At 45.1% G+C, this 144,179-nt stretch overlaps 1 protein-coding gene across 3 annotated transcripts; it reads right to left on the bottom strand.

Annotated features, from left to right (window-relative positions):
- Positions 1 to 8,706: 8,706 nt before the first annotated feature.
- ACP6 (acid phosphatase 6, lysophosphatidic) lies at positions 8,707 to 104,783 on the bottom strand. Of its 3 annotated transcripts, none has more exons than XM_073617295.1 (11): positions 104,523 to 104,783; positions 91,299 to 91,490; positions 78,578 to 78,706; positions 73,687 to 73,817; positions 68,862 to 68,941; positions 66,756 to 66,843; positions 60,847 to 60,976; positions 52,761 to 52,861; positions 41,088 to 41,183; positions 40,103 to 40,268; positions 8,707 to 15,796 (listed from the first exon to the last, which is right to left on the bottom strand). In XM_073617295.1, exons 1-11 carry the CDS (start codon positions 104,523 to 104,525, stop codon positions 15,656 to 15,658), a joined length of 1,257 nt encoding a protein of 418 aa, XP_073473396.1. In that variant the 5' UTR covers positions 104,526 to 104,783; the 3' UTR covers positions 8,707 to 15,655. The 3 variants fall into 3 exon arrangements, with proteins under 3 accessions (XP_073473396.1, XP_073473395.1, XP_073473397.1); XM_073617294.1 differs by having other exon boundaries at positions 60,847 to 60,979; positions 104,523 to 104,782; XM_073617296.1 differs by lacking the exon at positions 104,523 to 104,783 and adding an exon at positions 94,092 to 94,300 and having other exon boundaries at positions 60,847 to 60,979.
- Between the last annotated feature and the right edge of the window lie 39,396 nt (positions 104,784 to 144,179).

Here is a 144,179-nt window from a genome sequence, read left to right on the forward strand (position 1 = left end):
TTGTATAATATAACCCCTGTGCAAAGGAACAGGAGTCACGTGGTTCCCAGGGCCCAGCTGCATTTCTAGCATCTTTTTTTTTTTTTAAATATATGTTTATTTATGTAATTCGTGGCACAACAAGAAATGCACACATACAGTATATAATGTAATAGTCAATAAATGTGACAAATCCAAACTGATAAGTTGACTATAAAGTAACAATGTGTATTATCGACTATCAAGTTGTCAAAGTTCTGGTACACGTTATGACAGTAATAACAATTCTAAAAAGAAAAAAAGGAAAAAGAAAAAGGGAACATTAGCTGCGAGATGACAGACAAAAGCGGTGCGAATCAAGTGCCCAAGTAGGTCATATTGAGGATAATGTCTTGTAATTGGGGGCCACCATTTTTGAAAAAAAAAAACCTGGATCGAGCTAGGTCATCTGAGGAAAGATAGTAACTGTACTTTCTTTTTGTGTCTTTTGTACTATGCAAAATATTAATAAAAAGAAATTTGCAAAAAAAACAAAAGGATAGTAACTGAGGTGAAAAACTTTTCCAAGCATGTCAAATTTCTCTAAATTTTGTATAATTCTCATTGGCAGTTGGCAACGCCTCTTCCATCCTCATGATGTCATTTAATTCCGTTACCCATTCCCTAATGGTGGGTGTAGTGGGACACTTCCAGTGACAAGGAATCAGGGCTCAACCTGCCAAAGTGGAACAGGTCTCTTTTTATTCTCTTAATTGAATCTGGGAACATGGACAAGAATGTTACCTCTGGAGTTTCCATGACCTGCCCATCACCAGACTACCCAATTGAAATATGGAGTTCCAGAATGGCCTAATTTTACAGTAAGACCACCACAAGTGGTGAAGCATACCATCTGCCTCACCGCATCTTCAGCAGGTGTCTGGGATAGTTGGAATGATTTTATGCAATAAGGCTGGACTCCTGCACCATCTGGATAGACGTTTATAGTGCCTCTCCTGAGCCAGAGAGGCAACAGTTACTATGTGGGTGAAGAGAAAAGCTTTGTTCCATTTCTGTGGGGAAAAGGGTATCCCAATTCTCTCTTCCAATTTCGTCTATAAAAGGGGCAGGAGGGAACGGCACAAGACAGTAATAGCTTATCGAGTGCTGCTATATCATGAGGGCAATCCGTGGGTGAAAGGTTGGATCTCTAGAAAGTTGGTCTCCCTGCTTTAGCATCTCGTAAAAGCGGTGCAATTGAAAATAGTGGAGCCATCTACCCTGGCGTAAAGAAGAATGTGTTGTGATCGGGGGTTAGGGGTTTAAGTCCAGCTTGAGTGAGCGCTTGCTGGAGAGGGAAAGGAGAAGGTAAGGAAATCTGCCATTGAAGAAAGACGAGGATTCTGTGTTTCTGGGGGAAATTCACCCCTAATTGGATTCAGTGGCCCAGAATAAGAGGAAATATTATAACGCTGTAGCATCCTATCGCAGAGGTGTGGATGCAAAGAAGTTAATGGCAACATGAGCGCCACGGGTGGACGTTTAGAAGGAGACATCCATGGAAGTGAAAACAGTAGTAAAGGAGCTATATTTCTCTACAAGCTCATCCAGTGTTTAGAAGCGTCTTATTCTAGAAGTCTACATAATAGCGCAGAAGCGTAATATACTTCCAGGTTTAGTAGGACCGTGCCTCCCTCCAGTTAATGTTTAACCAAAGTGTCACATCGTAGCCAAGTAGGAGAGCAAGGACATGGATTCTGTAGTATGGCTGAATGGGCAGAACAGACGAGGACCACGGATAGGTATGGTCTGAAATATATACAGAAACCGAGGGAGAATATCCATTTTGAAAAGGGACATTCGACTCATCCAAGAATGTTTTAAGGATGTCCAATGTTTAAATCTCTGATGAATAGTGGTGGGGATAGGGAGATAGTTTAATTCATAAAGCCTATTTAGTATGTATCGGTATCTGTACGCCAAGGTGTTTTAAAGAGTAATGAGTCCATCGGAAGGGAAAGCTATCACCGAGAAGTTGCTCAGCGCTTAAGGGCAATGAAACATTGAGGCATTGAGACTTAGAAGCATTTATTTTAAAATTGCTTAAAAAGCCAAAGGTCTCTAGTTCCCTAAGAATAGAGGGAAACGCGACCTAAGGATTAGTCACGTATAATAGGAGGCCGTCATAGCAATTATATATAGCAGTGGAGAGACTCTTGTCAAATTGTTCCAAAGACGCCCGTAAGAAGGTCCATCGAGTCGATCAAACGCCTTCTCAGCATCAAGAGAGAGAAAGCAGAGCCAGAATTTTCTGTTTTTGAACGTAAGATATGAGGGAGATTGTCTTAATGATGTTGTCTGGAGCCCCACATGAAAAACAAAGCCTACTTGGTCAAGGCCAATGATAGAAGGAAAAAAGGGCCGTAGTCTATTCAATAATAATTTGGCATGTGTTTTTAGGTTGAAGTTGATCAATGAAATAGGGCGATAACTGGAGCACGGTGTGGGGTCTTTCTGGGCTTTGGGGATCAAAGTGATATGGGCTTCTTGGGATTGGTGTGGAAAGGTACATATATCTGAAAAAGAGTTGAAGGTTGTATTCAAAATAGGCGCTAAAGTATCTCTAAATTGTTTATAAAAGGCAGTGGAAAAACCATTAGGGTTGGAGCTCTTACCCATCGGTAGTAGTTTAATTTCCTGTAGTATTTCTTCTAAAGGGGTTTGAGACATTTTCAACAGCTGATTGATAAAGAGTGGGCAAGTCTGCAGGCTATCTCGTCAAGTGAATATTCTAGGCCTTGGGTGGGGGGCAGTATAGTTTAGGAATATATATGCCCTTCCCAATTTTAATCTGATAGATCTAGCTAAGGGTCTGCTGGCTTTGTTGCCAAATTCGTATATGGTGCGTCTGAGGCAATCTGTATGACACAGGTAAGCCTGGTCTAGGAAACAATGAAAATCATTCTGTTTTTAGTTAACCAGAAGGAACTGGCATCTAACATGTGCTGGAGTTCCAAGGAATGTATCTCATCAAGAACCCTACGAATATCTGCAGATCATTCTTTTTTAAGGTGAGCACCTTTAGCAATGAGAGTGCCTCTGAGTACACATTTTAAGGCTTCACATTTCAAGGGTGCCGCAGTGGTGTCCGACATGATCAGTAACAAATTGGGCTATAAATCCGAGGATCGCGGTTCGTGTCAGTACATCCTTAAAGTGAATGTAAAGGTAAAGAGACATTACAGCCTGCCCCTCTGTTCTATCAATTTACCCTACACTGTGTAAATGTTTTGATTAAAGGATGCCTGTAAATACCTTATCTCCGATCTTTTATGGCCGGTCACGTGACCTCCGGCCGCTCTCCTCCTCTGATCCATGGGCTACAGTGGGAGGGGCCGAGATCCCCCTCTGACGTCAGCCGGGGAGGTCATGTGACCACTGTACTGGTCGCTCAGCCCCTTCCGCTGTAGCCCTTAGATGGTGGAGGCGAGCAGACGGAGGTCATGTGACCAGCCAGAACAGATCTCAGATAAGGTATTTACAGGGGTTGCTTTTTAGAAAAAAAAATTTACACAGTGTAGGATAGAACAGAGGGGCTGGAAGTAATATTTCTTTCCTTTTACTGCCAACTACTAATAGTGACAGGAGGAGGGCGTAGAGAGTGGGAGAGACACACAGGAGCTGACAGGCAGGGAGGGAGGAGGAGAGAGGAGAGCAGCGGATGACAGTGGCACGTAAACTAACCACGGTAATCATGGATCAGCAGCCATGATTACCATGATCAGCACACAAAGGGGGACACAGGAACAGGCAGGATCAACCAGGTTTTTTACAGCTTAGAAAGGGGAAGATTAGACAGCACAACCACTATGCTGTTTAATCTGCTATAAGGGAACAGGAGCTCCTTTTTTTTTTTTTTTTTTAAGGTTACAACCACTTTAAGTAGAGCCTCATTACGCCTCCAGGAAGCAAATGGTTTAGTGTAGACCAAAAACAAGTCTATTTTACTATAAGTTGAGTGTGTGAGGGAGTGGCAAGTACATAGAAGGGTGAAGTATGTGCCACACATCCACCCTGGCATGTTAGGGAGGGGATGAGCCCGGGGTGCATGCAACACAAATTGCTAGGAAAGGGGGGGAAATGCTTGTTTTTTTTCTAGCAGAAGAGACACGCAAAGTCTATTCTGTAAGAAAAAAAAAAAAAATCACAAAGTTTTGCTTTAACCACAGTTGAGAATCTGCTGCAGACAAGTAACATGGCTAGAGATGGAATAAGGCAGAATTGGGGCCTAGGCAAGTTAGCAGTTTTAGTCTCCTGCATCCATGAATTGAATTTGATTAGGATTGCAATAGTCATTAGTGGCTTGGTGGTTACACTGGGGTCCTCACTATCCTGGCCAGGACACTATCTGCATGGAGTTTGCATGTCCTCCCTGTGCTTAAATAGGTTTCCTCCGACACTCCAAAGACAACAGCGTAATTGACTTCTGTACAATTTGGCCCTAGTATGTGTGTGTGTGTGTGTGTGTGTGTGTGTGTGTGTGTGTGTGTGTGTGTGTATATATGCATGCATGTGAAATAGGGACCTTAGATTGCAAGCTCTTTGAGGGCAGGGACCGGTGAGTATGTAAAGCACTGTGTAAACTGTCGGCACTATAAAAATGCCTGAAATAAATAAAATAACAGAAAGATACACAGCATTGACCAGCTGCACCTTACCCCTGGATTATGGAAAAAGCATGAAGGTTGTAGCCGGGCACCCCGGACATCTGTAGGGCCCTAAGCTTCTGCCAAAGGTGCAAGTGTGCCGATAACCTTTTTTTTTTTTTTTTTTTTTGCAACAAATGAGAATGATTTTTTTTTTTTTTTTTTTTATGAACCAAGATTGTTTTTCTCAAAATCCACCAATAAAGTCGGCATCATGCCAAGGCAGAGAGGCCAGTGTAAACACTCTAATCCTGTCTCATTTAGAAATCTGTTCTCTTTTTACCTAAGGCAGCCCCCTTATTTAATTATCCAGTCTCACTTCTCTTGTTGCAGCAAGATAAATTTCAGTCTTCCTGCAGTAATCCCTGTAAAAAAAAAAAAAAATTCAAGCATGGCGGCTGGGTGTATGTTCTGACCTAAGCCCCTGAGAGATGTAGAAGCTTGTGTGCAATTAAATAAAAGTAAAAAAAAAAAAAAAAAAAAAAAAGAAAGAATGTTTGCAATTGTAACAGTGACATCTGCTGTTTGCAGCATGTAGGTGCGCAATATACAGAATTTTACAGGGTTAGTCCCTTTAGAAGTGTTGTATCAGGTACTGGTGGGGTAATGTATATGAGATGTTAGTGTTGGGGGTCCAGGGCAGGACATTTGGCAGGGGGGGGGGGGGGTTGGGGGGGATTCTGAAAAGAGAATTTAAGCAGTCATGTTCCCCCATGTATCTAATATTCTTACTGATAATGACACCCTCCCAGCCATCTGTGTCCTGGGAGAAATATGGAGCTTACCATTGCTGCTTCTCTTTCTGCAAATGCTAGTTATCGTACTACCACAGTGACCTTGCTCTTTGACCCCTTTCACACCGAGGGCATTTTGCAGGCGATATAGCGTTAAAAATAGCGCCTGCAATCCGCCCCCAAACAGCTGCTCCATTGTTTCCAGTGTGAAAGCCCAAGGGCTTTCACACCGGAGCGGTGCGCTGGCAGGACATCAGGAAAAGTCCTGCCAGCAGCTTCTTAGGAGCGGTGAAGGAGCTGTGTGTTTACCGCTCCTCCACCGCTGCTCCCCATTGAAATCAATGGGGCAGCGCTGGGATACCGCCGGCAAAACGCCGCTATTGCAGCGCATTGCGGGCGGTTTTAACCCCTTCTCGGCTGCTAGCGGCCGAAACGCGCCGCAAATCCGACAGTAAAATAGCGGCGTTTTATTGCCGACGCTATAGGCGGCTCGGTGTGAAAGGGGCCTTAAAGTCACTGACCCAGAACAAGGAAACCAATCAGGACTTCTGACTTTTCTGGATTTTCCTGATTGGAACACTTATCCCAGGTCAGTGACAGCCAAGCAATTAGCATTTTCAGAAAATATTTAGCACTGACAGTCCTGTGTTTCTCTTAAGTAAGCTGCAGTGACAAAGTACTCAGTTTTACCACTTGTACCTACAGGTATACCTGTAATAAGGCTTACCTGTAGGTACTATGAATATCTCCTAAACTTGCACCATTTAGGAGATATTCCCACTGCATGCAGCCGGTAATGTCACTGATGCATTTGCTCTGAAGGGACGGCATACCTTGCCGGACCTTCAGAGTCTGTGCCATAAACGTCGGCTCCCGCGCGCATGCATGGGAGTGATGTCATCGCGGCCACTCATGTAGCCGGAGCCCTGAACCTGGAATGAAGACCGGGTGAAGACAGAAGCCCTGTCAGCAGTGACAGCGTGCTGCTGAAGGGCTTTGTTTTAAAGTAAGTTTCTCTTAATATGCTAGTATGCTATGCATACTAGCACATTATGATATTGCTTTGCAGGGGAAGTTTTTTTTTTTCTTTAACTGTTTTCTACCACTTTTAGCCTTTGCTTGCATGAAAGCAGGATGTATAAAATACAGTGGAACCTTGGATTACGAGTATAATTAGTTCCAGGAGAAAATCAAAGCGAGTTTCCCCATAGAAGTCAATGGAAACGAAGATAATTTGTTACACATTGACTTCTATTGCATGCAATACCGCATGTCGCCAGAGGTGGGGGGGTGCCAGAGAGCCTCGGAAATACTCGGGGACAGCTCAGCTGAACTTGGAAACACTCGGGAACGGAGTATTTCCAAGGGTTTCCGAGTATTTCTGAGCGGCTCTGAACCGTTCCAAGTGTCACTGGCGCCCCCGCACCTCTGGCCAAATGCGGTACTGCACACCACATTAGCTTGAATTCTGCTCATTTCGCGGAACAAGACTCGCAAGGATTTTTTTTAAAAAAGTTGCTTGTGTTTCAAAACGCTCAATAACCGCTATACTCGTAAACCAAGGTTCCACTGTAAAGGATTGAACTTTTTGACATTAAAGGGGACATGTGCAATAACATTTTTGGTTTAGGGATCGTACTCACCAGGTGCGGTGGGACTGCTCTGGGCCCCCTTGTCCGAAGCATTGCCAATGCAAGACAAAGCTTAATGCCTTGTATCCAATCAGGTGAGTTCACACCACCCTGCTACAATGGTGTGAAAAACGTACAGCATATATGAGGTTTTTTTTGTTTTTTTTTCAGCCCAGTGCTGGGGCCAATAGTAAAAAGTCAGCAGCCGCAAATACAAAGGACACTTGCCAGTCCAAGGATCCACAGCGGTCCTCACCAAGGCTGGTTCATCGCCGGTCTTTGGGTCCCCAGCGCTGGCATGTTTACTATGTGAAGTTGGCTGCGACTCCTTCCGACTTCACAGCTGGCTTCCCACTGCACAGGCTGCACTTGACAAACGGTTCCGCAGCCTCCTGGGACCTGTGAGGTTTCCCAGAAAGTTGTGGGCAGGTAATTTCAGGTCAGAGCGGAAGTGGGAGCGGTTACCTGCTAATACTAGGTAACAACCCCCCCCCCCCACACACACACAAAAATACCTCCAAAAGTGGGAGAGGAGGGGGAAGGTGTTAAAGCAGGACTTCCCTTCCTTTAGGGTGAGGTTCCGCTTTAAAGCGGAGTTCCACACACATTTTTGACTACTCACCATGCAGCACTAATGTGCATCCTTAAAATGAATTGGCAATTTATTTATTTTTTTTTCTGTTCACTTACAGAAAATTTTCTAATTTTCACTTCCTCCTCTAGGGGGCCACAGCGACGTTCGTCATTTCCAGTTTTGCATTGGCTCCTGGGAGATCTAGGTTAGCTTGGCATGGCGTCTAAGGAAATTCTTGGCCGGCTTGGCATGGCACGGCTCCAGTAACATTTAACAATGGCGTCTATGGAAATTCTTGGCCAGCTTGGCATCGCACGGCTCCAGTAACATTTAACAATGGCGTCTATGGAAATTCTTGGCCAGCTTGGCATCGCACGGCTCTAGTAACATTTAACATTGGCATCTATGGAAAATCTTGGTATGGCTGTGCCATGCCAAGCTGACCAAAATTACACCGCACTGCACATGCGTGAGATCGGCAGGTGCATGCTGGGTCTTAAATGAGCTGCCGTACATATACGACGATTCGCACAGGAGAGCCAACCTGCCACCGTATATATACTGGAGCCGGTCGGGAAGTGGTTAAAGGGCTTGTAAAGTCAAGTTTTTTTAATCTTAATGCATTCTATGCATTAAGATAAAAAAACCTTCTGTGTGCACCATTGGCTGCCACTGCTGTCAAAGTCAGCTAGTCAATCAGGAGAGAGAGGGGGTGAAGCCGGGTCGGGGCTCCGTGTTTGAATGGATACAGGGAGCTGAGGCTCAGCTCGGGTGCCCCCATAGCAAGCTGCTTGCTGTGGGGGCACTCAACAGGAGGGAAGGGCCAGGAGAGCCGAAGAGGGACCCAAGAAGAGGAGGATCAGGGCTGCTCTGTGCAAAACCATTAAACAGGGCAGGTAAATATAACATGTTTGTTATTTTTAAAGAAAAAAAAAAGAGACTTTACAATCACTTCAATTATGTGGAGGAGACCAAGGCCGTACAAGGCAATAGTGAGGAGGCCCTCCAATGAATTGGCTTTGTCGTCCGAACACACACACTATATCCTCTATCACAATCAGCAATCAACATTTCCAGGTGCCAGTGACACAAATACACACATATAGGAAGACAGAGGAATTTTATTCACTTTCATCAAAAAAAGGGGCAGCCATAAAATCTTATACAACGTGACGCAAGGTAGACGTTGGTTTAAATAAAGCTGTTCTTGGCTTTCCCTGTGTGTTCCTATAGACAAAAATATACAGTAGCAATAAGAAAGCTCACTGGCTCTGCCAATGGGCAGGCTTACCTGAGGTTCCAGTGCAGGACTGCCCAATACCAAGCCTGACAAATATGGCTGAACAATGGCTGCCATAATACTCCCGGCAACCAGAGCTCAGCCACAGCTGTAGTACTGGAGGCTGCACAGTCTTATGCTTCAAAGAGTACCTGTCACCATCTCATCCTGTCTGGGGCCAGAATAATAAGGAAAAACTCCAGCAAGACAATTATGTTTTACTATGGCCATATAGCAAAGCCAACTGCTGAAGTTCTGAGAGGCTCTAAGGCAGTGGTTGTCAACTTGTGAGGTATAGGCAGTACTGGGACAGGGCTATCCAGCGCCCAGGGCAAGGATCCAGAATTGCACCCCCACCCCGTCACCCGCTGTTAATACATGCTGTAGAATGGGTGTGCCACCCTGCATCTATTTGTTGCCCTCTTGCTTCTCTGTGCCCAGGGCAGCTTCCCCTCCTGCTCACCCCTTGTCCCGACCCTGGGTATAGGGGGCCTCAACAGCAGCCCCTAATGGGCTGTATATATTAATAGTATATGTAAAAGTATATATATTGCTACATTAGACTATCAGAGTCCAAAGACTTACTAGAGAGATCAGTCAGAAACTGCAGACAGGCCAGAGATGTGGTTGAAGACAGGTTGCAGGAGATAGAGACTGTTAGAGACCACGGTCATTACAACTCCTTTACAAAATCAACATACCCACTGCTAGGGTCCAAGGGCTGCATTGCACGCACCAAAAGGGCCACATACGGCCCTTGGACCTCAAGTTGGGAGCCAGACCTTCATCTCCAAAAACACCAAAGTATTTTGAGTTGATGCCAGAGATGGTCATCTGCCAATTCAAACTCTCTGGGCATCTGCACAGTGTCATTGCGAAGGAAAGAACTCTCGAGCCTGTGAACAGTAGCTGTACAGGTGATGCTATCTAATCACTTGATACTGGCCAACTACCTGTGGATTTCATCCTCCCCGCCGCACTGTTTGGTGTTTGAATCTGAACTCATGCTCAATCAAGATCTCAGGAGCAAGCTTTCTATAAAAAGTCAGCACATTTCAGTGATTTAAACACCAAGAGGCTGGCGATAACAAGTAAATTCACTGTATTATTAAACTTGATGCAATTAACGATCTCTATTTTAAAAAGACTTTCTCATTATCACAAATCAAAATAGCCATATCTGCAAAAGAATTGGCCGCTGCTGCAAAGGACCAAATTCCTCATTACAGTACTCAGTGGTGATGTGGAAACCAGAGTATGATTACCATTCATCTCCCCCCCCCCCCCCATTTTGAGGGGTCTATTCCCAGGAAACAATTACCCCTGGAGTTTTTTTCCAGCTGCCCGGCAGTGCCGGGTGCTGCAGGTCCCCACACCGTGACCAACATCAGATTCAGCAGCTGTACAAAACTACTGTATCTGTACAATAAGTGGCCATTAGGGGGTTTGTGGTGTGTAAGGGGGGTGGAGTAGATTTGCACTAGGCGCGATTAATATTATTATATAGGGTTTATATAGCGCCAACAGTTTACTCAGCGCTTTACAAAATGAAGGCAGACAGTACAGTTTACATAACAATTTGGTACAGGAGGAATCAGAGGATCCTGCTCGTTAGAGCTTACAATCTAAGAGGGAGGGTCAAGTAATACAAATGGTAATAATTGTGGGGGAGGAGCTGATGGAAAAAGTAAAAAACACATTGTATTCGTTAGAAGCACGATAGGTTTCTTAAAACAGAAGGGTTTTCAAAGATCGTCTAAAGATGGATGGATCAGGAGATAGTCGGACAGATTGGGGTAGGGAGTTCCAAAGCATGGGAGAAGCTCAAGAGAACTCCTGTAGGGGAGCATGGGAGGAGGTGACGAGGGAGCTAGAGAGAAGGTGGTCTTGGGAGGACCGAAGAGAACGATTAGGTTGGTATTGTGAGACTAGGTTAGTGATGTAGCTGGGGGTAGAGTTGTGGATGGCTTTGTAAGTTGTTGTTAGTGCTTTATAGTGATTTTATTTGTTGGGTGAGCGGAAGCCAATGGAGGGATCAACAGAGAGGGGTGGCAGACACTGAATGGTTGATAAGGTGGATGAACCTGGCAGAAGCATTCATGATGGACTGAAGGGGGGGTAGCCTATGTAAAGGTAATCCAATGAGGAGGGAGTTGCAGTAGTCAGGGCGAGAGATGACCAGGGAGTGGACTAGGAGCTTTGTGGTGTCATTGGTTAGAGAGGGATGTATTTTGGAGATGTTGCGGAGGCATGATTTGGACAGTGATTGGATGGGGGGCCTGAGGGGACAGTTCAGAGTCCAGGACTACACCTAGCACCCTGGGGCATGCAGGGATGGACTGATAGTTGAGTCATTGATTTTGACAGAGACGTCAGGGGAGGGAGCATGTGAGGAAGGAAATATTATGAGCTTGGTTTGGCTAGATTGAGTTTGAGGAAGTGGTGTGACATCCAAACTGATATATCGGTTAGTAAATCAGTGATACGTGAAGAAAATGATTGGGTGAGCTGAGGGTTAGAGAGATAGATTGGGGGTAATTTGGGGGAAGAGATCTCTGTATTTGGAAGGAGTAATTTTTGGTTCTACTATGTAAACAGATCTGTACATTACATGTTGCTGGCCACTATACATCGCGCTATGCACTTCTGATCCCTACAATGTGTGTAATACATTCCTGACCCCTGCACTCAATGCGTTACACACTCCTGACCCCTGCACTCAAAATGTTACATACATATTTCTAATCCCTTCACCACGCACTCCTCACCCTTTTGCTCTGCGTTACATACTCTTAACTCCTATAGTCGGGTACCACATCATTTCTCCACCATAGTGCCCAAGGCATTTTGAATTCATACTTTTTCAGTGTCAGCCTGATATTGCAAAAGTCTGTGACCAATTGTATCAGGGTGTGTTAAAAGTAGGGGCATGGTTTTGTGGGAGTAGCTACAAGTGTGGGTATGGTTTTGTGGGTGAGGTTAAAAGTATGCGTCCCTGGATTGCATTTTGAAAATCTGGTAACTGTAGACCAGGGGAAGGAACCACTGAGCACTTTGGAGTTTCCAGAAGATCGACACTCTCAGAAGTGTTAGTTTCATTTCAAAATTTCAGCCATGAATTTCTTGTGATCGGATCAGGGTTCTGGCAGCGTGGGCAGGGGGAAGGGTATGTATCAAACTGCCTTTTTTTTTTTTTTTTTTTACAGGTTTGGCTATTCTGAATTGTGATAAATAATGTCAGGTTGACAGATGCTACAATTCAACACTGGCTACAGCTCTTCCTGTTTATAAGAAAGTAAGTACTTCCATAGGTGAAGATTTCTTGACCTCCACACTTCCGCTGCACTATAGGACACAATGGTGTTGGCAACCGGAACCACTGGTTTTCTATGAGTATTCAGGCAGCCATTCCTCTGCATTACAGCAATGTATCTGACCTATACAGGGGGCATCTGACCTCATTGGGCTCTTTGAGGTGATGTCACAGGTTTCTAGATAGTTGATAGGCTGCACTAAGATGGACCCACAAGATGGTGATCTCCATTACGCATGTGTCAGGTACACTTTGATGGCTTATGAATTACATAATTAAAATAGCAGAAATGTGTAGTAAATCAATAAGACGAGAGACAATATGACAACAACTATAAGAACAAAATAATTAGGTCCTCACAGCACTGGAAGTTGTGTTGCTGCTTACATCTACAAGTCCCACCCCATGAGAGCAGCTACTGACCTGCCCATGTCAATGCTGCCCAATGAGAGCAGCTACGAACCAGCCTATGTCAACCCAACCCCATGAGGGCAGCTAAAGACCCACCAATATGAACTTCACCCCATGAGAGCAGCTACGGACATGCCTATATCAACTCCACCCCATGAGAGGAGCTATGGACCCACCTATATCAACTCCAACCCAATGTGAACAGCTACTGACCCACCCATGTCAACTCTGCCCCATGAGAACAGCTACCAACCCACCCAGGTCAACGCTGCCCCATTAAAGCAGCTGCGGACCCGCCCATGCCAACTCCACCCCATAGGAGCAGCTACCAATCCGCCCATGCCAACTCTACCCCATGAAAGCAGCTACGAACCCGCCCATGCCAACTCCACCGCATGAGTGCAGTTACGAACCCGCCCATGCCAACTCCACCACATGAGAGCAGCTACCAACCTGCCCATGGGAACACCATCGCATGAAAGCAGCTACTGACCCGCCCATGCCAACTCCACTGCATGAGAGCAGCTACCGACCCGCCCATGCCAACTCAATCGCATGAGAGCAGCTACTGACCCACCCATGCCAACTCCACCGCATGAGAGCAGCTACCGACCTGCCCATGGCAACACCACCGCATGAGAGCAGCTACTGACCCACCAAAGTCAACTAAACGCCATGACAGCAGCTAATGACCCACCCATGTCACCTCCACCCCATGAGAGCAACTACTGACCATACCAAGTCAACTCTGCCCCATGGTGTTCTGACAACCTTCTAAAGGATCAGGATTATTCACTAAGGCAAAGAGCAAACGGCAGTAATTAATCAGTCATCTGACTGCAGTAACTGAAATGTGATTACAGGTGTCCGCCCTTTGTCCATCATAATCATAAATCATAAAAGGGAATCTAAAGCTTAAAGTGCCTCCAAAGCCAAAAATATTTTTTTTTCATTTTGTATAAAGTAAGGAATGGTTAAACTCCTGTTATGGTTTTTTTTTTGCAATTTGTGTCCCAATTTTACCTTCATTTCCTGTCTGGTAGTCATAACAGGAAGTGAGAGGAAATCTTTCCAAAGTGGGGGAAATGCTCTTTGTTGTCACCAGGCGAAAAGGCCAAAGTGTGCCCCACCCCCACGAGCTGTGGACTACTTTACTATCAAAGGTCGCAGTTCCTACTCATTTTGGGTCCCCCTTCCAAAACACCCACAGCGGCCATCATTTCTGCCTACTCCTTGGCCCATAGCCGAGTCTCCCTATTCGAAGATTTCCACTTTATTCCTAATTTAGGTTTAACTCAAGATGTACGCTCACTCTCAGTTCTGGTGACAAATATAGGGGTGGAGATTCCCAGCAGGGAAGTAGACAGCAATGATAGCCTGACAGGGGTTCTAACCCAGGGGCGGCTCATCCATTAAGGGCGCACGGGTACCACCTCCCCTTTCCATCTCCGGCGCTACCCCCTATTCATGCGTCCGGCCCCTTTCAGGATGCCGGGCAAATGAACTACAGTGGCAGTGTTTTTTTTAAGCACCTGATTAGAGCCAATAATAGGCTTCAAAATAGGGTGGGCTCGGGGCGCAGAGCATTGCACTCAGAGCCCACCCAGGTGCACTGTTTGCCTGCGCCCCCCCCCCCCCCCCAAAAAAAAAAAATTAAACGCCAGCTGCCACAGTTTTAACGTCTCATAGCTCTATCAGGAGCTAATAAAATAAACATTTACAGCTTTATTATTATAATAATTTTTTAGATATTATCTCTAGATATTTTTAAATTGCACTCCAACCAATTTTAAAGCCCCAATCTTGCTTCCCTTTACCTTTTTTTTTTTTTTTTCCCTTACAAGAAAAATGCTACCCTTTACCTTAATCTGAATACTTATCTGCTAGCAGATTTTGGGGGCCTCTTGGGCTCCCGTTAAGGGAGCGGCTCCTTTGTCAAGGAAGGGGGGAGGGGATTATATGTGCATTTAATATATTGCATGCTATTAACTTGTAAACGCCTCAGTTGTGTAGACATCTTAAAGCCCTGCTTAAAAGAGAAGTATAGGGTTTGGGTTTTTTTCAGATTCATACTTACCTAGGTGGATGCAGCATCTGTCCCCAGCCGGATCCAACACTGAGAACCGAGCGATCAAACGTGGCTGATTACTCGGCTCTCAGAACTCCCTGAGCAGAGAACTGGTGACTGTCAGTCACTGCTCTCTGCTCTGCCCCCCTCTCTGGAGTGCTGGGCTGTGGAGGGGGTGGGAAAGGCCCGGCTCAGGCTCCTAGCGGCTCGCTGAGAGTCTGAGCCAGGTGCAGGTCCAGACATGTGGGTGGATCCTGACCATATGGTCATAATCCTTCCTGAGCTTGGACCAGTTCAGTGACATCAGCCGACAGCAGGCTTCAACCCGCTGTCTGCTGAAAACAGGTCACAGGAGTGCAGAATGAACTGCACTCCTGCTTTGCTGTACTTCTCCTTTAAAGGGACTGCTGTTGGGTGCTGCCATCGGGGATGTGATGTCAGCCGCTCCAGCAGACATTCTAGCAGGGACACTCTATATGCACCCCTTCACTCCTCCTCTGCAGCCACATAAAAGGCATAGGGACATAAGTGGAGGGGCGGTGGAGCTGGGTCAGTATAGATACTCTCAGAAAGGAGAGGGCTATATGGGAGGGATGTGCTAGAGTCAAATTTTCTAGCAAGTTCAAAGGCACATTGCAAGTGACTGCAATCACGTGATTTTTTTTTTATGGAAAATGCTGCAAGTAAACAGTTAAAATACTTGATTTTTCTGCACTTTTACCTGCAAGCTGGTGACAGGGTCTCTCCAAACTAGTTCACCCCATCTCCACCATCTTCTATACTATGAGGTTGATGCTTTTCTTATGCAAAAAACACCAAGGAGTACTAGTGCCAAATCACAGTGCCTAAAACTTCAGATCTAGAAAAGGGGGGGGGGGGGGGATAAAACAGGTTGGGGTGAATTGAAGCTTTAGGTCCAGTTTAGGTCAGTCCATTTGTTTCAGCTCTACTTTGCTGTATCCTGGAGAAGAGATATTCAAGCTATTTCTTGGTCCTACTCCCCGTTTCCTTTAGGCAGCAGAGCCCTTTGTAGTCTTCTGGACTCATAGCATACGCAGAGAACGCGTTCAGGAAGTCCTCCAGCGGGCACAGGCCGGCCCTACAACCTTTTACCACCTGTTCCTGCAAATGAAGAGAAGGATCACATTAATGGGTGGATTCCACGGCATTCATCTGTGCAATTTTATGGAATACATTATCCAGAACCCCCAAACATTATATACTTTATTTCAGCAGAGACGCTAGAGAATAAAAAGGCAGTTGTTGCAATTTTTATGTTACACGATTTTTGCGCAGAGGTTTTGCAAACGCAATTTTTTGGGAAAAAATACACTTTAATGAATAAAAAAAAAAACAAAGCATTATATATATCTCAATTTTTATTTTTTGTAAAATATGAAAGATGATGCTACACCGAGTATAGTTACCCAACATGTCATGCTTTAAAATTGCGCGCGCTCGTAGATTGGCACCAAACTACGGTAAGTAAAAATCTCCATGGGTAACGCTTTAAAAATATCTACTATCTAGAATTATTGCTCTCGCTCAGACGTTTGCGGCGACACCTCACATGTGTGGTGCAAACACCATTTACATACAGTGGCTTGCGAAAGTATTCGACCCCCTTGAACTTTTCAACCTTTTGCCACATTTCAGGCTTCAAACATAAAGATATAAAATTTGTATTTTTTGTGAAGAATCACCAACAAGTGGGACACAATTGTGAAGTGGAACGAAATCTTTTGGATTTTTGAAACTTTTTTAACTAATAAAAAAATGAAAAGTGGGGCGTGCAAAATTATTCGGCCCCCTTGCGTTAATACTTTGTAGAGTCACCTTTTGCTGCAATTACAGCTGCAAGTCGCTTGGGGTATGTCTCTATCAGTTTTGCACATCGAGAGACTGAAATTCTTGCCCATTCTTCCTTGCAAAACAGCTCGAGCTCAGTGAGGTTGGATGGAGAGCGTTTGTGAACAGCAGTTTTCAGCTCTTTCCACAGATTCTTGATTGGATTCAGGTCTGGACTTTGACTTGGCCATTCTAACACCTGGATACGTTTATTTGTGAACCATTCCTTTGTAGATTTTGCTGTATGTTTGGGATCATTGTCTTGTTGGAAGATAAATCTCCGTCCCAGTTTCAGGTCTTTTGCAGACTCCAACAGGTTTTCATCCAGAATGGTCCTGTATTTGGCTGCATCCATCTTCCCCTCAATTTTAACCATCTTCCCTGTCCCTGCTGAAGAAAAGCAGGCCCAAACCATGATGCTGCCACCACCATGTTTCACGGTGGGGATGGTGTGTTGAGTGTGATGAGCTGTGTTGCTTTTACGCCAAATATATTGTTTTGCTTTGTGGCCAAAAAGTTGGATTTTGCTTTCATCGGACCAGAGCACCTTCTTCCACATGTTTGGTGTGTCTCCCAGGTGGCTTGTGGCAAACTTTAGACGAGACTTTTTATGGATATCTTTGAGAAATGGCTTTCTTCTTGCCACTCTTCCATAAAGGCCAGATTTGTGCAGTGTACGACTGATCGTTGTCCTATGGACAGACTCTCCCACCTCAGCTGTAGTTCTCTGCAGTTCATCCAGAGTGATCATGGGCCTCTTGGCTGCATCTCAGATCAGTCTTCTCCTTGTCTGAGCTGAAAGTTTAGAGGGACAGCCAGGTCTTGGTAGATTTGCAGTGGTCTGATACTCCTTCCATTTCAAAATGATCGCTTGCACAGTGCTCCTTGGGATGTTTAAAGCTTGGGAAATCTTTTTGTAGCCAAATCCGGCTTTAAACTTCTCCACAACAGTATTACGGACCTGCCTGGTGTGTTCCTTGGTCTTCATGATGCTCTCTGCGCTTTCAACAGAACCCTGAGACTATTAGACCCCATTCACACAGGGGCAACACGACTTGCCGGTCGCCTCAGCGAGGCGACCTGCAAACGAATGGCCGGGCGACTTGCAAAACGACTTCTGCATAGAAGTCTATGCAAGTCGCCCCCGAAGTCGTACAGGAACCTTTTTCTAAGTCGGAGCGACTTGCGTCGCTCCCCTTAGAACGGCTCCATAGTACAGAACGGGAGGCGACTTGTCAGGCGACTAGGTCGCCTGACAAGTCGTCCCTGTGTGAATGGGGTCTCACAGAGCAGGTGCATTTATACAGAGACTTGATTACACACAGGTGGATTCTATTTATCACCATCAGTCATTTAGGACAACATTGGATCATTCAGAGATCTTCGCTGAACTTCTGGAGTGAGTTTGCTGCACTGAAAGTAAAGGGGCCGAAAAATTTTGCACGCACCACTTTTCAGTTTTTTAATTGCTAAAAAAGTTTAAAATATCCAATAGATTTCGTTCCACTTCACAATTGTGTCCCACTTGTTGGTGATTCTTCACAAAAAATTAAAATTTTATATCTTTATGTTTGAAGCCTGAAATGTGGCAAAAGGTTGAAAAGTTCAAGGGGGCCGAATACGTTCGCAAGCCACTGTATGTGGGCGTGACCTACATTTACTACTGTGTGCGGGGACGAGGGCGATTGAAACCTTTTTGTTAAATTACATTTTTTAAATTTTAACACTGTCCCTTTAAAAATATTTTTTTTTGATCACTTTTATTGCTATTGCAAGGACTGTAAACATCCTTGCATGACAGGCTGGTGCTCAATATTTTGGGGGGCCATAAGCCAACCCCCCGCAGGAGACGGACAGGAATCAGAGGTGATGTGGGCTCCTGGAAGCTGCACCTGGCCCCCTCGCTTGCACTAGCTCTCCCACACAGGCAGGTTGGATGCCATCTATGTCCTTACTTTAGGAGGTGGTGCTGGTGATCCGGGGTAGGGCTCCTGGAAGCTGCCCCTCCACCTGCTGCAGCTTGCCGTGACACCGGGCATTGCTTCTCCTCACGGCGGTTGAACGGGAAGTGTGTCCTGAGACCCGATTGGCCAGGGAGGAGTCCCAAGACTCCTCCCTGGCCAATCGGGTCTCAGGACACACTTCCTGAGTGGCCGGGTAGAGAATCAAGAGGACTATAGCGACTATTATTTCGCTATTGTCTCACAACTGGGTGGGCTCAGGGCGCAGTGCTTTGTGCCCTGAGCCCACCCTTTTCTAAAGCCAGCCAGCACGACACCAGAATGAAAAATACACCAAAACCCTCTGATGAGGTTCAGGCACTCGTTCACTACGATACCATGGACGGAATCTTTTTCAGTACTTTATTATGAGAGGTCAGCTCTGGACGGAACGGACTGTCTTTCACATGCTAACTTTGCACTGTGAGACCCCACGTGCTCTCTGCCCCCTTCCCCCTCCTTTCCTTCCCCTTATGTGCCCCCCCCCTCCTTTTTTTACTTTCTATCTTTTGTTCTACCTTTGCGTTTCCATTTCATTGCCTTTTCTCTTTTCTGGAAAAAAGAAAAAAATATCCTGAGACAGTTCTAGAGGAATACCATGACCAGTTTTGCCTTGGTCCCTCCTTATGTCTCATACACACGTTCCGAATATCGTAGGACTGATCGTACGACCGTTCTCGCTTAATAGTCTCAAGTAGAGATTGAATAGCTAAATAAAGTCACGAAAATTCTCATACGACAAACATAAAAATCGGAAGTGATGTCATGTGTTGCAATGTACTTGTATTGTATTTTCGGATGACAACTATACTGACTAAACGAAAATCGTACGACCTGGAATCGTACGAGGAAAATTTTCATGTATGTCCGATCGAATAATATAGGATGAACGGTCGTGATTGGCTGTCGAAAGTAGTGTACACACAAGAAAAACATGTTTACATGGCCCAAGAACCAGAAATTACGCCATGACGTTGCTCTGGTCCTCCAAGGGCATAGAGATGAGCGCTGGCCATCTTGCCATCGCTCATCTCTATGGAGAAACACTGCTGATACCGGATGGTTCCCGGGCTCACCGATCAGTAATGTAAATCTGAGAACCATCTGGAGGCGGCGGGCACCTCAATGGGTACAATGCTTTGTACCGGAGTCGTAATTTTAGGGTCAATTTAAAACAGGAAAAATGTTAGAATTAAATTTATATGTTTCATCTACAGTAACACTAATAAAAGTAAAAAAAATAAAATAAATGTGTTTTTTGTCTATGGATTGCATATTAAAAATGTCTGCAAGACCATATCACTAAAACTAAGCTTTGTTTGTTCTAAAAAATATTTGAATTACTTTGTTATCTCAAAGCAGGCCTTCCCCCTATGGATGCACTGGGCAACTTTGTGCTCCTCTCCCTCTGCAATGTAAAAGGGAAAATCTTTTTTTTTTTTTTTTTTTTTGCTTGTTTATTTTTAATTTTTCCTTTTGTTTTGCACCACTGGCCGCCATTCTCACCTGGGTGAATATGTAATGTTGTGAAGCCTCCTGGGATATGCATGGCTCAACTTCCAGGATTAGACACATATTTGTTTCTTTGCACACTCCACAGTGGGCTTATAAATAATATCTTTGGTGCAGAGCTTTTCACATTTACACAAATTTTGATTGCTTCAGGTCCTATTCACAATATTGCCTATGGGGGGGGCCTGGCACACGTCAGCCAGGCAGAGGAACCTGGCAGCAGATGACATCAGGACCAAAGATGTCTACACTGGACCCGGCTCTGACCGCAGATGATCCTGATTTCACTGGGCATGCGAGTATGTGAAGAAAAGACAACGCTGCATGACAGGTATAAGAGGTAGAAACTGAAAAAGGTTACTGGACAATAGACTGGATAAAGGAGGTAGCGATTCCGGTCACTTGTCTGGCAGTTACAACTGGTGACCCGGATCAATACATCTTCTTTGTTCAAGCCGTTGTCCGGTTCCTTTTCCCATTGTTGCCAGCATTTAAAGCAGCTGTAAACCGTTACATATACTCAGTGAAACGACTATCCTCAAGCAATACACAGGGATTAAACAAATCCTCCTACATAAGTTGTACCTGTTTATCTGCAGTGATCTTTTCTCTACACCTGTTGAAAGTGCAGAATTTATGCAGGATCTCTCAGCTCTGAAAAGCAGGGGGCAGGGAGCTGATGTTACACTCTTCAGAGGCAAGTGAGAGCTGATTGGAGGAAAGGGGACACCCCTATCCCCCTTCACACAGCACACAGGAACAGAGGTGAGGCTGTCAATCACTGGCTGTGTGCTGGAGCTCCCTCCCCTGTCACCTTTGTCTTTTTGGTGTCAGGAAGAGGAAGGAGGCAGCAGACAGAAATGACACTTAGTGCTTTGTTGCAACAAGTACACACTATAGAGCAGTGGTTCTCAGCCATTCTAGTGCCATGACCCCTTGATAAAATTTTCCAAATTGTGGGGACCCCTAACAGTAAAATTATTTTCGTAGCGTGGGTTGTCAGCACCCAAGACAAGTAATTTGCGCCCCTAACCCATTAACATTTAGCGCTCTTTGAGACCCTTCCACTCATACAGTATTAAAACCCCTTATGGTACATTTTAGGATGTACCACTCTCTCTCTTTGTTCTCCTTGATTTCCTTTTTATCTCTTTCTATACCAATTTCTTGTTTTTTTCCCCCAATCCCTCTCTCTAGCCGTCTTTCTTGTTCTCTTTCTTTCTCTCCCTTTTTCTTCGTCCCCCCCCCTCTTTTCCTCTCCCTTCCATGCATTCTCTATTTTTATTCCTTCTCCTACTCCTTGGTGGAGGGAATGGGATGAGTAGCAGTGCTAGTGGGAAGTTGGGATGAGTGGCAATGCTGGCGGGGAGTTGGGATCAGTGGCAGTGCTGGGGGGGGAGTTCTGATCAGCCAACTTAGGTTCTCTTGATAAAAGTCATCTGCTGATCTGAGAACTGTAGGGAGGAATTTTAATGGCAACTATAATCACAGGTAGTGTTACTCAATGTCTCCGGCTTCACTGTGTCTCTGACTTTGTGGTTTCTCATAGCAGTGACACCTATGCCGAAATCAGGAGATAGGGTCTCCTCCAGCCCCTCCCACTTCACATTCCTCACCAGTCAGCTGACCTTTAGTCTCTGCCCCCCCAGCCATGCTGTGAACTGAATGGGTGGCTGCAAAGAGGCTGAGTGGAAGTCTGCGGACTCCAGGAACAGCCCAGATGGGCGGCCACAAAAAGGCTGGGCGAGCACTGTGGGCTTCGGGAACATCCCAGGGTTCGGTTACCCCTGGCAAGTCATCATTCAACCCCCAGGTTGAGAACCACTGCTATAGAGGGATATGCTTTGTTCATATTTCAGGTCTGAGGTTTACAACCACTTTAACACCTAATAAAAAAAGGGGGGGGGGGAATTTAGCCCTCAAAATGTGTTGTATGTCCTACTTGACCTTTTGTAATGTACAGTAAAGATTTACTGGACTCATATTAGGTTTGTGTTGCTCACATCCCTTCTCCACTACTCAGGAATTGGGAACAAGGCCAATTCAGACAGATGCCATGTCAAGTTTCGGATAGAGCAGGGAGGGGTTAGAACCCCTGTCAAGTTTGGAGAGATTCCCTATAACTGCCTATTATGTCTCTGGGACAGGGAGTAAGAGGAAATCTATCCAATGGGGCATAGACAGAAAATAAAAATCCGATAGGAGTTTTAGGGTCAGTCCACATACTCACATTGTGGTAACATTCTGTACATGCATTGGTACACTGCAGTGCCATTCCTTTTGAATAGCATCCCAATGCACCTCCTAAAACACATGTGGTGCTTTGTGCTGTAAAATAAATGCAGTTTGTACTATTTTCTGTTTAGGGTGAAATGTTGCAGACATCTCAAGTCTCCCGCTAGGTGCCCACATTTCTGCGGCGGCTCCCGCACACCCGCAAGTGCCTCATGATCTCCCAGGAATGATCGGTGCGGTGGGGAACAGCTGTGAACAGCTTCTCCTTCTCGCCCTCCCGCGGCTGTCAGCTAAAAATCTATACAAAGGAGATCAGTGTTCACAGCTCCTCCCCCGGCCCCCTCGGTGTCCTTCTCTGCCCCCCCCCCCCCCCCCCGTTCTCTGCCCCTCCTGTCCTCTTCCTCCACCCCCCTTGCCTCCTCTCCTGCCGGCTGTGGGGGGGGGGGGGGGGGGGAAACTGTCAGGAATTGGACACAGTGAGCAAGATCGCTCCTGTGTCTACTGAGAAGAGTAAACGGTGTTACTCTGCTCAGTTTATGAATGAACAGGGGCCTCTGTCTCCTGTTCATTCATCTTTAGTGCTGAGAAAGGGACTGGGGAATCGCTGTCCTCAGTCCCTTTGTCTCAAAGGGGAGATGTCAGGGTTTTGTTAAGACCCCTAACATCTCACCAAAGCCCCCCAAATAAATAATAAAAAAAAAAATAATTGTAAAAATAAATTCTAAACAAAATGGCAAAAAAAAAAAAAAAAAAAGCTACTGACACCACTCTCCCCTGCCCTACCAACACTGTCCACTACCCCAACCCCCTCCCCCCAAAAAGCATTGTGAAAAAAATGAAATCTCTTTTAAAATCAATTATTAAAGATAAGAAAAAAAAAAAACTACTGACACCGTCCACTGCCACATACCACCTACCCCCTTCCTCAGAAGCACTGTGAAAAAAATATTGAAAAAGTGATTTAAAAGTTATTTTGCCGTGGGGGTTGCGGTCACAAAGTGCCACCTCCCTAAAAAAAAAAAAAAAAAAGAGTTTGCCACCTCCCTGAAATTAGTTTTTGCAGGTTGGGATGTCTGATGTTGTCTATTTATTTTGAATGGGATGCCCAACACAACACACCACACCACAACATACTTTAACGCATGAAAAATGCATTGCAAAGCAGCGCAGTGTGAACGGGCCCTTAAACAGAGTGCCTCTACTGCTCACTGCTGTCCTGCTATTTGCCAGGTAAATTATAAATATGGATACAGGATACCATCTCCAGGTGGTCTTCTGGCTCACCTTCACTGACTAATCAGGGGGCCCCCTCCTTCCCTGACTCACCCCAAATTCAAACAGAAGAAGCTACAATGGCTTTTGCAAAGGGTAATGTTCTTGGACATGATGTTGGGAACTCACACATCTTACAATAAAGCTCTTTAAGAAGGAGAAAAAAAACAAACAAACCTGCCTTTGGCCATGCCTTTTGACGCGTTTCACCCCAATTCCGATTAAACCAAATTGGGGCGAAACACACCAGAGTGTCATGGCCTAAGGTGGGGACTGTCTGTGGAAAGCAGCTTCCTGGAATGAATACTACAGTGTGATTGTACAGACTAGTGCGGCTCGGTTTACACTTTTTTGCAATATATTCTGAGAAGGTACACACTGCCACTCTACATTACTGATCCAACACTACAGTCTCCTCCACTACTTGCCAAAGTATACACTTTCTATATTACTGATCCAGCACTGCTTTCTCCTCCACTATCTGATACGGTATACACTGTCACCATATATTTTTGATCTAGTGCCGCTTCCTCCTCCACTATCTGCCAAGGTATACACGGTTACTCCAAACATCTGATCCAACACCGCTTCCTCCTCCCTATCCTTCATCACCTTATATGATGTGTTCAGAAATTTGCACAAAAGAAAACATACGGAGGGAGGAAAAGAACGAGGGACAGGCAAGAAACTTTTTCTGATGTTTTATTAACCACTTGTCATCCAGCCGCCACACATATGTACCTATGGGTACACGACAGTGTATAACTTGTCAGATAGTGTAGGAGGAAGCGGTGCTGGATCAGTAGAGTGACAATGTACATAGCAATGCAGAAACAAAGAGCAGGCTCATCTGAAGGTAGCTTTTTTCTCTTTGTCTGGGGACTGGTATTACTGTCCTCATTGTACCAATTGGAACTGTATACTCATGGTCACTCACATACGCTATGCCATTACAATGAAGAGGAGCAGTTGGGGGATGGGGTGGGGGATGTTTCTGATGCTATGTTTTTTGTTTTATCTTTTTAGGTACCTTTGTGCACTGTTTGTACCTTTATTCCTAAAAGTAAAAAAAAAAAAATAAATAAAAAAAAAATAAAAAGGTATTCACTGTCACCCTATTATACTGATCTAGCACTGCTTCCTCCTCCACTATCTGGCACGGTATGCACGGTTACCCTATGTGACAGACTCACCCGAGACAGAGGCTATTGGAGGGGACTGAACGCTAGCCTGTTGCCTTTTGATTATGGGCCCTGGATTTTCAATGGAACGGTGCTCTTTGTGGGGTGAATTGGAGGTCCGGTTTGAACTGTATTAATCGGACTCAGTCGTGTATATATGTATATTTTGTTGGTTGTTTGATTCTGTTGGGGACTCCTTGCTGTGGATCTTTGTCCCTGAAGAGGGAGGGGGGGTTCCTCCAGCAGCCCCCTGCTGATAAGACTGATTCATTCTGTTGGTCACATCCTGTGAGGAGATGCTGGTGTCATCAACCTGTGTTTATGTTAATTGAATGAGCTAATGACATTGTCCTCTATACAATGTAGGAGACGGGACGACTGCCAAGTCTGGGCGAAAGGTCATGTCTCAGTCACCTAGGCTGTATAAAGGGATTAGATAATTAGCTCATGTTAATTAGGTTACGTTTGTATTGTTAGAGTAATCTTCTCCTGTGTATATAAGACTGTATTCTGATTCTGAATAAAGTCAGTTCTTGGTAGCAACAAGCAAGTGTCGCCTTGTTTGTGCTCAGAGAGGTTGGGATATCTGTATACAGACTGGGAGGAAGTGGTATATGACGGAAGCACTCAAGCGGAGTGTGGGACGTTCCGTGACATTGGTGGCAAGCAGCGGGAAAGCTTCCTGAAGTCTGGGACATCCAAACCTCCAACTTAATCCAAGATCAGCATAGCAGACTTCAGTCACCCCAGCGGAGATATGGACCTGGCATCAGAGTTCCCGGGGCTGCTGCGGATCATTCTTTCAACATACACCAGGACTTTGTCTGAGGATGAATACCTGGAGCTTAGGCAGCAAATTCGGGTGGAGCTCTGGATTGCAGCCCTCCGTCTTGCTGGTATAAAACAGGGCAAGTGCTTTCCAACCCAAGAGCAACGGGCCAGTGACCAACGGTCATTGCGGATGGCATTCCTGGGAGAGCAGCCCCAGGAGCAATGGGTGACTGAGTTGGACAGGTTGGTCCAGCAGGAGATAGAGCTGGACAATGGTTATCGGGCTCTGCAATGGCACGCAGAGGAGGGATATTTAGGGGAGACAACAGAATGCTCTCCGGAGGGATATGACTTTGGCGGCCCTGGATTGCTGTGGGAGAGCCTTACAGATCTTTTTATGTTTGGCGATGAAGGGGAACCTGACCTTGAGGACCTGAGAGACTATAGAGAGTCTATGCTCAGTCTTGCAGGGGTCTCAGAGCTCAAACCTGATCTGGACCATTTGCTAAGGAAGGAACAGCATCTGGAAAGGGCATACAGGAAACTGCTAGAACAAGTTCAGCAGCATGCCAGAGAATCGGCAGTGGAAAATCCGGAGATTGCCGTCCCCAAACCTGAAGTGCTGACAACAGGGCAGAGCTCTGCTAACCTCTGCCCAGAAATGATAGCATCTTCTGGGTTCCATGGACAGGAGATGGTGAACCTCTATCCCCAGACATCAGTTGCAGAGACATGGGATTTGATAGACTTTTCTGCTGAGGAAGAACAACCTGATGAGCCTCCAGCAGAAGAGCTGCTATCAGGGCCAAAGTTCACTGTGTTCTGCCCAGCACCAACAGTGGCTTCAGCCTTCCTGAGAGAAGAGGTAGTCGGCCTTTCTCCCACAACACTGACAGGGACATGTGATTTTCTGCCAGCAGCATCTATGGAGTTAAAACAAACTTCTCCAGCTGAAGATCTGGTAACTGAACAGAGGGTCCAAGACCTCTGTCCCACACTTTTACCAATTCCAGAGACTGGGGATTTAATAGACGTTTCTGTAGAGGAGGAACCACCTGGCAAACCCCCAGCAGAAGTGCTGGCAACCGGACAGAGGGTCCAAGACCTCTGCCCCACACCTGCAGCAATTGTGGAGGCTCAGGCTGAGAAGATGGCAATCACTTCCCAGCAGCAGATACAGGGGGAGAAGGGAGAGGAGGTGTGTGTTGTCCCTCCCCAACAGTTGGCCAGGGTGGAGGAAGCGGGCTTTCCTCCCCAGCAAAGATCCGTGTACCTGGGAGACAGTACCATCGACATGTAGTCCCAGCAGCCAGATGAGGGAATAGAAAAGGAAGCAGCTGGCTCCCTTTTCCAATGGCAACTACACAGTTTGGGAGTGGAGGAAGCCAGCCTCCTGCCCCAACGGTTAGCTGGAGCGGAGGATGCAGAGTCCTCAGCAGAAGTGCTGGCAACAGAGCAGAGTGCTACCAACCTCTTCCCAGCACCGGCAACAACTGTGGAGTTCTAGGGAGCCGGGGCAGTTGGCCCCTCTCTCCGACGACAAGCTGATGTAGTGGAGCTGCTACTCCCAGCTGAATCGCTGGCAACAGGGCAGAGCACCGCTGGCCTCTGCCTAGCACCTAGTGTCCCTCTACAGCTTCAAGAAGCAGGGGTGATTGGCCCCTCTGCCCAGCAGCAGACTGAGCCCAGGAATGTTAAAAACAATCCAGCTGAAGCCCTGGCAGCCAGACAGAGAGTAAATGACCTCTGCCCCACACCTACTGAGGTCAACTATTCCTTGCAGCCAAGAATGGAGATCATGCGGGAAGACTATGTGAGTTCACTCTGCCTGACCAACGTATGTCCAGACCAGGTGGAGGTCTGGGACCTTGTTAGTCAACCTTTGATGGGGGAGAAATGTGACAGACTCACCCGAGACAGAGGCTATTGGAGGGGACTGAACGCTAGCCTGTTGCCTTTTGATTATGGGCCCTGGATTTTCAATGGAACGGTGCTCTTTGTGGGGTGAATTGGAGGTCCGGTTTGAACTGTATTAATCGGACTCAGTCGTGTATATATGTATATTTTGTTGGTTGTTTGATTCTGTTGGGGACTCCTTGCTGTGGATTTGTGTCCCTGAAGAGGGAGGGGGAGTTCCTCCAGCAGCCCCCTGCTGATAAGACTGATTCATTCTGTTGGGACACATCCTGTGAGGAGATGCTGGTGTCATCAACCTGTGTTTATGTTAATTGAATGAGCTAATGACATTGTCCTCTATACAATGTAGGAGACGGGACGACTGCCATTGTGTTGATATAACTGTGTGAAGCTCGGTGACCACAAGTCTGGGCGAAAGGTCTGGTCTCAGTCACCTAGGCTGTATAAAGGATTAGATAATTAGCTCATGTTAATTAGGTTACGTTTGTATTGTTAGAGTAATCTTCTCCTGTGTATATAAGACTGTATTCTGGTTCTGAATAAAGTCAGTTCTTGGTAGCAACAAGCAAGTGTCGCCTTGTTTGTGCTCAGAGAGGTTGGGATATCTGTATACAGACTGGGAGGAAGTGGTATATGACGGAAGCACTCAAGCGGAGTGTGGGACGTTCCGTGACACCCTATATTACTGATCCACCACTGCTGCCTCTGTTCCTATCCTTCAACACCTTAATATGTGTTCAGGAATTTGCATAAAAGGAAAAAAAAAAACATACCGAAGGGAGAAAAAGAAGGAGAGACAGGCAAGAAACATTTTCTAGTGTATTATTAAAGAATTTACCTTTAAGGAGAAAAGGGCCGCCTCCAGTTGAGACTTCTCTCAGTTTGTGCATTGCTATACAGTGCTGTGAAAAAGTATTTGCCCCCTTCCTGATTTATTTTTCTTTTGCAAAATACAAAATGCAGTTTTTAAATTATGATTTAATTTATTAAGGGAAAAAGCTGTCCAAACCTGCCAGGCCCCATGTGAGAAAGTAGTTGCCCTCTAAACCTAGTAACTGGTTGTGTCACTGTTGGCGGCAACAACTGCACTCAAGTGTTTGCGATAACTGGCAATGAGTCTTTCAGATCGCGGTGGATGAATATGGCCCACTCTTCTTTGCAGAATTGTTTTAATTGAGCCACAGTGGAGGGTTTTCCCAACAGGAACGGCCTGTTTAAGGTTCATGCCACAGCATCTCAAATCGGATTTTGACTAGGCCACTCCAAAACTTTCATTTTGTTTTTTTTGAGCCATTCGGAGGTGGACTTGCTGGTGTGTTTCAGATCATTGCCCTGCTGCATAACCCAAGTGCACTTGAGCTCGAGGTCAGGAACTGATGGCCTTCAGGATTTTTTGGTAGCGCTCAGAATTCATGGTTCCATCAATTATGGGAAGTCATCCGGGTCCTAAAGCTGCAAAGCAGCCCCAGACCATCACACTACCGCCACCATGTCTGACTGTTGGTAGGATGTTCTTGTTATGAAATGCTGTTAGTTTTATGCCAGGTGTAACGAGACGCACACCTTCCGAAAAGTTCACCTTTTTGTCTCACCAGTCCACAGAATATTTGCCCCAAAGTCTTGGGGATAATCAAGATGTTTTTTGGAAAATGTGAGACGACCCTTTGTTTTCTTTTTGGTCAGCGGTGACTTTCGCCTTGGAACTCTCCCATGGACGCCATTTTTGCCCAGTCTCTTTCTTATTGTTGAATCATGAACACTTATCTTACCTGAGGCAAGTGAGGCCTGCAAATCTTTAGATGTTGTTCTGGGTTCTTTTAGGACCTCCTGGGTGAGTCGTCGTCATGCTCTTGGAGTAATTTTGGTCGGCCAGCCACTGGTGGGAAGGTTCACCACTGTTCCAAGTTTTCTCCATTTGTGAATAATGGATCTTACCATGGTACACTGGAGTCCCAAAGCCTTAAAAAATTTCTTTGTAACCCTTTCTAGACTGATACATGTCAATTACTTTGTTTCTCATCTGTTCTTGAATTTCTCTAGATCGCGGCATGATGTGTTGCTTTTTTAGATCTTTTAGTGTTCTTCACTTTGTCAGACAGCTTCTATTTAAGGGATTTCTTGATTCAACAGGTCTGGCAGTAATCAGCCCTGGGTGTGGTAAGTGAAATTTAACCTTGCTTTCCAAAAAATGAAATGAATCAATGTTCATTCATGATTTAGCAAGGGGAGGGGGCAATTACTTTTTCACATAGGGCCAGGCTGGTGACAGCTTTTTTTCCCTTAATAAATGTAATCATGATTTAAAAACGGCATTTTGTATTTATGTCGTGTAGAAAGATCTGGAGTGATACAGCGCTGTCATGTACTTCATCATTCCATTTATTTAATAAAGAAGATTTTATCTGCCTATCCCGGTGTGCGGCTGTCCAGATCTTTCTACACGACTACATTTGTACCAGCACCTGGGGCTCTCTTCTTTTCTTTGCTGTGGAGGAAGAGGGATTCCAGCTTGGCTTGTCCGGAGCGGTGGTAACTATTCCAATGCATTTTGTATTTACTCGGGATATCTTTGTGTAATATTACAATTTGTTTGATGATCCGAGTCATTTAAGTGTGACAAATTTGCACAAAAATAAAAATAAAAAAATCATGAAGGGGGCAAATAATTTTTCACAGCACTGTATATATGTTTATTGGTAAGGGATCAAACTTCTCAGAGGTGCCCTGACATAGCAGCGTGGCCATCAAACATACACTATATTACCAAAAGTATTGGGACGCCTGCCTTTACGCACACTTAAACTTCAATGGCATCCCAGTCTTAGTCCGTAGAGTTCAATATTGAGTTGGCCCACCCTTTTGAGCTATAACAGCTTCAACTCTTCTGGGAAGGCTGTCCACAAGGTTTAGGAGTGTGTCTATGGGAATGTTTGACCATTCTTCCAGAAGTGCATTTATGAGGTCAGTCAATGTATGGCTAGCATAGCTCTGATGCAAGCAATGGACTAAATCTAGGGAGGAATTATGCAAACATTAAAGAGGTTGTAAACTCAAAAAAACAAACAAAAAACCTACAAGACAAAGGCATAATGAGCTAGTATGCACCGCATACTAGCTCATTATAAAATACTTACCTTTGAGTGAAACCTCCGCAGCGGCACCCGCGCATCGCTGATATGGCTGCCATCTTCCCCCGGAGTTTCTTCCGGGTTCACGGGCTCTGGTGCTGTGATTGGCCGGAGCCATGATGATGTCATGCTGTTCACAGGACTTGGAAGGAATGGCACCCGTGGCCGTTTCGTCAGAGTGCATGCACCAGTGATGTCACTGGTTGCATGTAATGTAAATATCTCCTATATTTACACCACCTATAGGTAAGTCTTATTATAGCCTTACCTATAGGTAAATATCTGCAGAGGAATTTTACTTTCTATTTAAAATGCCTTGATGGGGGGGTGTCAGTCTGGAGGAGTGGGCATCCTGAATCAGACTGTATTTGCATGCAGACTGCCCTAAGTAGCTCTCGCATGTACAGTAAAACCTTGGATTGCGAGCATAATTCGTTCCAGAAACATGCTTGTAATTCAAAGCACTTGTATATCAAAGCAAATTAATTTCCCCATAAGAAATAATGGAAACTCAAATGATTCGTTCCACAACTATTTATTCACAAGTCCTTCAGTTTATAGTCCATATAAAAAGATTATAGCAATGTGACCAGCTTGTGTAACCATAAAATGTCCATCCACAAATGGAAGCTTCCACAAGGGGATTAGAAGCAAAATCCATCAGGAGCTCCAGAGTATAAAAGAGAAGAGAGCTGTTACATAGTAGGTGAGGTTGAAAAAAGACACAAGTCCATCAAGTCCAACCTATGTGTGTGATTCTGTGTCAGTATTACATTACATATCCCTGTATATTGCGGTCATTCAGGTGATTATCTAATAGTTTCTTGAAGCTATCAATGCTCCCCGCTGAGACCACCGCCTGTGGAAGGGAATTCCACATCCTTGCCGCTCTTACAGTAAAGAACCCTCTACGTAGTTTAAGGTTAAACCTCTTTTCTTCTAATTGTAATGAGTGGCCACGAGTCTTATTAACCACTTGCCGACCGCCTAACGTATATATACGTCGGCAGAATGGCACGGGCAGGCAGAATCACGTACCTGTACGTGATCTGCCTCCCGCGGGCGGGGGGTCCGATCGGACCCCCCCCCGGTGCCATCGGCGGTCGGCATCTGACTGGGAGCGTCGGGAGGCGAGGGGGAGACCATCCGATCGTGGCCCCCCCCTCGCGATCGCTCCCAGCCAATGGGAATCCTCCTCTGCCTGTGTATAGTTTCACACAGGCAGAGGATGTGATGTCATCTCTCCTCGGTCTGGCAGTTTCCGTCCAGCGCCGAGGAGAGAAGACATGTAAGTGCACAACACACAAACACACACAGTAGAACATGCCAGGCATACCTTACACCCCCGATCCCCCCCCGATCGCCCCCCGACCCCCCCCCCAATCACCCCCCCCCCCCCCGTCACAAACTGACATTAGCAGTATTTTTTTTTTTTTTTTTTTTCTGATTACTGCATAGTGTCAGTTTGTGACAGTTACAGTGTTAGGGCAGTGAGTGGTAGCCCCCTTTAGGTCTAGGATACCCCCCTAACCCCCCCTAATAAAGTTTTAACCCCTTGATCACCCCCTGTCACCAGTGTCACTAAGCGATCATTTTTCTGATCGCTGTATTAGTGTCGCTGGTGACGATAGTTAGAGACGTAAATATTTAGGTTCGCCGTCAGCGTTTTATAGCGTCAGGGACCCCCATATACTATCTAATAAAGGTTTTAACCCCTTGATTGCCCCCTAGTTAACCCTTTCACCACTGATCACCGTATAACTGTTACGAGTGACGCTGGTTAGTTTGTTTATTTTTTATAGTGTCAGGGCACCCGCCGTTTATTACCGAATAAAGGTTTAGCCCCCTGATCGCCCGGCGGTGATATGCGTCGCCCCAGGCAGCGTCAGATTAGCGCCAGTACCGCTAACACCCACGCACGCAGCATACGCCTCCCTTAGTGGTATAGTATCTGATCGGATCAATATCTGATCCAATCAGATCTATACTAGCGTCCCCAGCAGTTTAGGGTTCCCGAAAACGCAGTGTTAGCGGGATCAGCCCAGATACTCGCTAGCACCTGCGTTTTGCCCCTCTGCCCGGCCCACCCAAGTGCAGTATCGATCGATCACTGTCACTTACAAAACACTAAACGCATAACTGCAGCGTTCGCATAGTCAGGCCTGATCCCTGCGATCGCTAACAGTTTTTTTGGTAGCGTTTTGGTGAACTGGCAAGCACCAGCCCCAGGCAGCGTCAGATTAGCGCCAGTACCGCTAACACCCACGCACGCACCGTACACCTCCCTTAGTGGTATAGTATCTGATCGGATCAATATCTGATCTGATCAGATCTATACTAGCATCCCCAGCAGTTTAGGGTTCCCACAAACGCAGTGTTAGCGGGATCAGCCCAGATACCTGCTAGCACCTGCGTTTTGCCCCTCCGCCCGGCCCACCCAAGTGCAGTATCGATCGATCACTGACACTTACAAAACACTAAACACATAACTGCAGCGTTCGCAGAGTCAGGCCTGATCACTGCGATCGCTAACAGTTTTTCTGGTAGCGTTTTGGTGAACTGGCAAGCACCAGCCCCAGGCAGCGTCAGGTTAGCGCCAGTACCGCTAACACCCACGCACGCAGCATACGCCTCCCTTAGTGGTATAGTATCTGAACGGATCAATATCTGATCTGATCAGATCTATACTAGCGTCCCCAGCAGTTTAGGGTTCCCACAAACGCAGTGTTAGCGGGATCAGCCCAGATACCTGCTAGCACCTGCGTTTTGCCCCTCCGCCCGGCCCAGCCCAGCCCACCCAAGTGCAGTATCGATCGATCACTGTCACTTACAAAACACTAAACGCATAACTGCAGCGTTCGCAGAGTCAGGCCTGATCCTTGCGATCGCTAACAGTTTTTTTGGTAGCGTTTTGGTGAACTGGCAAGCACCAGCGGCCTAGTACACCCCGGTCGTAGTCAAACCAGCACTGCAGTAACACTTGGTGACGTGGCGAGTCCCATAAGTGCAGTTCAAGCTGGTGAGGTGGCAAGCACAAGTAGTGTCCCGCTGCCACCAAGAAGACGAACACAGGCCCGTCGTGCCCATAATGCCCTTCCTGCTGCATTCGCCAATCCTAATTGGGAACCCACCGCTTCTGCGGCGCCCGTACTTCCCCCATTCACATCCCCAACCAAATGCAGTCGGCTGCATGAGAGGCATTTTCTTTATGTCCTCCCGAGTACCCCTACCCAACGAACCCCCCCCCAAAAAAGATGTCGTGTCTGCAGCAAGCGCGGATATAGGCGTGACACCCACTATTATTGTCCCTCCTGTCCTGACAATCCTGGTCTTTGCATTGGTGAATATTTTGAACGCTACCATGCACTAGTTGAGTATTAGCGTAGGGTACAGCATTGCACAGACTAGGCACACTTTCACAGGGTCTCCCAAGATGCCATCGCATTTTGAGAGACCCGAACCTGGAACCGGTTACAGTTATAAAAGTTAGTTACAAAAAAAAGTGTAAAAAAAAAAAAAAACACATACAAAAATATAAAATAAAAAAAAAATAGTTGTCGTTTTATTGTTCTTTCTCTCTCTATTCTCTCTCTCTATTGTTCTGTTCTTTTTTACTGTATTCTATTCTGCAATGTTTTATTGTTATTATGTTTTATCATGTTTGCTTTTCAGGTATGCAATTTTTTATACCTTACCGTTTACTGTGCTTTATTGTTAACCATTTTTTTGTCTTCAGGTACGCCATTCACGACTTTGAGTGGTTATACCAGAATGATGCCTGCAGGTTTAGGTATCATCTTGGTATCATTCTTTTCAGCCAGCGGTCGGCTTTCATGTAAAAGCAATCCTAGCGGCTAATTAGCCTCTAGACTGCTTTTACAAGCAGTGGGAGGGAATGCCCCTCCCCCCCCAACGTCTTCCGTGTTTTTCTCTGGCTCTCCTGTCTCAACAGGGAACCTGAAAATGCAGCCGGTGATTCAGCCAGCTGACCATAGAGCTGATCAGAGACCAGAGTGGCTCCAAACATCTCTATGGCCTAAGAAACCGGAAGCTACGAGCATTTTATGACTTAGATTTCGCCGGATGTAAACAGCGCCATTGGGAAATTGGGAAAGCATTTTATCACACCGATCTTGGTGTGGTCAGATGCTTTGAGGGCAGAGGAGAAATCTAGGGTCTAATAGACCCCAATTTTTGCAAAAAAGAGTACCTGTCACTACCTATTGCTATGATAGGGGATATTTACATTCCCTGAGATAACAATAAAAATGATTAAAAAAAAAAAAAAAATGAAAGGAACAGTTTAAAAATAAGATAAAAAAATAATAATAATAAAGAAAAAAAAAAAAAAAAAAAAAAAGCACCCCTGTCCCCCCTGCTCTCGCGCTAAGGCGAACGCAAGCGTCGGTCTGGCGTCAAATGTAAACAGCAATTGCACCATGCATGTGAGGTATCGCCGCGAAGGTCAGATCGAGGGCAGTAAGTTTAGCAGTAGACCTCCTCTGTAAATCTAAAGTGGTAACCTGTAAAGGCTTTTAAAGGCTTTTAAAAATGTATTTAGTTTGTCGCCACTGCACGTTTGTGCGCAATTTTAAAGCATGTCATGTTTGGTATCCATGTACTCGGCCTAAGATCATCTTTTTTATTTCATCAAACATTTGGGCAATATAGTGTGTTTTAGTGCATTAAAATGTAAAAAAGTGTGTTTTTTCCCCAAAAAATGCGTTTGAAAAATCGCTGCGCAAATACTGTGTGAAAAAAAAAAATGAAACACCCACCATTTTAATCTGTAGGGCATTTGCTTTAAAAAAAATATATAATGTTTGGGGGTTCAAAGTAATTTTCTTGCAAAAAAAAATTATTTTTTTATGTAAACAATGAGTGTCAGAAAGGGCTTTGTCTTCAGGTGGTTAGAAGAGTGCGTGATGTGTGACATAAGCTTCTAAATGTTGTGCATAAAATGCCAGGACAGTTCAAAACCCCCCCCAAATGACCCCATTTTGGAAAGTAGACACCCCAAGCTATTTGCTGAGAGTCATGTTGAGTCCATGGAATAATTTATATTGTGACACAAGTTGCGGGAAAGAGACAATTTTTTATTTTTTTTATTTTTTTTTGCGCAAAGTTGTCACTAAATGATATATTGCTCAAACATGCCATGGGAATATGTGAAATTACACCCCAAAATACATTCTGCTGCTTCTCCTGAGTACGGGGATACCACATGTGTGGGACTTTTTGGGAGCCTAGCCGCGTACGGGACCCCGAAAACCAAGCACCGCCTTCAGGCTTTCTTAGGCCGTAAATTTTTGATTTCACTCTTCACTGCCTATCACAGTTTCGGAGGCCATGGAATGCCCAGGTGGCAAAAAAACCCCCCAAATGACCCCATTTTGGAAAGTAGACACCCCAAGCTATTTGATGAGAGGTATAGTGAGTATTTTGCAGACCTCACTTTTTGTCACAAAGTTTTGAAAATTGAAAAAAGAAAAAAAAAAATTTTTTTTCTCGTCTTTCTTTATTTTCAAAAACAAATGAGAGCTGCAAAATACTCACCATGCCTCTCAGCAAATAGCTTGGGGTGTCTACTTTCCAAAATGGGGTCATTTGGGGGGGGTTTGTGCCACCTGGGCATTCCATGGCCTCCGAAACTGTGATAGGCAGTGAGGAGTAAAATCAAAAATGTACGCCCTTAGAAATCCTGAAGGCAGTGATTGGTTTTCGGGGTCCCGTACGCGGCTAGGCTCCCAAAAAGTCCCACACATGTGGTATCCCCATACTCGGGAGAAGCAGCTAAATGTATTTTGGGGTGCAATTCCACATATGCCCATGGCCTGTGTGAGCAATATATCATTTAGTGACAACTTTGTGCAAAAAAAAAAAAAAAAAAAAAAAATTTGTCACTTTCCCGCAACTTGTGTCAAAATATAAAACATTCCATGGACTCAACATGCCTCAAAGCAAATAGCTTGGGGTGTCTACTTTCCAAAATGGGGTCATTTGGGGGGGTTTTATGTCATCTGGGCATTTTATGGCCTTCAAAACTGTGATAGGTAGTGAGGAGTAAAATCAAAAATGTACGCCCTTAGAAATCCTGAAGGCAGTGATTGGTTTTCGGGGCCCCGTACGCGGCTAGGCTCCCAAAAAGTCTCACACATGTGGTATCCCCATACTCAGGAGAAGCAGCTAAATGTATTTTGGGGTGCAATTCCACATATGCCCATGGCCTGTGTGAGCAATATATCATTTAGTGACAAATTTTTGTAATTTTTTTTTTTTTTTTTTTTTTTTGTCATTGTTCAATCACTTGGGACAAAAAAAATGAATATTCAATGGGCTCAACATGCCTCTCAGCAAATTCCTTGGGGTGTCTACTTTCCAAAATGGGGTCATTTGTGGGGGTTTTGTACTGCCCTGCCATTTTAGCACCTCAAGAAACGACATAGGCAGTCATAAATTAAAGGCTGTGTAAATTCCAGAAAATGTACCCTAGTTTGTAGACGCTATAACTTTTGCGCAAACCAATAAATATACACTTATTGACATTTTTTTTACCAAAGACATGTGGCCGAATACATTTTGGCCTAGATGTATGACTAAAATTGAGTTTATTGGATTTTTTTTATAACAAAAAGTAGAAAATATCATTTTTTTTCAAAATTTTCGGTCTTTTTCCGTGTATAGCGCAAAAAATAAAAACGGCAGAGGTGATCAAATACTATCAAAAGAAAGCTCTATTTGTGGGAAGAAAAGGACGCAAATTTCGTTTGGGTACAGCATTGCATGACCGCGCAATTAGCAGTTAAAGCGACGCAGTGCCGAATTGTAAAAAGTGCTCTGGTCAGGAAGGGGGTAAAACCTTCCGGGGCTGAAGTGGTTAAACTCTCTTCTGCGAAAAAGTTTTATCCCTATTGTGGGGTCACCAGTACAGTATTTGTAAATTGAAATCATATCCCCTCTCAAGCGTCTCTTCTCCAGAGAGAATAAGTTCAGTGTTCGCAACCTTTCCTCATAACTAAGATCCTCCAGACCCTTTATTAGCTTTGTTGCCCTTCTTTGTACTCGCTCCATTTCCAGTACGTCCCTCCTGAGGACTGGTGCCCAGAACTGGACAGCATACTCCAGGTGCGGCCGGACCAGAGTCTTGTAGAGCGGGAGAATTATCGTTTTATCTCTGCAGTTGATCCCCCTTTTAAATCATGCCAATATTCTGTTTGCTTTATTAGCAGCAGCTTGGCATTGCATGTCATTGCTGAGCCTATCATCTACTAGGACCCCCAGGTCCTTTTCCATCCTAGATTCCCCCAGAGGTTCTCCCCCCAGTGTATAGATTGCATTCATATTTTTGCCACCCAAATGCATTATTTTACATTTTTCTACATTGAACCTCTAAGTGTAGCAAGATGGTGCTAAATGTTGTACCTTCATTAAATGTAACCATATTGCTACACTTAGAGGCACCTCTCTTCTCTTTTATACTCAGTTGTGTCTTGACGCTACTTGTATATCAAGACATCGCTTGTATATCAAGTCAAAATTTTATTTTAAATGTTGCTTGTCTTGCAAAACGCTCTTAAACCAAGTTACTTTCATACCAAGGTTTTACTGTAATGCAAAAGAACTGAAATCCAGTCAATGAAATGCATTCAATGATGCTGGATATCCTCCAGCCAGAAAATGAGGCATGCTCCCTCTGACTTGCTACAGCTCCTAATGCACACTATGAAACGCTCACAGTGTGCGGGGAACTCAGAGTAAGCAATTTCTGTACAGGAGGATCCTATACAAGTGTGTAAGACTGAAGGGAAAGCTGGAGTTCAGCTTTAAGGAACATATGTGCACCTCGAACAGCCTGGATAAATAAACGGTTCCAGAGCAATCACAAAGTCTTAACTAACCATTAACCTCCTGCGATTATCGCTGCGGCTGCCGGCAGATTAATCTGTCGGCACTTAGCGAGCACACCTTCTCATGTGTACATGAAATGACTTTGGGATCCCATAATGAGTACTGGAGTCGGTTTTATGCCTTGCGTTTGCAGGATTGTAAGCAATCCCGCGGTCAGTCTTGGGAGATCTGGGTAGTGATTAAACACAGAACATCTCTTCTTTGCATCTCTCATTATTGATTCTTACATTGAATTAAACAGTCTGCCCTTCCCTGTGGCTTATTAGGACTCGTTGTACTGTTCCGCCTATAAATAAAGTCAGCGCAGCTTCCCAGTGACCGCCGGGCCTCTACTGACTGCACTGCATTATGGCCAGACATCCAGATCATTTACAGCAAATGAAGCAAGTTTACAAGTACACTTTCATCCTTTGACTACATTTTCCTATTCATTCTTTTAGAGTTCTTCTGCCATCCTAAATGCTCCTGTTTTAGTATGTTCTTCTGTTGCAGGGGTAGGCAACCTCCCACTGTTTTTAAACTACAAGTCCCATGAGACATTGCAAGACCCTAACAATCACAGGCATGACTCATAGAGGCAGAGGCATGATGGGATTTGTAGTTTCACCACAGCTGGAGGGCCGAGGTTGCCTACCCCTGTTCTATTTCCTTATATCCTCTGCATATGTACTGTACATATACTTAGATATGGTGATCGATCAAAGAGGGAATCCCAGAACATCACTTTATATGTGCAGGGGCTCTGTGCTGGTCCGCGGCCCGGGGGGTTGGGTACCCCTGCCTTATGCCGCGTACACACGGTCGGACTTTACGGCAGACTTTGCTCGGCGGACTTTGACATACTTTATGATCGACTTTCTGAATGAACGGACTTGCCTACACACAATCCCCCAAAGTCTGTCGAATTCGTACGTGATGACGTACCACCGGACTAAAATAAGGAAGTTCATAGCCAGTAGCCAATAGCTGCCCTAGCGTGGCTTTTTGTCCGTCGAACTAGCATACAGACGAGCGGACTTTTCGACCGGACTAGAGTTCGACGGATAGATTTAAAACATGTTTTAAATCTAAGTCCGTCCAATTTTTGAGCAAACAAAGTCCGCTGGAGCCCACACACGATCGAATTGTCTGACGAAATCCTGTCCGCCGGGCAAAGTCTGCCGTAAAGTCCGCTCGTGTGTACGCGGCATTAGAGTATTTATTATGCTGCACTTCCTGCTTTTCAGCCTAGGCCAGGCCCCCCTGGCTTCTGGGATTGCTATGTCACAGCTATCCCTGGAGGCAGTGTACTGTACATCGACACAAAACGTCACCGGCAAATAAAGTGCTCATATATGAGCATTGTGAGCATGTGCATATGGGACCTGGAAAAACTGGCGGCTCATCTGCACAAGTGCTGGGACTTGCAGGATGGTGGCGCAGAAGAGGGATGGGGGGGAGGGAATGGCTACAGCAGTGAAGTTCTGCTGTAAGTGAAAGTATATAATATGTGAAATAAACCAAAAGAGAGGAGAGAGAAAAGAGCGACAGGAAGGAAGGAGATAAATCACACCTGTAGCTGCAATATTTAGAAGAGTCACTCTATTAGTCTCTTCTCTACACTTGAGAGAGAGGGGAGAGAAGAGTGTCGTGGAAAGAAGAGAGTCCATAGCCTACCTGCCCATTGTAGTTGAGTCGGGCAAACCACGCCTTGGATGATCGGTGCTGGTAGAGCTCCAATGTCAGATCGGCAGCGTATGGGGGCCACTTCTGGTCAAAGATCCCCAGAGCCATAAGGAGGGGAATTATAGTCACATCATGAGCAGCATAAAGGAAAAGCTTCCTGCAAAGGGGGAAAAAAAAAAAAAAAAAAAAAAAAAAAAGATATCCTTTAAAGAGCACCTGTCCTGAATGGCAGCAATCAGTTGTATTTTATTAAAATGTTTTCTAAGCTAGCAACAGACTGACAGACCCTTTTTCATTGCCCACCTTTATAGCACAAATGTAACTCACTTTTATTTATCTGATTAGCCATGATGTAAGCTGAACAGCATCCTAGGGCTTGTTATTTAAAATGTATCTAAACCCAAGAAGAAAAATGTAACATATTGCAGTTACCGCTCCGTACATGTAGTGGCTGCAATTATGTTTTTTGCTTCCCTTAATACTAACCTGGTGATCCTGCCAGTAACACACTTCATTTCCTAGGGTGACAACGCTCATCGCGCATCATTGTATGTATGCAGGAGTAGCATTGTCATTTAAGGACAGGAAGTGTGCTAGAATTTCAGAACATCTCCCCCTCTCTATAACATGAGGAAAGGGGAGCACAGGATGTTGGGAGCTCACTGGATTTCTGGCTGGATCAACATGGGGGAATGTGCATGTATGGAGAGATGTACTGAGTGTTATTTTGCGGAGACGTATACATAGGAGTAACAAATTAGAATTGGAGCTGAAAATAAGTAGCGACTATTTTGTTATCTACACATCCTTTGCTAGGTGTATGAATATCAATGTTAACTCCAAAGGCTAAGGCAGCCAATCGCAAATCAGTAAGGACAAGTTAGGATCGCTGCACTAGAAAATGTTTTTCAAAAAGGACAACTTGTACCAGTTTTAAGTTACATACAGACATTGCTGGTTAAATATCAATCTGTACCTGGAAGGTGTAGCAGGAGGCGTATTCCTTGTTACAGCCAGCATGTTCCTCTGCAGGGTGTACAGGAACGGCCCCACCATCAGCTTCAAGATTTCCCTATGATAGAAAACAAATGTCATCATTTTTCACAACCAACCAATTTGGAGGCAAGTGAAAAAAAAAAAAAAAAAAAAAAAAAAAAAAAAAAAAGAAGGAGGCGAAATGTCAGGTTATAGGATGGAAAATTCCTTAAAGTGTTAGTTTACCCTCCTATCATTTTCAGCCAAGGAAGCTGCCATCTTTGCCTCTGTGTAATCTACAACTGCCATGATGCTGCACATGTGATCAGTTTAGACACCAGCAATTGGATGGTTTGACAGTTTGGTTGAGATCACAACCAATGGGAGTGTTACATTTCCGGCACGTGCCAGAAATGAAACCGTTTTATGGATGGGTTTGCTTTCAGTCTATACACTGTTATAACTGTTGGGGGTTGTGCTTCTGTAACATCCCGACATACATCTGATCAACACCCACCAACAGCTCCGAGGTCTTGGAAACATCCTTTGAATCAGATTTGATCAGAACTAAGCGTTTAAAGGATAAATTCACCTTTTCGTAACATGTTACATACAATGCATCCAGAAAGTATTCACAGCGCTTCACTTTTTTCCACATTTTGTTATTTTACAGTGTTATATCAAAATGGATTAAATTCATTATTTTCCTCAAAATTCTACAAACAATATCCCATAATGACAACGTGAAAGAAGTTTGTTTGAAATCTTTGCAAATTTACTAAAAATAAAAAAACAAAAAAAATCCCATGTACATAAGTATTCACATCCTTTGCCATGGCACTCAGAATTGAGCTCAGGTGCCTCCTGTTTCCACTGATCATTATTGAGATGTTTCTACAACTTGATTGGAGTCCACCTGTGGACATGATTTGGAAAGGCACACACCTGTCTATATAAAGTCCCACAGGTAACAGTGCATGTCAGACCACAAACCAAGCCATACTATCCAAGGAATTGTCTGTAGACCTCCGAGACAGGATTGTATTGAGGCACAGATCTGGGGGAGAATGCTGCAGAAAAATTTCTGCAGCATTGAAGATCCCAATGACCACAGCGGCCTCCATCATCCATAAAAAGGAAGAAGTTTGGAACCCCAAGGACTCTGCCTAAAGCGGACTGCCTGGCCAAACTGAGCGATGGGGGGGGAGAAGGGCCTTAGTCAGGGAGGTGACCAAGAACACAATAGTCACTCTAAGCATTTCTCTGTGGAGACAGACAACCATCTTTGCAGCACACCACCAATCAGGTCTGTATGGTAGAGTGGCCAGACAGAAGCCACTCCTCAGTATAAGGGCACATGACAGTCCACCTGGAGTTTGCCAAAAGGCACCTGAATGACTCTCAGACCATGAGAAACAAAATTCTCTGGTCTGATAAAACAAGGATTGAACTCTTTGGCCTGAATGGCAAGCGACATGTCTGGAGGAAACCAGGAACAGCTTATCACCTGGCCAATACCATCCCTACAGTGAAGCATGGTGGTGGCAGCATCATGCTGTGGGGATATTTTTCAGCGGCAGGAACTGGGGGACTAGTCAGGATTGAGGGAAAGATGAATGTAGCAATGTACAGAGACATCCTTGATGAAAACCTGCTGCAGAGCGATCTGGACCTCAGACTGGGGCGAAGGTTCATCTTCCAACAGAACAATGACCCCAAGCACACAGCCAAGATAACAAAGGAGTGGCTACAGGACAACTCTGGGCTCTGGCTGGACCACTCAAGGACGTTCACAGACTTGAACCCGACTGAACATCTCTGGAGAGATCTGAAAATGGCTGTGCACTGACACTCCCCATCCAAGCTGATGGAGCTTGAGAGGTCCTGCAAAGAAGAATGGGAGAAACTGCCCAAAAAAATCTGTGCCAAGCTTGTAGCATCATACTCAAAAAGACTTGAGGTTGTAATTGATGCCAAATGTGCCTCAACAAAGTACTGAGCAAAGGCTGTGAATACTTATGTACATGGGATTTTTTTTGTTTTGTATTTTTAATAAATTTGCAAGGATTTCAAACAAAGTTCTTTCACGTCATTAGGCCCCTTTCACACTTGTGCGACTTGTCCTGCGACTTGGGACTGCAAAGTCTCATGACAAGTCATACCCCATGATTTCCAATGAGTACCATTCATATCTGTGTGACTTCAAGTCGCACCAGCTTCAAAGTAGTCCCTGCACTACTTTGGTCAGACTTTGAAGGGAGTTGAGCTCCATAGACCTCAAGTTTACACAGGCATGTCCTGAAATTGCGGCAAAATCGCAAGACTTTCAAGTCACGGCAGTGTGAAAGGGGCCTTATGGGGTATTGTTTTGTAGAATTTTGAGGAAAATAATGAATTCAATCCATTTTGGAATAAGGCTGTAACATAATAAAATGTGGAAAAAGTGAAGCGCTGTGAATACTTTCTGAATGCACTGCGTTACCCCCATATTCAGGATGTAACATGTTACGAACGGACCGCCCCCCGCTGTGACAGCTAGTGGGGGATTAAAAAAAAAGAAAAAAGTGTCCGAGCAGGACTCCGCCTGCCAGGCTGCGTCACTCATTCATAGTGACCTGTGAATGGAAAACTACAATGTCCAGTGTCCTTTGTGGTTGTCGGCTTTTAGTTTTCAATGAACTATCACGGCGCTTTGGTAGTTCTTTCTTCCTTCCGGTCATATTGTGTCTACTTTAAGGGCACACAGATACACTGGCAGATCTGCTGGAGAATTGCATGGCACCAGCGATCTGCTGATCTCTGGTGCAATGCTTTACAGGCTCCAAATAAATGAACAAATAAATGCACATTTTTCACCTGCAAAAAAAATAAATAAATTTAAAAAAAAAAATGTGCATTTATTATTTTTTTCTAAATTTAACTTATCCTTCAAAGTGGTTCTAAAGGCAGAAGTTTTTTTTTACCTTAATGCATTCTCTGCATTAAGAGGTAAAAAAAAAAAACTTCTGCATGCAGCTCCCCCCACAGGCCCCCCCATTTACTTACCTGAGCTTTAATGTTGATCTACAAGAGCAGCGGCTCTCATTTTTCTCCCTCCTCATTGGCTCAGGCACAGCAGAGGGAGCCATTGGCTCCTGCTGCTGTCAATCACAGCCAGTGAGGAAGGATGAGGGCGCAATACCACTCTATCCTTGTGTATAATCAAATAAGGCTCTTTACAGGAAAGAGCTGCCAATTCTGATACTCTTCTAGCAGAAGAGATGGCTACCAGAAAAATTAACTTTCTTGTCAACAAGACCAAAGGAATTTGACGTATTGGTTCAAAAGGCTGTTTCTGTAACACAGACAGAACCAAGTTCAAGTCCCAGGGGTTTAGGGGCGCTTTAACCGGAGGATTAAGACACGTCACCCCCTGCATAAAGTTTCGGACCAAAGAATGCGAAGCGAGTGGTCGTTGAAACAATACTGATAAGGCCGAGACTTGGCCCTTGATGGTACTCAAGGCCAACTTCATCTCCAATCCTAATTGTAGAAAATCAAGAATTCTACCTATCACATACTTTCTGGGATGCCAACCCCTGGATTCACACCAGGATACATAAGCTTTCCAGACTCTCTGATAAATTACTCTGGAAGCCGGCTTCCTTGCATTGATCAAGGTAGATATCACAGGACCTGAAAGCCCACGATTCTTCAGAATGTGGGTTTCAATAGCCAAACCGTCAAATTTTGCGTTTGTAAGGCAGGATGGAACACTGGACCTTGAGATAACAGGTCTGGGCATAATGGTAGGGTCCACGGGGAACCCACCATCATCCTTACTATTTCTGCATACCAGGTCCTCCTGGGCCAAGCGGGGGCCACCAGAAGTACCGACTTCCTTTGCTGCCTGATCCTGCGAAGGAGTCGTGGCAATAGCAGAATAGGCGGGAATGCATAAATCAGTGAGAACCGATGCCACGGAATCACCAACGCATCTGTCCCGCATGCAAGAGGATCCTTTGTCCTTGTCACAAATCTGTCTATCTTTTTGTTGAATCGGGATGCAAAGAGGTCTACATCCGGAAACCCCCATCTTTGGCATATGGCCCAAAAGACGTCGGGATGCAGAGACCATTCCCCTGAAAGTAACTGCTGGCAACTTAAATAGTCCGCTTGCCAGTTCTCTATCCCTGGAATGAAGACTGCCGATATGCATGGCACTTGCTTCTCTGCCCAGACTAAGATCTGGTTCACCTCTCTTTGAGCAGCTCAGCTCCTGGTGCCTCCCTGATGATTGATATAAGCCACTGCTGTGGCACTGTCGGACTGGAGTCCAGGCCTTTAGGGCTAGATATACCGCACGAATCTCCAGAACGTTGATGGGTAAGGTTCTCTCGTTTTTGGACCACACCCCTTTCGACAGACTGGCATCTGTTACCACCCTCCAGGTCACCGGTAGAAAGGATTTCCCCTTCTGTAGGTTTTCGGGTATTAACCACCAATTGAGGCTCTGACGCACCGCATGAGACAGGTGCATCGGAAAGTCTAATGCCTGAACCTTCTTGTTCTAGGCCGACAGGATACTGTGTTGCAACAGTCTTGAATGAAACTAAGCATAGGGAACTGCTTCGAATGAAGACACCATCTTTCCTAGCAGCCTCATACAAAGGCGGACAGAAGGACCCTTCTTGGTCCTAACTACCAGAATCAGCTCCTTTAAAAGCAGTGATCTTTCCCTGAGGTAGAAATACTTTCTCCTGGCTTGTATCTATGATCAAACCCAAATACTCCAGTCTTCTTACTGGTTTTAGGAAAGATTTTTCTAGGTTGAGAATCCAACCTAAGCGTTCCAGATACTTGACTGTGGTCCTCAAGTTCCCGTTCAAAGAGGCTACCGACCGGTCTCTCAAGAGCAGGTCGTCTAGGTATGCTATGACAGTTATACCTTGAGCCCTTAATCTGGCCAGAGGAGGAGCCAAGATCTTTGTGAACACTCGAGGTGCAGTGGCTATCCCGAAAAGCAGAGCCACAAACTGGAAATGACGCCCTCCTCTCTCGAAGCGTAAAAACTTCTGATGAGCAGGAAAAATTGGCACATGCAGATATGCATCTCTGATGTCTGCTGCTTTTGTACGCTTCTGCTGTTATGTTTTGTGTTTCTTCATGATTCAGCTTTTTAAATAAAGCATTCATCATTATACCGGTGTGCGGCTTCCAGCTTTCCTCGATTTGCCTGCCTCATCTCTGATGTCTATCGATGCCAGAAATTCTCCTCCCTGCAGGATGGAGACTACTGTCCGAATTGATTCCATGCGGAAGGACTGAATCCTTAGAAATCAATTCAGATCCCTTAGATCCAGAATGGGTCTGACATCCCCATTTGGTTTTTGGACCGTAAAAAGGTTGGAATAAAAGCCCAATCCTTGATCCTTCGTGGGAACCACTATAATGACCTCTTGCGACAAAAGTCGCTCTAGCGCTAGAAGGAGCGACTGCTTCTTCTCTGGATCTCTGGGGACACTTGATCTGAGGAAACGAGGAGAGGGAAATTCTTGGAACTCCAGCTTGTACCCTAAGGTTACCATGGAGATTACCCATCTGTCCTGGAAGTCCTCCTGCCAGAGCTTTGAGAACTGTAGCAGTCTTCCCCCACTCGAGCGAGCGGGGGCGCCCGTTCATAAAAGAGGCCTTAATGTCTTGTCTAGTAGACTTCTTCCCCCAGGACTTCTTTTGTCCCTGGGGTTGACTCTTGTTTCTTGACCCAGACGGAGGCGGCCGTCGTGACTGCCTGGAGGCTTATGCCCCTGGCGCTGGGGAAAGAGTCCGTTTGAAAGAGGGACGCTTACTCTTTTTCTTAACAGGTAAGAGAGTGCTTTTCCCACAAGAGATCCTTTGGATATATTTATCCAAGTCTTCTCCAAACAACCTTGCACCATGAAATGGAAACCCAGCCAGAAGCTTCTTACATGGTGCTTCAGCTGACCAATTTCTCAACCATAAAAGATTCTACGTATATGCACCAACCCCAGTGAAAGACGGGAGGTTTGGATGATAGAATCTCTGATGGTGTAACAACAAAACAAGGCCGCTGGAAGGTTAGCCAACCCCTGGGCCTGCTGTTCAGGTAGAACTTTGATGACCTGTTTAACATGGTCTCTTAAGTATTGAGAGACTCCAATCGCTGCTACTGCAGGTTGAGCCACTGAACCTGCTAAGGAGAAAACATCCTTCAACAGGGATTCCATCTTTTTATCCACAGGATCCCTGAGCATCTGCGCATTGTCTACAGGACAAGTCAGATTCTTATTTTTGGAGGAGATGGCGGCGTCAACAGCCGGTATTCCCCACATTTTTATAAACTTTTCTTCCATAGCATAAAGTGTTGAAAACTTTTTCGGTGGAAAAAAACGTTTATCTGGGTGATCCCACTCAGAATAAAGGAGCTTTTCAAGTAAACTATGAACAGGAAAAGCATGTGCTGTTTGAGGAGGTTTCAGTGACCCCCAAAGAAGAAGAGGGTTCTTTAACTGAATCAGATACGGGTTCTTTAAATGTGGAGCGGACCACTCCAGCAAGGATCTGGGCTAAGACCTTCTCCTCCTGGGAAGCCGAAGAGGGTCCCTCTCCACCTGATTCTTCCGAAGAGAAATCATCCGTCCCATCCCGATCCTCTGAAAGGGATTCTTCTCCCCTATCCCAGAACTCCTCTGCCTGAGGGTCCTGGGAAACAGAGGAAGGCCTAGTGCGTTTTCTTCCACTGAGTGAAGATGTGATCACGGCCATTAATCTTTCATCTAATCCGTTAATGGTTGAGGAAAAAACCTCCTGTGTAATGTATACAGGGGCTGAAGTGCCAGAAGCAGGTGTAGCCCCTGACCCCAACGGCTCTCCCTGGCTAGCCGTCCCTGGCCCCTCATCAGGGGGGGAGGATGCTGCAGAAAGGGTGTCCTCAGAACCTGAAAGAGCCTCTGGTTCTTGGGGTATTTGAACCTCTTCTACCCATAGTGCAAAGCAACAATGTGGAGGTATCACAAAATGAACACTGACTGCTGAGCGATGTAGTCCGGCAAAAGCCCTGCTACCAAATTACCAGTCTAGTGTTACCTTAGTAAATGCTCCCTAGGAGAATGCCTGTGTCCCACCTTACATGCGACTGTCAGCTCTGTGTCCCTCCAAAGGCTGTGTGCATCTGTAAAGAGTGCCTCATATAGCCATGCAGCCATCAATGTGGGCGTCTGAGCATGCTGAGGCTGCGCTGACGCTCCGCCCCCCCACTCTACCGCCCCCCCCCCCCTCGTTTTTTTCAAAAACGTGCGCTTCCCGCCCGAGCCGACCCTCCTGTTCTGACAAGCATGGAGGAAAAGGCTGGGGGTGGGGAAGGAAGGAGAGAGGCCAGCAGTGATGGGGCCTGCACGTGGCAATGGCGGCGGTGACAGTGTGGTATACTACCACCTCACAGAACACCTGCGGCCCCCCCATTCTTGGGCGGAATCACTCGAAGGAGAGCCCCCCCATCCCATCCTACCTGGAGCTCGGCTGGAGGAGCTTGTGCAGCGTGAAACACTGAGACAGACATCAGCAGGAGAAGGTATGTGCTCTTGGCAGCCCCCGGGGGCGACAATAGGCATAGCATGCATTTACTTCAAAGGAGAAACCTACTAGAACTAAAAAATTCCGTGGAATCTCCCTTACCTTATCCAACCGCAGGGTTCTGTTATACAGACCCAATCTTCATCTCTCACGGTGGGCTCCGTTTGGAAAAACCTTCAGAGACTGGAGCCCCCTACAAATAGGGGGATCCACAGTTCTGGGCCCGTAAATAAGGCTAGTAAAAACCATTTTCTGACATGCGGGGTCCAGCTCTCTAAAAAGAGGAAGCGTTACAGGTAAAAACCTCGTTTCTTCAGACACGAGGCCGGGTACCATCCAATTCGGCCTAAAAAAAACACTTTGAATGGATCCGGTTAGCCTGGCTTGCCCCAGTATAGGATATAGGATATTCCCTTTGGAGCTCAGCACAGGACATCTTTACACGTCTAACACCTAAGACACTGGCGTAAAAACTGAGGTATCCCTGTGAGGGGAGGGATTATATAGGGGGTTGAACTTCCTGGTTAGGGTGTGCAAGTGTCCAATCACCTAGTGATACTCTATAAAACCATCAGTAATTACTGAGGCTCTGTGTCCCGTGATGTATAGAAGAAATGCTTTTTTTTTTGTTTTTTTTCCTTGCACATGATTGGGTACTCTTTACAAAGTGAAGATTTACCTCATTTACCAAGCTCTAAGTGCACAGTCTATTTGCCTTTAGTAAATCAACCCCATAATCTGCCTTTTGCAAAAAATTAGTAGATGCACCAACATTGATCTAATGATCAATGCGCATTTACGTTTTTTGTTTTTTTTTTTGCAATGGACTGTAGAGGGACTGATCAGTGCACGACAGATATAATGGCTTTCCCCGGCCATATGGAGGAATAGTCCTGATGTAGAAAGTGTGGTGTTCTACCACCAGAAGAGAGAGGTTTGAGCTTTATGTATGTGGCCATGCACCATGTCACACCCTAAATATGGGTATAATATGAAACATGGTCTAAAACACAGACCAAGCCTTTAAAATCAACTTGTGTTCACTCCAAAGAGAACCAGTCTGCAGTGGACATTTGTACTTGGCTAAGTCCTCCCTCTTGATCTGTAATAACAGAGCAGCATTACCTGTCAGAGCAAGAGAGCTTTGGTAACCCAATTGTCATTCCATTAGGGTTTACATTTACATGAACACAAATCAGTATATGACTGTACAGACGAAGTATGGAGTCTTCCGTTACTGGCCTCTCCTTATGAAAATACTAGCTGCCTGGCTATTATTCAGATTCAATAGCTTCAGCACCTCCTAAATCAGTGATGCAGAACAAGATGTGCAAATTAAGAGGAAAATTTCCACATGCCCTTCTATCAAAGTGCATTGCTCCTAAGGCCCCTTTCACACTGGGGCGTCGGCGGTAAAGGGTCACTATTTTTAGTGGTGCTTTACGGTCATTTTTGCAGGGTTTTTTGGCCGCCAGCGGGGCGCTTTTACCTCCACTAGCGGACGAAAAAGGGTTAAAAAGACACTGCATCAGAGCTTTGCCGGCGACTCGGCTTTCACACTAGAGAGACAGGAGAGAGGCGCTTTACAGGCGCTATTTTTAATGCTGCAGCGCCTGTAAAGCGCCTCAGTGTGAAAGGGGTCTTATAGAAATCATAAGGTTGATTTACTAAAAGGCAAATACACACTGCACTTTCCAAGTGCAGTTCCTCCAGAGCTTTGTAAGTTAGTTAAAACTTTCAAAACTTTTCAAAGAATACCCAATCGCATGCAAGAAAAACAAAAAACAAACAAAAAAAAATAAACGCATTCTTGCACATGATTGGATGTAGGAAGTCAGCAGAGCTTTCCCCCCCATTTGCCAAGCTCTGGAGCAGCGGCACTTGAAAAGTGCACAGTCTATTTGCACAGACCCTGAGCCTCACCAATAACTACTAAAAGAAAGCACAGTGTGTAACCATCAGTATACATGTTTTTATCCTCTAGCCTACACTGCACATACATTGCCTTGAAAAAACGTATTCATACCTCTTGAAATTTCCCACATTTTGTCATGTTACAACCAAAAACGTAAATGTATTTTATTGGGATTTTATGTGATAGACCAGAAGGAAGTAAAATGATAAATGGTTTTCACAATTTTTTACAAATAAATATGTGAAAAGTGTGGTGTGCATTTGTATTCAGCCCCCTTTACTCTGATACCCCCAACTAAAATCTAGTGGAACCAATTGCCCTCAGAAGTCACCTAATTAGTAAATAGAGTCCACCTGTGTGTAATTTAATCTCAGTATAAATACAGCTGTTCTCTAAAGCCCTCAGAGGTTTGTTAGAGAACCTTAGTGAACAAACAGCATCATGAAGGCCAAGGAACACACCAGACAGGTCAGGGATAACGTTGTGGAGAAGTTTAAAGCAGGGTTAGGTTATAAAAAAATATCCCAAACTTTGAACATCTCACAGAGCACTGTTCAATTCATCATCCGAAAATGGAAAAAGTATGGCACAACTGCAAACCTACCAAGACATGGCCGTCCACCTAAACTGACAGACTGGGCAAGGAGAGCATTATTCAGAGAAGAGCCAAGAGGTCCATGGTAACCCTGGAGGTGTTGCAGAGATCCACAGCTCAGGTGGGAGAATCTGTCCACAGGACAACTATTAGTTGTGCATTCCACAAATCTGGTCTTTATGGAAGAGTGGCAAGAAGAAAGACATTGTTGAAAGAAAGCCATAAGAAGTCCCATTTGCTGTTTGTGAGAAGCCATGTGGAGGACACAGCAAACATGTGGAAGAAGGTGCTCTGGTCAGATGAGATCAAAATTGAACATTTTGGCCTAAAAGCAAAACTCTATGTGTGGCAGAAAACTAACATTGCACATCACCCTGAACACACCATCCCCACCGTGAAACAGCATCATGTTGTGGGGATGCTTTTCTTCAGCAGGGACAGGGAAGCTGGTCAGAGTTGATGGGAAGATGGATTGAGCCAAATACAGGACAATCTTAGAAGAAAACCTGTTAGATTCTGCAAAAGACTTGAGACTGGGGCGGAGGTTCACCTTCCAGCAGGACAACGACAACGACCCTAAACATACAGCCAGAGCTACAATAGAATGGTTTAGAGCAAAGCATATTCATGTGTAATGCCGCGTACACACAGTCGGATTTTCCGACGGGAAATGTTCAATAGGAGCTTGTTGATGGAAATTACGACCGTGTGTAGGCTCCATAGGACATTTTCCGTCGGAATTTCCGCCAAACAAAATTTGAGATCTGGATCTCAAATTTTCCGACTACAAAATCCGTTGTCGTAAATTCCGATCATGTGTACACAATTCCAACGCACAAAGTTCCACGCATGCTCGGAATCAAGCAGAAGAGCCGCACTGGCTATTGAACTTCATTTTTCTCGGCTCGTCGTACGTGTTGTATGTCACTGCGTTCTTAACGTTCGGAATTTCTGACAAGATTTGTGTGACCGTGTGTATGCAAGACAAGTTTGAGCCAACATCCGTCTGAAAAAAAACATGGATTTTGTTGTCAAAATGTGCGATCGTGTGTACGCGGCATTAGAATGGTCCAGTCAAAGTCCAGACCTAAATCCAATTGAGAATCTTTTGCAAGTGTTGAAAATTGCTGTTCACAGACGCTCTCCATCCAATCTGACAGAACTTGAGATATGCAAAGAATGGGCAAAAATATCACTCTCTAGATGTGCAAAGCTGGTAGAGACATCCCCAAAAAGACTTGCAGCTGTAATTGCAGTGAAAGGAGGTTCTACAAAGTATTGACTCAGGGGGGAGCTATACAAATGTACCCCACACTTTTCACATATCTATTTGTAAACAATTGTGAAAACCATTTATCTTTCCCTTTCACTTCACAATTATGTGCCACTTTGTGTTGGTCGATCACATAAAATCTCAATAAAATACATTTACGTTTTTGGTTGTAACATGACAAAATGTGGAAAATTTCAAGGGGTGTGAATACTTTTTCAAGGCACTGTTACTCTGCACAACAAATTCACAAGACCGAATAATTTATTTGCATTACCAAAGCATCAATTCACCCAACATCTATGAACAAAGTTTAACTCACCTGTTATTAGGCCCCACCATATATGAGACAATGTTGAGGGCTCTTTGCTCCGACTTCTGCAGATGGCTTTTATATTTCAAAGAGAAGGGAAATCCATGCACCTAAAGAGAAAAAAAAAAAAGTTAAAAAATGATTGCACGCTAGCTATAGGCCAATATCGTTGATTAATACAGATGGGGGGAGTGGCCTGAGGAAGATGGAGTAGAGACACATGCTCTCAGAAGCTCCGTCCATCCCTCAGACCGTCCGGCTGTTTAACTGCTTCATGTAGCCAATAATGTAAGGGGCAAACTAAGTGGAGTTACTGAGCCCGGAAACCAAACCCGTAATGAGGAGGAGAGACAACAAACCCCAGCGGACACCTGTGCAGCCCGAGATCCAGCAATACTTACAGGGAACACGAGCGGCGGTATCCCGAAGCCGAACGGCGGAGAAACAAAGAGGTGCGGATTTTGAAAAACAAACAGACGCCCGAGGTGGCACGCGGAGCACGCGAAAGCCTCGACCTAACAGAGCATACCTGACCGGCACCTCTAGAGAGGCTGGAAACAGAGGAGGGAGTCCCAGACATCATGGATACACACCTGGTGGAGGATACAGCTCCAAGGTATGATGACAGGGATCTAAGTGCGCTCCTGCAAGCCCTGCCGACACGGGAGGACATAGAGAAGATGATTGCACGCCTGGAGGAAGCACACAGCAGAGAGATAAAGGTTGTTCAAACAGAGGTACAACGGATAGCTAATAAGCTTGAAGTGGAAAGCACCACACTAGCTTCCCTGGAGAAATCGGGTTAAACAACTGGAGCAGGTACAGATAATACAATCTTGTTATGCCCCCCCACTACAGCTCTGTGTGGAAGAAATGGAAGACCGCAGTAGGCGTAAAAACTTGAGGTTCAGGGGGGTACCGGAGGCAATAGGGAAGGAGGACTTGCAGCCCATGATTATGGCAATATGCCATCAGTTGGTCAACTTCACCCCACCTCAGACCCTAGAAATTGAGAGGATACATAGATCCTTAGGACCCCGCTCGACAGATTTAAGCAGACCCCTTGATGTTATATGTTGTTTTCACCGTTACGTACATAAAGAACTGATTAGCCGTAAGGCATGGGAAGCAGGTGAAATTATACATAAGGGGTTTTCAGTGAAAATTTTGCCAGACTTATCGCGAGCTACTCTACAGCGAAGAGCAATGTTACGCCCCCTATTGGACAGAATTAAGAGCATAGGGGGGTCATATTGATGGGGTTACCCTATCTCACTAACTGTAAAAAGAGATTCATCATCATTTAAGCTGAAGCACTCCACTGACCTCCCAGCCTTGTTTACTTTTCTGGGGGTGGACAATATGGTGATCCCAAACTGGCTACAACCCACTCCAGGGTCGGTAGGAGCGAGGAGGCCTCCTCCGAGGGGGGATGATGAGTTAGCACTGGGGAGGGGAGGGGACGAGGTTGCCCCTTAACAGGGAAGACATGAGAGGTGAGGGGTGGGGGGGGGGGGGGTAGAATGACCCCTACCCAAAGGCCCTCTCCCCTTGCCTCCCTTCCCACCTCCCTACCCTCGGGATATGCTTCATTTTTCTTTTTATCTTCCGGTTGTTTTTCTTTTCTCCCTATTTTTTTATGAGTGAGTTGCTAGGACAAGGCCGATGAAACATAGTAAAAGGATCGGGGCCACCTCTTATTTTGGAGTTTTTTTGTTTTTTTCTCAAGGGGTACTCCCCTTCTCTTCAAAACACACACATTTTTCCCCCTTTTTTTTTTTTTGTGCGGTTGTTCGTCAGGGGGATTTGTGGGGAATGAATCACATGGAATTGAAGTTGGATTAATGACACTTATTTGCTGTTCTATGCTAGAATATTTACGTTAGAAGTGTTTTGGATTATGTATGTTGGTGGGGTCACAGATATATTGAATCTGAATTAATTGAATAGGAAAGACTGTCACAAGAGGTTTTTGTTTCGTTTTTTTTTTGTTTCTTTTAAAATAAGGTCACAAATAATGTCACAAATAATGTCACGAATGATGATATAAGCTATCAGAAAATGAGGAGGTCCTATATATATTTTTTTTCCTCTCATATATACTGTACTAACACATTGGTTGGAATCATGTCACAGAAATGTCACTAAAAGATGAATTAATTTATTGGGAGGTGGGGGACTTTTTTGCTCCCCTTAATATAAAATTTTTGTTTGCCTGCCCCCCCCCCCATATTCTTTTCCTCTCCTTTTTTTTTTTTTTTTTCTTATTATAGATTTATTTATTGTTTTGGAATAGAGGTGTGGTTCCCCCCCCCCTTCCATTGGAGATGGGAGGGGGGGGGGGGGCGGCCTGAGAGGAACTGATATAAATAGGCTATGACAGTGGAGATATTGGAACTTTGAATAACTTTTTTTTTTTTTTTTTTTCTTTTACCCCCCAGATTGCCCGTAGGGTGTTCTCTCTGACTATCCTGTCTGTGACAAATAAAGGAATGGGTGCACAGTGTTGCCAGATAACCGAAAATAAGGGGGGGGGGGGGGGGAGGGGAAAGGTGAAAAAAAAATTGGATGAGGCTGATGAAGAAGTGAAATATGATGTGATATGATACCCTGAGATACGGGCGGTTGGGGGGATGGGGATGGAAGCTGAGCTTTGCATCCGACTCAGACCAATCCCCTATATAGGCTAGGGCCCACAGGAAACAAAGGTTAGAAGTTAGAGGTGGGCCTATTTCCTTAGGGATTTAGAGGGGGGATTGGTGATAAGGGTGGGGGGAGGGCCTCTTTATAGGTAAGGGGGGGTTGGAGGGGTTGGGTTTGGGGTTTTTTTTTTTTTTTTTTTTAGCTTTCTCCTCTTCCTGTTTCCACGCAACTTCACGGTGAAAGATGGAAGGGGTGAAAGTGACTTCCCTAAATGCTAAAGGACTTAATGTCCCAGAAAAAAGAAGGATGCTCCTTAATGATTTAAAAAGATCTAGCACGGATATAGCATTTGTGCAAGAAACACACTTTAAAACAGGAGGACTCCCTTTCTTACAAAATAGATTCTTCCTGTGCACTTATCACGCAGTCAACCAGAAAGCAAAATCTAAAGGTGTATCAATATTGATTTCTAACCGGGTGCCATGGTCCCTTACAGGTAAATATTTGGACAAAAATGGCCGGTACCTCTTCTTGAAGGGTCATATTGGAGGTACCAAAGTGACATTAGCCACTGTATATGCACCGAACGTGCATCAAGACTCCTTCCTGGGGAAAGTACTAACAGAATTAGCAGAGTTCGCGGAGGGGATGTTGATCCTGGGGGGGACTTCAACATCCCGTTGGACCCTAGAGTAGACACCTCCTCCGGGACCTCCTCAGTCTCAAGCGGAACCAGGAAGGGTGTAATACGGAAACTGCACGAATTACAGTTAGTAGACGCATGGCGGACTGTACATGACGGAGAGAGGGATTATACTTTTTTTTCGAATCCCCATCAAGTATACTCACGTATAGACCTATTTCTGGTTCCACATTATTTACTTGACTCAGTTTTGGGGATCTCCATAGGAAGCATAACGTGGTCGGACCACGCCCCGGTCACGCTGTGCCTCTCCCTGCCGGGCGCGGCTCCCTCCCCGGAGTGGCGATGGCGCCTAAATGAGAGCCTGTTACGAGATCCGGGAAGATGTAGCTAAAGAAATCATGGCATATTTTCAAATAAAAGACACTACGGGGAGCAACCCGGGCATGGTATGGGAGGCTCATAAAGCCGTGATCCGGGGGATTTTGATTAAACATGGATCCAGGCGTAAGAGGGAACGAGAAAAACAGATAAAAAAGCTACTAGAGGAAATACAGGTCTTGGAATCTCAGCATAGGAGGACACAGGCACCCGCTGTGGGGAAAGAATTGATGCATCTGAGGCGGCAGATCACAGACATCCTACGATACAAAGCTAAGGCAAAAATACAGCTAGGAGGAAAGCAACATACGAACTGGGAGACAAATGTAGTAAACTATTGGCCGGGAAACTTAAAGAAAGAGGTACGACAACATATATACCGCAAATAAAAGGGGGAAACGGACAATTAATATCACTGCCAAAGGGAATAGTGCAGAGGTTTGGAGAATACTACTCCTCTCTATATAATCTGAACCCAATATCTTCACCTCTTACCACAATGGAGGAATACCTTTCCTCAGCACGGCTCCCCTGGATATCATCACCAGACCGCCATAACTTGGAAATGCCCATTTCCACCGAAGAACTTAGTGAAGCGTTAAAAACAGTCAAACCTGGGAAAGCCCCAGGTCCTGATGGATTTTCCATACAATATTATAAGAGTTTTTTTTCGATATTGGGTAATTAGATGACAAAGACATATAATGAGCTGGGCCGAAGTGCTGCACTACCCCCGGAAGCATTACTGGCACACATTTCGGTGATTCCAAAGGAAGGGAAGGATCCGGCGGAGTGCGGCAGCTATCGGCCCATATCATTATTGAATGTTGATTTAAAGCTCTTCACCAAAGTACTAGCCCTTCGGCTCCAACCATTGCTTTCCCAGTTAGTGGATTTAGATCAAGTGGGGTTTGTCCCGACTCGTGAGGCGAGGGATAATACTATTAAGGCACTTAACTTAGTGCAATACGCCAACGATACAAATACACCTTGCGTTTTTTTGAGTACAGCCCAATCTTATGAAAGAATTTAAGATCTATGGAGAACTATCAAATTTAAAAATTAATTATGCAAAATCAGAAGCGATGGGGGTGAGGCTGCCCCCTCCAATACAAAAGGCTATACAACCAAATCTCAATTTTAAATGGGTACCTGCGGTACTGAATTATTTGGGTACATATGTACCAACAAATATAGGAAATACTTTCACGGTAAATTTTATACCATTATATAATTCAGTACGGTTATTACTAGACAAATGGCAACACGGATTACACTCGTGGTTTGGCCGCTGTAACATTATCAAGATGTGTATCCTACCAAAATTTTTATATCTTTTTCAAGCATTACCCATTACTATCCCGGTGGTTTTTTTTCATCAGATAAGTAAACTTTTTTCGAAATGTATATGGGCAAAGAAAAGTCCTAGGATTGGTAGAAGATTAATGATGATACCCAAGTGTTATGGGGGGGTAGCTGTCCCGGATGTATTCAAGTACTACCAAGCGGCTCATATGGGGAGACTAGTGGATTGGTGTAGACATGGGGAATCTAAGCAATGGGTAGACATGGAACAACAGCTGAGTCCCGTACCCCTACGTAGAGCACCCTGGTGTTACAAGGAGTTACCCCCCACCCTTAAAAAACATCCTATTTTAGGACCTACACTACGAATTTGTGCTAAGTTTTGCAGTATTCCTAGATTTTCCTCGAGCCACTCACCTCTATACCCTATACTGGGAAACCCCAAATTCCAACCAGGAATGGAAAAGGGAGCATTTAGTAAACTGGAGGAGAAGGGAGGTTTTCAAGTGTTACATTTTGTGCAGTTGGAGGCTTGGCCAACAATTGCAGCATTGATAAAACCAGGAGGGGATTATGAAGTAAATTTCTGGCAAGCAATACAAATTCGCCATTTCTTAGGGACCTTGGGACCACCAATAAATTACCGGCGTCAACTTACGGTATTTGAATTATACTGTGAGGAGAAGGAACCTCTCGCCCGGGTGATCTCTAAGATTTACACACTGATAAATACCCCGATGGAAGAGTTTGTGTTACCAGCTATTAATAAGTGGGAAAGAGATCTTAACAGAACTTTTAACCCAACTCAACGCAGAAAGATCATTTACTTGGCAATGAACTCGTCAATAAATACACGGACACAGGAATTAAATTACAAATTGCTATCTAGATGGTATTACACCCCGGCGAGGCTCAGTAAATTTACAGTAGAAACTTCAGACCGATGCTGGAGATGCGGGAAAGAGGAGGGAACACTTCTCCATATCTTTTGGTCTTGCACTAAGATCATAAAATATTGGTTAGAGGTTCAGAAAATCTCTCAAAAACTCACAGATGTTTTAATACCAGATGACCCCGCTTTTTTTCTGCTCCACTGCTCTCAGATCCCGACGCAAGTATATAAAAAGTCCGTGTTGTGCCACTTGGTAAATGCTGCTAAGACCTGTGTCACTATGTGTTGGAGAGATACAAGACCACCCTCTATTGCAAGATGGCTTAATAAAGTTAGAGAATTTGGTGCCATAGAAGACTTGGTCCACTCAGCCCAAAATAGAAAAGAACAATATGTACAAACTTGGTCAATATGGGACCGATTTGTATGTTCAGAAGAAGGGAAGAGAAAGATGGAAGATAGAACAGAAGAATGAGAATGTTTTACATGGAAATTCTTCGTATCTCGCCGTGTGGAGGGGAATAGGGAGAGGAGGAGTAGGAGATTGGGGGTTTTCTTTTTTTTTTTTTTTTCCTCTCTGTTATTGTTTAGGTAGGGATTGGGGTATTTAATAAAAGGAACTAAAGGGAGGATTAGAGAATTAAATAAGGAATAGGATACTGAGAATAAGCCTTGTATACCGAGGTCCTAATTTAGGTAAAATTACAAGGGTATAATCTATGAATGTTTATTTAGAGACTAAGGAACTTTAAGATAATACTAAAAGCAAATAGAAAGTATTGAATAGATGTATCTGTAAGTGTTTAAATGTGATGTAACTATGTATTCTCTAACACCCTTTATATAAATAAAGAATTATAAAAAAAAAAAAAAAAATGATTGCACAATAAAATGTACCAGAGTTCCATACTGGAGGACTGTATCCATTCTATACACCATAAGGTCACACGCACAAAGACTTGAAATGGAAACTCTGAGGGCACTGCCTGCTAAGTGCCCCCTCCTGGGCTTTATGTATGCCCAGTGTTACAGAGCCATTTACTTTTAAGTTTTTTGTTTTTTTTTTTCAGCCAAATGGGGATTTTGTATTGCAAACTGCACTGCAATCACAAGCCAAGCATTTGGCTCATTGTTGCAGTGTAGCCCAACTGATTTGAATGGGCAAGTTTTACAGACTGTACTGCCTGTCAGACTCGGCATGCAGGTAAAATTTGGATTGCATGTGTACAGTCTCCTCTGGCAGCATGTTATGTTTTAGGTGGGCAGTCGGAGGGTGGTAAAAACGTGTCTCAACCGCCTGTTTTTAGCACCCCCCTGTGAAAGAAGCCTAATAATGTTCTCCTAAATCAGGGGTCTCAATCTGGTGGCCCTCCAGGTGTTGCCAAACTACAAGTCACATGGGCCATTGCAAGGCTGACAGTTACAAGCATGACACCCACAGGCAAAGGCATGATGGGACTTGTAGTTTCGTAACACCTGGAGGGCCGCCAGTTTGAGACCCGTGTCCTAAATGGTCCGCTTGTTGGAAATCTGGACCATGTGGGTTTTGATTGCACTTTCACATACAGCGCCAATACATATAAAGCTGAAGGATTATAGAAGGAATGATGTTGATAGGATTTAGTATTACATTCAGGGATAGATAATTAAAGCAGAATTCCAGGATTTCATGTCACCAAGAAAAAAAAAAAAAAGTCTCTTCCATTCTACAGATCAGAAGAAAGACCCGGGACCTGGCTTGTCATGTGATTGCGGTGGCTTTTATTTTCATTTTAATAAATAAAAACTAGCGGATAACTAGAGAGGTGAAATAGAAAAATGTAGGTGATCTACCTGGAGCTTACACAGGGATAAGGACGCTCCCCCTGCCTGGTGACGGCTCACATGTGGAATGCACCATTTATGGAAGGGAGGGGAGAGAATCATAAAAACACCGGCTATTTGACTCCAGCAGGCACCAGTGGAAGGCGGTGAGGGGCCTCACCGGTGGAAGGCAACTTGTTACATTGCTCTAAGTGGATACACTGGGACACGTTTATAATCACCCAGGTAAAAAAAAAAAAAAAAAAAAAAAAAAAGGACAATAGTTTTGCTCACAACAGCCAATCAGAAGCCTGCTTTCATTTTTTTCCCCCCATGTACTAAAAAAGCAGCAGCTGAAATCTAATTAGTTGGTTTGAGCAAACTTGCAAATTTGTCCACAATCAGCATCTGAGGTCTTCCTGTCTCACCTGTTCGGCCAGCAGGTTGTCAAGCAGTAAGAAGAAATCCACTTCCTCTTTGTTATCAATATCCAGGTCCTGCTGGAGCTTCTTCAGCTCGTCTTTCATTCCCGGCTGGTTGTTGGCGTCAGATATCCGGCTACTGAAACATCAAAAGCGTCAGCTAAACAGTATCCAAACCTAACAAAAATGTAATACACTGCAGCTTACCTGTCCTTAGATGTGGTGGCCGCCTTAGGTTACATTCACACCGGCGATTTAGGCCAGTGCGAATTATAGCGGCAGGAATCTTCTGATATCTGCCGCAGCTCTGAGTGGTTAGGTGCAGCCAATGGCGCCATTCGCTATAATGACAGATCACCGGCAGCCGCAGCTATTCTCGCCTCTCTACACAGCCAGCGATTACCTGCAGTGATTGCTGCACCCATTACAATTAGCACCGGCCGGTGTGAATGTAGTCTTAGTTTTCTTTTTTTTTTCCCCATTTATATTAACCTAGTGACTCTGCATTACACAGTTCCTGTCCTAGGGTGACAACACTCACTCAGATTATTTATGAAGGAGCAGTGTTGTCATCCAAGGACAGGTTTACAGAACACCTCTCCCTTTCTTAACCATAACACAGGGGTTCTGTAGTCCATCAAGTTTACTTGGAACAATGAAACTTAAAGTGTTACTAAACCCACAACAATACAATCAGTGTGTATCTGCAGTAAAGCATGCTTGTTATACTCACTGTGGAACCTAAGGGGTTAATCCTCTGCATTGTGTAAAAAGGCTGTCTTCTCTGATCCTCCCCTTCTTCCATTGCCCCAGTCTATCTGCTCATAGTACAGAGCCCTAGGAGTCACTCTGCACATGCTCAGTTTGTTTTGTTTTTTGTTTTAAATCTCTTTATTGTTTTTTTTTTCCCCTTTAAAATCAACAAAACTAACACAAACACAGTGCACAATACAAAACACAATACACGTTGGTCATAATATGTATTCATCATTGAGATCCTCATGGGATCACGATACCATTTTCCTATCTAGTAAATAGATTAGCGTCATAATAAACAAAATACTATCCAGAATATAAAACCTTTCAGTCACAGCAACGTCAGCCCTATCATATATATCTTTAGCAAATCGGATCGTAAATAATCCATATTATCTATATAGCAATAAACACACATGCTGAGTTTGGTGTGTTTTTTTTATTTTTTTGGGAGAGTGCATGTGATCACCACAGGGCCAATCAGCACTGTCCAGAGGGTCAGGGGTCCTGCAGGATCATAGGACAGTCAGAGGAGAATGAAAACTCCTCCTACAAGCTTTAACCAGACACTGATAGAAGTCACAAGACTGCTATATACTGCTGAGAAAAGGTATTTATCAGTTCATATTTACTAAAAATAATTATCTTTCCGTGTACTGTGGGAGACCAGATATAGCGAATGTAGGCTCCTGGGTTTAGTAACCCTTTAAAGCCCAACTACAGGCAACTAAAGAATCACCCCTTCTTTCAATGGGACAGTGCCGGCACTGCAAGGGTTAAATGCTGATTTAGGTCATGAGGAACAAAAAAAAAAAAAAAAATGGATGATTTACTTACCTGATCCTCTTCTCCTCCCTGCAGCCTCTTCTCTCCCATGTTCTATCGGTCTAGGATCCTGACATCATTAATAATAAAGCAGGTTCCATAGACCTACATCGGAAGTGTTGACACTGAGGGACAGTCCATCACCAGGACACGGAGGGGGGGGAGCGGAGGATCAAGTGACCTCTCCCTTAGACAAAATGAGCAATTACCCCTTGCAGTGCGATCACAGCCCCACTGCAAGGGATCAGTTGAAATTTTCCTAGAACTGGGTTTTAAAAGTGCAACACATGAAGTTATAGGATGACAAGATTTCTGGCAAAATCAAAAAGGTTTTTGCCAGAAATCTTGTCACCTCACTGCAAAGTGAAATGCTCATTTTAACCTAGGGCACCAATTAAAAAAAAAAAAAAAAAAAAAAAAAAAAAAAAAAAAAGCAGGTTTTACTTAGCTTACCTCCCTTCGCTTCCCTGGAACCTGGTGCTTTCCTCTTGCTTCCAACGCTCCAAGCTGTATGCAGGCCCTCGGCGTCCTTGATTACAGTGCAGGACTGCTGATCCTGCACTGTACGTGAAGACGGCAGAGCTGCGACCGTTGGACAAAGCACCAAAAAGAATAAGCTTTGGGGGACTGCTTACATGGAGAAGAGGAGCCTGAGAGAGTAAACTAGACATGTGCAATTTGTTTCGGTACAAATGTACATTCGGACCAATTTTTGGTTATTCGGATGTATCCAAATGAATTAGTAACGCATTTCGTCGAAATGTTTTTTTGTTTTCTAACAAATTCCAAATTTTTGGAACAATTCAAATTCCTTGTCACCCTTGTGATGTCACAGAAGGGGAGGGCATGCTGGGTCGATGAGGTCACAAGGGGGCGGGGGTCACCCACTGACGTCATCGGGTGTTCCCGCTGCTTAACTACTTAAGAAATGTCAGGCAGTCGGCGAGAGCGTTTGACAAAGCCGGAGGTTTTTTTTTTTCCGGTCCGGTGTTGGCGGCGGGCATTGTGATTGACGAAGGATCTACACCGGGGGGGACGGGGACACTATTACTTTAATAGCAAAGGAATTATCAAAAATTTGTGCTGTGTCTTTATTCGCTTTTTGGTGACTACGTATGGGCACTATTTAACCCATACTCATTCACATAGTGGGGGGAAGGCCGGGACCTAGGGGCCCACTTGTTAAAGGGGGCTTCCAGATTTGGATAAGCCTGGGTACTCTGGGTAAAAAAAAAAACATTTTCCCATGCAGTGGGGCTGTAGTGGGTTAACTGCTTATTTTGTCTAGAAGTGAACACAATGCCTATACTCACCTGATCCTTCACATTCAGCGGTGGACTGTTCCTGATGTCTTCACGACCAGAGCCAATCTATGGGCGTGATGACGTCAGGAACAGTCCACCGCACAAGAATGCTGGACCACGGGGGGGGGTCAGGAGCTGCAGAGACTGGTCTTGCGCTGGGAGGATCAGAGGATTAGGTGGGTACATCTTTGCTTTTTAATCCTCTAAACAAAAACGCGCAGTTAACTCATGCAGTGCAGGCACAGCCCCACTGCACTGGAAAAAAAAAAGTGCCTGGAGTTCAGCTTTAAAGTGTTATTAAACCCAGGACCCTGCATTCACTATATCTGATCTCCCACAGTACACAGGACATGGAAATGCAATTATTTTAGTAAATATAAACGGCTAAATATCTTTTCTCATCAGCAGTATATTGCAGTCTTGTGACTTCTATCAGTGTCTGGGTAAAGCTTGTAGGAGGAGCTTTCATTCTACTCGGACTGTCCTATGAGGCTGCATGACCCCTGACCCTCTGTCTGGACAGTGCCGATTGGCCCCTTGCTGATCACTTGCAACCTCCCAAGAAAAAAAAAAAAAAAAAAAAAAACACTATTGCAATACACACCAAACTGAGCACATGCAGAGGGACTCCAAAGGCTCTGTCTTATCAGGAGATGGATTGGGGACAGTGGAAGGGGAAGAAGACAGGATCAAACAGCCTTTTTACACAATGCAGACTTGCTTCGGATTCAACACACATTAGCGCAGTGTTTCTCAACTCCAGTCCTCAAGACGTCCCAACAGGTCATGTTTTCAGGCTCTCCGTTATTTTGTACAGGTCAGTTTCACTGCCTTAGTAATTACCACAGCCGTTTCATCTGAGGGAAATCTTGAAAACATGACCTGTTGGGGCGCCTCGAGGACTGGAGTTGAGAAACTCTGCATTAACGGTTAGTCTACACTTGCTTCAAAACAAGGCTTCGGACAGACTTTGTTAAAGCGCTCTGAACGCCAGTCAAAACTCCTGTCACTAATTAAATGGTTAGTTTACAGTCCTGTTTACACCTTGCTTTTGCTTTGCTTCAAAAATTATACACCATGTAGCTTTAGTTGTGCTTCAAAGCCTCCATAGAAGCCTATGGCAAAGCTCGCTTAAAGCCCCACCAAAGCCTCACTGAAGCCCCAAACAAAAGTAAGGTGTAAACAGGACTGTAAGCTAACTATTTTATTTAGTGACAGGAGCTTTGACTGGTGTTCAGAGAGCTTTAACAAAGCCTATCCAATGCCATGTTTTAAAGCAAGTGTAAACTAGCCCTAACAAACCTGCTTTACTGCATATACAGTCTGATTTTACTGTTGTGGGTTTAGTAATACTTTAGGTATGTATGTACCATACCCGTGGGATCCTCCTGGAAGCTGGAAATCACTGTAGCAGACATCAGTATTCCAGTGATCACCACAAGTGATCACCACTTGCTTCCGGCTTACTTCTCTGCCCTGCTGCTCACTGAACACACGAGGTTGAGCATTTTGCACAGGCGCCATTTAGGGAACACATTTACTCAATGAACACAAAGTGTCCTCTAAATGAACAAAGTGGACAGCCACCCTGATCTGTCCAATCAGAGAACACTTTACATTCACTGAGAAAGTGCAAAGTACTCTCTGAATGGTGCCCATACTGAGCGGGTGGCATCCTGTGTTCAGTAAGCAGCAGGGCAGCCACTCAGCACAGGACACAGAAGTTAGTTCTGAGAGAGCCACTTGAGCCCAGCTCTGGATTGAAATCAGGGTCAGGTAAGTATAAGGGGGTGCTCAGGGGTGAGCTGGAACAGGTTTACCTTAATGCAGATAATGCATTAAAGTGGATGTAAACCCATTTTTTTTTTTTTGTATGTCTTAATGTAGAGTATAAGATTTCCTATCATTTGAGCCCAGTCTCGCCACAAAGAGTTAATCCATCTCTGAGCAATCCTCTTTTATTGTTCAGTGAGATAAATCTTGACAAACAGAGAAAAACTTTGTCAAATCCTCCCCCTTGCTGTGAGTGACAGGTGATTTACATATCTCGTACACTAGCCTAAGACATGCATTATTTTTTAGTTCCCTCCCCCACTCTTTTCTTCAGCAGCTCTGCCTGGATTGGCTGTTCCACACCTCAGCATGATTTGGCATGCTGAAGTCATGTGGTTACTTTCCTGTCTTTTCATTGGATGTTAGAGATCATAGCAGAAGTTCAGTGTTAGAAATACACAGGAGAAAATACATATTGACAAGGGGAGTCTAGAGGTGGGCGGGGAGTCTACTGACATCACGACTCCACCCACCGAGCTCCAGACAACAGACCCGCCCACAGAATCTGCAGTTTTTCGGGTCTCATAACAGACAGAGGGGAGACATTTGACAGGTAAAGATACATGCAGGAGGCATGTATATCCTTATAGATAACCCCTATGGCAGGAGTTTAGAAAGGATGACATTGGGTTTACATCCACTTTAAAAGGTAAAAAAACTTTTAGAACTACTTTCACAATAAAAATTAAGCTCATCCTGGAGCTCAGCTTTAGAAAAAGAGGGCCGTGAGCAGGCCAAGTGGCTATCGCCTGCAGCCTTGCTCGGGCCATATCTCAATAATGACACAGAAAAGTGCAAATATCTATGTGGACTATAGCAGGAGGCGTGTAAAAAGGTGAGCTGGACAGAGGTTGAACCTTATTAAGGAACGCTTGCCACTGTGGTTGCCAAGAATTATAATAAACTGGCAGGTACCTCAGCCTACTAGACACCGCCTATAACCAATTTATAATTTTTATGTGGACTGATCCTTTAAATTGTTTGTACTTGAGATATATGGAGAGTCTAGACTGTTGAAGCTTTCAGCACAGCTGTAGGAATGGAATATATCATATGGGTTGCAGATAATAACCCTAGAACACTTTAGAAAGACGTGCAATTTCTCAATAAATACAAACTGAATGAATGTTGGTACATTTTGCCTGCAGTTCCACCAATACCGTCTCCCCTGCTAATAAGCTAATTGATCAAACGCACCTTGTCCGATGTTTGAGCTCATGGCAGCCTTGGTAATTGGGGTAGAGGATTTCACTGCTGGCCTCATCCGTGACAATTGTGACAGGTCCTGTGCAAAAAGTAACATTTTTACAAGCTAACTCTACCACAAATAACTATGCACAGTTATCAGCAAAAAATTTTTTTTTTTGGTGGGCAAGGCTTGAACCTCACCAAGTTCTTCCCTGCAGTCTGAAAACTTGGCACTGCTTGTGCCATTGTGCCAAATGGCCTCTTTCACGATTCTTGCAAACCAGTTGTGCTCGGTCTCACTGTCCTCGTAGGAACATCCATTTTCCTTGTGTTAGTCCCTTAGAAACTAGTGCTAAGGGAATAGCATCCCTTGTGAGGGCAAGGGCCATGACAGACCCGCTTTATGGAAAGATGTGGGTTCTATTAGACCCCAGATCTCTCCTCTGACCTCCAAAGCAGCAGATCAAAGATCGGTTTGATATGCAGCCTCACAAAACGGCAATGGCCTGTAAACAAACCAAACAAAACCAGAAGTGACAAAATCCTTGTCGCTTCTGGTTTCTGACATCACAGTGGGAGGAACAACATCAGTTCCTCTTACTGAGTGCCCAAAAGCCAATGCCACCAGTTGCCACCTTACCGGGCTCCCCGATCAGATGGGGGAGGCCCGTAAATTTGACGGCTGGGGGGGGGGGTGTAATGGGACTCTCTTCTGCCGTCTGTAAAAGTAATCCATCGGTTGTATAGCCATTACTATTACAGAACGGGGATCTGTTTGTTTATATTGACAGATCCCTGTTCGGGCTCTCTGTGGACCGATCACGGCTGGCCAGCGGACATCGTGTTGGCCGGCTGCGTGCATCAGCTCCCCCGCCGTGCAGCAGGCGCGCGCCTGCTATAGCTTTAAAACCAGCCCACGTCCAGCTACGGAGATTCATGGGAACAAGCCGACCTGCTGCAGTATAATGACGGCGGCTGGTCGGCAAGTTGTTACAATGTAACAGTCTCCCTGGACAGGGGTGTGATCAGGACCAGCATTACTATACGGCGCCTTAGGGAGCCAGCATGGGGCAAGGCAGTAAAATCTGAAACCCCCAACCACTTGCTGGGGATTCAGATCTTTAACCGATCTGCAGACATGTGTTGTTTCTACACACTGTATAGCGGCCGGGAGTGTTTGCAATTCAGTAAAGCCGACGGTTGGCTTTTCATGTGGAAGTGATACAAGCAACTGTAATGCCGCCTATCACTTCCACAACCACTGCTGCGATGTGCCGCCTGCCAGATCCCCCCCCCCCCACATGTTCACCAGGCTCCGCTGTCCCACCTGTGAGCAGTCATACCGAGTGTCGCTGGGAAGGGAGCAGCGGGAGCCAAGCATCTCTTCTCTCCTGCGCACAGACCAGGAAGATAGATGTAGGACCTCACTTCCTGGTACAGTAAAACTTTGGACTGAGAGTAACTTGGTTTTGCAAGACAAGCAACATTTTTAAATAAATTTTGACTTGATATACAAGCGATGTCTCGATATACAAGTAGCGTCACGTCACAACTGAGTATAAAAGAGAAGAGAGGCACCTCTAAGTGTAGCAATATGGTTACGTTTAATGAAGGTACAACATTTAGCAACATATTGCTACACTTAGAGGCGCCTCTCTTCTATTTTATACTCTGGAGCTCCTGCTGGATTTTGCTTCTAATCCCCTTGTGGAGGATTCCATTTGTGGATGGACATGTTATGGTTACACAACCTGGTCACATTGCTATAATCTTTTTAAATGGACTATAAAGCACCTATAAATAAATGGTTGTGGAACGAATCATTTGAGTTTCCATTATTTCTTATAGGGAAGTTTGCTTTGATATACAAGTGCTTTGGATTACAAGCATGTTTCTGGAATGAATTATGCTCGCAATCCAAGGTTTTACTGTAATGAGCTGTCAACCAGTGCCTGGGGAAGCAGCTGATGGAACACTGTCTGAGGAGTTGGTACTACCTATGTTGCTTCCTGACACTCATTAGAACTGAAGAAGTGGATTGGAGAAGCTGTGAAATGTTTTACAGAAAAATTCCAGCTGAATGTAAATAACTACTACTAGCGATAAAGTACTGACCTTCTTGCTTTTGCTGGTAGAGGCCGGCTAGTAAACACCGCGTGGACTCCAGATTGCGCACTATATTGGTGGACCGGACACTGAAACAGAAGGAGAAAATAGTCTAGTTTAGTGGTTAACAACTTGCAAGGTAAAGGGGGCCTCAAACGCGGCCCCTAAAGTCTCCAAAGGGCTGCATATATTATTGATTACATGTAATGCTACACATACCTGTCACAGACTGAAGACTTACTGGAGGAAACGATCAGAGATTATTCTACTAGAGTGGCTGGAAACTGAACAAATGTTATCGGAGCCCGCCAGAGACTAGGGATCATGAGACCACCGGAATCTACTACAGTTACAAATCAATGCTCCCTCTACTGACTGCTGGGGCCCAAGGGCGGCACTTCAAACTCCAAAGGGCCACTTATAGCCCTTTGGTAGCAGGTTGGGCACCAGAGATCTAGTTGGTCTTGGTAATAAAGTTACATTGTTGCAGTCTAATCACTGCGGGAAAGGAGACTAAGGAAAAGCTTTCTCCTGCCTGCAGCAGACTGATGGCATTATCCCCGCATAATCAAAGTCACTGGCCGAAGTATAAGGGTAGATTTGGATGTGCATTTAAATGTCCTTTTGCTTTAGAAGCCCAATCTGCAACTGGATCGTGCTCCAGAGGCTATTGACAGCGGTTAAGAAGCGATGCGAGGCCTCCTCACTGCTCGTTTTAACCCCATTTTTGCCTACAAACGCGTCACAACTATGTGCATTGCACGTGGTTGCGGGTCGTTTGTGGAGCTTCTCCATTAACTTGTATGCGTAGTGTCTGTTGGGCTTTCCACCCGTCAATTTGCTACAAGTCAGGTCAACTTTGCTGTGTGGGCGACCAATGGGTGGGGCGAAACGCTACAAGTCAGGTCAACTTTGCTGCGTGGGCGACCAATGGGTGGGGCGAAACACAAGTCAGGTTAACCCTAGCTGTGTGGGCGACCACTGGGTGGGGCGGAACACTACAAGTCAGGTCAACTTTGCTGTGTGGGCGACCAATGGGTGGGGCGAAACGCTACAAGTCAGGTCAACTTTGCTGCGTGGGCGACCAATGGATGGGGCGAAACACAAGTCAGGTTAACCCTAGTTGTGTGGGCGACCAATGGGTGGGGCGGAACACTACAAGTCAGGTCAACTTTGCTGTGTGTGCGAAGCATCGAGCTTAGGGCTTGTAAACACCCCCATCTGCTGGGATCTAAACACACACCTGACATCGCACCTTTGAGACAGAGAGTAAATTCCTTTCTCTGTAGCCTCAACAGTGAAAGTGAATGAACATGAGACAGAGGCTCCTGTCCATTCATAAAACTAAAGCAGAGTAAACACAGTTTTCTTTGCTTCCGTTTTGAACGGACACAGGAGCGACTGGTACCAATCACTCACTGTGCCCAATTCAGAAGAGGCCCTTCCCCCACTCTTTATCCCCAATGCATTGTTTCTCTCCCTCCAGCAGCTGGGAGATGGGGGAGAAACCAGCTTTTAGCTACTAGAGAGAGACACAGACACAGTACATGGTTCTGTATTTATCCCACGTCCCGCCGCACTGATTCCCCTGCTGTCCGGTCCCTCCTGTGTGCCCGAGCCGACCAACAGGAGGCCCAGTGGTACCCCGTCGGTGCCCGAGTAGAAAATGATCACAACATTTTACACAGAGTTTATTACACACATTACTACACAGTACACTATATAGTATGGGTGGCCCTCCAGCTATACCACCCATGATATATGGTGTATTAAAAAAAGCAGTGGCATTTATGAACATTTAAAAGAGCTTCTGGTTAGACCGCATCTTTGAGTGGAAATTTCCCAGCCTCTTGACTGACAGCAGTGGGGAACATTCAGCATAAGCGCCGCTCTAAGTGGAAGAGGAGACTTTTCCTTGACCCTCAGGAGACGGGGTGCCGGCATCTTAACTGCTTCAGCCCCGGATGATTTTACCCCCTTCCTGACCAGAGCACTTTTTGCGATTCAGCACTGCGTTGCTTTAACTGACAATTGCGCAGTCCTGCAATGTTGCACCCAAACAAAATTGATGTCCTTCTTTTCCCACAAATAGAGCTTTCTTTTGATGGTATTTGATCAACTCTGCGGTTTTTATTAACTAAAAAAAAAGAAAAAAAAAAAGCAATTTTTTTTACTTTTTTGCTATAATAAATATCCCCCAAAAATATAAATAAAAAATTTTTCCTCAGTTCAGGCCGATATGTATTCTTCTACATATTTTTGGTAAAAAACAAAAAAAAAAACAAAACAAACACACAATAAGTGTATATTGATTGGTTCGCGCAAAAGTTATAGCGTCTACAAAATAGGCAACAGTTTTATGGCATTTTTATTATTATTATTATTTTTTTTACTAGTAATGGCGGCGATCTGCGATTTTTATCGTGACTGTGACATTCAGGTGGTCACATCGGACACTTTTGACACTATTTTGGGACTATTGTCATTTATACAGTGATCAGTGATATAAAAATGCACTGATTATTGTGTAAATGACACTGGCAGGGAAGGGGTTAAACACTAGGGGGCGATCAAGGGGTTAAGTGTGTCCTAGGGAGCGATTCTAACTGTGGGGGGGGGGGGAATGGGCTACCACTGACATGACAGCGATCACTGCTTCTGATGACAGGGAGCAGTGATCTCTGTCATGTCACAAGGCAGAATGGGGAAATGCCTTGTTTATAAAGGCATCACCATGTTCTGCGGCTCCTTGACATGATCGCCGGGAGACATAGATTCCGCCGGTCCCACAGGCTAGGTCACGCTATACGTGGCAGGCGCGCGCACGCTAGCCCCGCCAATTAAAGGGGGTGTACAGGTGCGCCCATTTGCCCACCGCTGCCATTGTGCCGACATATCGGCGTGCAGCGGTCGGCAAGTGGTTAATGCGCTCATCCGAAAAGTGACACGCATTTAAACAGAGTGGATTCCACTCTCCCAATCAACCCCTGTAGCGTATAAAAAAAAGGAGTGGCCTCTGCCTATGCTTCTCCACAAATCACACCCCTGACGTGTGTTGCTCCATAGAGGTTCTACCAATGGGTGGGGTGAAACACATCCAATAAATGTGCAAGCAAAAATTCTGTGTTTTTTTTTTTGCACCCGATTGGGTATTCTTGTAAAGTCAAGCTTTACCTCATTTACTAAGCTCTAGAGCAACTGCACTTGCAAAGTGCACCATCTATTTGCCTTTAGTAAATCAACCACATAGTATTGGTAGTTTTAATAAATGTAAGGGAGATTGCACACCTCTCTTTCTGAACATTTTCATATAGTAACAGTACCTATTATATAATCTGATTACTCAGGCTATAGATGTAGTGTTTATGTATATACTATTTTAATCACTTCTGCCCCGGAAGGATTTGCCCCCTTAATGACCAGGCCATTTTTTGCGATATGGCAACTGACAATTGCGCGGTCACGTGATGCTGTACCCAAACAAAATTAATGTCCTTTTTTCCCACAAAGCTTTCTTTTGTTTGTATTTGATCACCTCTGCAGTTTTTATTGTTTGCGCTATAAACAAATAAAAGAAGAGCGACAATTTTGAAAAAAGACCAATATTTTTTACTTTTTGCTATAATGCTTATCCAAAAATTTTTTAAAAACTAAATTTTTTCATCAGTTTAGGCAAATATATATATTCTACATATTTTTGGTAAAAAAAAAAAAAAATCGCAATAAGGGTATATGGATTGGTTTGTGCAAAAGTTATAGCGTCTACAAAAAAGGGGATAGATTTATGGCATTTTTAATATTTTTTTGTTACTACTAGTGGCGGCAATCTGCGATTTTTAGCGGGACTTTGACACTTTTTTGGGACCATTGATATTTATACAGTGATCAGAGCTAAAAATAGCCACTGATTACTGTATAAAAGTCACTGGCAAGAAAAGGGGTTAACACTAGGGGGCGATCAAGGGGTTAAGTGTTTCCTAGGGAGGTGTCCCTAACTGTGGGGGGGTGGGGAGGTGTACTGACAGGGAGTATAGAGAGATCGCTGTTTCCAATCACTAGGAACAGCAGATCTCTCTCCTCTCCCTGACAGAACAGGGATCTGTCTGTTTACTTTAACAGATCCCCCGTTCCGTGTCTCTCAGGAGCGATCGCAGGTGCCAGGCGGACATCACGGCCGCCGGCCACGAGCATCGGCTCCTACGTCACGAGGCGGGTGGGCATGCGCCTGCTAAGGCTAATTAGAGGGCCGCTGTACAGCTACGGCGATTTGCCCAGGAGAGCCAACCTGCCACAGTATAACGACGGTGGATGGTCGGCTAGTGGTTAAAAGGAGTTGTAAAGGCAGAAGGTTTTTTATCTTAATGCATTCTATGCATTAAGATAAAAAGTCTTCTGTGTGCAGCAGCCCCCCTCAGCCCCCCTAACACTTACCTGAGGTCCCTCTCTGTCCAGTGAGGTCCACGAGTTTCTCAGCCATCCGTGACTCTCCTTCCTGATTGGCTGAGACACAGCAGCAGCGTCATTGGCTCCCAATGCTGTCACTCAAAGTCACCTAGCCAATCAGAAGATAGGAGGGGGCAGGGCCAGGTCAGGGCTCTGTGTCTAAATGGACACAGGGAGCTGTGACTCGGCTCGGGTGCCCCCATAGCAAGCTGGGGGGGGCACTGAACAGGAGGGAGGGGCCAGGAGCACAGAAGGGGGACCCGAGAAGAGGAGGATTCGGGCTGCTCTGTGCAAATCCACTGCAACAGAGCAGGTAAGTATAACATTTTTGTTATTTTTATAGGAAAAAAAAAAAAAAACACGAGACTATACAATCACTTTAAGCACTCACTAGACCTCTGATGGATTAAATACTGGCGACAGAAAACTTTGCTCTTCCATGTAGGTTTTACGGAGCCTGACGCCAAGGCTGAACATCTGCTGCATCCCTATTGTGGTGAGCTGTCCTGGGAATGTGCCACCCTGTGATGGAAACAAGATACAGATGTGTAACATGAATAATGTTTAATACAGTCACTGATTGGTGGAAGGGGGGGGGGGAAACACATTCACCACCGGTATCGATCCCAGAATAATAATGACTAACCTCTGCTCCTTCATGCACCACTGTACCCTGCTAACCCCTCAGCTGATCTCAGCATTCCCTATTAAACAGGCCGATGTCTATCCAGCCGTCATCGATCTACAAGAACCCGAATCACCCGCCAGTCTAATGTACGTCTTTGTATCTACTAACTAAAAGTACTGGCGTTATTCGCCAGATCTAATGAAAATTCTAGCCAAAGCTTTGGATATTGTAGGCAATGGTTAGACCCATGGTCGTTACTCCTGTCTGTGTCTCCAAAAAAAAATTTTCCTCCCACTTCCTGTCCCAGAGACATTTGGCAGTAGGACAGGTAGTTAAAATGCATGTAAACCCTGTAAAATAATGAACTTTCCTTTTTTGGTCCTTTTTTGTCTGTTATATATACTATTGAAGACGTTTTGTTGTGTCTGTTTGATAAGTGCAAAAAGAATTATATTATTGAATAGGTCCCCCTTTTGCCCTGAACCATTGAGGTATGGACACCACTAGATAAAGCATTAAACTGGCTCTGCCAGCTTACCTTCTTCCCATAATGCATCATGGTGCCATCTCTTCCTCGAGTAAACAACGCACCCGCACCCAGCCATCCACATGATGTAAAAGAATTTGAATCAAATTCATCAGACCAAGCCACCTTCTCCCATTGCTCTGTGGTCCAGTTCTGATGTTCACTTTCCCATTGTAGGTGCTTTTAGCTGTGGACACGGGTCAGTATGGGCACCCTGACTGGTCTGCGACTATGAAGCCCCATACACAACAAACTGCGAAGCTCTCTGTGTTCTGACATCCTTCTATCAGAACCAGCATTTACTTTTTCAGCAATCTGAACTAGAGTAGCTCTTTAATTGGATCGCACTACACAGGCCAGCCTTCGCTCCCCACGTGCATCACCCCTTTGTGTCCACTTGTGTGTTATGTGGCCAAAATCACCAGGGTATGTAAACTTTTGATCAGGGTCATTTGGGTAGTTTCTGTTATCATTATGATTTAAAAAGAGTAAAACACAGTTGATTGATAATAAATGGCTTCAGCCAAACACTAACATTAGCTATGACCAAGCACCCCATAGTGGTGTGAAACATGTCAGCTTTTCATTGATCCTGTGCCTCTGATGTCTTTGTACTAAAAAAAATGTTAAACTGTCTTCAATAAAAAGGTGTCAACAGAGTGCGGCCGTCCAGTCAGTTCTTCAATTCATTCCTACATGCAGAGCCAGCGCCTGTTTCCATTAGCAGGTGGGATGCATTATGAGATGTCTGTCTAGAGCGCTGTTCTTTGGTGTGTGTGTAATATATATATATATATATATATATATATATATATATTAGATTGTAAGCTCTTCTGAGCAGGGCCTTCTATATATATATATCTATCTCTCATATATATATATATATATATATATCTCTATCTATCGAGAGAGAGAGAGAGAGAGAGATATTGAGAGAGATTTCGAGAGAGAGAGAGATTTCGAGAGAGAGAGAGATTTCGAGAGAGAGAGAGAGATCGAGAGAGAGATCGAGATCGAGAGAGAGAGAGAGATCGAGAGAGAGAGAGAGATCGAGAGAGAGAGAGAGATCGAGATCGAGAGAGAGATCGAGATCGAGAGAGAGATCGAGATCGAGAGAGAGATCGAGATCGAGAGAGAGAGAGAGATCGAGAGAGAGAGATCGAGAGAGAGAGAGAGAGATCGAGAGAGAGAGAGAGAGATCGAGAGAGAGAGAGAGAGATCGAGAGAGAGAGAGAGAGATCGAGAGAGAGAGATCGAGAGAGAGAGAGAGAGAGATCGAGAGAGAGAGAGAGAGATCGAGAGAGAGAGAGAGAGATCGAGAGAGAGAGAGAGATCGAGATCGAGATCGAGATCGAGATCGAGATATCGAGAGAGAGATATCGAGAGAGAGATATCGAGAGAGAGAGAGATATCGAGAGAGAGAGAGATATCGAGAGAGAGAGAGATATCGAGAGAGAGAGAGATATCGAGAGAGAGAGAGATATCGAGAGAGAGAGAGATATCGAGAGAGAGAGAGATATCGAGAGAGAGAGAGATATCGAGAGAGAGAGAGATATCGAGAGAGAGAGAGATATCGAGAGAGAGAGAGATATCGAGAGAGAGAGAGATATCGAGAGAGAGAGAGATATCGAGAGAGAGAGAGATATCGAGAGAGAGAGAGATATCGAGAGAGAGAGAGATATCGAGAGAGAGAGAGATATCGAGAGAGAGAGAGATATCGAGAGAGAGAGAGATATCGAGAGAGAGAGATATCGAGAGAGAGAGATATCGAGAGAGAGAGATATCGAGAGAGATCGAGAGATCGAGAGAGATCGAGAGAGAGAGAGAGAGATCGAGAGAGAGAGAGAGAGATCGAGAGAGAGAGATATCGAGAGATCGAGAGAGAGAGAGATATCGAGAGAGAGATATCGAGAGAGAGATATCGAGAGAGAGATATCGAGAGAGAGATATCGAGAGATTGAGATATCGAGAGATTGAGATATCGAGAGATTGAGATATCGAGAGATTGAGAGATCGAGAGAGAGATCGAGAGAGAGATATCGAGAGAGAGATATCGAGAGAGAGATATCGAGAGAGAGATATCGAGAGAGAGAGATCGAGAGAGAGAGATCGAGAGAGAGATATCGAGAGAGAGATATCGAGAGAGAGATATCGAGAGAGAGATATCGAGAGAGAGAGATCGAGAGAGAGAGATCGAGAGAGAGAGATCGAGAGAGAGATCGAGAGAGATAGGGAGAGGGAGATTATATATCTATATAGAGTGGATGCACACCTCGCTCCTGCTGTGATGATACACAGCGGGTACCGCAGATTCGATGTCCACTGACAACCCCCCAAACCTCAGTCAGAGAGACAAAACTGCCATCTGCCTATGTAAACAAGGCTGATCGCCATTCTGTCAGCAGGGATGGGATGGATCCTGTGTCTCTGCAAAGCAGGGAATAAATTCCTTCTCTTCCCCTAGTAAAAGCACCTCCCACAGTATAGAAAAACACTGGCTAGGCACACAGTTAACCCTTTGATCACCCCTGTTAACCCATTCCCAGCCGGTGTTAGTACAGTGACAGTGCATATTTTTAGCACCGATCACTGTATTAGTGTCACTGGTCCCCACAAAGTGTCAGAAAGTCCGCCACAATGTCGCAGTCCCGCTATAAAAGTCGCTAATCACCACCATTAGGCCCCTTTCACACTGGGGGCGTCGGCGGTAAAACAGCGCTATTTTTAGCGCTGCTTGACCGTCGTTTTTGCAGCGGTATTCGGCCGCTAGCGGTGCGGTTTTAACCCCCGCTGGCAGCCGAAGAAAGGGTTAAAACCGCTCGAATAGCGCGGCTATAGCCACGGTATTGCCGCGGTATAGCCGCGCTGCCCCATTGATTTCAATGGGCAGGAACGGTTTAGGAGCGGTGAATACACCGCTACAAAGATGCGGTTTGCAGGAGTTTTTTTTTTTCTCCTGCCAGCGCACCGCTTCAGTGTGAAAGCCCTCGAGCTTTCACACTGAACAAACAGTAGCGGCAGTTTTAGGTCGGTTTGCAGGCGCTATTTTTAGCGCAATAAGACCTGCAAACCGCCCCAGTGTGAAAGGGGCCTTACTAGTAAATTAATAAAAATATCCCAGTTTGTAGACGCTATAACATTTGCGCAAAGCAATCAATATACGCTTATTGGGATTTTTTTTTTACCAAAAATATGTAGCAGAATACATATTGGCCTAAACTGATGAAGAAATTCATTTTTTTTACTGGATATGTTTTAGAGCAGAAAATAAAAAATGTTGGTTGTTTTTTTTTTTTTCCAAAATAGTCGGTCTTTTTTTGTTTATAGCACAAAAAATAAATCACAGAAGTGATCAAATACCACCAAAAGAAATCTCTATTTGTGGGAAAAAAAAGGATACAAATTTTATTTGGGTACAGCGTCGCACAACCGTGCAATTATCAGTTGAAATAACGCAGTGCCGTATCGAAAAAAAAATGGCCTGGTCATGAAGGGGAGTAAATTCTCTGGGGGTCAAGTGGTTAAAAAAGAGGTTGTGTTATTCGTACCTATAGGTAAGCCTAGAACAAGGCTTACCTATTGGTACTGTAAATATCTCCTAAATGTGCGCTGTTTAGGAGATATTTGCTATATACTGCGCCGATGAGGTCATCGGTGCATGCGCTCTGAAGGAACAGTCGCCTGTGCCGTTTCTTCAGAAATCAGTGCCGTGACCGGTGGCTCCCGCACGCATGCATGGGAGTGACGTCACGCGGCTCCGGGCACTCACAGAGCCGGAGTCCGTGGCTCCAGAAGGAAGAAGGATGCGGCCTGCAGCGGGGACAACGCGGCCCTCGTTTGCAGGCAAGTGTCCCATAATGTGCTAGTATGCAATGCATACTAGCACATTATGCCTTTACTTTGCAGGGAAGAAAAGAAAAACGGAAAAAAAATAGGAAGAGTTTACTTCCTCTTTAAATAATATAGAGGAGAATCTATTAATAAGGACACTTGTTGCAGTGATTACTCCCTCCGTTGGAGAAGATCTCCTCTCACTTTTTGGTGTCTCTGGGGGCTCATCCTGCTCTATTCTAAAGCTTTAAAAAAGTTGAATCTGTCTTGGAACTACAAATCCCAGCATTGCTTTACCTTGAGCTTGTGAGATCGGTATCGCTCTTCGAATGGTGAAGGAGGTCGGGGTCCCCCTTCCAGATCTGTGACTGTATAATTAAACTGAGTGTGTTCGGGAGCCTCGAGAAGAGTCGGTGACCACTCCACCTACAAAGAGAACATCAAGAAAAACATTTTCAAACTAATTCTGACATTGGCACTGGCCAAAGAAATCAATGGTTTTAGGAAGAGATGCCGGGTGTTTGTTCATAAAGAGTAAAGCTGAACAGGTAGAAAATACTCTTATTTACACTTATTATTAATAATATTAATGCAGATCTGTAACTCAATCAATTTTTACTTAATGCAAGCAGTAGGATTGAATCTGAGTTGGTATCAAACTCTTGTAGTTTCTGTACAGCCGAGCTGGAGTTTGGGAGGAAGAAGCAGCATGAGGAGCCAATCAGTTCAGAGGAGAGAGCAGGGTGACAGAGCTCATCACTGTGCTGCTTCTCCTTTTACAGTCCAGTCACAGGCTGGGCAGGTCTACAATGACCTGGGCTCAGAGGAAGTGGGTTGGATGATGCTGCTCATCAGACTGAGGCATAAAAAAGTACTTTGGGGGATATCCCTGATTGAAAGTGAATATTGCAGTAAAAGTTGCTTTTGCTATTTTATCATTTAATTTGTTATTCTTTTTTTTCCCTCTTTTGGATGGAGTTCTGCTTTAAAACTTTTTCAAGGGAAAAAAAAAAAAAAAAAAAAACAGAGGCCACCTCCATCTAATAACTGTACTTCAGCCACCTCCATCGGATCATCACCCGCAGCCATTACCTTTTATACCACCTCCCCCGCCCTTTAGATTGTCATGATTGTCCATGGGCAGGGTCCTCCTTTTCCTTCTGTACTGAACTGTATTCTAATCATACTGTCCCCCTTTATAATTGTAAAGTGCTGTGCAAACTGTTTATCGCCATATAAATCCTGAGTAGTAAAAATATTGCTCACCTCCTTTTGAAAATGCTACTTACTGTACCTGGCTGCCTGACTTCAATTTACTTTCTGAGACACAGACAGAAAACAAAGTCAGAGGATCAGCATAAGAGCCAGGCAACTAGCATTTTCATAAAAAGGAGCACAGCAACGGCAGCCTCCGTATTCCTCTCAGTAAATGGTTCCTTTAGGCCCATTCACACCTGTGCATTCCAGGACTGCACACAGAAACGCATAAAAAAAGATGTGTGTTGCACTTGCAGTGCAGTTAATTCTTAAAAGGAGAAGTACGGGGAAAGCTTGTTTGGCTGTACTTCTGTGGATCACAGGAGTGCAGTACGTTCTGCTCCTGTGACCTGTTTTCAGCAGACAGCAGGCTGAAGCCCGCTGTCAGCGGACGTTACAGAGCTGGCCTAGGTTCGGGAAAGATCCCGACACCCACATACCTGGACCGGCACCCGGCTCAGCCTTTCAGCGAGCCACAGAGCCTGAGCCGGCCGCTCCCACCCCCTCCAAAGCTCAGCACTCCAGTGAGCATGAGGGGGGGGAGGCAGAGCAGAGAGCGGTGACTGACAGTCACCAGCTCTCTGCCCAGGGTGCCCTGGGAACCGAGTGATCGGCAGCGTTTGATCGTTCAGTTCTCAGCCTTAGAGCCGGTGGGGGACCAATGCTGCATCCACCTAAGCAAGTATGATTCTTTAAAAACAAAAAAAAATAAAAAATAAAAATAAACAAACACATACTTGTCTTTTAATGGCATCCCAAACACGGCCAGAGACAAAAGCGGCAAAACGTGCAGTGAAAAGAACACGTGAAGCTCACCACCCAAAAAAGGCGAATGGGCTGCCCTATTTTGTGTTGCACACAAAAAAAATAAAATAAAATAAAAAAAAAAAAAAAAAGTGTCCGGAAACTTGCGTTTTCGCTATGCCTAGTGTAAATGGCTTCCTTACATCTTTTTTTGCAGGACACTTTCAGCCTAGGTTCACAATGCCGTGACTTTGAATCCGACATCCCTCTGCGACCTCATTGTGGCTTGTATACGACTTTACGATTTAACAGAACTCACTGCAAGTCATATCGATGTGGCACCTAAATTAGTGCCGGAACCTTTTTCTAAGTCGGAGCGACTTGAGTTGCACTGATTAAAAAAGAGTTCCATTGCCGTTAATAGGGCGCAACTTTAACCACTTGCCGACCGGCTCAGGCTGATATACGTCAGCAAAGTGGCACGGGTGCGCAAAACAGCGATGTCCGACAGTGGCCTGCAATCATGACACAGAGAGGCAGAACGGGGAGATGCCCATGTGAACAAGGTGACAGTGATCTGTCATGTTCTAGGGAGCCCATCCCCCCTACAGTTAGAACACACCCAGGGAACACACTTAACCCCTTGATCGCCCCCTAGTGTTTAACCCCTTCCCTGCCAGTGACATTTACTCAGTAATCAGTACATTTTTATAGCACTGATCGCTGTATCAATGCCAATGGTCCCAAAATAGTGTCAAAAGTGTCTGCCGCAATCACGATAAAAATCGCAGATTGCTGCCATTACTAATAAAAAAAAAAAAATGCCTTAAATCTATCCCCTTTTTTGTAGACACGATAACTTTTGCGCAAACCAATCAATATACGCTTTTTGCATTTTTTTTTTTGTTTTTTTTTTTTTTTTTTTACCAAAAATAAGTAGAACAATACAAATCGGCCTAAACTGAGGAAGAAATTAGTTTTTTTATACATGTTTTTTGGGATGTTTATTATAGCAAAATGTAAAAAAAATATTGCTTTTTTTTTCAAAATGTTCGCTTTTTTCTTGTTTATAGCGCAAAAATTAAAAACCGCAGGTGATCAAATACCACCAAAAGAAAGCTCTATTTGTGGGTAAAAAAGGACGTCAATTTTGTTAGGGTGCAACGCCGCACGACCGCGCAATCGACGGTTAAAGCAACGCAGTGCCGTATCGCAAAAAAGGGCCTGGTCAGGAAGGGGGGGGGGGGGGTAAATCCTTCCGGGGCTGAAGTGGTTAAACTCTCAAGTCGCATGACAAGTCGCGGCAGTGTGAACTGGGGCTCAGACTTCTTGCTGAAAAAAGAATCTCCTCTATAACCACTAGATGGTGATATAAAACCACATCTGTGCTCATTAAAGGGACATTAAAAAGAACCGATCACAGAGCAAATCTCTGAGAAGCCTCATATAGATGGCGCTCTTCTCTGATTTACGGGACCTATACCATTCCAGGACTGTGAGGTCCCTTGCCTTGTATACCCTGGACTAGTATGCAGACAGAAGTCTGAGAAAAGCTATTTAGAGGCATTTTAGATTTCTGATAATATTTATTCTCTAATATAAATCAAGCATTCTATGCAGGCACAATACTTCGACGTGAATATGTGAAATCATCAAATATTGCCAAAAACCTCATCTGCAATATCACATTATAACCAGGAGGTGTATGTAGTCTGAGCCCTTATCTGTGATCAGCCATGCTGAGTTCGTTAGTGGAAGTGCTGCTACAGCCGTCTTGGTAATATGGACGGCAGTATCTCCTCTAATAATCAGCATGTCTCAGCACGCCTGGTGTCAGGTAAGAGCTCAGACCATACACAGCCCTTAACTTTTTGGCTTTCCAGTGAAAGTTAATGAGCCGAGGGCTATAAAGGAACTGAACGGCCTTGATCTGTATAGATTTCTACCGCCATGCTTGACTTGTTTTTGAAGGCACCATTGCTGTTGTCATTCTCACCTCACCTAAGGCCTCATTCACACAGGCGTAATAAAGCGTACATCCGTGTGAGGGCAGCGTTTTCCACGCCCACAATTGTTGCTCCTAGTTTGACATCCATGCAGGTGTGTGTCCCCAATCTTACGCTGTCTGTATTCAGGGACCCGCATCCACACAGATGTCGAATTGGGAGCAGCGGCTGTGTCTGTGCAGCTGCTTCATCTCATTTGACATGAATGGCACTGCCTACATGTGGATGGAACATCTGTGCAGGCAAACGTCGCCCTCACATATGTACACTTTAGTATGAACGAGGCCTGATGTGAACCCATAAGCAACAGGTTCACTTTAAAAGCGACCCCTGCAGCACCAAATATGGGGGGGGAGGAAGAAAGGAAGGAAAGGAAAAGGAAAAGGAAAAGGAAAAGGAAAAGGAAAAGGAAAAGGAAAAAGGAAAAGGAAAAAGGAAAAGGAAAAGGAATCCCCCCCCCATCCACACAAGCATGGTGGATAGAGGACTCCGCCCCGCTGTGCCATTTTTTTCTGACAGCAGTGAGACTTCCCCACCATCAAAATGCTGATCAAAAAAAGTTTTCCAGTAGTCCCATTGGACAGATATCAATTGTTACATTGACTTCTGTCAAGCGGGAATGGACATACATCAGGTGTAGGCAACCTTAGAGAGATGGAGATCTACTTGAACAACACTGATGAGGTCAAAGATCACCGGGCACAGTGTCCTGTTAGGGCCAGTTCACACCAGAACGCGACGCCAGAAAGGCATGTTCCATGTGTGTTTTCTGCATCGTGTTCAAAACGCACTGCCTTTGTGATCTACTGTGGGTGATGATACATTGTGAACACTAAATGTAGATCACAAATGCAGTGGACACAAACAAAAAAAAAAAAGTATTACAAGAGAATGCAGGGAGTGCGTTACGCACACAATGCAGGGATCGGGAGTGAGTTACGCACACAATGCAGGGATCGGGAGTGAGTTACGCACACAATGCAGGGATCGGGAGTGAGTTACGCACACAATGCAGGGATCGGGAGTGAGTTACGCACACAATGCAGGGATCGGGAGTGAGTTACGCACACAATGCAGGGATCGGGAGTGAGTTACGCACACAATGCAGGGATCGGGAGTGAGTTACGCACACAATGCAGGGATCGGGAGTGAGTTACGCACACAATGCAGGGATCGGGAGTGAGTTACGCGCACAATGCAGGGATTTGGGGGGGGGGGGGGGGGGATGTTGTGAAGGGTGGTAGAGGACACTGCTATTGGGTGGCCCTTCACATCACCCACAGTAGTGTCCTTTTCCCCCCTTCCTTCCCATAGCATCCTACCAGTGCAGACTGCACAGGAGACCGAGAGGCAGCATAGTTCTGGACGGGGCGGGAGCTGGAAGAGTAACTTTTCATATTAAAAAGATGGTAATTGGTTGCTTAGGATCTAGCAACTAATCACCTGCAAGTTAAGTTGAAAAGTTACTCCGTCCTGATCTGTGCTGGCTCTCACTCCCCGCTGTTCACCGATGACAGCAGCGGAGGGGGTGGGGGTGAGAGGAGGACAGAAGGCAAGGAAGGCTGAGGGCAGAGAAAGAAGGCGGCGGGCCACGGCACTGACCTTTTCCTGGTCTACCTGCGGTCGACGGGTGGCCCGCAATCGGCGGGCTGCTGACACCGGCCATACATGGATCAAAATTTGTCCAGCCCCTGCTGAACCAGCTGAATTTCGATCCATCTATGGCCCCCTTAAGCTCTGAGCCAAACTAAATCAGAGCTTACAGAGGGTTGAGGACTCTCACTAACCCCCATGTGACAGCATAGGACCAATCAACAAGCACCAGCTCTGTCACATGGAGTCACAGGCTCCAATACCTAAAAGTACAGGCCAGCCAACAAGTGAGCAGCAGAGCAAAAAGAAGGTGAGTAAATGAAGGAAAGGGGGGGCAGGAAAGAGAACCTGTTGATTTGCCCTGCATAGACTGAGCACAGGTCCACTTTAAAAAGTTAGGCTCCATCCACACAGCCGCACAGGGACAGCCACCATGGAGAATTAGTGGAGTCTTGCCTGTGGTTCTAAAACACTGCAAGCGGTCAGTGGTGGCTGTCAGATTTCGCGCAAATCAATAGCGAGTACTGCTGCTGTGTGCATGTAAACGCTCCCCTGAGTGGTTACATGCGAATAGAGGCTGCGACCAACCCTGGACACAAACAGTGTGCAATCCAGGGTTGGTGTCTCTGCAAAATTCTGGCCACAGCTACTCAGCCAGTTTGTATGCAGCCATAGCACAGAGTTTCTGCATCCGGAGGCGACATCTAGTAGCGGGAAAATCATTTCTTATCCCCTGCAGATTATGTAAGTTTGCCCACTTACAAAGAAATGAAGGTTCTATCATTTTTATCATAGGTGTATTTTAAATGATAGAGACAGAATATCAACCAAAAATCAGAACACATACGATACAAATGTTATAAATTGAGTTGCAGTTCAGTGAGTAAAATAAGTATTTGATCCCCTACCAACCAACTATAATTCTGGCTCCCACAGACTGCCTATAGTAGGTGCTCATGTGGTACACAGATCAGTCCTGTCAATTTAAAGCCTGGTACACACTACATTTTTTTTTTCATGCAACCCATGAAAAAAAAAAAACTGACAGCTCCGCTCGGGAGCCGCTGTTCTAACCATGTGAGGTTAGTTCAGGGATCTCCCCCACAGAGCTGTTGTGTTCTTACAGGGGCTGTCAGAACACTCCTATCAGTGCACTCTTCCATTGGCTGAGAGCGCTGACCGGGAATCGGTCATCTGCAGGTTTTCCAGCATGCAGGTCTGACAGAAGTCAGCCGAATGGCTTCTGACGGACAGACTGACATACACATGGGCAGAATGTCGGCCAAGATTTTTTTTATACCTGCAAATGTCTCAACATTCTGCCCGTGTGTATGGGGCTTAAGAAGATGCTCCTAATGAAAACGCGTGTGTATAAAAAAAAAGACACCTGTCCACAAAATCTCTTTCTTACATTCAAAACCACCATCATGGGCAAGACCAAAGAGCTGTCAAAGGCTGTCAGGGACAAGATTGTAGACCTGCACAAGGCTGGAATGGGCTACAAGACCATCAGCAAGAAGCTTGGTGAGGAGACAACTGTTGGAGCGATTATTCGCTAATGGAAGAAATACAAATCAAACCACCAAATTCTCTCAGTCTGGATCTCCATGCAAGATTTGGCCTCATGGGGTAAGGATGATCATGAAAAAAGTGAGAGATCAGCCCAGAACTACATGGGAGGAGCTTGTGAATGATCTCAAGGCAGTTGGGACCACAGTCACCCAACAAACCATTGGTAACACAATACGCCGCCATGGATTGAAATCCTGCAGCGCCCGCAAGGTCCCCCTCCTCAAGAAAGCACATGTACAGGACCGTCTGAAGTTTGCCAATGAACATCTAAATGATTCAGAGAAGGATTGTGAGAAAGTGCTGTGGTCAGATGAGACCAAAATTGAGCTCTTTGGCATTAACTCGACTTGCTGTGTTTGGAGGGAGAAAAATGCTGACTATGACCCTAAGAACACCATCCTTACAGTCAAGCACGGAGGTGGAAACATTATGCTTTGGGGCTGTTTCTCTGCTAAAGGTACAAGTTGACACCCAAGAAACCTTAGGCCCCTTTCACACTGAGGCGGTTTGCAGACGGTATTGCGCTAAAAATACCGCCTGCAAACCGCCCCTAAACAGCCTCCGCTGTTTGTTCAGTGTGAAAGCCCGAGTGCTTTCACACTGAAGCGGTGTGCTGGCAGGACGGTGAAAAAAGTCCTGCAAACCGCTTCTTTGGAGCGGTGAAGGAGCAGTGTATTCACCGCTCCTAAACCGCTCCTGCCCATTGAAATCAATGGGGCAGCGCGGCTATACCGCAGCAATAGCCACGCTGTACGAGTGATTTTAACCCTTTTTCGGCCGCCAGCAGGGGTTAAAACCGCACCGCTAGCGGCCGAAAACAGCTACAAGAACGACGGTACAGCAGCGCTAAAAATAGCGCTGTTGTACTGCGGACGCCCCCACCGCCCCAGTGTGAAAGGGGCCTTAAAGGATTTAGAGAAGATCTATAATGAAAAGTGGACCAAAATCCCTCCTGAGATGTGTGTAAACCTGGTAACCAACTACAAGAAATGTCTGACCTCTGTGCTTCCCAACAAGGGTTTCTCCACCAAGTACTAAGTCATGTTTTGCTTGGGGATTAAATACTTATTTTATTCACTGAACTGCAACTCAATTTATAACATTTGTATCGTATTTTTTTTCTGGATTTTTGGTTGATATTCTGTCTCTATCATTTAAAATACACCTATGATAAAAATTATAAAACTATATAATTCTTTGTAAGTGGGTAAACTTACAAAATCTGCAGGGGATCAAATAATTATTTTCCCCTCTGTAAATGTCTCTGAATGCAGAAAACTATCCACATCCACACGGCCGTGTAAATGTAGGACAGAAGAATTACAGGCAAAGCCTAACTACTCGTACACATACTCGATCCCCCCCCACCACCACCTATACTGACCCGCAGCTATCACATGATACCCTGAACCATGTGATTAGCTGTAGCCAATCACAGCATCACAATAGTAAGCAGTCATGAATGGAATCCATTCATGACAGTTTTGCTTACATGTAATTATGTGATCACTATGATTGGTCATAGCAATCCGTGAGCGGCCGGTTACTGAGCACCGTGGAAGCATTTATGACAGTTAAAACTATTGCTTATAACAGTGATCATCACTGTAATAAGCATTATGAGTGTTAAAGAAAATCCCTATGGTGACGGTATGTAAAAAATAAACAAAGAAAAACAAAATGTAAAAAAAAAAAAAAAAAAAAAAAAAAAAAAGAAGTTTAAAAAATGTAATTTTTTTCCCCCCACATACTGTCACCAGTCAGTATATCTGATCACTGCCACACCAGTCGTATGATGATCCTGTACTGCACTGGTGACCATTAATTATTTAATTTCTTCAAAAAGCTCACTATGCCTCTTACTAAATCTCTTGGACTGTCTTCTTCCAAAAAAAAAAAAAAAAAAAAAAAAAAAAAAAAAAAGGGTAATTTGGGGGATATCTGTACTGTCCTGGCATTTTAGGGCCTCAAGAAATGAGATTGATCAATCCTGATGTACAGATGGCCTATTTTCAAATATACAGGGTGTACTGTATACAAAAGGACCCCCCCCCCCCTTTAAAATAATCACATTTTGTTGCTTTGCATCCTGAAATGAAGACAGACACAGTTTTTGTTTTATCCCTCTATATGCACTCAGTTCGACTTATAACATCCAAGTGAAAGATAGAACACCAACATGTCAGAAAAAAAAAAAATTCAAAAACAGAATCACAGAATGATTTGTAAACTCAATCAGGTGTAGCTAATCACCTTCTCAATGGCACACAAAGCCATTTGACCTAACTGTGATCAGATGTGGTCATTTTGATTAGCTCAGCATGAAAAGAGCTTTCCTGGAGCATTTCAGTCCCTGGTAGTGCAACTGAAGAAAACAAATCATCTAAAAGACCCCAAGCTCCTCCTCTGCACTTCAAAGTATTAAAAACGCCAACATCGGTGTTTTTGAATACCTCTGATTTTTTTTTTTTTTTTAATCGGCGCAGTTGGCTGCCGAGTAAACCAGAAGTGACGCTGCTGACGGGTTAGTACAGCGGAGACACGATCAAAGCCAATTCCGGCTTTGTTCTGGACTCCGGCCAGCCGGCGGACATGCCGGCTGGTAGCTCGAGTCTCCCGGTGGGATAGGAGAGCCAGACAGAGCGGCGGAAGGCGGCGAGGAGGGGGGGGGGGGGGGTTGACATCCCCTCCCGTTGCTTGTGATAACAGCCGAGCGGCTCATAAGCTGCATTGGTTGTTATCACTTGAAAACCGACCACCAGTTCTAAAAAAAACGGTACTGAGGTGATGCCTCTGGCTGCAGGCATCCCTCTAGTAAAACCCAGAAGCACAGTGAAGTCTATTATTAAGAAGTGGAAGGTATTTGGAAGAACACAGACCCTCCCTGGATCAGGACGTCGCTCCAAACTGGATGAAGGAGGCGGGAGGAAACTGGTCAGAGAGTCTACAGCAACTTTGAAGCAGTTGCAGGAATTGATGACAAAGAGTGGTCATTGTGTGCATGTGACAACAATATCACAAAGTCTCCACAAATGGGGCGTGGATGGGAAGGTTGCAAGAAAAAAAAGTCACTCCTCAAGAAAGGCCACATTCAGTATCCACTGAGCTCTTCCAAAATGCACCTTGAAGATTCCAAGGCCACATGGAAAAAGGTGTTATGGTCAGATGAGACTAAAATTCAATTATTTGGCCTTAAGATCAAACGATAATTCTGGAGGAAATCCAATACAGGTCATCATCCAAATATTACCATTCCTACAGTAAACCATGGAGGTGGTATTATCCTGTTGTGGCGGGTGGTATTATCTTGTCCTGGGGGGTGGTTGTGGGGTGGTAGTATCCTGTCGTGGGGGGGGTGGTAGTATCCTGTCGTGGGGGGGGGTGGTAGTATCCTGTCGTGGGGGGGGTGGTAGTATCCTGTCGTGGGGGGGGGTGGTAGTATCCTGTCGTGGGGGGGGGTGGTAGTATCCTGTCGTGGGGGGGGTGGTAGTATCCTGTCGTGGGGGGGGTGGTAGTATCCTGTCGTGGGGGGGTGGTAGTATCCTGTCGTGGGGGGGGGTGGTAGTAGTATCCTGTCGTGGGGGGGGGTGGTAGTAGTATCCTGTCGTGGGGGGGGGTGGTAGTAGTATCCTGTCGTGGGGGGGGTGGTAGTATCCTGTCGTGGGGGGGGTGGTAGTATCCTGTCGTGGGGGGGGGTGGTAGTATCCTGTCGTGAGGGGGGGTGGTAGTATCCTGTCGTGAGGGGGGGGTGATAGTATCCTGTCGTGAGGGGGGGGTGGTAGTATCCTGTCGTGGGGGGGTGGTAGTATCCTGTCGTGGGGGGGTGGTAGTATCCTGTCGTGGGGGGGTGGTAGTATCCTGTCGTGGGGGGGGTGGTAGTAGTATCCTGTCGTGGGGGGGGTGGTAGTATCCTGTCGTGGGGGGGGTGGTAGTATCCTGTCGTGGGGGGGGTGGTAGTATCCTGTCGTGGGGGGGGTGGTAGTATCCTGTCGTGGGGGGGGGTGGTAGTATCCTGTCGTGGGGGGGGGGTGGTAGTATCCTGTCGTGGGGGGGGTGGTAGTATCCTGTCGTGGGGGGGGTGGTAGTATCCTGTCGTGGGGGGGGTGGTGGTATCCTGTCGTGGGGGGGGTGGTAGTATCCTGTCGTGGGGGGGGTGGTAGTATCCTGTCGTGGGGGGGGTGGTAGTATCCTGTCGTGGGGGGGGGTGGTAGTATCCTGTCGTGGGGGGGTGGTAGTATCCTGTCGTGGGGGGGGTGGTAGTATCCTGTCGTGGGGGGGTGGTAGTATCCTGTCGTGGGGGGGGTGGTGGTATCCTGTCGTGGGGGGGGTGGTGGTATCCTGTCGTGGGGGGGGTGGTAGTATCCTGTCGTGGGGGGGGTGGTAGTAGTATCCTGTCGTGGGGGGGTGGTAGTATCCTGTCGGGGGGGGTGGTAGTATCCTGTCGTGGGGGGGGGTGGTAGTATCCTGTCGTGGGGGGGGGGTGGTAGTATCCTGTCGTGGGGGGGTGGTAGTATCCTGTTGTGGGGGGGTGGTAGTATCCTGTTGTGGGGGGGTGGTAGTATCCTGTTGTGGGGGGGTGGTAGTATCCTGTTATGGGGGTGTTTCTCTATAGTATCCTGTCGTGGGGGGGTGGTAGTATCCTGTTGTGGGGGGGTGGTAGTATCCTGTCGTGGGGGGGTGGTAGTATCCTGTCGTGGGGGGGGTGGTAGTATCCTGTTATGGGGGTGTTTCTCTGCAGCAGGGACTGGAGCACTTGTCAGGATAGAAGGAAAAATGGATGGGGCAAAATACCAAATTCTTGAGGAAAATCTGCCCTCTGCCAGAAAGTTGTCAATGGGAAGAAGGTTTACCTTCCAACATGACAATGACCCAAAGCACACAGTAACAATGACCACACAGTGGTTGAAGGAGAAAAAGGTGAATGTCCTTGCATGGCCTAGTCAGAGCACAGACTTAAACCCCATTGAAAATCTGTGGAATGACTTGAAGACTGCAGTCCATAAACGGTCACCATCAAATTTAACTGGACTTGAGCAGTTCTGCAAAGAAGAATGGGCAAATATTGCAAAGTCTAGATGTGCAAAGTTAGTAGAGACAAATCCTAACAGACTGAAAGCTAGGATTAAAGCAAAAGGTGGTCCAACAAAATACTGACACAAGGGGGGTGATCCTTTTCCCAACTCAGTGATTCTGTTTTTGAATTTATTTCTGACATGTTGGTGTCGCGTGCAGAAGCGAACGCATACGTGAGTAGCGCCCGCATATGAAAACGGTGTTCAAACCACACATGTGAGGTATCGCCGCAATCGGTAGAACGAGAGCAATAATTCTAGCCCTAGACCTCCTCTGTAACTTAAAACATGCAACCTGCAGAAGTTTTTTAAACGTCGCCTATGGAGATTTTTAAGGGTCACAGTTTGTCGCCATTCCACGAGCGGGCGCAATTTTGAAGCATGACATGTTGGGTATCAATTTACTCGGCGTAACATTATCTTTCACACTATAAAAAAAATTGGGCCAACTTTAATGTTGTCTTATTTTTTAACTCAAAAAAGTGTATTTTTTTCCAAAAAAAGTGCGCTTGTAAGACCGCTGCGCAATTATGGTGTGACAGAAAGTATTGCAACGACCGTCATTTTATTCTCTAGGGTGTTAGAAAAAATGTATAATGTTTGGGGGTTCTAAATAATTTTCTAGCAAAAAAAAAACAGTTTTTAACTTGTAAACAACAAATCTCAGAAAGAGGCTCGGTCCTTATGTGGTTAAAAACAAGTCAGCCGTGGCGAGTTCCGTATTTATATCCTGACAGGTTCTCTTTAACACAAGTTGGCCCCTCCACTCCTTACCTGCTGATTGTGAGGAATGGGCTTGAGAGGGGTCCGGGCCCCGTGCCGAAACACCACTTGCACCAGTTTCAGCTCATACTCCGGGCTCACGACATCCCTCTTCATCTCGGCTAACACGCTCCGCTTCCTGTGCATACAATACATGGTGGATCCCAAGAGTCCAGTGCGAACCCACACACTCATCCTGTGCCTCTAGGGGGCAGCAAAGGAAAGAAAAAGACCGTCACTCAGTGCCCCAACATAAATCTCCACCAACCACCGAGACCCAACGTCTGGATATACTGGATGACATGTAGTTAGGTATCAAACATTTTCCATGTGTTCATATAACACAGGGATATGCAATTAGCGCACCTCCAGCTGTTGCAGAACTACAACTCCCATGAGGCATAGGAAGACTCTTGACAGCCACAAGCATGACACCCAGAGTCAGAGGCATGATGGGACTTGTAGTTTTGTAACAGCTGGAGGTCCACTATTTGCATATCCCTGGACCACTTTCTCTATAACCCAGGGGCGGGCCAATAAGGGCGCACAGGCACCGCCCTCCCCCCATCCATCGCCGCCTCCCCCTATCCATGTGTCCGGCCCCTTGCAGGACTCTAGATGCATGAATTACAATAATGGGGGGGGCTCTAATAGGCTTCAAAATAGGGTGGGCTCAGGGCGCAGAGAATACGACTGGAGCCCACCCAGGTGTGTTACAACAGCCAATGAATATTCGCCATTGTAAACACTGATCCTCCTCCCTGGGCCAATCAGGAAGACGGGTTTTGGAGACCCATCACCCAATTGGCTGAAAGGACAGGGCGATCCTATTGGACGCCTAGGAGGAGGGGAAGGAGCTGCACGCTGGAAGCCGCCGACGGAGGAGAGGACACGGAGCTGGGTCATGTGTCATCGAAGAAGATTTCCAATCACTTCCTGTCCCAGAGCTGAAACAGGAAGTTAGAAGATATCCCTTCTAACACTGATCCTCCTCCCTAGGCCAATCAGAGAGCGGGTTTTGGAGACCCGTCACCCAATTGGCTGAAAGGACAGGGCGATCCTATTGGACGCCTAGGAGGAGGGGAAGGAGCTGCACGCTGGAAGCCGATGACGGAGGAGAGGACACAGAGCCGGGTCATGTGTCACTGGAGAAGATTTCCAATCACTTCCTGTCCCAGAGCTGAAACAGGAAGTTAGAAGAAATCCCTTCTAAGATCTGGGAATCCAGAGCTATGGTGCCCATTCATGAGCTCAATCATCTTCAGGAGAAAGATCTCCAGATTTCCATCCACCGGATTAAAGTGATACTAAAGTCTCGTTTTCTTTTTCAATTAAAAATAACAAACATTTTCTACTTACCTGCCCTGTGCAGTGGATTTACACAGAGCGGCCCCCGGATCCTCCTCTTCTCAGGGGCCCTCTTCGTTGTTCCTGGCTCCTCCCTCCTGTCGAGTGCCCCCCGCAGCAAGCAGCTTGATATGGGGGCACCCGAGCCGAGCCGCCCCTCTGTGTGTCCATTCAGACACAGAGCCCTGACCCGCCCCCTCTCTCCCCTGATTGGCTCCCACTGCTGTCAAGCAACGTAAGCTAGCCAATGGCACCGCTGCTGTGCCTCAGCCAATCAGGAGGGAGAGTTCCGGGCAGCCGAGCCTCTTCTACAACATTGCTGGATGGAGATGGGGCTCAGGTAAGTATTAGGGGGGGCTGCACACCGAAGGCTTTTATATCTTAATGCATTAAGATTAAAAAAAAGTCAGACTTTACAACCCCTTTAAAGTAGAACTTTAGGCAACACCCCCCCCCATTTTAGATAAATTAGGGGGGGGGGGGGGTTATACCTCCTGTAAGTTTTTTTTCTTTTTACATCTGTGTCCCACTGCGGAGATTTCCCTTCACTTCCTGTCCAATAGCCAAAAACAGGAAGTGAGGGGAAAATAACTCCGAAGCTAGGGAAGGGCCGGACCGGTGCCCCCATTGGAAGATTTGCCCTCTCTTTCTGTTCTGGTGACAACCCACAATATTGGGATTTTTCGTTCACTCTCGGTGATAACCATTAACAGGACAAATAGAGAGCGATAAATCTCCCTAATAGGGGAGCACAGACAGCAATAAAAACCTGACAGGGGGTCTAATCCCCTCTCCTCTCTATCCAAAACTAAAAATGGGGACCGGTGTCCCTGTTGGAAGATTTCCCCTCTCTTCCTGTTCTGGTGACAACCCACAATTTGGGGATTTTTCGTTCAGTCTCGGTGACAACCATTAACAGGACAAATAGATGGCGATGAATCTCCCTAAAAGGGGGGCACAGACCGCAATAAAAACCTGACAGGGGGTCTAATCCCCTCTCCTCTCTATCCAAAACACAAATAAAGCTTCACCTTTAGTGTATCTAAAGCCTGGATTTTTATATAAGGTTTGGATAGTCTGAGGAAGGGTTAGACCCCCTGCTGGGTGTTCACTGATGTCCATGTCCCCATTAGGGAGATTCCCAGTATTTGATGACGGTGGTCAGTTGGGACTAAAGGGAGCGGGGGAAATCGAAAATGCCGTGTCACCGGGGCAGAAGGTTAGGGGACACCTAAAAGGGGACTTGCCCCTCACTTCCTGTTGTGTCTCCTGAACAGGAAGTGAAGTGGAATCTCCCCAGTGGGGCACAGGCCAGCTAAATGGTGAGAAGGGAAGTGACAGACACTCTGAAATCCTCAATACAGACAGCAGGACGGAGAAGGGAAAGAACAAGGGGAGCCAAGGTGCTGCCATAACCCAGGAAGGGAATGAATAGAAGGAATCCTCTCCCAAACCTACATCCGGAGTCCAGCCTGCGCAGGGAGCTTCTGTCCGGGTGATCCCCGAATCCTCACACACACTGCACAAACACCGCCACCACACTCTACCAATCAGTGGACTCTGACAGCTGGAGGCGACTCTCGGGGCATTGTGGGTAATGTAGTTCCGCGAGCGGCTCAGTACAGCGCCTCTGAATGGACTCGTTCTACCAGGTGCACTGCCTCCCCCACAATGCACCGCGCACCCTCGCTCTCCAAAGGTGCGCCGCGCTCTGCTCGCTAGAGCCCGCGACTAGTTTTTGTTTTTTTGTTGTTTGGTACAGAGCGGTCTACGGCGCCGCCATTTTCTGTGAGCCAGCATTGATGGGTGACACTGCATATATATCACTATGGAGATTTTGCATCCTGTGTATATGCGGGTCCTGGTTACATAAGGATACTCGGCCCTGGGAGGTTTCTTGGAGGAGTTGGTTGAGCCTGGAATTCTCAATGGTTACAAAAACAAACAAACAAAAAAATTCCTCAGGGATGCTGCTTTAAAAGGGCACTTTTACCCCCTTCCTGCCCAGGCCAATTTTCAGCTTTCAGCGCGGTCACACTTTGAATGACAATTACGCTGTCATGCAACACTGTACACAAACAAAACTTTTATCATTTTGTCTTTTAGAGACAGATAGAGAATTCTTTTGGTGGTATTTAACCACAGCTGGGTTTTATATCTTTTGCTAAACAAACGTAAAAAGACCGAAACTTTTGAAAAAAAGAATTTTTTCTTAGTCTTTGTTATAAAATGTTGTAAATAAGTAATTTTTCTCCTTCACTGATGTGCTCTGATGAGGCTGCACTGATATGTGGCACTGATAGGTGGCAATGATATGCGGGCTGATGGGCATCACTGATGGGCACTGATATGTGGTACTGATAGGCGGCAATGATAGGCGGGCTGACAGGCATCACTGATGGTCACTGATAGGCTGCAACCAATGAGCACTGATATGCGGCAATAATAGGCGGCACTGATGGGCACTGATAGGCGGCAATGATAGGCGGGCTGACAGGCATCACTGATCGGCACTGATAGGCTGCACTGATATGTGGCACTGATAGGCAGCAATGATAGGTGGCAATAATATGCGGGCTGATAGGCATCACTGATGGGCACTGATAGGCTGCACTGATAGGCGGCAATGATAGGTGGCAATGATATGCAGGCTGATAGGCATCACTGATGGGCACTGATAGGCTGCACTGATATGTGGCACTGATAGGCGGCAATGATAGGTGGCAATGATATGCGGGCTGACAGGCATCACTGATGGGCATTGATAGGCTGCACTAATATGTGGCACTGATAGGCGGCAATGATAGACGGGCTGACAGGCATCACTGATGGTCACTGATAGGCTGCAACTGATGGGCACTGATAGGCGGCAATAATAAGCGGCACTGATGGGCACTGATGAGGCTGCACTGATATGCAGCAATGATAAGGGAACTGATAGGTGGCAGTGATAGGCGGGACTGATAGGCAGCATTGACAGGCATCACTGATGGGCACTGATTGGCAGCACTGTTGGGGCTGTACTGATAATCAAGACACTAATGATTGTCAATGCAGAGGTCCCCTGTGTGGATTTGCTGGTTTTCGGCTCTCCTATCCTCATGCGCTGTCAGCGTGAGGGGAGAACTGCCGATAACTGGCAAGTCCTGTTTACATCTGTGATCAGCTTTGATTGGACATAGCTGATCACGTGGTAAAGAGCTTCCGTGATTGGCTCTTTACCCCAATCTATGATCAGCTGCATCCGAAGGACGCAGCGATCACAGATCACTGCTGATGCACACCACGCCGCAGGCATATGACGGCTTCCCGGCAAAGTGCGGCCGTGCTGTAGCTGTCATTCGGCTTGCAAAGGGGTTAAAGGCAATGTTCACCTTTACCATAAAACTGCCTATGCAGATAAGTAAGGCCTGTAGATAAAAACAAACTGTGTAGCTCTGACCAAAGCTTAATAATGCCTTTGGCCCCATAATCTACAATAGTAGATTATGGGTCCCCCCAGGCAATCAGAGATTATGGGCCACACAGTATTCACACACACAGTATACAATCATACAGTATACACATACATGTACGCACAGTATACACAGACATGTTTCTATTGGCTGAGAAGGTACCTGGAGAGGTGGGGCAGCTATAATCTCGGGATTTTTAGACCAAAAGGATGTCGGTAAGGGATATTTCAGAGACAGATGTAAAAAAAACACAGATTTTTACATACTGTCCCTGGTTTTACCGAGGCTGGCAACCCTGATGGGGCCCCCTAGTGGCCCCGGGCCCTCGGGCAGTGCCCAAGTGGTTCAATGGTCAGTCCGCCCCTGTGTGAACCTATCCTCAGTGCTCCCTTTTTAAGAGTTCCCTCTCTTCCTGTTCTAGTGACAACCCAAAATTTGGGATTTTCTTTCACTTTTGCTGGAAACACTAAACAGGAAAAATAGAGAGGGGGAATCTCTCTAACGGGAGCACAGACAGCAATAGAAACCTGACAGGGGTTGTAAACCCTTTCCACATTATCCAAAGTTTTGCCTTTAAATATACTTTGTAGTTTTAGTTTTGCCTCGTCCTGGATGGAAAGCCACCATAAAAGACATGCTTCTGAAAATACCGCCTGCTTGGTTGTCAGGTTGATCCTCTGCTTTTAATACCCATGTGCAGATTAGTAGTTCTGACTTCACTTTCTGCATGCTTGATTCCGGTCAGTAGCAGTGGCGGCTGGTGGTAAATTTTCTGGGTGGGGGGGCGGCGGCAATCCACCCCCCAGTTTGGTTGGGCTACAGGCCCCCCCCTTCCCCAGTCGGTCGGTCACCAGCCCCGCACTTACCCCATCTAGGTCTCAGGCAGCGCTTCCTCCGGGGGGTGGCTTCCCTGCATCTCCTCCCACCTCAGCACCCAATAGGATCACTTCTCCTCTCGGCCAATCGGGTGACGGGTCTCAGGACCCGCTTCCTGATTGGCTGGGAGGAGATTTAGGAAGACAATAGTAAATATTCATTCGCTATTGTCACACAACTGGGTAGGCTCGGGGCGGAGCCCACCCATTTTTTAGACCAATTAGAGCCTCAGGCTCGAATCACGTGCTTCTAAAAAAAAACAAACAAAAAAAAAAACCCCAGCAACCTGCTAGTAGATTAAGGGATGGATTAGGGGGGCGGTTCACACATGTCCGGGGCTGCCCCGGTGCGGTTTCCAAAAGGGTCCTGTGCGTTTTTTGGTCTGCTTCAGGTGTGAATCAGGGACGTGCGGTGGGGTCAGTGGCTGGTGAGGCACTGGCTAGTATCAGAGTCCGGCTAACGTTAGTGTTTTTTTTTTTATACATGAAAAAAAAAATGCGTTTAAAAAAATTGCTGCGCAAATACTGTTTGCCATAAAAAGTTGCAACGACCACCATTTTATTCCCTGGGGCATCTGCTAAAAACAATATATATATAATGTTTGGGGGTTCTAAGTAAATTTCTAGCAAAAAAATTATGATTTTTACATGTAGGCAAGAAAAGTCAGAATTGGCCTGTAAGTACAGTAAGTCATATACAAATAATTATTATATATTGTTTTTAAGGTAATTTACTATATTTTCAAAATCTGTAATTTGTCCGTTAAGCAGGCGGCTTAACGGACAAATTACTGAAGTTTGAAGTTATAACTTCCAACCAGTAATTTCACAGTAAATAGATAAATAATTATGTTATAACATATAGTATATAAATATATGATTTGGCTTGAATATAACAGTGCCTTTTCAGCAGAATCAGTTTCTCCCTCTTAACTGTGTGAGAAAAACATGGGATTGGGGGTAAATCGTATACACATAAACACATATATTTCCTTGTAGTTAAAGGGGTTGTAAACCCTTTTTTTTTTTTTTTTCTTTTTAGATAACAAACATGGTATACTTACCTCCACTGTGCAGTTCATTTTGCACAGAGTGGCCCCAATCCACCTCTTCTAGGGTCCCCCAGCGGCAATGGCATAGTTGCCAACATTGCAAAAAATAAAATTTGGGACACTTTTTTGCATGTAGGCGGAACCTTGCTATAATTAGGGGGCGTGGCATTCTTTTGTAGGCGGGGCATACTGTAACAGAAAAATGCGGCGCGCGAAGTGCGATGCAGCGAAAAATGGGCGTGGTTTGAGCGGAATAGTGTGCGTGTCTTAAATGGGCGTGGCTCGGAAGGGGTGTAGTATGAGATGAATGAGGAATGGAGGGAGAAAGAAAGAAAGAAAGAAAGAAAGAAAGAAAGAAAGAAAGAAAGAAAGAAAGAAAGAGGGAGAGAAAGAAAAAGAAAGAGAGAAAGAAAAAGAAAGAGAGAAAGAAAAATAGAGAAAGAAAGAGGGATGGAGGGACAGCAGGCCCAGATCCTACACAACAATAGAAATATGTGTATTCCAGAAAGTTTAACAATCAGCAGATAAAGATACTCCAAATACCTGGTGTTAGCGCTTCAAACATCCCGGCACCATGATTGTTATGGTGTCAGGATGATTGAAGTGCATTATTTCTATTATTACATTGTAATATAGAATGAAATTATTTAACTCACCATAATGCAGAATCAGTGGGAACCCCGAGCGTGTCACCTGCCACGTCGCCTGCCACGTCGCCTGCCACCAGATGCCATAAGGTGTCCCCAGGCATTGCAGCTGAGTCCCCCCTTACATCAGGCATAGCAGCGGAGTCCCCCTTACATCAGGCATTGCCAGCGGAGTCCCCCCTTACATCAGACATTGCCAGCGGAATCCTCCCTTACATCAGGCATTGCAGCGGAGACCCCCCTTACATCAGACATTGCCAGCAGAGTCCCCCCTTACATCAGGCATTGCCAGCGGAGTCCCCCCTTACATCAGGCATTGCAGCGGAGTCCCCCCTTACATCAGGCATTGCAGCAGAGTCCTCCCTTACATCAGGCATTGCAGCGGAGTCCTCCCTTACATCAGACATTGCCAGCGGAGTCCCCTCTTACATCAGGCATTGCAGCGGAGTCCTTCTTTACATCAGGCATTGCCAGCGGAGTCCCCCCTTACATCAGTCATTGCAGCGGAGTCCTCCCTTACATCAGACATTGCAGCAGAGTCCCCCCTTACATCAGGCATTGCAGGGGAGTCCCCTCCTACATCAGGCATAGCAGCGGAGTCCCCTCCTACATCAGGCATAGCAGCGGAGTCCCCCCTTACATCAGGCATACCCAGCAGAATCCTGTCCTTACACCAGGCATCTCCCAATGGAGCCCCCCCTTTCCTTACAGATCAGGCATTCCCAGCAGTGCAGAATGGGACAAAATAGCCGGGTGGCTGCCAATAGCAATTGAGCTGCGGCGCCGCCCACCCCCGCCCCTTCCCACATCAGGTCACAGACAGAAGGCAGCGGGGCGGGAGGTGGGCGTTGCCACAGCTCAAATTCTATTGGCAGTCACCCGGCCATTACTAAATAGTAATTTGGCCTCCGGGAAAATGGCGACATTGTCTCCGTCGGCCACAGACCTCTAGCGGCGGGCGGCGGTGGCGAAAAAAAAAATATCGGTAAAATAAGAATTTCCTGGGACATTTCCCGGGAATGGCTAAATCCGGGAAAGGGGGCTAAATCCCGGGAATGTCCTGGGAAATTCGTGACAGTTGGCAAGTATGCGATGGTAGCTCCTCCCCGCATCGGGTGTCCATGTTGGAGAAGCGCTCTCCTTGGTGGACACCCGTGCGGGGCGCGCTCCCAAGCCCTGCTTTTGCATGTATTCACAGGACTCGGCCCCGCCCCCCGCTGCTCACGTCATTGGATTGATTGACTGCAGCCGGAGTCAATGGCTGCGCTGCTATCAATCTATCCAATCAGGACATGAGACACCAGCTAGAGTTGGTGTGCTCGTTCCCGGCTGGAGGAAGACAGCGTTCAGGTAAGTAAAATGGGGGGTTGGGGGGCTGCAGCACTACAGAACATACAATGCATTAAGGTGAAAAACCATGAGGGTTTACAACCCCTTTAAGAGGGATGGGCTGGAAGGGAGCATTTGTCTTTTAGACACATGCTGTCAGGGCTGGGCTCAGCCCTTCCTTCTCTAAGTTGGCCGCTCAGCTGTCGTCTAATTGCCAGCTCCCATCTCTCTCCACAGTGACTCAGCTGTTGCTGATATCCTGCTCGTCAGTCCTGCCTACTTAAGCCGTCCAGTCCAGAGGGTCTCTGCCTTCGCCTTGGTCAACATCACAGAAACTCACAGAATCACAGAAATCTCCTGCGATCCTGTTCAAGACTTGCTTTGCTGACATCCCTTCTGGCTCCAGATCCTGCTTGCTGTTCCACTACATTGATCCCTGACTTCTGGCTTGGCTGACTATCCGTTCCGGTTACTGAACTTTGGCTATGTTTTAACTACATTTGTTCTTTTTACTTTTATTATTAAACAGATGTGATTTAACTGTACTTCTGTCTTGTCCCGATTTCAGGGTTTCTGACACATGCCCCTTCTATGACACTGCAGTGAGAGGGGTGCCTCCACTGCAGCATTTTTATTGGACAGCTGGAACCAATGGTACTTTACCATTGGTCCAAGACTCCAAGCTGTCCATTGAGCTCAGTGCCTCTGACAAGAAGTGAGGAGAGGCACTGTGAACTCATCCTCTCAGTCTGCTGCAAACAGAGTGTGTCAGCTTGTATTTAAAGTGGCTGCTCTGTTTGTAGCTTCTGACAGGCTGCGCAAGGAGCCCCGTATGTCTGGAACCATAGGTTGTAGGATCCCCAAATTTACCAGTGGTGGGGTAGGACTTAGGCTACATACCCCCCAAATTTGGTGTCTCTGTGACCCCAGATCACCAAGCTATGACCCTCAAAGCTCCATTTTATTTATTTTTGCCTCCCCTGATGTCCCTGGTGTGAATTCAGGGGAAAATTTAGACCTGAATCGCACCTGAACCGGTGAACAGAAGCGCCCCGGACCCCAGGCATGAACCCGCAGCAACAGATATGCGAACCCAGCCTTACTCTCATCTCCATCACATAGGGGGAGATGTTCTGTACAGTCCACATAGATGAAATGAACCAGACTAATATTAATCATTGCACAAGAAAGTTGGGGTGGGACCTTTTTCTCTTTTCCAAAAATTAACAGCACCAATCCTGCATTGTCAAACCCGAACCTATCAAACTGCCTCCTCACCTGATGTGTAGTATCTAGGGATCAGCCTGTGATGGTGATTAGCACAGTACAGACACACGGTGCATGGAAGGCTTTTATTGCTACAGCTGTTGTATGCGTGCTATTTACAGAGATGCAGGAGGCCTGCACAGGGCAGGAGGGGACATTACGTTCATTTTTGCAGAGGCCGGGGTGATGTCCTAGGGGGGCCAAAACTGTACAATGCAGCAGATGTAATGATGTCAGATCATGTCCCACAAAATCGGGATTTATTTGTGGGTGTGCAGGCAATTCTTATCTGCAGGGGATTATTGCACAGAAATAGACAGCCACATGTCAGATTGGGAGCCGGGACTTCTCTACAACTTTCCTGGAACTCACTGAGACTCTACATTACATCAACAATTAAAAGAGAATTTCTGAATATATATTTATATACTGTACATCTGTTTGAGTCGGCCCTGTCTGGAACAGGAAATTGAATTGAATCCTCCCTCTCTCTATCAGTCCTCTGGCTTTTACTTCTGAGTTGCTGACCCAGAAAAAGTATGCAGATCAGGAGTCCTGGCTCTGTAAATTTAGAAGTTGCATACTTTTTGGGTTGGTAAAGTGGAACTTCACTTAAAAAAGAAAGTCCCACGTATTCTTCTTCTCTACCCCTCCTCTATCACTATTAGAAACGTTTCTCTTTTTTCTGGGAGCGGGTACCTATTTCTGACAGGTAATTGCTCCCACTCCGCAACCTCCCGAGACACGTCCCAGGTCCCAGGAAGCTGCGGGACCATTCAGAAAGTGCAGCGCATCCTGCGGGTATTCTTCTCCGTCTCATTCCCTTATGGGCATCAGACCTGATACGGGCCCTGAATCTCTCTGCTCCCTACTCAGGACTTCTTGTAGCCTCTTCATTGGATCTCAGGGGCGAACATCTTCCCTGGGGGCTGCTTCTCGGGGGGGAAACCTCTCAGGAAGGGGGAACCTCTCCTCCAAGGGCTGCTTCTCGGGGGAGACCTCTCAAGAGGGGGGAACCTCTCCTCCAAGGGCTGCTTCTCAGGGGAGACCTCTCGGGTGAGAACCTCCTGTACCAGACCACTGTTCCATAATTATATACAGTATCTCACAAAAGTGAGTACGCCCCTCACATTTTTGTAAATATTTTATTATATCTTTTCATGTGACAACACTGAAGAAATGACACTTTGTTACAATGTAAATTAGTGAGTGTACAGCTTGTATAATTGCTGTCCCCTCAAAATAACTCAACACACAGCCATTAATGTCTATTAATGTCATTAATTGCCAGCGGTTTAGACATTAATGGCTGTGTGTTGAGTTATTTTGAGGGGACAGCAATTATACAAGCTGTACACTCACTACTTTACATTGTAGCAAAGTGTCATTTCTTCAGTGTTGTCACATGAAAAGATAGAATAAAATATTTACAAAAATGTGAGGGGTGTACTGACTTTTGTGAGATACTGTATCTCAGGATTGATGGGCCAGACCCAGAGAAGAACCCACCAAAAGACCAAGGAACCGGGAAAGGCATTAACTCCTACCCTCCCTGCCAGAGCAGTACTTAATTGGCTATTTTAACCTGTTTACAAGCAGCCATGCAAAAATAAAATATCAGCTTTGGTTGAAGCTTCGGGTGTCAAGGGGATTGAAAGTTGGGCAGAATCCAAAGATATGAGTTCTCATCAAGAATAGGAATAGAAGGGAAATTCTCCAATGGAGACACTTCTTTTAGTCCTAACTGTGGAGAGATTGCCTCTCACATCTTGTTGTGTCTACAAGCATTTACTGGACAAGGTCCTTTAGCACCCAAGGTTAAATGCCAAAGTGTGCCCCCCGTGAGCTGTGAACTACTTCAGTGGTATAGACTACAGGTGCTGCCTTTTCTGCACCCCTTCTAATAAGGAACCCAAGGCAGCCGCCTCTTCTGCCTATCCCCCTTCCTGGACCTTCACTGGGCAAAAAGTGAAAAGAAATCTCTCCAATTAGACACAGATGGAAAACAAATGTGACGGGGGTTTAAAACTTTCAGTTCTCTATCCAAAATGAAAAGAAAACCTAATGACTTTAGATACACTTCATTTCTTCAAGCACCAGAGCATGCACTTAGCACTGACTGGGCTATTAATCGGAAAGTGAGTGGTTGCTGGCTCTGGTGTGTGCTTTGTATCGACGCGTCAAGGTACAATAGTTCATTCGCAGTAACAAGATAAAGAACAGATGTCCATGCTGGAAAAAAAAAGAACAGGTGCTCAGCATGTCAGAACTCTATCCAAGTGTGACATCAGTCCAAATGCCTCCATATTAGCCTTAGATTCCGGACGCTGTTTATTATTAAACCTTTCCTATATGCATTTCTATATTTGCTGTGCATCTGTTTTGCTGAACAATTTGTAACTGGTAAGTATTCTTCCAGGGCCGTCTTTAATATAGACTGGACCCTGGGCAAACATTTTTTTGGGCCCCCTCTTTTATGTAAGTTCACTCTCCACCTGCTCTGAGACATACAATAAATAGCAGCTAGACTCAAAATCAGTTTACTGAATCAGATCAGGCAGCGATTGTGATTAGTTTCCGGAGGTTACAGTGTATCATTACCGCTCACTGACTGGTTGCTAGAGGTTACAGCACACATTATGACTCACTGTTTATTTTCTAGAGGGTTACAGCACATGACTTCTGCTTGTTGATTGGTTGCTAGAGTATACTGTACATCAATTCTGCTCACTAATTGGTTGCTAGAGGTTACTGCACATTATTACTGCTCACTGATTGGTTCCTAGAGTTTACTGCATATCCTTACCGCTCAATGATTGCATAGTTGCCAACATTGCAAAAAAAAAAGTGGGACACTTTTTTGGCTGTAGGCGGAGCCGTATAATAATTAGGGGGCGGGGCATGCATTTGTAGGCATGGCCTAGCAAAATAAATCTGTGGCGAAAATGGGCGTGGTTTACGTGAAACAGTGGGCGTGGCTTAAATGGGCGTGGCTCAAAGGGGGTGTGGTTAGTGTCTGAGATGAATAAGGGATGGAGAGGGAAAGGGGGAGAGAGGAATGAAGGGACAGCAGCCCCAGATCCTACACAACAATAGAAATATGTGTATTCTAGAAAGTTTAACAATCAGCAGATAAAGATACTCCAAACACCTGGTGTTAGCGCTTCAATCATCCCGACACCATGATTGTTATGGTGTCAGGGTGATTGAAGCGCATTATTTCTACTATTACTATTGTAATATAAAATGAAATCATTCAACTCACCATAATGCCGAATCAGTGGGATCTCTGAGCGTGTCACCTGCCACGTCGCCTGCCACCAGCAAAGTCCTTCCTTGCATCAGGTGCCCCCAGCAGAGTCTGTCCTTGCATCAGGTGTCCCCAGCAGAGTCCGTCCTTGCATCAGGGGTCCCCAGCAGAGTCTGTCCTTGCATCAGGTGCCCCCAGCAGAGTCCCTCCTTGCATCAGGTGCCCCCAGCAGAGTCAGTCTTTACACCAGTGTTCCCAGCCTCAGTACTTAAATCAGTGTCCCAGGCAGAGCCATAGTTACCCCCCCTGTACATAGTTACCCCTCTCCCCCTAGTTACCCCCTGTACATAATTACCATCCTGTGCATAGTTACCCCCCCCTTACATAGTATCCCCCCTGTACATAGTTCCCCCCTGTACATAGTAACCCCTCCTGTACATAGTTAAGCCCCCCTCCTGTAAATAGTTAACCCCCTCCTGTAAATAGTTAACCCCCCTCCTGTATATAGTTAACCCATCCCTCTCCTGTACATAGTTAACCCTCCCCCCTCCCGTATATAGTTAACCCCCCTCCTGTATATAGTTAACTCTCCCCCTCCTGTATATAGTTAACCCTTCCCCTTCTGTATATAGTTAACCCCCCTCCTCTATATAGTTAACCCTCCCCCTCCTGTATATAGTTAACCCTCCCCCCTCCTGTATATAGTTAACCCCCCTCCTGTATATAGTTAACCCTCCCCCTCCTGTATATAGTTAACCCCACTCCTCCTGTATATAGCTAACCCCCCCTCCTCCTGTATATAGCTAACCCCCCCTCCTGTATATACATAACCCCCCTCCTCCTGTATATAGTTACCCCCCCCCCCCCGTACATTAAAGTTAAATTGCTGCAGAGACAAGAGCCAGTGGCGTCACTACAGCTGGTGTCACCCGGTGCAAAAAAAATTGAAAAAAATTGTTGTCACCCCCCCTCCACCAACTATGGTCCCCCTTCAGTACAGACCCCCCTCCCTCAGTAAAGACCCCCCCCCACTAAGTACAGACCGCCCCTCCAGCAGTATAGATCCTCCTCCCTCAGTACAGACCCCCCCCCACTAAGTACAGACCCCCTCCATCAGTTTAGACCCCCCTCATCAGTATAGACCCACTCAGTACAGACCCCTCTCAGTGTGGTTCCCCCATCTATCAGTATAGACCCCCTCAGTGCAGACCCCCCTCCAGTGCAGACCCCCCTCCATCAGTGCAGACACCCTCAGTGCAGATCCCCCTCCATCAGTGCAGATCCCCCCTCCATCCGTGCAGACCCCCCTCCATCAGTGCAGCCCCCCCCCCATCAGTGCAGACCCCCTCAGTGCAGATCCCCCTCCATCAGTGCAGATCCCCCCTCCATCCATGCAGACCCCCCTCCATCAGTGCAGACCCCCCTCCATCAGTGCAGACCCCTTCAGTGCAGATCCCCCTCCATCACTGCAGATCCCCCTCCATCAGTGCAGACCCCCCTCAGTGCAAATCCCCTCAATGCAGATCCCCCTCCATCAGTGCAGATCCCCCTCCATCAGTGCAGATCCCCCTCCACCAGTGCAGACCCCCTCAGTGCAGATCTCCCTCCATCGGTGCAGATCCCCCTCTATCAGTGCAGATCCCCCTCCATCAGTGCAGACCCCCTCAGTGCAGACCCCCTCAGTGCAGATCCCCCTCCATCAGTGCAGACCCCCTCAGTTCAGACTCCCCTTCATCAGTGCAGACCCCCCTCTATCAGTGCCAGTGCAGACCCTCCCCTCTTATAACGCCCCCCAGCACATGTCCATTAGAGCAGAATGGAGCACTATGTGAAAATGCAATGGGACTGACTGGCAGCACTACGGCCCCTGGGAGGAACTTGTACATTTCCTTTTGTTGCTGTGCTGCAGATACTCGCTCTGCCCTTCCACCTCCATAGCGGCATTTCCTCTCTCTTGACGGGCCGATTGTGTTTGTGCTGTGTCTGGCCGCCGGCGCCGTGTGTTCAGTGGAGAGGGGAGGGGCCGATCCGTGCAGCTAAAGAAGCCGATTCATTGGCTGCACAGATCGAGCCCCCTTCCTCTCTCCACTGAACACTAGGGGGAAGATCTAGCGGCGGCGCCGGCGGCCATTTTGCTGGAGCCAGCTGCTCAGAAAATAAAATAAAAACCAAACATTCCCGATTTTCCCGAAAATCCCGATTCGGGACAGCCTCCAATCGGGACGAGGGTCCCAAAATCGGGATTGTCCCGGGAAAATCGGGACTGTTGGCAACTATGTGATTGGTTGGAAAAGGTTAGTGCACAGCATTACTGCTCACTGATTGATTGCTAAAGGTTACAGCACATCTCCTCACTGCCTGCACACCATGGACTGGGGAGGTGAGGGGACCATTAATTGTTAATGACACCCTCATGCATCAGCTGTGATGTGCGTATTTGTGAGCACAGTTGTAGGCAGGACTTTCCAGCATGCTCCTTTACCTGCCCAGTGGGCAGCATTCAGCAGAAGTGATGGTAGATATGACCTCAGGGGGACATGATATACAAATGAATGCCGCCTCTATTTACATATCAATGCAACGGTTCCTGACTTTTTGCATATTAATGCCGTCGCTATTTACATATCAATGCAGGTTATTTACATGTAAACACAGAGTCTGCAAGGGAGTCATCTGTACATGGCAATAGGGCAGAGCAGAGATATCAGGACACAGCACGGGACTAAAACTTCAAGGGATAAGTGAATTTAAACTGGGATAGTTGGCAAGTATGAGGCAGCTGCTTTGGGCCCCACAACAATGATGGAGCCCAGGGAAGCTGCCCCTTTTTCCCTGCCTTAAAAACGGTCCTGCATACTCCCCAACTTTGTGAGATGAGAAAGAGAGACACTTTGTAACACAATGTATGTAGGTAAAGGACCCATCCCTGCCACGCCCTAAGTTAGGTGGAACATGAAGAATTATTAGGTAAAATGTTGACTAAACCCACAGGGGCTGTTCTTGGATCCGTAAATCATGTAACAGGGGGTTACTTTACCTTGAGGTTTGTTTTGCCCAATTGGGAAAGAGTCAAGTGAAACCAAGATACTAGGGGAAGAGAGATTGCTTTACAGAGGTGTAGCAACTTAGAGAAAGAGAGAGGGCTTTACAGAGGGAAGAATGAAGATGTAAAGGTGTTGCGACTTAGGGGAAGAGAAAGGGTTTTACAGAGAGGAAGAACGAAGATGTAGATTTGTAGCAACAGGGAGAGCACCTTCTCCAAGGAATCCTCATAGCAGGGATCTGAGGCCTTCATAGCAGGGAAGCAGCTATGACATGGTATGATTGAGCACCGCAGCCCCCTCTTGATTCCTGTTGCTGGGAACAAAATGCAAATGAACTGTGAGTTCCTGAGCTGGGTTTGCACAATTACCCTATTCTGGAACTTTATACTACCAATTTGGAATGCCAATGTACCATCTATTGTATATGGATTGTATTATGGAGTATTGTACCATGTTCTTGCAACTCTCGCCTTCATTTAAAGTTCAGTAGAAGTTGGCTGCCTTTGAGCTGGGAGCAATTGATTAAAGGCTGCAAGTAGTCAGGCACCACAGTAAAGTCCTACAATGTGCTGAACTATAACAGAAATGATTTTACACCAAAGCTCAGCCTGTTGCAGCCGGTTCAGGATAGGAGTAGTTGTGGTCAGTTGTGGTGGATCAGTGATCAGGTTCCTCCTGGGCACCTGTGTTACATTGGCCTCAGATATGTGGTGGTGACCTCAGCAGAATTAGACCTGTAACCACACAACCGGGAAGCCTCTGTATTAAAAGAACTGGATATTCATATCTAGGCCTATGGCTTAATATGTGGGACCTGTAAAGTGTCTGTACTTTTTCTAAACAGCGCATTCTTTTATTCCTTTTTCCTGGGTTAAGAGGTTTTCTTCCCAATTTTTTTGTTTTTATTTTTTTCTATTTCCCACTGTTCCCTCTTTTCCTTGATATTGGGGAAAGGGATATGGCCTATTAACATGTCACATTTACATCTTAGATGAAATATTTTCATTTATGTTTGACTATGTAAGATACAACATGCTCACAAAAAGATTGTACATGTATTGTTTATAAATTCAAGTATATTTGTTGTTTACCAAAAACAGACATACTCTTTGGATTTATATTGATCCTTTAATAAAATGCATATTAAATGTTGAGTACATGTTTAGGCCACGTATTTTGTATTGTTTGCTTTTTTTCATGTTCTATATGAAAAATTCAATAAAAAAAGATCTGTTAAAAAAACAAGTGTGGTGTTTCGGCCCGCTGTCCCTGAAAAGCTGTAGTCATGTGGACCCACTCCAGGTCCGGAAACTTGTGGACGGGTGTAGCGCGGTGCGGTGGCAGTAAACACACACAGTCCGGTTGCAGGAACAGAACTTGTATTGAAGATGTAGAGTTTAGCAATATACAACAAGCCAAGTAGACACCCAACTGGGGACACTCATGGGATATGACTGCAGTGTTTAGTGGTGCAGGTCTGGAGGTTCTGACAGCGTCTGTCTTGAGGGGCGGATTGCGGTCTGGCCGGTCCGGACCCAAGCGGGGAGGTTTCCAGGAAGGATAGCGTGACCTATCCTTTCCCTACCAATCTGGAACCTCTCCCTAGCGCAGTGGTTCTCAACTCCTGTCCTAACTGGCCAGAGTATAAGGCCCCATTCACACTTGCACTACTTGTTCTGTGACATGGGACTGCAAAGTTGCATGACAAGTCATACCCTATGATTTCCAATGAATACCGTTCATATCTGTGCGACTTCAAGTCACACCGACTTCAAAGTAGTCCCTGCACTACTTTGGTCTGACTTTGAAGCAAGTTGAGGTCCATAGACCTCAAGTTTACACAGGCATTCCCTGAAATCGCGTCAAAATTTCATTAAAAAATCACGCCGAAATTGTGCGAATTTGAAGTTGCCTTAGTGTGAAAGAGGCCTTACCTTGGGGAGATGCAGACTAAAATACTGCAATCACTGAGCAGCAAATTATATCACCTGTGGTGTATTTCAGTTATCTTGCAAACCTGGCCTGTTAGTAGGTCCTGAGGACAGGAGTTGGGAACCACTGCCCTAGCACTATACACGTCTCTGTCAGATGAGTGACCTGTCCCTACATTATCCCATAGCTCCCAACTCTCCCGGATTTCGAGGGACTGTCCCTGGTTTGGAACAAAGTCCCTCTGTCCCTCTATCCTCCTCATTTGTCCCTCATTTTGGTCTGATCTATATAGTTATATATAAAATGCACTATTTATCATTCAAAAAGTGTTTCATAGTGCTAAACCTTTCATCCAAATTCTAAATTGCTGCATTTGTAAATTTCAAAAGTCAGTATAAAGGAATAGTAGTGGTAAAAAAAAAACAGAAAAAAAGAAACGCACTTGTGGGTTTAACGAATATTTGTTTTGTTTAATTCTCTTTTAAGGGGGTGTGGCAGGGGTGTGTCCTTTACCTACGTACTTTTGCTAATAGGTGTCCCTTGTTCCCATCTCAAAAAGTTGGAAGGTATGCTATCCACGTGCAAAATACACGCCAATCCCAGAAGCAAGGTAGACGACAGTTGTGTAGAAACGCGTCGGATTGGAGAGTACTTGCAACGCCATTTGAGCTAGTTGGCAGATTGACACCGCCACTAGAGATATTATTCATGCTGGAATTTTTTAACCTCTATGTAAGTGTATTTATACAATTTTTTTAAATAAAATTGGCTGATTTACATTATGATGCTCCTCCCTTTTCATATATGATCTTTTGAACACATGGAGCTCATCCTTGCAAGTGTATCAAGACATGCTGTTTGAAATCTCCACACCTGTGATCATTCCGGCACAAGCTTCCTTGATCCCTGTAATAGGGATCCATCAAATCTGGTAAGAGGCCACTCTTTTTTCTTGTGGATGGAACACTTTGCCATTTTTCTTGAACACTGGTAGTCACGGAGTTGAATACATTTTCCACTCGTCACACTTTTCATTAAGTGTTTGAATTCACTTATGGACTTGAGTTTTCAATTTTATTAACAATCTTTTGTATATTGATATTTGATTGATGTACTTGTTGTGGTAATTTGCTATTTTGCATCACTAATTTGTGATCATTGTTTGTTCATACACTGACCCAATTTTTAAGTTTGAACACTTAGGTCAAATCCTTGATTTATTCACTTTATTTTGTTTATCATTACATCAGTTCACTATTTAAAGGAACAGTGCACCATTAGTCATTTTTAAATAGACTCTGTCTGATGGCCTCCAGAGTCACATGGGCTGCCAGCATCCAACCAGATCTCTGCCCCAGTGACCCAGGAAACCATAGAGGAACCATGTTCCTCTCAACTTCCTCTCCCTCTGCAATGTCGCTGTGGATGAGTGCCACCTGCAGTGGAGCAAATAGACTGCACCTGCCTACAAGCTCTTTAAAGAACCCAGGTGCTAGAGGGGCCTCCAGACCAAAAAAGGTGAGGAGGGACAGAGGGATTCAGTTCTAAGAGAGTGACAGTCCAGCTGAAGGACTTTTGAGAGCTTTGCTTTTATGGGTAGTTAGCCTTAATCATAGTGTTTATATAAACTGGTAACTACACTGTCTCTGCATTGCAGTCACATTGTGCTTGTGTGCTTTCCACCACCACCACCACCAAGCTTTATGGTTTGTGTAATCCCACTGAAAGAACTTAGTCACAAGAATTATATGAGAGGTGTCATTGCTGTTCGCTTTCTGGGGATGCTACCTGCCTGGTTGTCATGTTGACCCTCTAGCTGCAGTGCTTTGACAAAGAGCAAGTTTGCATATCAAGAGGTCCTATCTAAAGCCCAACTCCAGTTAAACCTCTTTTATTTAGCTTTCGGTAGACATGGCGAAAGAAATCACCTATGTTAAATTTTCATTGCTGTCTGTGACGCTGTTGGAGTTGGAGAGATATCTGTGACAGCTGAACAAGAAATAAGGGCAATGGTTACATAGTTACATAGTTAGTCAGGTTGAAAAAAGACACAAGTCCATCCAGTTCAACCTTAAAAACAATATATAAATACAATAAAAAATATTGTACAATCCAATATACCCAATTTTATACCCTCAGTTGATCCAGAGGAAAGCAAAAAACCCCAGCAGAGCATGTTCCAATTTGCTACAGCCGGGGAAAAAATTCCTTCCTGATCCCCCAAGAGGCAATCGGATTTTTCCTGGATCAACTTTACCTATAAATGTCAGTACCCAGTTATATTATGTACATTTAGGAAAGTATCCAGGCCTTTCTTAAAGCAATCTACTGAGCTGGCCAGAACCACCTCTGGAGGGGGTCTATTCCACATTTTCACAGCTCTTACATTCTTTCCTGAAGAAACCTTTGCGTATTTGGAGATGAAATCTCTTTTCCTCTAGACGTAAAGAGTGCCCCTGTGTCCTCTGGGTTGACCGTAAAGAGATTAACTCAACACTAACAGGGCCGGATTTCCCCAAGGCCACCGAGGCCAGGCCTCGGGTGGCAGTGGTGCAGGGGCAGCGCCGCTAGGATTGCCACCTGTCCGGTTTTGGACACATGTGCCCGGTTTTGAAGCCGCCTGAAATCCGGGCACATATAGCAGCAGTTCAGCATCCCGATTCCCGTGCCATCACTGTTACACATTTATTACTGCCTGTGCGCCCCGCATCCAAACTGAGCTCAGCGATGGGCAGCGATTGGCTGAATAGGTCACGTGCGGGCGGCGGACACGAGAGTCTGTGATTGCTCACATGTGGAGTCAGGGCTGGACTGTGGGTGATAGCGGCCACCTGGAGTCCCGCCTTCTTGCCTGGTGTGTGCTCTGCTGTGTCTCCTGGAGTCCTCACTGAGGTATCTTTCTCATCTGCCCTATCGCCCCCCTCTGTCAGCATCCCGCTCTCTGTAAGCCACTCCCCCTCTGTAAGCCACTCCCCGTATGTCAGCTCCCCTCCCTGTCAGCTACCCCCCTCTGTCAGTTACCCCCCCTCTGTCAGTTACCCCCCTCTGTCAGTTACCCCCCTGTAGAATAATTATATTAATTTGGCTTTATAATCAAGATCTGTAAGTATGCAGTCTGGGTTCCCTTTTATGCTTTGACTTTGAAAAAGCTCATTCAGCTCAGCATAAGACAAATCTTGAAATAGCTAGGTTGTGTGCATGTCATTTTTGTAACAGTTGTTCTACATGTGCTGAGTTAATGACTAAGGTCAGTAGGTCAGTGATTTCACAGATAAGAATATACTCAGTATATCTGTCATAAACTTTATTGTAAAGATCTTTTTAAAGGTAAAAACATATTATCCATAATATAGTTAGTTATTTGATATAGTTATTTAATTAGTTAGTTAGATTGAGTTTGTGTGAAGTAGTATATATTTATATATGTATCCAATTATAGTTTAATATGCATTTGTAAGATTTGGTACAGAATTGCATTTCTGTAGCTTAAAGGATATCCATTACAAGAATTCGGCCATTTGGAAAGGTCATTCACCTTGAGTTTTTTATAAGAAACTGTTGTGTGTTACTGACAATCAAAGAGGTTTAAGAGACGTGTCAGCTGTTGGCAAAGAGAATATTTAGAATAATCACGAATATGATCATTTCATTTTTAGTTCTAGCCGTATATGGCTATGACTTTAGTCTGCTGACTAGTTGATTTGAAATAGTATAAAAACAGAGTGACACTTCACTACGACACACAACACACGTCCTTCACTCACACACACAGAAGGACTTCACTGCTTTTTCACACATACAAGAGGAAGGACACACGCATCCTTATACTACAGAAGACGTTTTGTTTACATTAGGCCTATACACAGCCTACGTCACAAACAGCTGCTAGAGCAGACACCTCTCTGACATAGAAAAGCACCAACGGAGCTGAGACATGTCTTGAACCTTCTTGATACAAGTTTTTGTTCCTGTTATTTTTGTTTTACTACATCAAGCTGTAAGAAGAATTTAACTTTGTATATATTTTCAAGTTGTTGCCAAGTGTGACCAAATAAACTCACACTTTGTTTTAAGACAGCCTGGCTACTGAACTTTGGAACAAAACGCCTAAGACACTGTTGACATAACACGTGTCTGTGAGAAGAGAAGGTTTTTACACCCTCTCCACATTTTTACATTGGCGATTGCCAGCCAGTCCAGTTTTTTTCCCTGCTCCTTGACAAAGGGGGGAGACTCACACATTTTTCATGATTGATCAAGTCTTGGGAAAAAACGATCAAAGAACCTAGAAAGCGGCGTTTGTGTTCCATCAGACAAGGATGCAAGGTCCAAGGAACTGAGCCAGCTAAAGACGAGAAATTCTTCTAAATAAGATATGGCATCTGATAATCAAATATGGAGGAACAAGCAGCTCCAAGAAGAAACTAAGTAAAGAACCTAGACGGAGGCGTTTGCGTCAGATGTGGACAACAGTTCAATAAAAGTCGCGGGTGAGTTTTTCTATGTCTGTTTTCTCACCTCTAGCCAAAGTTTGTAACTTTGAAGAAAAAAAAAAAAAAAGGAAGACCCAGCCTATGAAGTTGATTGACAAGGCCATTTGGACGGTATGCTTCAAGCTATGGTTGGAAATCCAAGACTTTGTGAAAACGTAACGTTACGTACGTGAAGATTTCTGCTAAGGTTAGTTCCTAAGAACTGAGACTTCACGTTATTTGAAAAAGCTACCATTGAGGTACAACAGGCAAATGTATGTACTATTTGGTAAGCTAAGATGAAAGTCGGATTTTGATGTTTGAAGATGGAAAGTCCAAGAAGCAGGCAAAGAAAAATCAACAGGCAAGTACACTAAAGCACACTAAAGCACACTACAGCACACAATACAAGGAACAAGGCAAAAAGCTACAAGAAAATGATTCTTCCAAGAAAAAGCAACAAACGAAAGAAAGAAAACGCAACGAAAGAAAGAAAACGCAACAAACGAAAGAAAAAGCAACAAACTAAAGAAAAGGCAACGAACAACAAATTTAAAGGACATTATTCATCTCTTGTTTTTTTTAAGTGCACACAAGGACTATCATACTAAACAAGTGGTGAGTGTGTTTGTTTATATAAAAGGGTAACATGGGATGGTTAACATCTCAAGGCTCAGAAGTATTTTCCTGTACCATCAGGAATACATGCAGTAGTAAGGTAATTAATTCATTCCAGAGTGTAAAGAAGTTATTTAATAAGGAAACTAAGTTTAATGCTGCATGTAAATGTTTATGAATATTTTAGCCCTGAACAACAGAAAATGTGTGTTATTACACGTGGTCATTTTAAACACATATATAGGGGGCAGAAAAAAAAAAGTTTTCAGAGAAAAAGTATTGATTAAGATTGTGGAAAGAACTGTATGAAATTGAGATTATGGAAAAAACATGGTGTTTAGTGTCTTACAAAAATCCTATAGATTTGGTTGTAGGAAATAATAAGTTAAGGATTGAACAATTTTTACAAAAATTCCAAACTTGGATTTGGTTATTAAATTAAAAGTAGTAGATTGTTCTAATTTATTTAAAACTACCCAGAGAAAATATAAAAATATGAAAGTTTTGTTCAATCTAAAAAAATTGTAAAAATAGCAATTGTTAATAGTCTTTGTAAATTAGTATTTCTGGTAAAAGTAAGGACTTTGATTGATGGAGGAGTTTTCTCAGGGAAAAGGCCTATCACAGTTTTTGGGCAGGACCCAATCTGTGAGTTTCACGAGATTTTCCTCTAAACAATTTTTTTGTCATTACTATAATCAGAAAAGTCATATAACGTAGTGTACATGATTTTTGGCAGATGTACAAACAAAATATGTTTAAAAAGTGTTAAAAAGGTTAAACATTTTAAAAACGAAAAACTAGATTGTTACCGAATTGTACAGTGTATTGTATACAAAGCATGATAGCTAAGACTGATTGTAACAGATCATTTTCTGAAGAGTTTGTGACATACGAGGAGTGTATTGCCAACAGAGAAATGCAGATCAAGTTACACAGACTAGTCATCATGTCATGACAGTTTTCACTTCTGTGGATCAAAGTCTTCCAAATATCTGTAAGAGGGTTCATGGATGAGAAAAAATACATTTTTAAAAGGTATTATTACTTATTAAAGTAATTGTTTTTAAAAAAATAAGATTTTTTGGGTCTTAATAACTTTTTTCAAGAGTTCATTGAGATTTTTCTAGACAAAGTATTTGTCTGAGTAAATTTTAATGAATTATATAGGCTTACTGTAGGGCAAATATTTTTAATTACAAGAGAGAACTTGTATACAATAATTTGAAGATCTAAAGAAAGCCCTTATTAATTTAGTATTTTTGATTAATATAGAGATCTCTCTCAGCCATTTTATATTCAAGTGTATGTGGATGATGAGACAATTTCATTGGTATTTATAAAAAAAAATGTGTTAGGAGAGCATTGTCCAATGCTACAGATCAGAGACATTGTGGGTTTTGCACCATTTGTTTTGAAAACATCTTATGTTACACTAAAGGTGTTATTACTAGGAAAACAGGAGGTGTCAATACACACAGCTTTGTCTAGTGGCAATTGGATGTTAAAAAGATCAGTTGTGGTGGTATTTAAAAATACATGAGGATTATATAGATGCAATATGAGGGATAGAGCCACAATTGTGTAAGTTAATCATGAAAAAGTCACTTTTTCGACTTTTAGTGGACATTTATTGGGAAAGAATTTCCTGTGTTTGTATAAATAGCGCTAAATATATTGGCACAATGGAATGACAATATTAAACTTTCTGTAGGTGTCTGCATTAAAAGCTGAACTTAAGACTGCCATGTGTTTGTTTAGCAGTCAGAGTGACAGGCATGTGTGGCTCATTCAATCATACTGTATGAGAGGAATGTTTTTGGTTCTGAAAAGAAATTTCAACATGATCAAATTTCTTTCAGAAATATAATATTTGGGAAAGCCCAACCTAAATTGTCAGTGTAAAGGAAAAAATACAATAATCTGGTAAGATTATTCTTTTGCAAGATTTAATATTAGTCACAGGATAAAAGGGGGGACTATGACATTTTGTTTTAGTTAGAATCAGTACAGACTGATGAAGATAATATGTATGGTAAAAAATAATTCCAACAATAATGAATAGAGTTATTTTTAAATGAAAATATTTCTTTTTGCATATCCAGGTACCTGACTGACTGACTGACTGATTGATTGATTTTTTTGTTTAAGCTAATGAAAGAAATTCTGAACTACTCATTTTAGAAAACTTTGTCATCAAACTTCTGAATAATGTTTTATTTGTTTATAGAACAATCCAAAAGGAAAGAATAACCTAATACTACAAAGTATTGAGAAATTTGGCTAATCCATATAGATTGATTATATTAGTTTTTTCCACCTGCTTCAGGAGGATACAAGGATGTTGTTTTTTTAGTTAATGTTTCTTTTTGATAAATTAATTGAGGTTATTCTAGAAAAAATAATATTTTTAACAAAAGCTAAGTTGTTGTGAACTGATGTCATATTCCATTGGGGTTGGATTTCAAACCATGGAATCAGATAATGATTTAAAATTTTGCAGGACATGTATGCAATTTTAGGTATTTAGTAAAGTTTTTGTTTCTTATCATCTTAAATACTCAGGTATTGTAGAACATATGAATAGTATTATAAAGTCTAAATAGGGTAAGATGATTCAAGAATAAGGTAAAAATTGGGTGACTTATTTACCTGCTACAGTTTAAGTTTAAAAACTTTATTATTTTCTAAACATAGGGTTTGTTAACTTTTTGAGTTAATGACAGGATGTCTTTTGAGATTAGCATACTCCGTTATTTTTATATAATCTGTTGTATAGAAAGAAGTGTGGTTGCAAACTTTGCAAACAACAGGTGCAGGTATTTCAGAAGTTTGTTCACAAATTATGGCTAGGCCTTTGCTAAATTTAAATAGAAATGATGTCTTGAATGAGATTTTTACTTCTAATGAGTATGTTTAGTAATTTATTCCAGTAGCTAAAGTTATGGTTAAGAATTAAAGATCTGAAGGTACCAGGGATGCAAACAGAGATGTCAATTGGAAAGATTATTTTGTTATTTTTAAGGTACATTGGAATTATACTTTTTGTTTCTAAAGAATTGGTAATAAAATAAATAAAAATAATTGGTAAAAATGGGTAGGATGTAATCAGCAGGAATGTTTCAGTTTGAGGAAATACCTCAGTGACAACTGCTGCCGGAAATATATTATTGCATCCTATAGTTATTATATTTATTATCATGATATTATGTATTTTATTGCAAATCTGTATTATGGTTAGAATGAAACAATTTTACAAATTGATTAAGAAAGAGATGAAAAAAGGTGAAAAAATTATGACAGGTATTTTTAGTCGGAAAATTACTTCAGGCTTATCTGATCCTATGATGAGCTGTGGTACATCTGGAGCAACTGATTCAAAATGTGTATGAAAGGGAGCCATAAATGGAGTGTGCGTGATTTAGTTAATATAATAAATTATATTCAGGGGGGATTGTAGAATAATTATATTAATTTGGCTTTATAATCAAGATCTGTAAGTATGCAGTCTGGGTTCCCTTTTATGCTTTGACTTTGAAAAAGCTCATTCAGCTCAGCATAAGACAAATCTTGAAATAGCTAGGTTGTGTGCATGTCATTTTTGTAACAGTTGTTCTACATGTGCTGAGTTAATGACTAAGGTCAGTAGGTCAGTGATTTCACAGATAAGAATATACTCAGTATATCTGTCATAAACTTTATTGTAAAGATCTTTTTAAAGGTAAAAACATATTATCCATAATATAGTTAGTTATTTGATATAGTTATTTAATTAGTTAGTTAGATTGAGTTTGTGTGAAGTAGTATATATTTATATATGTATCCAATTATAGTTTAATATGCATTTGTAAGATTTGGTACAGAATTGCATTTCTGTAGCTTAAAGGATATCCATTACAAGAATTCGGCCATTTGGAAAGGTCATTCACCTTGAGTTTTTTATAAGAAACTGTTGTGTGTTACTGACAATCAAAGAGGTTTAAGAGACGTGTCAGCTGTTGGCAAAGAGAATATTTAGAATAATCACGAATATGATCATTTCATTTTTAGTTCTAGCCGTATATGGCTATGACTTTAGTCTGCTGACTAGTTGATTTGAAATAGTATAAAAACAGAGTGACACTTCACTACGACACACAACACACGTCCTTCACTCACACACACAGAAGGACTTCACTGCTTTTTCACACATACAAGAGGAAGGACACACGCATCCTTATACTACAGAAGACGTTTTGTTTACATTAGGCCTATACACAGCCTACGTCACAAACAGCTGCTAGAGCAGACACCTCTCTGACATAGAAGAAACAGACAGAGCTGATGCATCTCTTGAACTCTTTTCATACAGATTTTTGTTCCTGTTATTTTTGTTTTACTACATCAAGCTGTAAGAAGAATTTAACTTTGTATATATTTTCAAGTTGTTGCCAAGTGTGACCAAATAAACTCACACTTTGTTTTAAGACAGCCTGGCTACTGAACTTTGGAACAAAACGCCTAAGACACTGTTGACATAACACGTGTCTGTGAGAAGAGAAGGTTTTTACACCCTCTCCACATTTTTACACCCCCCGTGTCAGTTACCCCCCGTGTCAGTTACGCCCCCTCTGTCAGTTACCCCCCCTCTGTCAGTTACCCCCCCTCTGCTGTCAGCTACACCTCCTTTGTCAGCTACTCTCTCCTCTGTCAGCTACTCCCCCCCTCTGTCAGCTACTCCCCCCCTCTGTCAGCTACTCTCCCCTCTGTCAGCTACTCCCCCCTCTGTCAGCTGCCCCCCCCTCTGTCAGCTATTCCCCCCCTCTGTCAGCTACTCTCCCCCTCTGTCAGCTATTCCCCCCCTCTGTCAGCTATTCCCCCCCTCTGTCAGCTACTCTCCCCCTCTGTCAGCTACTCCCCCCCTCTGTCAGCTACTCCCCCCCTCTGTCAGCTACTCCACCCCTCTGTCAGCTACTCCCCCCTCTGTCAGCTACTCTCCCCCTCTGTCAGCTACTCCCCCCCTCTGTCAGCTACTCCCCCCCTGTCAGCTACTCCCCCCCGTCATCTACTCCCCCCCCCGTCAGCTACTCCCCCCCCGTCAGCTACCCCCCCTGTCAGCTACTCCCCCCCTCTGTCAGCTATTCCCCCCTCTGTCAGCTACACCCCCCTCTGTCAGCTACCCCCCCTCTCTCTGTCAGCTACTCCCCTCTCTTACCAACTTTCTCTCTCACCCCTCCTACCTCTCAGCCCCCTTCTCTCTCCCACCCCTCCTCTCTCTCTCACCCCACTCCCCCTCACAACCCCAATCCCCTCCCCCTCTCTCTTTCTCACCCCCATACCTCCTCTTCTCACCCTTTCTCACCTCCCTCCCCCTCCTCTTCTCCCCCCTCAGGGGGCGAGGCCCCCATGATTCCTAACAGCGGCCCTTTGAGTGAGTGCACAAGTTCGGATATGTTTTGATTCCTGTGTTTACTGCCAACACACTGGGCACAGCGATGCAGCACCTGCCTCTACTTTGCCTTCTCTTCAAGCCCCTCCGCACAATGGAAGGAAAGAAGGAAAATAGCATTACAGTAGAGTAGCTTCACTGCGCCCTCAAACTCCGGCTCCCACATTTCCTGGCTCTAAATGGCTCTCGGTAAGGCAGTCTAATGTTAGTCTTTAGGGGCCTTGGGGCGGCAAAGTAAATCCGGGCCTGAACACCAAGTTCACTATATGGACCCCTTATATATTTGAACATGTTGATCATATCCCCCCTTATTCTCCTCTTCTCAAGAGTGAATAAATTCAGTTCCTCTAATCTTTCCTAATAGCTGAGCTCCTCCATGCCGCTTATCAGTTTGGTTGCCCTTCTCTGCACTTTCTCCAGTTCCCTGATATCCTTTTTGAGAACTGGTGCCCAAAACTGAACTGCATATTCCAGATGATGTCTTACTAATGATTTGAACAGGGGCAAAATTATATCTTTCTCTCTAGAGTCCATACCTCTCCTAATACAAGAAAGGACTTTGCTTGCTTTGGAAACCGCAGCTTGGCATTGCATGCTATTATTGAGCTTATGATCTACCAAAACCCCCAGATCCTTCTCCACCACAGATTCCCCCAGTTGTACTCCCCCTAGTATGTATGATGCATGCATATTCTTATCCCCCATGTGCATAACTTGACATTTATCAACATTAAACCTCATCTGCCACATAGTCGCCCAATTAGACAGTGCATTGAGGTCGGCTTGTAAATTGGAGACATCCTGTAAGGACATTATTCCACTGCATAGCTTGGTGTCATCTGCAAAGACAGAAATGTTACTTTCGATCCCAGACGCAATATCTTTTATTAAAAAGTAAGGGTTCCAGCACTGAACCTTGGGGTACACCACTGATAACCTTAGACCATTCAGAGTAAGAATCATTAACCACTACTCTCTGAATTCTGTCTTTTAGCCAGTTTTCTATCCATTTACAAACTGATATTTCCAAGCCTGTAGACTTTACCTTACACATGAGCCGCGTGTGGGGAACTGTGTCGAATGATTTTGCAAAATCCAAGTATACCACGTCCACAGCCACCTCTCTGTCCAAGATTTTACTTACCTCTTCATAAAAAGAAATCAGGTTTGTCTGACAACTTTTGTCTTTCATGAATCCATGCTGTCTGTTGCTTAAAATGTTTTTTTTCCAGCAAGAACTCGCCTATGTGGTCTTTTATTAAATGCTCCAGTATCTTCCCGACTATAGAAGTTAAACTAACAGGTCCATAGGTACTTGGTAAAGACTTTGATCCCTTTTTAAATATAGGCACCACGTTCGCCCTGCGCCAATCCAGTGATACTATTCCCATCATTAATGAGTCCCTAAAAATTAGATACAATAGCTTTGAAACTACAGAGCTCAATTCTTTTAGGATCCATGGGTGGATGCCATCAGGTCCAGGTGCTTTATCCACCTTGATTCTGTCTAAATAATTCTGGACCATATCACTTTTGAGCCATTGTGGATCATTCGGGGCTGTGTCAATACCATCCCCATTATGGACATGAGCTCCCCCATGCTCCTTTGTATACACAGAGCTAAAGAAAGTATTTAATAAATTTGCCTTCTCTTTGTCCCCAGTCACCCACTCTAGATTATTTTGTAAAGGGCCTCCATGCTGGTTGTCCCCTAGACAGGGACTCATAGACTAATAAATAACCCAACCAAGTTTCTAATGTTTCACTATTTTCCTAAAATAAAAAAAAGTGGTTTGTTGTAGCCTGTCACTGGAGAGACTTCCAATCACTTTGTGTCCTAACAGTAAGTAAGAGAAAATGTTCTCAATAGAAATGCAAACTGACAGGTTCTATACCTTCTCACTCTGTCTAAACATTTTTCTCTGGAAAGTCGGGTTTGAAGCATTTGCAGCTTGAGGGCCACAATGTATTTGCGTTTTTCTGTCAGGACAGTTTCCCACAGACAGACGCTGGCATGGCACCAAGCAACTAAAAAAGATTTATCATAAATATTCACTTAACATAAGGGCACATGTCAAAATTAACTTAACGTTAGGGCACATGTCTGTGGATTCAAATTACATAATGCGTTAAGTATCTTTAGCTTGTTTTCAGTTAAAACTACTTATCTGTCAGAAACCATGAAATCAGGCCGAGACAGAAGTACAGTTAAATCACATTTGTTTAATAATAAAAGTAAAAAGAACAAATGTAGTCAAAACATAGCCAAAGTTCAGTAACCGGAACGGATAGTCAGCCAAGCCAGAAGTCAGGGATCAATGTAGTGGAACAGCGAGCAGGATCTAGAGCCAGAAGGGATGTCAACAAAGCAAGTCTTGAACAGGATCGCAGGAGATAGTTTTTGTAATGTTGACCAAGGCGAAGGCAGAGATCCTCTGGACTGGGCAGCTTAAGTAGGCAGGACTGACGAGCAGGATATCATCAACAGCTGAGTAACTGTGGAGAGAGACAGGAGCTGGCAATTAGCCAACAGCTGAGCAGCCAGCTCAGAGAAGGAAGGGCTGAGCCCAGCCCTGACATTATCTCACGTTGCCTTGTGTGAGAATTCCTGGGTCTCTGGGTTCTTGGTGAATTGTGCGTGTTTTACGTCATTGGAGACTGCAGACAGCCTACTGTTTCAGTCGGTCTGATCCTGTCCTCACCAAAAGGACAACCATGAACAACTACCCTTAAATAACCTTTATTGGTCAGCAACAAGGGTGTAAAAGATGACGCAGCAGACCACTAGAGGAACCGCATTTGGAAAAGAAATTAGAGCGACGCCAAGGCCCTTAATGGTTTTATTAAGGGCCCATCACATATATATAGCCTTGGGCTGCACAATGTCTTTTGTGTATTGTGTACCACGTTCAAGTAGGGATGTTTCTGTATTGGCCAGTGATACCAATGCATTGGACTGGTACTGTGAACAAGATGTGTACAAAAGGCATTTTGATGACTTGTAAAGGTGTATTCAGATGGGTTTTGGTGCCTGCTTGTAGGTAACGTGCAACCTGTGTGGAGGCAATTAATCAGTTGGGTGCAATGTAAAACTTGTAAAACTTGCGATAAAGTAGCAACAATTCACAACAAACTCGAAGGGAAAGCTACACAGCCGGGTGCACTCACAGTTTCCAATACTGCGAAGGAGCAGATTCCACCCAGTCTGACAGCGACCACTGTTACCATTATTATATACAGTATCTCACAAAAGTGAGTACACCCCTCGCACATTTTTGTAAATATTTTATTCTATCTTTTCATGTGACAACACTGAAGAAATGACACTTTGCTACAATGTAAAGTAGTGAGTGTACAGCTTGTATAACAGTGTAAATTTGCTGCCCCCTCAAAATAACTCAACACACAGCCATTAATGTCTAAACCATTGGCAGCAAAAGTGAGTACACCCCTAAGTGAAAATGTCCAAATTGGGCCCAATTGGCCATTTTCCCTCCCGGAGGGACTCGCTAGTGTTACAAGGTCTCAGGTGTGAATGGGGAGCAGGTGTGTTAAATTTGGTGTTATCACTCTCACTCTCTCATACTGGTCACTGGAAGTTCAACATGGCACTTCATGGCAAAAAACTCTCTGAAGATCTGAAAAACAGAATTGTTACCCTACATAAAAATGGCCTAGGCTATAAGAAGATTGCCAAGACCCTGAAACTGAGCTGCAGCACGATGGCCAAGAACATACAGCGGTTTAACAGGACAGGTTCCACTTAAAGCAGGCCTCGCCATGGTCGATCAAAGAAGTTGAGTGCACATGCTCAGCGTCATATCCAGAGGTTGTCTTTGGGAAATAGACGTATGAGTGCTGCCAGCATTGCTGCAGAGGTTGAAGGGGTGGAGGGTCAGCCTGTCAGTGCTCAGACCATACGCCGCACACTGCATCAAATTGGTTTGCATGGCTGTTGTCCCAGAAGGAAGCCTCTTCTAAAGATGATGCACAAAAAAGCCTGCAAACAGTTTGCTGAAGACAAGCAGACTAAGGACATGGATTACTGGAACCAAGTCCTGTGGTCTGATGAGACAGAGATAAACATATTTGGTTCAGATGGTGTAGAGTGTGTGTGGTTGCAACCAGATGAGGAGTACATAGACAAGTGTGTCTTGCCTACAATCGAGCATGGTGGTGGGAGTGTCATGGTCTGGGGCTGAATGAGTGCTGCCGTCACTGAGGAGCTACAGTTCATTGAGGGAACCATGAATGCCAACATGTACTGTGACATACTGAGGCAGAGCATGATCCCCTCCCTTCAGAGACTGGACCGCAGGGCAGTATTCCAACATGATAACAACCCCAAACACACCTCCAAGATGACCACTGCCTTGCTAAAGAAGCTGAGGGTAAAGGTGATGGACTGACCAAGCATATCTCCAGGCCTAAACCCTATTGAGCATCTGTGGGGCATCCTCAAATGGAAGGTGGGCATAGTTGCCAACATTGTAAAAAAAAAATGTGGGACACTTTTGTGGCTGTAGGCGGAGCTGTCCAATAATTAGGGGGCGGGGCATTCATCAGCAGGCGTGGCCTAGCAAAAATAGACAAGTGCGGCGCGCGAAGTGCGGCGCGCGAAGCGCGGCGCGGTGAAAAATGGGCGTGGTTTACACGAAATTGTGGGCGTGGCTTAAATGGGCGTGGCTCTAGAGGGTGTGGTTAGAGTCTGAAATTAATGAGGGATGGAGAGGGGGAGAGAGGGGGAGAGAGAGGGGAATGACGGGACAGCAGCCCCAGATCCTACACAATAGAAATATGTGTATTCTAGAAAGTTTAACAATCAGCAGATAAAGATACTCCAAACACCTGGTGTTAGCACTTCAATCATCCCGGCACCATGGTTGTTATGGTGTCAGGATGATTGAAGCGCATTATTTCTATTATTATATTGTAATATAAAATGAAATCATTCAACTCACCATAATGCAGAATCAGTGGGATCCCTGAGCGTGTCACCAGCCACGTCGCCTGCCACCAGCCGTCCGTCCTTGCTTCAGATGTCCGAGCAGAGTCCGTCCTTGCATCAGATGTCCCCAGCGGAGCCCCCCCTCACACCAGGAGTCCCCGGCGGAGCCCCCCCTCACACCAGGAGTCCCCGGCGGAGCCCCCCCTCACACCAGGAGTCCCCGGCGGAGCCCCCCCCTCACATCAGGAGTCCCCGGCGGAGCCCCCCCTCACATCAGGAGTCCCCGGCGGAGCCCCCCCTCACATCAGGAGTCCCCGGTGGAGCTCCCCCTCACATCAGGTGTCCCCGGCGGAGCCCCCCCTCACTTTAGGAGTCCCCGGCGGAGCCCCCCCTCACATCAGGAGTCCCCGGCGGAGCCCCCCCTCACATCAGGAGTCCCCGGTGGAGCTCCTCCTCACATCAGGTGTCCCCGGCGGAGCTCCCCCTCACATCAGGTGTCCCCAGTGCCCCCCCACTCACATCAGGAGTCCCCAGTGCCCCCCCACTCACATCAGGTGTCCCCAGTGCCCCCCCCACTCACATCAGGAGTCCCCAGTGCCCCCCCCTCACATCAGGTGTCCCCAGTGCCCCCCTCACATCAGGTGTCCCCAGTGCCCCCCCCTCACATCAGGTGTCTCCAGTGCCCCCCCCACTCACATCAGGAGTCCCCAGTGCCCCCCCCACTCACATCAGGTGTCCCCAGTGCCCCCCCACTCACATCAGGTGTCCCCAGTGCCCCCCCCACTCACATCAGGTGCACCGCGCGCTCCCCCCCCACCTAGAACCCCCGCCCCTTTCCATATCAGACTGGCAGCGGGGCGGGGGGTAGGCGGGCCGAGGCGGAGCGGGGCGAGGCGGAGCGGGGCGGGCCGAGGCGGAGCGGGGCAGAGGGTGGGCGGCGACGCAGAAGCTTCGTCTAGCCCCCCCAGCCGTCTTCCTGAACTTCCACAAAATGGCGGCCGGCAGAGACAATGTCTCCGCCGGCCGCCGACCTCTAGCGGCGGCGGCGGTTTCAAAAACGGGAACCGGATTTTTCGGGACATTTCCGGGGACACCACAAATCCGGGAACGAAGTCCAAGTCCCGGGAATGTCCCGGGAAATCCGGGACAGTTGGCAGCTATGGGTGGGTGAGCGCAAGGTCTCTAACATCCACCAGCTCTGTGATGTTGTCATGGAGGAGTGGAAGAGGACTCCAGTGGTAACCTGTGAAGCTCTGGTGAACTCCATGTCCAAGAGGGTTAAGGCAGTGCTGGAAAATAATGGTGGCCACACAAAATATTGACACTTTGGTCCCAATTTGGACATTTTCACTTAGGGGTGTACTCACTTTTGTTGCCAATGGTTTAGACATTAATGGCTGTGTGTTGAGTTATTTTGAGGGGACAGCAAATTTACACTGTTATACAAGCTGTACACTCATTACTTTACATTGTAGCAAAGTGTCATTTCTTTAGTGTTGTCACATGAAAAGATAGAATACAATATTTACAAAAATGTGAGGGGTGTATTTATACCTGTATATCTGCATCAATTGGTGGCTATTATATCTGTCTGGAGTTCAGTTTTAAATTCCTCCAATCCAATAAGCTCAACAAGCCTAAGTTAAATTTACACCTGGTGTAAAGAATCAACATTTTAATATGTATTTCATAAAACTGCACTATATTAACTGAAAAATTATTCTGTGTCCTATGAAGGAGCACATCTGTTTGAATATTGCATTCCCTAATGTTTTTTTTACTTTTGGCTGGAGTTCTTTTTTAGGTGTTATGGTAGCACCCGAAAGCCCAGTCCTGAACCAACAGAACTTCACATCTCCTCTCCTCTCTCAGATTACAGACCATTTGGACTAAATGTTACAATTTCTGGAAAATTTTAAATCTGCATTAGCGTGTGAAAGTTAAGGCGGCACTGATCCGGCTCGGAGTAGTGTTCACATGACTACAGTTATGATTTTTGAGTTATAACCGTATAAATGCTGATTATGGAGGAAAAATATTTCATATATGTAAAAAAAAGTTGGTATAAAATTAAAGGACCTTTACATAATAACACACCAATCGTCAACTGAGTGTCTGATGAATACCTACAGGTCACAGATATCCTCTTGCAGGTCCTCACAGCCATTGTTTTTTTTACTCTGGCCAGGCAATTTGGAATCTCTGAGACCCCTATAATAAAGGGAATGAAGCTTCCAAACACATTATGAAATGGTGGATGACCTGCAAGTGTGCAATGAGGCTAGTGAAGGAGTCTTCCTACCCCCAACTGAGCATACGGTCCCCCTAAGGCTGACTCTAATAAGGGGTTGGTCCAAGGGTGTTAAGTCTATTATTCCTTCAGTGCTTTTGGCCTGGAAATTAGGTATATCCAAGGTCCCCCTCAGAAAGGGTCAGAACCCAAAAATGCATTAGGTGATAGCAGATGACCTGCAAAGTGTGCAGAGTGGCTGGTGAAGGCTCCTCTAAGGCTGACTCTCCTAAGGGGTTGGTCCAAGGTTGATAAGTTTATTATTTGTGGTGTGCTCTGATCAGGCACTTGTGCATTTCTGAGGTCCCCCTATAGAAGGGATGAAGCCTCTAAACTCATAAGATGATGGCTAATGATCTGCAGGTGTGCAGAGTGGGTTGTAAAGGCATCTTATTAAACCCAGCAGAGCTCTATGGCTCATCTAGGGCCAACTCTAATGAGAGTTTAGTCCAAGTTGGTAACTGTGTTCTGGCCAGGCAATTAGGCATCTCTGAGATCCCCCTAGAAGGGTGGCAGAACTCAAACATGCATTAGGAGGTGGTGGATGACCTGCAAATGTGCAGAGTGGCTGGTGAAGGAATCGTCTTACCCCAAATGAGCACAGTGGCTCCCCTAAGTCTGGCTCTAATAAGGGGTTGGTCCACGGTTGAAAAGTCTTTTCTTTGTCCTATGCTCTGGCTATGCAGTTTGGCATCCTTGAGGTCCCCCTAAGGAGAGGGACAGAGCCAAAAAATGCATTAGGTGATGACAGGTGATCTGTAAGTGTGTGGAATGGCTGGTGAAGGTGTCTTCTTACCCCAAATAAGCATTATGGCTCCCCTAAGGCCCACTCTGATAAGGGGATGCACCAAGAGTGATAAGTCTCTTCTTTATGTTGTGCTTTGGATGCAAGCAGCAGCAGAGAGCATAATCAGATCCTAGGCCATCCTGTAGAGTGCACTACAGTTAAGTAATACAGCCTGGTCCATGGCACATCTCAGTATGTGACTGGACACTGAAGGAGCAGCAGCACAGTTGCTGGGTCATCCTTCACAAAGACAGCACTGTGGAAATCAATAGAGTTCTGATGTGTGTGGGGCTCTGAATGGCTGCATGTACTGTTATAGTTACAAGCGGGAGCACGCACATACAGGAGACTCTTTTGAGACTTTATAGGTCCTGGTGGAACAAGGGGCACACGTATGATGGGAATTCAGCACAGCAGACGGGATCATTTCAAAAGGAAGCACAGAGGAGGAAATTGATTTGAAAAACTCAAATGTGTTATGTTATTAGTATCTGATTTAAGAAAAAAAATTAATACCAAGTTAAAGCCCACACACTGAATATTCATCGCTGAGGGGCTGGTCCACATGCTCTTGAAGCAGATCACTGAGGAGAAAATGTACATACACCAAGCACAGGTTCCTGAGAGAGTGGATGCCACAACAAGGAAACATGTGGGCGCCCAGGAACTTTTTTTTTTGTAATGTGCTAATATGCAAAGCGTATTAGTACAGTACAGCAGATGGTAGCAAGCAATCTCATCCAGTGTTGTGATGTCAGAGCTCCCCTCTGTCATTGGTGCTTCCATCTTCTTCAGGGCTGGAAATATTCGGTTTTTGGAATGCCAAGGCATTGCATAGAGTGTTCAATATACTTTGTGTGGTGGGAGTATTGAATGCAGACCTGGGGAGCTCTGGAGGAAGAACTGGAGAGTATGTGATGGAAAAGTGGATCAGGGGAAAGATCAATGTTCTGGAGGTGGGATCTTATTGAGAAAAACCCAATGTGTGTGTGTAATGGAGGTGGGTTCTTATTGAGGAAAACTCAATGTGTGTGTGTAATGGAGGTGGATTCTTATTAAGGAAAATCCAAATGTGAGTGTGTGTGGAGGTGGGTTCTTATTGAGGAAAACCCAAATGTATGTGGAGGTGGGTTCTTATTGAAAAAACCCAACGTATGTGTGTGCTGAAGATGGGATCTTATTGAGGAAATCCCAAATGTGTGTGTGTATGGAGGTGGGTTCTTATTGAGGAAAACTCAGTGTGTGTGTGTGTGCTGGAGGTGGGTTCTTATTGGGGAAAACCCAAATGAGTGTGTGCTGGAGATGGGTTCTTATTTAGGAAAGCCCAAATGTGTGTGTGTGTGTGCTGGAGGTGGGATTTTATTGAGGAAAAAACAATGTGTGTGTGTGTGCTGGAGGTGGGATTATACTGGGAAAAGCTCAGAAAGAGCAGATTCACCCAATGGAAAAGTGAAGGTGGAATTTAAACATTATATAATAAAAATGATATGCAGCAATGTACAGGAAGATCATCTACTTTCCACTGCAGCTGGTTAGGGTGTATTATGTCCAGGCCATCAACACTTCTAGGGTAATGGATGATGGCATGATGACATCACAGAGAGGATAAATCAGGAGATAAAGGTTTGAGGGCTGAAAACACTGCAGCAGTTTCAGGAGTACTATCATATATTTGCCAAGCCTTCACAGGAAGTAAAAGCTTTAAAGAAGACCTGGCAGGATCAACAGGTAACACCTAAAAACACAACAGGAGACTTGCTCTTTAATTTTTTGGGTGGCCTTTAACCAAAGTGGTGTATCCTTAACTGTCCATCTGGACTGAGTATCCATAACTGTCCATCTGGACTGAGCTTGAGCTGTTTGGGTGGCATTGCCCTTTAAGCAGAATGATGTTTCCGTAATTCTGCTTCATCCCTTCGCCCGGCTAGCTATCCATGGACAGTGTTGTGCTAAGAGAGATGTTTTCAGTACAAGATCCCAGCTGTTTGGTCACAGAGGAAGAACCTGAGGCTCAGGGCAATACTGCTTATTTTGGATTCTGAAATATTTGAAAACGCGTGAAAGAATGTATTGCATCCAGAACACACCCAGGGCAGGAGAAGGCTGCAGGGAGGTCAAACACCCTGTGTGCAAATCAAAGAGTTCTTTTTTAATTTGGTGTCAACAGCAGAATGGGCCACCATACAGCTACATCGCCTTAATAGCAAAAAGACATCATGTTCAGTGATACTTCATTTAAAGTGAACCTGTGCTATGTGCATACAGGGCAAAGCAACAGATTCACCCTAAAGTGAATGTACAGTATGGGCAATATAAATATATACTGTATATTCATAGGCATCTCTGCTATAGCATATGTTATGTTGTACAGTATATACTCCTGGCTACTGCACCATCTACATTGCATTGTCTTCTTGACATCGCACTCTCTAAAATACATACCCCTCACCCCTGCACTATGTAGTATATATGATACATTATAGTTGCCTGGTCCTTACACTATGAACACAGGCGTTGATTTACTAAAACTGGAGAATGCAAAATCTGCTGCAGCTCTGCATAGAAACCAATCAGCTTCCAGTTTTTTTTCCTCAAAGCTTAATTGAACAAGCTGACGTTAGGAGCTGCCATGTACAGCGGCACCAGATTTTGCACGCTACAGTTTTAGTGAATCAGCCTCATTATTTTGTACATTTCATAATCCTGACCCCTGCATTATTTACAGTATGTGGTACATAAGATAGTCCTGATGCTTGTAACTATATACACTATGTTGTACATTACCTAATCCCAATCCTTGCATTATATACACTATTTTATTACTTACTTCTGACCCCTGCACTACATGTTGCTGACCTGATGGAAGCATGAAAAAATGCATACCCTGATGTGGGTGGGAGCAGAGCAAGGAGCTATCACGAGGAGACCTAAATGTTGTAGTCACAGTGGACTTCACCTATAACTAAAATGTCACCTTTGGTTCACTAACGTTTTAGTTATCAAAAGGATCAGAATGAAACAGAATAATTCTTGACATGCTCCACTCTACATGGATGTGGATGCTACATGTACTGTATGTATTCTGTCCTATGACATTGTGACACGGGGAGACCCATCTCCATTCCTTGTCTAATGAAGGGGTGACATGGGGAGATCCTCATGATTAAGCTCTGAGGGGCAGAGTAAAACACGTTGGGGGTATGGCCTGGTGGGGGCCCAGGCTAAGACTGCCATTCATTCCAATACCAGTGGGTCTGCATTGATGTGTGGCTTAATGGGATCCATCCTTTGCTCAACAGTGACGTGGGGAGACCCATCCCAATTATTGCCCTAAACAAGAGTGACGTGCGTAGATTCATCCCTGTTCATTGTCCTATGCAGGAGTTATATGAGGAGATCCATGCTTATTTATCGTCCTGCGCAAAAGGTGACATGAATAGCCTCATCCCCTTTTATAGTCCTATGCAGTGGTGACCCATCCCTATTTATTGTCCTATGTAAGGGTGACATGACTAGCCTCATCCCCATTTATAGTCCTATGCAGTGGTGACCCATCCCCAGTTATTGTCATATGTAAGGGTGACATGGGGGACCCATCCCCATTCATTGTCCTATGTAGGGGTGACATGGGGGACCCATCCCCATTTATTGTTCCTTTGTAGGGGTGTCATGGGGAAACCCATTACGATCATTGTTCTATACAAGGGAGATGTGAGTAGATGCATCCCTATTCATTGTCCTATGCAGGGGTGACATGAGGCGATCCATTCTTAATTATCGTCCTCTGCAAGGGTGACATGAATAGCCTTATCCCCTTTTAGAGTCCCATAAAGTGGTGACATGGGATGACCAATCCTGATTATTGCCCTACAGAAGGGTGACATGTGTAGACTCATCCCCATTCATTGTCCTATGTAGGGGTGACGTGTGTAGATTCATCTCCATTCATTGTCCTATGTAGTTAAACTCATTCCCATTCATTGTCCTATGTAGAGGTGACGTGTGTAGACTCATCCCCATTCTTTGTCCTATGTAGAGGTGACATGTGTAGACTCATCCCTATTCATTGTCCTATGTAGGGGTGACGTGTGTAGACTCATTCCCATTCATTGTCCTATGCAGGGGTGACATGTGTAGACTCATCTCCATTCATTGTCCTATGTAGGGGTGACGTGTGTAGACTTATCACCATTCATTGTCCTATGTAGGGGTGACGTGTGTAGACTTATCCCCATTCATTGTCCTATGTAGGGGTGATGTGTGTAGGCTCATCCCCATCCATTGTCTTGTGCAAGGGTGACATGAGTAGACTCGTCCACATTTATAGTCCTATGCAGGAGTGACATGGGGTTACCCATTCCCATTCATTGTCCTATGCAGGGGTAACATGGGGAGACCCATCCCAATTATTGTCCTATACAAGAGTGAGGTGCGTAGACTCATCCCTATTCATTGTCCTATGTAGGGGTGACGCAAGAAAACCTATTCCCATTCATTGCCCTGTGCAAGGGTGACATGAATAACATCACCCCCATTTATAGTCCTATGTAGGGGTGATGTGTGATGACCCATCCCCATTTGTTGTCTTATGTCGGGGTGACATAGGGTAACTCTTCTCCAATCATTGTTCAGTGCACAATGACATAAGTAGATCTATCTCCATTCATTGTCATGGGGTGACATAGGGTGACATAGGGTGACCCATCCTCATTCATTGTCCTATACAGGTGTAACTTGGGTGCACTTATTCCCATTTGTTGTCCTATGCCGGGGTGACATGGGGAGACCCATTCCTATATGTCTTGAGTTAATGTTGCTTACCATAGGGTGATTAAGATCTTTTGATAATAAAACGTAATACCCGAAATTTCAGCTGACATCTCCGCTAATTGGCCTGAAGGAATTGTGTTTATTGAGGAAGTCAACATGAATAAAGTCACTAATCCAATGTGATGAAGCTCCTCGGCTGAAGCTGGCAGTTACCTTCAGGCAATAATTGTGGGTTTGCTTTAAATCTGTGAACTTTCATCCTCTTTCAACCTTCTTGCAGACAGCCAGGCACCAATGCCACATGATGGTGATTACAGCAACTCAACATTGACCATCCATCTCACATTGTCGCTGGAAGCGGAAAGCTCCTCCCACAATCAGGAGACACGTCTTCAGGCTACAGCATGGTCAAAGAACAAAACAGTGATCTGTGCTTGTATGACTGCTAGAGGAAATTTATAGTGTTTTGTAAATTTGTCTTATTTATTCATTGTGTTCAGGGCTAAAAAAAAAGAAGACATTTTTGTATATGAAAATATGAATGCATATGGATATGTTTTATTTACATTTATAGCCAGGTGGAGCACTAGGTTTATTTGTATACGTTTACCTGTTTATTCTTAGCCGCTCTGTTAAAAAGAGGTCTGTGGCTAATGCAGAAAAATGTTTTGGCAAATGTTTTTACTAAATAAATTAACAACAATACAGTTGCATTATTTAATATTTAATATTTTTAATATGTTTTTTCCTATACCCTCATTCCAATATAAATATAGAGAAAATTCGAAAAAAAAAAAAATGTGACTTTAAAGCGGTTGTATACCCGCACAAAAAAAAAAAAAAAAAAAAAAAAAATATATATATATATATATATATATATATATATATATATATATATATATATATATATATATATATATGGTATATATATATATATATATATATATATATATATATATGGTATATATATATATATATATATATATATATATATATGGTATATATATATATATATATATATATATATATGGTATATATATATATATATATATATATATATTTTTTTTTTTTTTTTTTTTTTTTTTTTTTTAAACCTGTAAAGCAAAGGCATAATGAGCTAGTATGCACCACATACTGGCTCATTATGAAATACCTTAGAACGAGGCGTCGGCATCTGATTCTGATGCCTTTTCAGCAAGGTCTGGCAGCATCTGCCAGACCTTCACAGCGCATGCACCGCTGACGTCAGTGGCTGCATGCAAAGTGAATATCTGCTAAACCGTACAGGTTTAGCAGATATTCATTTTACCTAGAAGTAAGCCTTATTATAGGCTTACCTCTAGGTAAAAATGTATCAAAAGGGTACACAACCACTTTAACAGGCACTACATTACACCAATATAGTCCTTCATTTTTTATTTGAATCTTTTATATAAATTGAATGCACATACACTATATTACCAAAAGTATTAGGACGCCTGCCTTTAGACATACATGAACTTTAATAGCATCCCAGTCTTAGTCCATATGGTTCAATATTAACTTGGCCCACCCTTTGCAGCTATAACAGCTTCAACTGTTCTGGGAAGCCTGTCCACAAGGTTTAGGAGTGTGTCTTTGGGAATGTTTGACCATTCTTCCAGAAGCGCATTTGTGAGGTAGCTGATGTTGAATGATAAGTCCTGGCTCACAGTCTCCACTCTAATTCACCACAAAAGTGTTCTATCGGGTTGAGGTCAGGACTCTGTGCAGGCCAGTCAAGTTCCTCTTCCCCAAACTCGCTCATCCATGTATTTATGGACATTGCTTTGTGCACTGGTGCGCAGTCATGTTGGAACAGGAAGGGGCCATCCCCAAACGTGGGAGCATGGGAGCATGAAATTGTCCAAAATGTCTTGGTATGCTGACGCCTTAAAAGTTCTCTTCACTGGAACTAAGGGGCCAAGCTCAACCCTTGAAAAACAACCCCACACCATAATCCCCCCTCCACCAAATGATTTGGACCAGTGCACAAAGCAAGGTCCATAAAAACATGGATGAGCGAGTTTGGGGTGGAGGAACTTGACTGGCCTGCACAGAGTCCTGACCTCAACCCGATAGAAAAGCTTTTGGATGAATTAGAGCAGAGACTGTGAGCCAGGTCTTCTCGTTGAACATCAGTGCCTGACCCCACACATGCACTTCTAGAAGAATGGTCACGCATTCCTGTAGACACACTCCTAAACTTTGTGGACAACTTTGAAGCTGTTATAGCTGCAAAGGGTGGGCCAACTCAATATTGAACCCTATGGCCTAAGACTGGGATGACAGTAAAGTTGATGTGCGTGTAAAGGCGGGCGTCCCAATACTTTTTGGTAATATGGTGTATATATACATATCTGTTTGAGTCGGCCCTGTCTGGAACAGGAAATAAACCTGACAAAGGATTTAACCCTTCCTCGCTCTATCAGTCCTCTGGCTTTTAACTTATTTCTGGCAGGTAATTGCTCCCACTCTGCATTCTTCTGAGACACGTTCCAGGAAGCTGAGGGACCATTCAGAAAGTGCAGCGCATCCTGCGGGTATTGTTCTTCGTCTCATTCCCTTATGGACATCAGTCCTGATGCCGGCCCTGAACCTCTCGGCTCTCTACTCTTCTTGTAGCCCCTTCACTGGATCTCAGGGGTGAACATCTTCTCTGGGGACTGCTTCTCGGGGGGACCTCTTATCATAATGTAGTGTATATGCCATTCATAAGAAAAACCTTTTATATATAAATGTTCTGTCTCCTATCTCATAGGATAGTATGACATGATTGATGGAGCCTATAGCCAGGATATCATAGCAGACGTGGGAGTTCTTGCAAGTTGAGTACCCAAAGACTCTACACTTGGAAGTACCAAGTATTTCCCTTTGCCTCTAGCGGCTGAAAGGAATACCTGGGTAGTGAAGGAAAGGTGAGTGTTTGCTGCTGGTAGGGCTGCCATTAAAGTGAAGCTGTTACTTTGCCTTACATGAGGTAGGCACTTTTTCACTTTAAGAGCCTGTTCTCACCATCTATTTGCGGTAACAAATGCGCAACAATGCACAATATTTTTTTTCCAACTTCTTTTTATTGAAGATTAAAAAGGTAGAAAAATACAAAACAGAGCCTACCGGGCATACCCAGGCTCACAATTAGGGATGAGCCGAACACCCCCCGGTTCGGTTCGCACCAGAACCTGCGAACGGACCGAAAGTTAGAACGTTAGAACCCCATTGACGTCTATGGGACTCGAACATTCGAAATCAAAAGTGCTCACTTTAAAGGCTAATTTGCATGGTATTGTCCTAAAAAGGGTTTGGGGACCCGGGTCCTACCCCAGGGGACATGTATCAATGCAAAAAAAACTTTTAAAATCGTCCGTTTTTTCGGGAGCAGTGATTTTAATGATGCTTAAAGTAAAAAAAAAAAAAGTGAAATATTCCTTTAAATATCGTACCTGGGGGTTGTCTATAGTATGCCTGTAAAGTGGCGCGTGTTTCCCGTGTTTAGAACAGTCCCTGCACCAAATGTCATTTTTAAAGGAAAAAATCTCATTTAAAACTGCTTGCGGGTTTAATGTAATGTCGGGTCCTGGCAATATGGATGAAAATCAGTGAGACAAACGGTACCCCCCAGTCCATTACCAGGCCCTTTGGGTCTTGTATGGATATTAAGGGGAACCCCGCACCCAAATTAAAATAAGGAAAGGTGTGGGGCCACCAGGCCCTATATACTCTGAACAGCAGTATACAGGCGGTGCAAACAAGACAGGGACTGTAGGTTTGTTGTTAAGTAGAATCTGTTTGTCATTTTGAACGGGTACATTTTTAACGTGTTTAGCTCCAGCCAAAATATCTTTTTTAAGCTTTTTGGAAAACATAGGGAAGGGTTATCACCCCTATGACATTTGTTTTGCTGTCTTTCCTCCTCTTTAGAAGATTTCACCTCACTTTTTGTCCCAATGACAAATGTTTTTTGAGAATTTGGGGTTTTTTGTGGAACAAGGATTGGAAAGCATCAGTGGAAAGGAGAAATGTTTTTCCCATATTAACTCTTACAGGAGAGAATTTCCCTTCCTAGGGGTAGATTTCATCTCACTTCCTGTTGTCTCCTTCCGTTTGCAAGTAGGAGTCGTTTGTAAGTTAGATGTTTGAAAGTAGGGGCCTGCCCTATATACTCAGCAGAAATTTGGGCCATAGGTGTTGTTGTGGCCACAACAACGTAAGCCCTCACAGGGCCCTGCTGTGAAATATTAGATAAAGAATTGTAATTACATGCCCCTGTTGAACAGGGGCAGAAAAACTGGGCCTTTGGTGGTGGTGGTGGTGGTGCTGGTGCCACAACACTGTAAGTCCTCACTCGCTCTTGGTGGGTGCAGAAATGGGCCCTGCTGTGAAATATTAGATCAAGAATTGTAATTACATGCCCCCGTTGAACAGGGGCAGAAAAATTGGGCCTGTGGTGGTGGTGGTGGTGGTGCTGGTGCCACAACACTGCAACCCCTCACAGACACTTTAGTTGGAACGCAGGAAGGAGCCCTGCTGCAAAGTATTGCATCAAAAATTGTAATTACACGCCCCTGTTAAACAGGGGCATAAAAATTGGGCCTTAGGCACTGGTGCTGGTGCCACAACACTGCAACCCCTCACAGACACTCTAGTTGGAACGCAGGAACGAGCCCTGCTGCAAAGTATTGCATCAAAAATTGTAATTACACGCCCCTGTGAAACAGGGGCAGAAAAATTGTGCCTTAGGCACTGGTGGTGGCGCCCAGAACCAAAAATGTTCTTACAAGCTATCAGCGTGATGATTGAGGAGGAAGAGGATAATTACTCAGGGATAGTCACTCAGCATCAGCATAGGCAGTCTTTGAAGGGATCTGAGATTTCAAAAAAAATTATTCGGTTACATCAGCATCAGGTGCTTGGTAGCTGGTGGTGATCCAAGACTGATTCATTTTTATGAAGGTCAGACGATCGACCGAGTCGGTGGACAGACGCACCCTGTGATCGGTTATCACGCCTCCAGCAGCACTGAATGTGCGTTCCGAAAGAACGCTGGATGCATTACAGGCCAGTAGCTCAATTGCATACTGTGCAAGCTCTTGCCAGTGATCCATCCTCAAGACCCAGTAACCCAGAGGATTTTCGGTGGGAAAGGTGTCCAAGTCTGATCTTGCCCCTAGGTATTCCTGCACCATGTAAAACAGACGCTGGCGATGGTTGCTGGAACCGATCATACCTTGGGGCTGCGGACCAAAAAATTGTCTGAATGCATCGGTCAGACGGCCACCTTCTCCACCGCTCCTTCTTTGACTGACCGAAGCCTCAGCAACACGTTGTCCAGAAACAGGAGTTTGTAACCTCCCAGTCTCTGGGAACGCGTTGCACAGACCTTTCTGCAAGGCCTCCTGAAGATGTTTCATCCTCTGCTCCCTCTGCGCTGGCAAGATAAGGTCCGCAACCTTACCCCTGTAACGTGGATCAAGGAGGGTTGCCAGCCAGTATTGGTCCTTCTCCTTGATACCACGAATACGAGGATCCTTACGCAGGCTTTGCAGGATCAGGGAGGCCATGCAGCGTAGGTTTGCTGAGGCATTCGGTCCGGAGTCCTCTGGGTCACTAAGGACGACATGGTCCGCAGCCACCTCCTCCCAGCCACGTACAAGTCCATGTGTTTCTTGGGACTGATCCCTTAAAGACTGCTGCTGGTGCTGAGTGCCAGGCTCCACCTCCATACTGACACAATCTTCCTCCTCTTCCTCCTCCTCCTCCTCGTCCTCTTCCTGTGTGATCGGCGGGCACGCAGGAACACTGTCTGGATAAAAGGGGCCTTGAGAGCTAAGGAAGTCCTCCTCTTCCTGTCTCTGTTCTGCCTCAAGTGCCCTGTCCATTATTCCACACAGCGTGTGCTCCAACAGGTGGACAAGGGGGACAGTGTCACTGATGCATGCACTGTCACTGCTCACCATCCTCGTGGCCTCCTCAAATGGTGACAGGACAGTGCATGCATCCCTGATCATGGCCCACTGGCGTGGGGAAAAAAAAACAAGCTCCCCTGACCCTGTCCTGGTGCCATAGTCGCACAGGTACTCATTGATGGCCCTCTGCTGCGTGTGCAGCCACTGCAGCATGGCCAACGTTGAGTTCCACCTGGTGGGCATGTCACAGATAAGGCGGTTCTTGGGCAGGTTAAACTCCTTTTGGAGGTCTGTCAGCCGAGCACTGGCATTATATGACCGGCGGAAATGCACACAGACTTTCCTGGCCTGCCTCAGGACATCCTGTAAGCCCGGGTACCTGCCCAAGAACCGCTGCACCACCAAGTTAAGGACGTGAGCCAAACAGGGCACATGGGTCATTTGTCCCTGTCGGAGGGCAGAAAGGAGGTTGGTGCCATTGTCGCAAACCACCATTCCTGCCTTAAGTTGGCGTGGCGTCAACCACCTCTGAACCTGCCCCTGCAGAGCTGACAGAACCTCTGCCCCAGTGTGGCTCCTGTCCCCCAAGCACACCAGCTCAAGCACCGCATGGCATCTTTTGGCCTGCGTACTTGCGTAGCCCCTTGAACGGCTACGGAGCACCGCTGGTTCCGAGGACAAAGCACAGGAAGAGGCCATGGAGGAAGAAGAAGAGGAGGGGGTGGAGGAGAGAGGTGTGTCACAATCATTAGCATTTTGGAGGCGTGGTGGCGGAACAACCTCCAACACTACTGCACCTTGTCCTGCATCCTTCCCAGCTGCCAGCAGAGTCACCCAATGCGCCGTGAAACTTAGGTAACGTCCCTGTCCATGCCTGCTGGACCATGAGTCAGCGGTAATATGCACCTTACCGCTGACCGCCCTGTCCAGCGAGGCATGGACATTGCCTTCCACATGCCGGTAGAGAGCTGGAATCGCCTTCCGTGAGAAAAAGTGGCGTTTGGGTACCTGCCACTGAGGAACTGAACATTCCACAAACTCACAGAAGGGGGCAGAGTCTACCAACTGAAAAGGCAGCAGTTGAAGTGCTAGCAATTTTGCCAAGCTAGCATTCAACCGCTGGGCATGTGGATGGCTGGGAGCAAACTTCTTTCGGCGGTGCAGCAGCTGGGGCAGGGAAATTTGCCTGGTACAATCTGACGTCGGTGTACCAAAAGCAGATTGCCCACAAGTACTTGGCTGTGACACACCTAATTCTACCCCTTCATTCCTCTCAGTGCAGGTCTCAGAGAGGACTGAAGGTATAGTGGGGTTGGAAATCTCAGCTGATGAGGAGCAAGGAGAGGTCCTCTTTGTTCTTTGGTGTGGGTCTTTTAGATACGCTTGCCAACGAACTGCATGGCAGGTCAACATATGTCTGGTCAAGCATGTGGTACCCAAGCGGGAGATGTTTTGGCCACGCGAGATACGCTTGAGACATATGTTGCAAATAGCAGCGGTGCGATCTGATGCACTCGTCTCAAAAAAGGCCCATACCAAAGAACTTTTTGAATAACGCACAGAGACTGCAGCGCCCTGCACATGTGGAGCTTTGGGGTGTGATGCAGTCAATGTGCTGCCCTTATGATGTGCCACCTCCTCCTCCTCCTCCTCTCTCCTATCAGGCACCCACGTTGAGTCAGTGACCTCATCATCCCCTCCCTCCTTATCACTGGAGCAAACCTGGCAGTATGCTGCAGCAGCGGGAGCATGACTGCCAGATTGCTGTCCTTCTTGGGCACCCCCTCTGTCCGTGCTCATGTTACTGCCTTCATCGAGCTCAGTATCATCATCAGAGCCTTCCAAACGCTGGGCATCCTCCTGGAGCATGTACCCAACACTGTGGTCAAACAGTTCGAGGGACTCCTCAGGAGGACATGGTGGGGTTAGGGAAGGAGTCACTGATGACATTGAGCCGAGGGAAGAGGTCGCTGCTTTGCCAGACAAAGTACCCTGGGCATGGGTGAGAGAGGATGAGGAGGATGAGGACGGCTTGGTCATCCACTCGACCAAGTCTTCTGCATGTTGCGGCTCAACACGGACAGCTGCCGAAAAAAAGGCCAAGCGTGTCCCACGGCCACGTGCTGATGAGGATGCACAGTCTCCACGACCAGCACTAGACACAGAGCCTGCTTGCCCTCTCTTATTGGCTTGTGACTGTCTACCTCTCCTTCTTGGCCTTCCAGACATACTAATGGCCTGTAGCTGCACTAAGCTGGGATATATATATATATATATATATATATATATATGTACTGATACTGCAGCTAGCAAAATCAACTGCCTGCCTGTAGTATGAGAACACCACCAACCTTCTACAGGTAGCTTTAGCTGAACACTGTGAGGTGGACGCACCCCACTAACTTGTAGGTTTAGCTGAACACTGTGAACAGGATGCACCCCACTAACTTGCAGGTTTAGCTGAACACTGTGAACAGGACGCATCCCACTAACTTGTAGGTTTAGCTGAACACTATGAACAGGATGCACCCCACTAACTTGCAGGTTTAGCTGAACACTGTGAACAGGACGCACCCCACTAACTTGTAGGTTTAGCTAAACACTGTAAGGTGGACGCACCACACTAACTTGTAGGTTTAGCTGAACACTGTGAGCAGGACGCACCCCACTAACTTGTAGGTTTAGCTGAACACGGTGAGCAGGACGCACTGCACTAACTGTAAATAGTCTAACTGCCTGACTGCGGTACTAATAGGATCAAAAAAACACCAGTAATTTTCTTCAGGTAGCTGTATATACTGTAACAAGACAAGCCTGCCTGTCAGTAAGAAAATAACAGGAACAGATCTAGCTGAACACTGTGAGCAGGACGCACCCCACTAACTTGTAGGTTTAGCTGAACACTGTGAGCAGGACGCACCCCACTAACTTGTAGGTTTAGCTGAACACTGTGAGGTGGACGCACTGCACTAACTGTAAATAGTCTAGCTGCCTGACTGTGGTACTAATAGGATCAAAAAAACACCAGTAATTTTCTTCAGGTAGCTGTATATACTGTAACAAGACAAGCCTGCCTATCAGTAAGAAGATAACAGGAACGGATCTAGCTGAACACTGTGAGCAGGACGCACCCCACTAACTTGTAGGTTTAGCTGAACACTGTGAGCAGGACGCACTCCACTAACTTGTAGGTTTAGCTGAACACTGTGAGCAGGACGCACTGCACTAACTGTAAATAGTCTAGCTGCCTGACTGTGGTACTAATAGGATCAAAATTTGTACAATGGAGGGGGAGTTGGGACTTTAAATGAGGCGCACTAGTCGCCTCCATCCCGGTATTTACCGACAGGTATATATAGAAAGGGATTTGGGACTTTAAAATGAAGCAGTTGAAATGCGGAGGGTTAAAATTGTAAATTTATTGATCATAGTAAATATAGTAAAAGAATTTCATATATATACACATATACAAATAATTGGCACAAAAATATAGGCATAATCGATGGGCAAGTACACACAGTTGAATACATGATTCCACAGAGTAAATGGTGGTCAAAATGGTATTGATAGAAAATAGCATATAGCCTATAGGTGCCAATGGTGGCATGTCCGGTAACTGATGATAAAGTTGCATAAAGGAATAGTGTATCCATAAAATTGGACACTGATGGCATCAAGGTACAATGGATAGAGTAGGCATCAAGTATAGCTCGACGCGTTTCGTGGGTGATTTTGTCCACTCATCAGGAGCTGATGCATAATAATCCTGTAAGATATGTACATATAATCAACCTCAATCCATATAAGGAGAAATTGAAAAAAATGTTGGAAAAGTTTGGCCAAAAAATACACTTACCAACCCTGACATTGAGCGCAGCGCATGGCAGATGGCATGGAGTAGGCCGGGGGCAGCAAGCCTCGCGGCGGGAGCTGAGACAGCATGTGGTGTCTGAATGGCATCAGGTAGTGGGGTGACAATATATGAGTAATGGGGTGATCTCCATTGATGAAACGTAAATTGTCAGAAAGAGAGGCCTGGGCGGATACCCCTCGGCGCATCGGCGCCACGTTCCCTACGTCATGCGCGGGACGTTGAACTCGACGTCACCGCGCTGACGCCTGGAGTACCATCTGCGTGATTGCCATGGGGGAGGGCCGTTTCTGGCGCCAAACACCAAGCGATCATCTAGCTCAGGTGCGGACGCCGCTCCCCTCCTCCCGCAGGTCTCACGCACGTGGCGTTGGCGGCATGTACTTATAGGTCCCCCAGTTGGAGCGGGCTGCTTACATGGCCTGTCTATCAATGGAGATCACCCCATTACTCATATACTGCGCTCAATGTCAGGGTTGGTAAGTGTATTTTTTGGCCAAACTTTTCCAACATTTTTTTCAATTTCTCCTTATATGGATTGAGGTTGATTATATGTACATATCTTACAGGATTGAAAAAAGGAAGACACACATAAAAGAGATAAGAAAGGCTGCGCACCCCGGAAATTGGATTAAAGAAAAATAATTTTCCCCATGGGGCTTTAAAACAGCAATGCACATTATGTGCATTGCTGTTTTAAAGCCCCATGGGGAAAATTATTTTTCTTATATCTTACAGGATTATTATGCATCAGCTCCTGATGAGTGGACAAAATCACCCACGAAACGCGTCGAGCTATACTTGATGCCTACTCTATCCATTGTACCTTGATGCCATCATTGTCCAATTTTATGGATACACTATTCCTTTATGCAACTTTATCATCAGTTACCGGACATGCCACCATTGGCACCTATAGGCGTCCGCACCTGAGCTAGATGATCGCTTGGTGTTTGGCGCCAGAAACGGCCCTCCCCCATGGCAATCACGCAGATGGTACTCCAGGCGTCAGCGCGGTGACGTCGAGTTCAACGTCCCGCGCATGACGTAGGGAACGTGGCGCCGATGCGCCGAGGGGTATCCGCCCAGGCCTCTCTTTCTGACAATTTACGTTTCATCAATGGAGATCACCCCATTACTCATATATTGTCACCCCACTACCTGATGCCATTCAGACACCACATGCTGCCTCAGCTCCCGCCGCGAGGCTTGCTGCCCCCGGCCTACTCCATGCCATCTGCCATGCGCTGCGCTCAATGTCAGGGTTGGTAAGTGTATTTTTTGGCCAAACTTTTCCAACATTTTTTTCAATTTCTCCTTATATGGATTGAGGTTGATTATATGTACATATCTTACAGGATTATTATGCATCAGCTCCTGATGAGTGGACAAAATCACCCACGAAACGCGTCGAGCTATACTTGATGCCTACTCTATCCATTGTACCTTGATGCCATCAGTGTCCAATTTTATGGATACACTATTCCTTTATGCAACTTTATCATCAGTTACCGGACATGCCACCATTGGCACCTATAGGCTATATGCTATTTTCTATCAATACCATTTTGACCACCATTTACTCTGT

Source organism: Aquarana catesbeiana, linkage group LG02 (genome assembly GCF_042186555.1).
Source record: "Aquarana catesbeiana isolate 2022-GZ linkage group LG02, ASM4218655v1, whole genome shotgun sequence".
Taxonomy (NCBI): domain Eukaryota; kingdom Metazoa; phylum Chordata; class Amphibia; order Anura; family Ranidae; genus Aquarana; species Aquarana catesbeiana.

Coding starts and splice junctions, on each gene's coding strand:
- ACP6 (XM_073617294.1), bottom strand. Junction 73,818..78,577: donor ACCGATCTCACAAGCTCAAG/GTAAAGCAATGC, acceptor TTTCCATCACAG/GGTGGCACATTCCCAGGACA. Junction 40,269..41,087: donor CCTCCTGCTACACCTTCCAG/GTACAGATTGAT, acceptor CCCCCTTTGCAG/GAAGCTTTTCCTTTATGCTG.